The following is a 138962-nucleotide window of genomic DNA, read 5'->3' on the forward strand; positions in this document are numbered from 1 at the left end:
AGAGTCTCACAGATGGTGCTGGGAATGTGGCTTAGTGGTAGAGTGCTTGCCTAGCATGCATGAAGCCCTGGGTTCAATTCCTCAGTACTACATAAACAGAAAAAGCCAGAAGTGTCCAGCACCAGTGGCTCATGCCTGTAATCCTAGCTACTCAGGAAGCAGAGATCTGAGGATCTTGGTTCAAAGCCAGCATTGCAGGAAAGTCTGTGAGTCTCTTATCTCCAATAAACCACCAGAAAACCGGAAGTGGCGCTGTAACTCAAGTGGTAGAGTGCTAGCCTTGAGCTGAAAAGCTCAGGGACAGAGTTTAAGCTCCAAAACTGGCAAAAAGAAAAGGAAAAAGCCAGAAGTGGCCCTGTGGCTCAAGTGATAGAGTGCTAGCCTTGAGCAAAAGAAGCTCAGGGACAGTGCCCAGGATTGGAGAAAAAAAAAGTCTCAGAGACTTTCCTGCCCGGGGAAGCTTTAAATCACCATCTTCAGACCTCAGCCTCCTGAGTAGCTAGGATTATAGGCAGGAGCCATTGGTATCCAGCTGGGGTGGTGGCTTTGCCTTGGTCTGTATGCACTAGAAATACCCCACTGGTCAGTCATGATGAGTGGGGTTTGTTCTGTCCACTGCCTAGCAAGTACTGTCACTCTGCCTCTTGTAGACATGAGGTTGTCCTGTCTGCCTCCTGAAACCAGCATGTCGTCAGCATTCTGTCTGTCTGCAGGAGGAATTCTGTCTGTCTGCAGGAGGAATTCTGTCTGTAAGCCCTCAGTACCCCTTGTGATTCTAAAAGAGCTGCTGTTTTGTGGCCCAAGATGACAGGTGTACTGCTCTGCCAGCCACCATAGCAACCAGATCACCTCGCATCTGACTGTAATACTCATAGTCTTGACTGTAACTACGTAATGGCGGTATTGTCTTTGTCTCTGCCTGAATCATACAATTCTGCCTTTGTGGTCAGACTGAGGCAAAAGGGCCACTCAGCTTTCCCACTGCGTGCCTTCGCTGTGAAGTGACGCTGTGGCTGCTCTACACTGCTCATGAGGGTCAGTGCTGCCTGGAAGCTGTTACTTAGGTATATGATGCAGGGCAAACTCTCCCTTCATCTGTGACCCTCTTAAGTGCCATCCACAGGGTGAGCCTGGAGATGTCTGGGACCTCGAGGGGCTGAAGGATGAGGGGCTAGGACAACAGGAAGCTTGGGGTGCTGGAGGCTTGTGGTTGGGCTGCTGGGGCCTGGTTGGCTGTGGAGCGCTCAGAGGAGGCAGGAAGTCAGGGTGGAACGTGGGCGCGGGGAGACAGGTGGTAGAACTGAGACTGAGTCCCAGCAATCAAACCAGGCCAGGAGCACCATGTGAAAGGGCCAGGGGGTCACAGGCTGGGCAGGTAAGGAGCAATGGGAGCAGGGGTCAGGGCTGTGGTGGGAGCCCTACACAGGGCAGAGGTAGTCAGGGCCAACTTGCTCTGCTGGAGGTTAGCTGGTTCACCCCTTTCCTGCGAAGGTGGTGGTTCTTGCCTCAGCAATACTGTCTGCCATTGCTTACCCGCCTTGCACTGGGATTTTGGAGAATTTAGCAATCCAGCATGTGCATGTGGATGTTTAGGTATTTAAAAGGTCTTCAGGAATCACCATCTAGTACCCTGTCCAAAGGATGAGGCTCTTGAGGCCCACAGAGGGCAATGCACCCACTGCCTGTAGTCCCTCAGCAAGACAGGAGCAGAGCCAAGACCCTCCAACTTGTGCACTGGAATGGGGTCATGTGATGGAGTCTGAGGACCTAGGGACCAGTCCTGGTCCCTAAGGTAGAGCTAAGTGACAATCTCCCAAGCAAGTCACCTAGAACAACCAGATGGATGCGTGACCAGTATTACTTGAGAGAAGGTGGCGGAGAGAGTGGGTGGATGATTATCATTGGAGATGAAGTTCCCAGAGCCAGCAAATCTGACCCAACTTTGGGAAGTTGGAGGTGAAAGGAATGATGAGGGAAGGAAGAGGAAAGGTTATTTTTATCCTGGTCAGGGATGCAACTGTCTCTGGGTTAAGGAACTTCTGAATTTCCATCTGGAGAACTGCCATTCCAGTCCTGGCTCAGGATATCCTCCACGCTGGCCCCATTCCCTCCTCCTCAACTCCAGCTGTGTGTGGTGGCCCAGTTGGTCCTGCAGATTCCTGCTTCAGGCCCTAAGGGATGGAACCCTAGAAAGGCATCAACTACCCACACATACTCACAATCTAACTCTGAGCCCTCAGCTTTTTTTTTGGGGGGGGGGGAGGGTGGACAGTCCCACATGAGCCAGACTTTCCCGGTTTCCTCTGTCTCTCTGGAGCTTTTCATGCTACACACTTTCCGTCGAGTCAGCATTTCCCAGCCTTTCTTCTGTCTTCAGTCCCAAGGCCTGAGGCCTCTTGTGGAGGCTGGGGGGCATGCTGGGTCCTCCTATGGTTCATCTCCTCTTGGACAGGTAAGGGAAGTCCCCTTCCAGCACTCAGCTGTGCTGATTTGGTAGATTGCTTGCCCTCAGGGCTCAGGATAGTGGCTCTTCTCCAAAGGAGAAAGGCCCAAGTCGACCTAGATTATGAGCTGAGGGCCGGGGGCTGATCACTCACTCCTATACTCCTAGCTACTCAGGAGGCTGAATTCTGAAGATCATGGTTCAAAGCCAACCTAGGCAGGAAAAGACTGTGAGACTCTTGTCTCTAATTAACCAGTAAAAAGCTGGAAGTGGAGATGTGGCTCAAGTAGTAGAGGGAGAATCTTGTGAAGAAAAAGCTTACAGACAGCACTCAGGCTCTGAGTTCAAGCCCCTGTATATACACACACACACACACAATGAAGAGGGTTCAGAAGATAAGTCATCCATTATGGGGATCTAGAAAGCTTTCTTTTGTTGGTGATGGTGGTGGTGGTGGTGGGAGCTGAACTCTGGGCCTGGGCGCTGTCCCTCAGCTCTTCAGTTCAAGGCTAGTGCTCTACCACTTGAGCCACAGCACCACATCCGGCTTTTTTCTGCTTATGTGGTACTGAGGAATCGAACCGAGGGCCTCATGCATGTGAGGCAAGCACTCTACCACTGAGCCACCTTTCCAGCCCCATAGAAAGCTTTCTGAAGAAACAAAGCAGTTCTGAGAACAGAGACCAATTTTGAGGAGTGCTTAAGACAGGTCAATATCCCTAGGTCATGTTCCTGGAATGGGAAGGGCAGAGATCTGAAAGTAAAACCAGAGATAAGACAGCCCACAGAGCAAGGTAGTGCTCAGAGCATGCATTTTAAAGTCAGAAGGACTCAGGAACAATTCCAGGTCTACTGATTACTTTTTTTTCTTTTTGGTGCCAATCCTGGGACTTGAACTGAGGGCCTGGTCTCTGTCCCTCTGTGTGTGTATGTGTGTGTGTGTGTGTGTGTGTGTGTGTGTGTGTAGTTTAGTGACTGTGAGAGTCTCATGAGCTTTCCAGCTCCAGCTGGCTTTATTTATTTATTTGCTAGTCCTGTGGCTTGAACTCAGGACCTGGGCACTGTCCCTGAGATTCTTTTTGCTCAAGTCTAACACTCTATCACTTGAACCAAAGTCCCACTTCTAGCTTTTTCTGCTTATGTGGTACTGAGGATGGAACCCAGGGTTTAATGCCTGCTAGGCAAGCCCTCTACCACTAAGCCATGTTCCCAGCCCTGGCTTCAAATCCTGATTCTCATCTCTCAGCCTCCTGGGTAGTGAGGATAACAAGCATGAGCCATCAACGCCAAGCTCTGTTGATTCCTTGAGGGAGTAGCTTTGTCAACAAACTTTAGTATAGATTTTTTCTCTAGCAGAGTGCTTGTGGGAGTCCAAGAAAATAATGACTGTAATGTGTCCTGGGTATCATCTGACACATAGTAGGTATTTAAAGGAAGTTAGGCACTTCCTTCCCCTGCAAAGAAAATAGTAGGCCTACGAGGAAGACTGTCCATACCCAGAATTACCCTTATCAAAGCATCCTTGACCTTGGCAAGGCAGAGAAACACCTATTCCTCCACACTTGTGGTATGGCTTTTTTTTTTTTTTTTTTTTTTTGCAAATGATCTTGTTTTCTGCTCCTAGTGTGAGATCTTAGGCAGGCTAGATTCTAAGCAGGGCTGTGAGGTCTGCCTAGGAAGAGTTCCTCACAAAAACATATTCTCACACCCACACTCTTTTCATAGCCAAAACACCACAAAATGCCACAGACATCATCATAGGAAAGAGTAGGGGAACAGATCTCAGAGGCCAGGAGAGTGGGCCACACATACAACACAGGCTAGTACTCTGGTTTCTCTACAAAGTGTATAAAGCTCACCTTTTACAACACAGGCCAGATTCGACAAATTTATACACTCATAAACTAATGGCTTCAAAGCCAAGATCACTCTGGAAAAAGGAAAGCAATTGTGAAGAGAAAAGGATGGAACCAAGATACCACCTGGAAATGTGGGTATCTTTTTCCTTTTTTTTTTTTTTTTTTGTCAGTCATGGGGCTTGAACTCTGGGTCTGGGCGCTGTCCCTCAGCTTTTCAGCTCAAGGCTAGTGCTCTACCACTTGAGCCACAAAGCCGCTTCTGGTTTTCTGGTGGTTAATTGGAAATGAGTCTCACAGACTTTCCTGCCCAGGTTGGCTTTGAACTGTGATCCTCAGATATCAGCCTCCTGAGATCTAGGATTATAGGTGTGAGCCACCAGCACCCAGCTCTTTTTCCTTCTTTTATTTTTGTTTGTTCTAATACTGGGGATTGCACTCAGTTGCCTGAGTGTTGTCCTTTAGCTTTCTCACTCAAGGCTGGTGCTCTACTAATCAAGCCACAGCTCCACTTCTGGCTCTTTTTTTGGTGGTTAATTGGACATATGAGTTTCATAGACTTTCTTACTCAGGCTAGCTTCAACTGCGTTCCTTAAATCTTCTGAGTAGATAGGACTTGACTCACCAGCGCCAAGCTGTTTATTTGTTCCTGTTGTTTGGTGGTGGTGGTGGTGGCCAGGGATCTAATTCACAGCCCGCTAATTATATTTTCTATCATTAAGCTACACCTCCAGCCAGGAATGAAATCTGAAAAGTCCATCTCTATGGATTTTCAAGTATCTGCAGATGCATTTCCAAGGGCTCAAGTTCCAAGGGGCACCAAGAAAAAAAAGGGGGGGTATCAGGTCTCCACACTATGGATTTAGGTGTAATTAGCCCAGGAATTCATAGTCAATCCTAGCCTGTTAATCTTCCCAGAGAAGAAGTCCAATTCCTTTCATCTAGCCCAGTGTTTCCAGAACTTCCTGACACAGTTTTGTTTTTCCCATAGCGCTGCCTGTTCCAGACCTGCTTTTGAGATAAGGACAGAAGTAGAAAGTCAGGATGAGCTGTGTAGCTGATGCTCCTCAAAAGATTGTGTCTCACAGGACATGCTTGCAACATGCCTGCCTGTAATCCCAGCACATTGTTTTTTCTTTTTTGAGAGGAGGGGATGTGCTGGTACTGGGGGTTGAATGCAGGACCTCACATTTTCCCTTAGCTTTTTTGCTCAAGACTAGCACTCTGCCACTTGAGCCACTTCTCCATTTTTCAGCTTTTTGCTGGTGAATTCGAGTTGAGTTGAGAATTTGTCTACTCCGGCTGACTTCCAACCACAATCCTCAGATCTCAGCCTCCTGGGTAGCTAGGATTACAGGTTCGAACCACCAGTGAGTGCTCAACTGGAAAGACTTGAAAGAATGTGAGTTTAGGTTAGCCCAGGGCTACATAGTGAGACTCTGTTGCAAAAAAAAAAAAAGGAAAAGGGAAAAGAAGAAGATGAAGGAGCCATGGCAGCTCTAGCTGCTGTTTATGTGGAAATCCAGGGAGGAAGAAGGTGACACATTGGGTCACAGCCACTGTCTGCCTCTCAGATGGCAGAAATCACACAGTGCTCTGGGGAAGAGTTGTTTACAGCATAAACAGGTAACCAGCAAGGAGGATCTTCCCATTTCATTGGAAGGGAGACTTTAAGCATGGTATCTTGTGTGAGAGATGATAAGAATGTATGGGTGGGGCGGGGAAGGTGGCTCAGTGCTAGAGCGCTTGCCTTGCATGCATGAGGACCTGGGGTTTGATTCCTCAGCACCACATAAGCAAAAAAAAAAAAAAAGCCGGAAGTGGCGCTGTGGCTCAAGTGGTAGAGTGCTAGCCTTGAGCTGAAGTGCTGAGGGACAGTACTGAGGCCCAGAGTTCAGACCCCATGATGGGACCCCCCCCCCAAAAAAAAAAGAATGTACAGCTGTATGTGCACACGTGTGTGTTTGTGTGTGAGTGTCTGTGTGTCTGTGTGTGTCTGTTTGTGTGTGTGAATACCAGGGCTTGAACTCAGGGCCATGTGTTCTTGCTTAGTTTTTTGCTCAAGGCTAGGGCTCTACCGCTTGAGCCATATCTCTACTTCCATCTTTTTACTGGTTAATTGAAGAGCCTTAGGGACTTTTCACCTGCCTGGCTTTGAACCATGATCCCTAGATCAACCTCTTGAAAAGCTAGGATTATAGGCATGAGCTGCCAATGCCCAGCCAGACTGTATAGTTTTTGTCCAAGTTTATTTTCCCCATGTACAGAGTTTATTTATAGAAGGCAGTTAACAGGTCTTGTGGGAAGAAACAGAAGGAAAGAACAAAAGAAGAGTGAATTTTAAGGGATATGGTCAGTTACACACACAGATCCTGCATATCTTAAGGATACTAAAGTTTGAGCATCATGTATCAGGCATAATGGCTGGGTCTTAGCTCAAGTTGTAGAGTGTTTGGTCCTGAATTCAAACCCAAGTACCAGTTTAAAATAAATAAATAAATTAAAAAAATCAGCCGGGTCCTCTGGTTCACGCCTATAATCCTAGCTACTCAGGAGGCTAAGATCTGAGGACAGCAGTTTGAAGCCAGCCTGGGCTGGAAAGTCAGTAAGATTCTTAACTCCAAGAAAACCTGAAGTTATACTGTGGCTCAAAGTGGTAAAGTGCTAGCCTTGAGTGCTAAAAGCTCAGGGACAGTGCCCAGGCCTTGAGTTGAAGCCTCACAACTTACTAAAAAAATAAATAAATAAAGAATAATTATCTGAGGTTACTGTTAGTAAACCTACTCTGTGTGTGTGTGTGTGTGTGAGAGAGAGAGAGAGAGAGAGAGAGAGAGAGAGAGAAAACAGAAACTCATTTTCTTTTAATTTTACTTCTAGAACAATTTGGTATGCATACTTCAGATTTTCCTGTGTATGTCTGTTGAAAGAAATGGAGGTTGAGAACCTAGTCTTCAGAGAGAGTCAGAGCAGAGTTTAACTCACCGCTCATTTGTTTATTACAAGGCCTAGCCTGCCAAATAACTTCATATAGTTCGTTTCTGTTTTGCATCTGTGAAGTGGGCGCAATAGTAGAACTTACTTCTATAGGAGTATTATCAGAGTTACATTTGACGATTCAAAAAAATGCAAATTACAAGAAATAATTCTTGGCATAGCACCTGGTCCTGCGCATACATGTTTAACCACAAATTGGCTTATACTCTACATTCTGCTCTGTAACTTGCTTGTATCTAGGCGTCTTTCCCTGTCTGTACATGAGCTCTAACATTTATTGGCTCAAGTGAAACGTTAACTTGTTAAATGGGTAAGGATGGCGATTTCAGATGCTACTTCCAGCAAGTATGTAGATGTCAGTAGGGCTACATTGTTGGGAGACCCAGATATTACTGACCAGCCAGTGAGCTGCATGTCTTACAGCTTCCTGTGAAAATGAAGTGACTCACCAAATTAACTGTGACACCCAGGGTAAGTCTGTGATGGTTGCTCACTTCTGAGTCTTCAGCACTAGATTAGAGCCTGGCAAAACTTTTGTCGATCATATGACTAATATAAACTAGGAAAAAAAATTGTTGGGGCTGGGAAGATGGCTCAGTGGTAGAGCACTTGCCTTGCATACCTGAGGCCCTGGGTTCGATTCCTCAGCACCATATAAGCAAAAAGAAAAAAGCCAGAAGTGGCACTGTGGCTCAAGTGGTAGAGCGCTAGCCTTGAGCTGAAGAGCTGAGGGACAGCGCCCAGGCCCAGAGTTCAGGCCCCACAACCGGACCAAGAAAAAGAAAAAAATTGTTAATATCCTGGTCCATTAGGAAGTTGCAGCTGGGGTGGGAGGGTTGTAGCTTAGTGGTAAAGCATTTGCCTAGTATGTAGGATTTCATCCCCAGCGCCTCAAAAACAAATAACTAAAAACAAACAAAAAGGAAAGAGAAAAGAAAATGTGGCCCTTTTTCTGTGCTAATACTGGGGCTTGAACTCAGCAGCTGGGTGTTCTCACTTGGCTTTTTCGCTCAAGGCTGGCACTGGAGCCACAGCTCTACCTCTGTTTTTTTGGCTGCTTAATCAGAAATAAGAGTCTCATGGATTTTCCTGCCTGGGCTGGTTTTGAACCTTGATCTTCAGATCTCAGCCTTCTGATTAGCTAGGACTTACAGGTGTGAGCCACCAGTACTCAGTTTAAAGTGGTAGCCCTTTTAAGTCAAGTGACAGAGACCCAGGCCCAATGTTCTTCCTTAGCAGATGGCATTTTCTATCACATTTATATCACTAATGTGTGCCAATGATTTTAGGGGATGATGGATGAACATTTACCCATGTTAGTTTACTTATTTTAACATGCATCACGAGTATAGCTTCTATTTATGGCTAGTAATTCTGGTTTTCCATTTATGGTAGTGAAGTTCCCATATCAGGTAAATTTTAAACAGGGAACCCTGCTCTCTGGAACTGCCAAAAATCATGAGAAAAAAGAGAGAGAAAAAAAGATCATGAGGAAAAATGAGATCACTTTATTATTATTATTATTATTTTTTGGGTCCAGTCGTGGGGCCTGAACTTGGATTTGGGCGCTGTCCCTCAGCTCTTCAGCTCAAGGCTAGCGCTCTGCCACTTGAGCCACAGCGCCACTTCCGGCTTTTTTCTTTTTTGCTTATGTGGTGCTGAGGAATCGAACTCAGGGCCTCATGCATGCAAGGCAAGCACTCTACCACTGAGCCACCTTCCCAGCCCTTTAGTTTTACTGATGTATACTTTTTTTAAATTTAGTTTATTTATTTTTTATTTTTGTTGGTCGTGGGGCCTGAACTCTGGGCCTAGATAAGAGATAAGAGTCTCAGGGATTTTCTTGCCTGGGCACAATCCTCAGATCTCAGCCTCCTGAGTATCTAGGATTACAGGTGTGAGCCACCGGTGTCCAGTTCCATGAAACTCTTACCTCCAATAAACTACCAGATAATCCGAAGTGGCACTGTGGCTCAAGTGGTAGAGGGCTAGCCTTGAGTCCAAGAGCTGAGGGACAGCGCCCAGGCCCAGAGTTCAAGCCTCATGACCAAAAAAAAAAAAAAAAAGATTTTTAATGACAATTGTTCTTATTTATTTAGTCCTTATTATATAAACAAGCATGTATTACATGAGGTCATATATGTATCATATATAATGTCCATAACCCATCAAAACTCTCCTATTTGGTGTATGTGTGTGTGAGGGTGTAGGTATGTGGGTGCACCAATAGTGGGTTTTGAACCTAGGGCCTAGAGGCTGTCCCTTTACACCTTTAGCTTTCTTGCTCAAGATTGAAGCTCTACTGCTTGAGACACACCTCTACTTCTGGCTTTTTGGTAGTTAAGTGAAAATAAAAGTATCAGAGGCTTTCCTGGTTAGGCTGACTTCAAGGTCTATTTTTTTCCCATTTTGCAGACACAATAACTAACAGAGACTCAGAACAGTGTAGTAATCTGCCCAAAGGCCTTTTGCCAGTGTGTAACAAGAGATCTTGTGACTGACCTAGTCATAGTCTAGTAGCAGGGCTCAAGTACCTTGCCTAGCAAGTTGCAGGCCTGTAGTTCAAACCCTAATACCACCAAAAATCAACAACCACAAACAAAAACAGTGTAGAAGTGGTGCTATGGCTCAAGTGGTAGAGCACTAGCCTTGAGCACAAAGAAGCTTAGGGACAGCGCTGAGGCCCTGAGTTCAAGCCCCACAGCCAGCCAACAGAAAGAAAGAAAGAAAGAAAGAAAGAAAGAAAGAAAGAAAGAAAGAAAGAAAGAAAGAAAGAAAGAAAGAAAGAAAGAAAGAAAGAAAGAAAGAAAGAAAGAAAGAAAAAGAAAGAAAGAAAGAAAGAAAGAAAGAAAGAAAGATGGCTGGGAATGTGGCTCAGTGGTAGATTGCTTACCTAGCATGCATCAAGCCCTGGGTTCAATTCCTCAATACCACATACACAGAAAAAAGCCTGAAGTGGTGCTGTGGCTTAAATGGTAAGGAACTAGCCTTGAACCAAAGAAGCACAGAGACTGTGCCCAGGCCCTGAGTTCAAGCCCCATGACAGGCAAAAAAGAAAGAAAAAAAACAAACAAACAATGCAATAGGGACATAGTGAGTAGAGCCTCTCTGCTGGGAACGATAGACTCCCAGAAACATTCATAGAACCAGGGAATGCCAAGCATCATAAGTAAGGCTCCACCCTAATAAAACTCCATAGAGCAAAGTGCTTATAGAAGTACCAAAGAGAAGCCGGGCGCTGGTGGCTCACGCCTGTAATCCTAGCTACTCAGGAGGCTGAGATCTGAGGATCGCCATTCAAAGCCAGCCCGGGCAGGAGAGACCGTGAGACTCCTATCTCCAATAAACCACCAGAAAACCGGAAGTGGCGCTGTAGCTCAAGTGGTAGAGCGCTCGCCTTGAGCTGAAGAGCTGAGGGACAGTGCCCAGGCCCAGAGTTCAAGCCCCACAACCGACAAAAGAAAAAAAAAAAAAAAAAGAAGTACCAAAGAGCTGAGACTCATTAAATTAAAAAGAATCATTGGGCACATATAAGTTACCTGGTGAGGAACTTCTACTAGAAGTTCAATAGAATAATTGCTCTATAGCTCTTATTGATGACAATAATTAACTAGCAGAATTAATTCTATATCTAAGCCACTTCCAGCTTGTGAAAATAAATCTATCTTGTAGTTGGGGGTATTAGAGCATATACTTAGCATGTATGAGTGTCTGGATTTAATCTCCTGCATTAAACAACAAAACAAAAACATGGTTCTAGGGGTTGGGAATGTGGCTCAGTGGTAGAGTGCTTGCTTAGCGTGTATCAATTCGATTCCTCAGTACCACATAAACAGAAAAAGCCAGAAGTGGTGCTGTAGCTGAAGTGGTTGAGTGCTAACCTTGAGCAAAAGAAGCTCAACAAGGGGCTAGGAAGGTGGCTCAGTGGTAGAGTGCTTGTCTTGCATGCATGAGGCCCTGGGTTCGATTCCTTAGCACCACATAAGCAGAAAAGGCTGGGAGTAGCACTGTGGCTCAAGTGGTAGAGCACCAGCCTTGAGCTGAAGAGCTGAGAGACAGCACCCAGGCCCAGAGTTCAGGTCCCATGACCGACAAAAAAAATTTTTTTAATTAAAAAATAAAAGAAGAAGAAGCTCAAAGACGTGCCCAGGCCCTGAGTTCAAGCCCCAGGACTGGCAAAAACAAAAAAGCAAAATGGTACTAGCTGGGCACAGGTCATACCTATAACCATAGCTAATCAGGAGACTGAGTGATTTCAGGGTCAAAATTTGAGTCCAGCCTGAACAAAAAAGTGTTTGAACCTCATCTCAATAGAAAAAGCTGGGTGCAGCAACATATGCTTGTCATCCAAGCTGCATAGAAGGCATAAATGGAAGGATTGAAGTCCAGCAAAAATCAAGACATTATCTCAAACATTATTTGTGTGGGCACCTATAGTTAAGGCCCTTTATTGAACATATGCAACTTTGCCAATAAGCCAAATCTTGGGCAGGGAAAAAGGCTGGAAGAATGTTTCTAGTGATTCTGACAGATTTTGTGCTCAATGATCTGTAGTAGAACAACCTGGATATTCTTCATGTAGAAACTCAGGTGAGATGCTGGCTTGCAATATAGACAAAAAGTTCAGTGTATCAGTAAGTCTATAGTTGGGGGAAGAAAAGGTTTTTATTTTTGTTTGTTTGCCATTGCTGGGCTTGAATTCAGGGCCTGGGCACTCTCCCTGAGCTTCTTTTGCCCAAGCCTAATACTCTACCACCTGAGCCACAGTGCCACTTGCAGCTTTCTCTGTTTATATGGTATTGAGGAATCGAACCCAGGGCTTGATGTATGATAGGCAAGCACTCTACCACTGAGCCACATCCCCAACCTATCCCTTTCTCTTTTTCTTTTGTGTTTGTAGTGGGGCTTGAACTCAGGATCATGCTCTTGCTCATGACTACACTCTACCACTTGACCCCTGTCTCCAGGCTGGCATTTTTCTTGTTAATTGGAGATAGTGTCTCATTGACTTTTCTACCCAAGCTGGCTTCAAACCATGATCTTCAGATCTCAGCCTCCTGTGTAACTAGGATAACAGTCATGAGCCAGCTGCTGGTGCTCAGACCAAGTGCCCTGTGGACAGTGAGCATCCTTGTTTGTCTTACCGCATTACACACTCTCATCAAAGAGATTCTAGAATCTACAAATTTTTTGCTATTGACCAAGGGTTCTTGAGTTAGGAGAAGAGAATATTTTCCTTCATTCAGTTCAGAATCTGCCCTTCTTGCTGGTTTCCCAGAGAATTCCTTGGATTATTGTTTGCTCTTTCAGAAAATGAGAAATTCATAGTAAGCTTTTTTTTTTTTTTGTCGGTCATGGGGCCTGAACTCTGGGCCTGGGCACTGTCCCTCAGCTCTTCAACTGTAGACTAGCACTCTACCACTTGAGCCTCAGCCCCACTTCCGGCTTGTTCTGCTTATGTGGTGCTGAGGAATCGAACCCAGGGCCTCATGCATGCAAGGGAAGTGCTCTACCACTGAGCCACCTTCCCAGCCCCCATAGTAAGCTTTAATATTGAGTCTTTTGGGCTAGGAACATGGCTTAGTCTGGTGCTCTACCACTTGAGATACAGAAAGGTTCAATGAGAAATTTAACTTTGAGAGTGAATTTAGGGCCTTGAACTTTCTTTTTCTTTCTTTTTTTTTTTTATGGGCTGGTCCTGGGACTTGAACTCAGTGCCTAAGTGGCTATCCCCTTACCTTTTGGGCTCAAGGCCACTTAAGCCAGAGCTCCACTTTTCAGTTTTTTAGTTAATTGGAGTCTCATGAACTTCCCTGCTCTGGCATTTCCAGCTACTTTTTTTTTTTTTTTTTTGGTCAGTCGTGGGGCTTGAACTCTGGCCCTGGGAGCTGTCCCTCAGCTCTTCAGCTCAAGGCTAGGGCTCTACCATTCGAGTCACAGCACCACTTCTGGTTTTCTGGTGGTTAATTGGAGATAAGAGTCTCATGGACTTTCCTGCCCAGACTGGCTTTGACTGCGATCCTCAGATCTCAGCCTCTTGAGTAGCTAGGATTATAGGCGTGAACCACCAATGCCGAGCTACCAGCTACTTTTGGTGCTGGTAATTTTCGAGATGGGGCCTCACTTTATACTAGGGATGGCCTGTGGCCTGTAATGCTCCTACTTGTGCTTCCCATGTCACTGGGGATGGCAGGCATGCCCCCACTGCACCCAGCTAGAGTGCTTCCCCTGTAATTGGAACAAGAACATGAGCTAGTCAGCGGCAAAGCACTTGCTTAGCAAGTACAACGACCTGGGCTTGATCCCTGGTACTGAAAAAGAAAAGACAAAAAAATTACAGTTTTTTAATAAAGCCCAAACAAACAAACAAAAAAAACCCCATAAGCCTTTCTCAGGTACCAATGGCTCATGCCTATAATCTTAGCTACTCAGGAGGCTGAAATCTGAGAATTACAGTTCAAAGCCAGCCTGGGCAGGAAAGTGTAGGACCCTTACCTCCAATTAACCATCAGAAGACCGGAAGTGGTGCTGTGGCTCAAGTTGTAGAGCACTAGCATAGAGCTGAAGAGTTCAGGGACAACGCCCAGGCCAAGTTCAAGCCCTGCGACCGACAAAGAATGTCCAGCCATTTGGTTGAGATGAAGTTTCACAAACAACTTCTTTTTCTCTTCCTCCTCCTCCATCTCCTCCTCCTTCTTTGCTAGGACTAGCCTCAAATCTATCTCCCAGGTATCATGAAATATATAAGGTCAATTAACACTCATATTCTAGGGAGATGCACATAATGAGTTGTGGTACCATAGAAGTTATGACTATCTCACTTGAAGAGATATGAACCTAATAAAATCTCCTTTCCCCACCCTCTCAAGTAAGGGTAGGTAGGGCCAAGTAAGCACTGGTGTCAGTTCTTCCCATGCTGTACCCTAAGCTGACAGTGTATGACAGTATGCAAGGTACTAAAAGGGAGGATGATTCTCCAACTGAAGAGAAAAAGCAAGACAGCATGATTTCTACAGAGTCACCCAGTAAATGTACAACAAGTATTTGAACAGAAGTCTCAGGACTCCAGGGCCTGTTTTAGAAGTTATTGTTTGTTTGTTTGTTTGCTTTGCCAGTTCTGGGGCTTGAACTCTGGGCCTGGGCACTGTCCCTGAGCTTCTTTTGCTCAAGGCTAGTACTCTACCACTTGAGCCATAGTGCCACTTCTGGCTTTTTTTGTGTATGTGGTACTGAGGAATCGAACCCAGGGCTTCATGCATGCTAGGCAAACACTCTACCACTAAGCCACATTCCCAGGCCATGTCTTTGAAGTTTTATCGACCAGAAACCTCCATTGTTCTCACCTCTTCTTAGACTGGTCTTAGATGAACAGCTCTAGTTATATTGTGTCCTAAATAAGTCATGTGGGTTTAGGCAGGCTTCTCCGAGCTCATCTGAAATCAGAGCCAAAATCAGCTGATATTCATCTGTATAGTCCCAGCTACCTGAGAGGCTGAGGCAGCAGGATCTATATCTAGATCAGTAATCATGGCACTCAGTGTATGGCTTGATGAGTGTGTTCTGAGTAAAATGTGGCAGAAGCCTGGGGACTGGAGAGGACAAAACACTGGGAGGGCTTCCCTGAAGAGGTGACATTTGAGCTGAGCTTTGAAGGTAGAGTGAAGAGTTCAGCAAGTGGACTAAAGAGTCCCAAATACAAAGGTGTGAGATAAGCCAATAGTGTGAGGGTGTTTAGGAAAGGCAAAGGACAGGCTGTGTGAACAGGTGCATGTGTGCCTGTGCCTCTGTGTGTGTGTGTGTATGTGTATGTGTGTGTGTCTGTCTGTATGTCTGTCTGTCTGTGTATATGTGTGTACAGCAGGAAGGACTGGAGGTTGATCGAAGATATGGTAAATGTATCACACTAGGACCAATGCTTTCCAAGAAGTTCCAAGGTACTGCAGGGAGGCCTAGGAGCTTCAGAGGGGAGTCCCCACTCTGCCTGTTGCAAAACAGATCCACTCTTATCTGCTGTGTCTATGGATTCTACTTTTCTGATTTTTGTTTTGTTTTGTTTTTTGTCGGTCGTGGGACCTGAACTCTGGGCCTGGGTGCTGTCCCTCAGCTCTTCAGCTCAAGGCTAGAGCTCTACCACTTGTGCCACAGCACCACTTCCAGCTTTTTCTGCTTATGTGGTGCTGAGGAATTGAACACAGGGTCTCATGCATGCAAGGCAAGCACTCTACCACTGAGCCACCTTCCCAGCCCATACTTTCCTGTTTTTGTTTTGTTTATCATTTTGGTGATATTCGGGTTTGCACTCAGGGCTTTATGATTTCACTTAGCTTTATACTCAGGCTGAGTTCTCTACCACTTGAACTATACCTCCACGTTCAACTTGTTGTTGGTTAATTAGAGACAAGAGTCTCCTGGCAATATCTGCTGGTCTGGCAGATCTCAGCTCTCAGCCTGTTTTTTGTTTTTTTTTTAAATTTTTTTATTGTAAAGCTACTATACAGAGGGTTACAGTTACATGAGCAAGGTAATGAGTACGTTTCCTATTGAGCATTGTTACCCCCTCCATTGTTTTCCCCCTACCATCCCTTCCCTCCCTACCTTCCCCGAAGTTTTTTTGTTTTTGTTTTGTTTTGTTTTTTTGTCTGTCATGGGACTTGAACCCTGGGCCTGAGCACTATCCCTCAGCTCTTTAGCCCAAGGCTACCACTTGAGCCACAACACCATTTCTGGTTTTCTATTGGTTTACTGGAGATAAGAGTTTCACAGCGTTTCTTGCCCATGCTGGCTTTGAACTGCGATCATCAGATCTCAGCTGCCTGCATAGCTAGGATTACAGGCGTGAGCCACCAGCTCTAGGCTGGGTTCTGCTTCTTAATTTTGTCTGACAAAAAGTTTCCACTGCTAAAATAGGCACACACACACAAATTACTACCAACAAGACCACTTAAGGTTTTTCTGTTAGTGAGAAGCAAAATCCTGTTAAGAAGGAACCCTCAGCCAGGCGTCAGTGGCTCATGCCTGTAATCCTAGCTACTCAAGAGGCTGAGATCTGAGGATCCCGGTTCAAAGCCAGCCCAGGCAGAAAATTCCCCATGAGACTCTTATCTCCAATTAACCACTCAAAAACTGGAAGTGGCACCATGGCTCAAGTGGTAGAGCACTAGCCTTGAACACAAAGAGGCTCAGGACAGCACCCAGGGCCCTGAGTTCAAGCACCACAACTGGCAAAAAAAAAAAAAAAGCAGGAACCCTCTGAATGTGACTGTGTGAATGCAGATGTGGGTGTGGGTAGAGAACAGAGACCAGAGTCTGACTCAGCTGCTCTGGCTGGACAGAGGCTGGAGAGAGAGTCATGATTAGGAGCAGGAGACAGAATCTTTTCTAGCAGGGGAGAATCCCATCAAAATAGAGCTCTCCCAGGGAACCCCTGGCTCAAGCTGAGATCATAGTTCTGGGGCAAGAAAGTCTGTGAGACTATTATCTCCAATTAACTACTAAAAAAGCTGAAATGCTAGCTTTGAGCACAAAAGCTCAAGGACAGCCAGCCAGGCCCTGGTAGCTTACACATATAATCTTATATAATCTTAGCTACTCTGAGGGCAGAGATCTGAGGATCAAGGTTCCAAGCCAACTTGGGTGGGAAAGTCCGTGGTACTCTAATCTCCAATAAACTGTTCAGAAAAAGCCAGAAGTGGTGCTGTGGTTCAAGTGGTGGAGCACTAGTCTTGAACACAAAAGGCCCAGGCCAAGTCCTAGGACTGGAGAAAAAAAAAGGCTCAGGGACAACTCCCAAGCCTTAAATTCAAGTCCCAGCACTGACACACATACAAACACACACACACACACACACACATACACACGGGTCTCCCTCTAAGAGCTTGTTGAAATGTTTGTGATCTCTATGAGGTGGTTCCCCAATCCGAACCCATAGGGGGTAGGGAGGCAGGAAGTGGGTAACTATACTAACAAAGGTGCCAGTGGCGGTTTGCCCATCCCAGGTGGGAGGGTGGGGCCTAGGGGGTTGGTCTAGGCCTGGTGTGAATTTACATGTGATAGAGGGAACACTAGTCAAGGGCTAGGATTCCCCCATTTCAGCAACTCTGTGGCTGGTGAATGGGGGCCTCTGAGCTGATAGTCTCTAGGAACTTTGGAAAGTCCCAGGGCCAGGCCCTAGGATGTCTTCTGATGTTGGTGAGTCACGGTTCTAGAGGGAGCTTCTTCAGCCCCCTCTCTGTTCCCTCAGGGACCATGGGCTGTAGCTGCAGCTCAAACCCTGAAGATGACTGGATGGAAAACATTGATGTGTGTGAGAACTGCCATTATCCCATAGTGCCACTGGACATCAAGACCACGGTAAGAGGCAAGATTGGCGGGGTGAGAGCCAGGTGGGTGTGCACCCTAGGGAAAGAAATGAGCCACTGCTATAAACCCTTGAATACAGAGCAGCCCCTCTTTCTCTGGAATGTAGTGACAGAGGAAAAGTCACTCTCCTAAGGTCACATAGCAAGTACAAATATAGTTGGCCAATTCAGCCAGATTGGAGAAAAGGAGTGAAGGCAGAAGAGCGGGGAAACAGGGTCTCATCAATCTTCTTTCTTGGACCCCATTTTCATCCCCTACTCCACAGCTGCCCCTCAGGAATGGCTCTGAAGTTCGGGACCCACTGGTCACCTATGAAGGCTCGAATCCACCAGCTTCTCCACTGCAAGGTGACTCCAGACAGCATAAGGGTGTGGATCCCTGGCTGCTGGCCGTGTCTCCCTGTCTCCCTCATCTACTCTCTACCCTGTCCTGCCTTTCTTGATCCCAATCTTGTCTCCGGTCCTGTGATTCCAGAACGTCTCCATCCTCCCTGCCAACCCCAAGCCATTTCTCCTTGACACTCCCTGTCTTTACAGACAACCTGGTCATCGCTCTGCACAGCTATGAGCCCTCCCACGACGGAGACCTGGGCTTCGAGCAGGGCGAACAGCTGCGCATCTTAGAGCAGTGAGTGATCTTTTACCCACTCACCCTGCGAGGGGCCGGGCCCGGCTCTCTCGGCCCTCCTGCAGCCCTTGGCTGATGGCCCTGAGCTTGGGATAAGGGCTTTGGGGTCAGAATGGGAGGCTCCAGAGTGCTGATGGGGGACGGGGTGGGACTGGGGTTCCCTGAGAGACGCCCTGCCGATCGCCTCCATGACTCCACCATCAGGAGCGGCGAATGGTGGAAGGCGCAGTCCCTGACCACCGGCCGGGAAGGTTTCATCCCCTTCAACTTCGTGGCCAAAGCCAACAGCTTGGAGCCTGAGCCGTGAGTGGGGCCCCGTCGTGGGGGTGCGTGGGGAGCCTGTGCAAGGTAGGAGTGGCCCTGTGATTGATTGCCTGAGGGGGATGGAAGAGGGACCGGTCCAAAGCCCATGCATTCCCTTCTGCCCTGCGCAGCTGGTTCTTCAAGAACCTGGGCCGCAAGGACGCAGAGCGGCAGCTTCTGGCGCCTGGGAACACGCACGGCTCCTTCCTGATCCGGGAGAGCGAGAGCACCGCGGGTGAGCGGCTGGGCGGGGCTCTGCGGGGCGGGGCTTCTGGTCTGTGGGCGGGGTCGCAGTGGGCGGGGTCTCGGTGGGGGCGGATACGATCCCAGTCTGACTACTGCACTGGGCGAAGAGATGCTGGAGGGTTGAGCCCCTGTTAAAGGCAGGTGGTGGCAGCTGTGACTCACAGAGACCACCTCTTCCTCTCTTTTGCGTTTGATCGTTCATTCATCCGTCCATCCATTCTCTTGTTCAGGATCCTTTTCACTGTCAGTCCGGGATTTCGACCAGAACCAGGGAGAGGTGGTGAAACATTACAAGATCCGTAACCTGGACAATGGCGGCTTCTACATCTCCCCTCGCATCACTTTTACCGGCCTGCATGAACTGGTCCGCCATTACACCAGTGAGCCCTGGCAGGAACCCCTTAACTCTGTCCTGTCAGCTTGTCACCCATTAGTCATTCTCAGGGGTGCCCTCCCATCATCTTCCAGGGTACGTCTTCATTACCCGCAGGGGGTAAGGTGCAGTACCCGATCCTACAGCCCCAGACGTCAGATGACAGACCCATCAATCTATTTTCACCAGGATGAGATCTTGGAAAGGATCTTGGGGCACGGGGGGAGGGGGCAGCCTCACATATTGACAGCCCTCTCCTCTCCTCGGTCCTCACAGATGCTTCTGACGGGCTGTGCACGCGGTTGAGCCGTCCCTGTCAGACCCAGAAGCCCCAGAAACCATGGTGGGAGGACGAGTGGGAGGTTCCCAGGGAGAGTCTGAAGCTGGTGGAGCGACTGGGGGCTGGCCAGTTCGGGGAGGTGTGGATGGGTGAGTGTGGCCTTCCAGGACGGCTGGGAAAGAGGGGAGGATATGCCCACCAAGATAGTGTCTGACACAGTGCCCAGTGGCCTACCAAGGGCCTGGGCTCTGCAGCTTCTGCAATCCCTCCTGCCCTCACCCAGGGTACTACAATGGGCACACGAAGGTGGCAGTGAAGAGCCTGAAGCAAGGCAGCATGTCACCCGATGCCTTCCTGGCCGAGGCCAACCTCATGAAGCAGCTACAGCACCAGCGCCTGGTCAGGCTGTATGCAGTGGTCACCCAGGAGCCCATCTACATCATCACGGAATACATGGAGAATGGTAGGTGCTACAGCCATTCTTGGCCGCTCGGGGTCGCTGTTGTCTCTTTCCTCTGGACTCTGGGTCTCTAGAGAAGCTTTCCTGGGTTTCTAAGATTCATCTCCAGAGGAGAGAAAATGAAGTGGTATGAGTCTGGTAGAGAACCTCGCCTAAGGTGTCAGGAGAACATTTGCCCTGATTTTCTCTGACCTGCGGTTCCTTTTGCTTTCTTCCAAGACCTATCTGATCTCAGGATGCTTGATCTCAGAAAATGAGGGATTTCTAGCCCCATTTCTCTTCCCTCTGCCTTGAGCATTGGCAGGGAAAATTTGCCCCAAAGACTCTTTTTTAATTCTGGGTGAACCCTCTCCACTTACTTGGACATCTTCTGGGCAGAGTGAGAATCCCAATAATAAGATAGACACATAGGCTATGCACCAGTGCCTCCGGCCTATAATATTAGGTACTCAAGAGGCTGAGATTAGAGGATCATGGTTCAAAGCCAGCCCAGCCAGACAAATCCAAGGGACTCTCCAATTAACCAGCAAAAATTTGAAAGTGGAGGTGTGGCTTAAGTATTAGAGTACTAGCTTTAAAAAAAAATTTTTTTTTTTTTTGGTTAGTTGTAGGGCTTGAACTCAGGGCCTGGGCCACTATCCTTGAGCACTTTTTTTGCTCAAGGCTAGTGCTCTACCACTTTGAGCCACAGCAGTACTTCTGGTTTTCGGGTGGTTAACTGGAGATAAGAGTGTCACAGACTATCTTGCCTAGGCTGGCTTTGAACCATGATACTCTGGTCACAACCTCCTGAGTAGCTAGGAATAAGGTATGAGCCACCAGTGCCCAGCTAGAGCACCAGCTTTGAGTGGAAAAAGAATATAAGCAAGAGTGGGAGGCCCTGAGTTCAAGCTCCAATATTATTACTAAAAAAGCAAAAGAAAAAAAGAGGAGGGGGCTGGGAATGTGGCTTAGTGGTAAAGTGCATAAAGCACTGGGTTCAATTCCTCACATACACAGAAAAAGCCAGAAGAGGCACTGTGGCTCAAGTGGTAGAGTGTTAGCCTTGAGCAAAAGAAGCTCAGGGACAGTGCCTAGCCCTTGAGTTCAAGTCCCAGGACTGGAAAAAATATGTGTGTGTGTGTGTGTGTGTGTGTGTGTGTGTGTGTGTGTGTGTGTGTTTCTAGACTCAGCTTTAATCACACTGATTTGCTGGATACAATATGAACTATATCTAATACTAATTTCCCTAAGAACAACAACAGAAATCTAAAGGGCTCATCCTGAAATAATATAGTATATCCATCTAGAGCCCTAGAGTCTGACTGCTTGGTGAGAGTTATGGATTTGGGTTAATCACATTGCTTCTTCTGCCATGGTTTTCTTACCTGCAAAATGCTGGTGCAAATCGAATAGCAACTTCCTTGATGGGGCTTTGTAAGGATGAATTAGGACAGTACTGACCCTAAATTTGTCCTAATCTGGCTCATTTGATAACAAGCTGTTTAATTGGCTAGTGGGATATGGAAATTTCAAATAGGTTTTATCATGGGTGCCAATTTCTTTTTTGTGTGCTCTACCACTTAAGCTACAGTTCCACTTCTGACTTTTTTTTTGTAATAAATTGGTGATAAGAATCACACAAACTTTCCTGCCCAGGCTGGCTTTGAACTAGCATCCTCAGAGCTGAGCTTCTTGAATAGCTAGGGTTACAGGTGTGAGCCACCAGCCCTCCACTATGGGTACCAATTTCTTTGTAGTGCTAGGTTGGGAAAGATTCTGAGGTTCATTGGAAGTTCATTGGAATTGATAGGGATATCTGCAGTTAATCAAGTGGTAGTATATGGACACAAATTTGATGTGTCTGAATGTGTGTGTGTGTATGCGCGTGCGCGCTAGTGCTTGTGTGCTGGTTCTGAAGCATTTTTGTTGTGGTTGTTGGTCCTGGGCCTTGAAATCGGGGCCTGGTCACTGTCCCTGAGCTCTTTTTTTTTTTTTTTTTTTTTGTTGGTCGTGGGGCTTGAACTCTGGGCCTGGCCGCTGTCCCTCAGCTCTTCAGCTCAAGGCGAGTGCTCTACCACTTGAGCTACAGCGCCACTTCCGGTTTTTCTGATGGTTTATTGGAGATAGGAGTCTCACGGTCTCTCCTGCCCGGGCTGGCTTTGAACCGCGATCCTCAGATCTCAGCCTCCTGAGTAGCTAGGATTACAGGCGTGAGCCACCAGCGCCCGGCTCCCTGAGCTCTTTTTTCTCAAAGCTAGCACTCTGCCACTTTGAGCCACAGTACCACGAACAGTTTTCTGGTGGTTAATTGGAGATAAGAGTCTCACATCACAGGTTTTTCTGCCTGGACTGGCTTTGAATGATGATCCGTAGATCTCAGCCTCCTAAGTAGTTAAGATTATAGGTATTTGGCGCTGGGAAGGTGGCTCAGTGGTAGAGTGCTTGCCATGCATGCATGAGGCTCTGGGTTTGATTCTTCAGCACCACACAAGCAGAAAAAGCCGAAAGTGGGGCTGAGGCTCAAGTGGTAGAGCACTGGTCTACAGCTGAAGAGCTGGGGGACAGCACCCAGGACCAGAGTTCAGGCCTCACAACCAACAACAACAACAAAAAAGATTATAGGTATGAGCCACCAGCACCTGTCTAGTTCTGAAGCTTGAACTCAAGGCCTTACACTCTTGCTTTGTTCATGGCTGGAGCTTTACCTCTCAGGCCAAATCTCTATTTCTGGCTTTTTTTTTTCTGGTTAATTGGAAGTAAGAATCTCATGAACATCCCTGCCTAGGCTGGCCTTTCACTATAATTCTTAGATCATAGCTCCCTGAGTAGCTAGGATTATAGGAATGAGCCACCAGTGCCTAGGCTGAGTCCTTTTGTCTTTGGTGACTAATTTAGCACTTCTGGTAGGGACAGTCAGCCTATGGGGTTTCGTCTCTTAGGAAGGGGTGAGTACCCAGCAGCATCTATCATGGACTTCTTTACAGCTTCCCTCTAGTGCCAGAGAGGTGATCCCTCAGGCCTCTAGATCCACTTTCCATTCAGTTCAGTACTGGGCACTGGAAAATTGGATGGATGAGACAAGATTCATTTTGGGGGGACAGCAGTAGGGTATCAACACACAGCTTCATACTCCTTTCTCATTTAGCTTTCTTGCTAAGGCTGTTTTTCTACTACTTGAGTCATACCTCCACTTCTAGCTTTTTGCTAGTTAGCTGAAGGTAAGAGTCTTTTGGCTTTGTTTGCCCAGCTATTCAAACCCTGATTTTCGTACCTCAGTTTCCTGAATAGCTATGATTATAGGTGTGAGCCACTGGTACCCAGCTGAAACAAGACTTGCTGTCAAGGAAACCTGATTTTAGTTATTATAGATACTGAGAAAACCAGTTTGTGCCAGCATGCCATAGGAATGTAGAAGATGATGCAATGTATTACTCCTGGTAGGAGGCTTCCTAGAAGAGCAGTCTGGCTGAATCATGAAGGTAAAGCAAACATTTTTAGCAGACAAGGATAAAATAGAAATTTATCTAATGGGCTATGAAGAATACTCTATAAAGAATCTGGGGGGGTGGGGGGCATTGGTGGCTCACACCTATAATCTTAGCCATTTACCAAGCTAAGATCTGAAGATCACAGTTTGAAGCCAGCCCAGGCAAGAAAAATTTGTGAGACTCATATCTCTAAATAACCACCAAAATCTGGAAAGAGAGCTGTGATTTAAGATGTGGAGCATACATAGAATTCACAAACCGTATAGACCATGATAATGACAATTTGCCTTTGAAAGTTAAAATGTGTTTGTGACTCTAGGTATCACTATTCCACAATACTATGAAATATGTAAAAAATTACATAATCACCTAATCTCAAAAAAAGTGAGAGAAGCCGGGCGCTGGTGGCTCACGCCTGTAATCCTAGCTACTCAGGAGGCTGAGATCTGAGGATCGAGGTTCAAAGCCAGCCCGGGCAGGAGAGACCGTGAGACTCCTATCTCCAATAAACCACCAGAAAACCGGAAGTGGCGCTGTAGCTCAAGTGGTAGAGCGCTCACCTTGAGCTGAAGAGCTGAGGGACAGCGCCCAGGCCCACAGTTCAAGCCCCACGGCCAACAAAAAAAAAAAAAAAGTGAGAGAAGGGATGGGTTAAGAGAGGTGGGTGACAATGTTGTCAGACACTTTGTACTCATATACTGTTTTGTAGAATGGGAACTTCTTTGTACAACTACATAAAGATTAAAAAAAAAAAAAAAAGAGGCCAAGCACCGGTGGCTCACATCTATAATCCTAGTTACTTAGGAAGCTGAGATCTGAGGATATGGTTTAAAGCCAGCCCCGGCAGGAAAGCTGAGACTCTTATATCCAATAAACCACTAGAAAACTGGAAATGGCACTTTGGCTCAAGTGGTAGAGTGCTAGCCTTGAGCTGAAGAGCTGAGGGATAGTGCCCAAGCCCAGAGTTCAAGTCCCATGACTGACAAAAAAAAAAAAAAAAAAAAGAGGTAGAACATAGCCTTGAGTCAAAAAAAGAAAAAAATGTTCAGGGACAGTGTCCAGGCCCTAAGTTCAAGTTCTAGGACCAGCACACACACACACACACACACACACACACACACACACACACACACACACACACACACACACACACACACACACACACACACACACACAGAATTTGAAAAGTGTCCCTGTTGGGTAGAGTGAGAAAGGCAGGGTAGGGGAAAAGTCTAAGAGTGGACCACATAGGGCTTTGGATGCCCAGTTGAAGAGTTTGGACTCTGCCCTATTACTGACTAGAGGCCAATAGATCCCTTAAGTGGTACCTCATTCCAGCCTGCCAAAAAAGGCCTTCCCACATCCCAAGCATCCTCATCCTGAACAGATATGCTTCACTTTTTTCTTCCTTCCTTCCCTCCTTCCTCCCCTTCCTCCCTCCTTCCTCCCCTCCCTCCCTCCTTCCTCCCCTCCCTCCTTCCTTCCTTCCCTCCCTCCCTCCCTCCCTCCCTCCCTTCCCTTCTTTCTTTCTTTTCTGTCAGTTGTGGGGCTTGAACTCAGGGCCTAGGCACTGTCCTTGAGCATCTTTGTGCTCAAGGCTAATGCTCTACCACTTGAGCCATAGCACCACTTCCATTTTTCTGGTGTTTTATTGGAGATAAGAGGATTCTCACAGGGACTTTCCTGTCTGGGCTGGCTTTGAACCATGATACTCAGAGCTCAGCCTCCTGAGTAGCTAGGATTATAGGCATGAGCACCAGGACCTGGCACACTTCATTTCTTATTCTTCCTTTCTACAAGTCAGGTACCACTTCCAGAATCCACATAGGTTAAGATGGGTCTAAGGACCTCCCCGTGGGCACCATGTGCCAACAAATCTTTGCTTCTGTCCACAGGGAGCCTGGTGGATTTCCTCAAGACCTCCTCAGGCATCAAGTTGACCATCAACAAACTACTGGACATGGCAGCTCAAGTAAGGGGATTGGTGAGGGGCTGGGAATGTGTACAGGCCAGTGGGGTGAGGACTGCTCACCTATATTTGTCCTGTAGATTGCAGAAGGCATGGCATTCATTGAAGAGCAGAACTACATCCATCGTGACCTAAGGGCTGCCAACATCTTGGTGTCTGACACCCTAAGCTGTAAGATCGCAGACTTCGGCCTAGCACGTCTGATTGAAGACAATGAGTATACAGCCAGGGAGGGTAGGTGTGGGCTAGGAAGGAGGGCTGGAGCCTGCAGGGTCTGACCAGGCAGACCCAGGAGACCTTACTCTGTGTCCTTCCAGGGGCCAAATTTCCCATTAAGTGGACAGCACCAGAAGCCATTAACTACGGGACCTTCACCATCAAGTCAGATGTGTGGTCTTTTGGGATCCTGCTGACAGAGATTGTCACCCATGGCCGCATCCCTTACCCAGGTCAGTACCATGGGGAAGAAATTGAAAGGTCCATGAATCTGGAAGGTCAGAGAATCTGTTCTCCCACTCACTGGGTCCCAGGCTCAGAATCTGAAACTTTTAGCTCGCTTCTCCTCTATCCTCTCAGGGAAATGATTTCAACATCAAGACTGGCTTCCTGCTCTGGATCTGTATCTTCTTCTCCCTTCAGTAACCCAGTTCTGGTACTGGCTGCCTAGAATGGTAGAAGTGGATGTAGCCTCTGTGGCCAGAGGCCTGCTCTTGTGTGTGTGTGTGTGTGTGTGTGTGTAGCTGTCTCCAAACTATTTTTGGCTCAAGGCTCTACCACTTGAATCACAGCTCCACTTCTGTTTTTTGTTTGTTTGTTTGTTTTGTTTTGCTCATTAACTGGAGGTTAGAGTCTCATGGACTTTCCTGCCTGGGCTGGCTTCAAATGGTGATCCTCAGATCTCAGCCTGCTGAGTAGCTAGGATTACAGGCATGAACCACTGGAGCTCCTCGCTCTCTCTCCCCCTCTCCCTTTCCTTCTCTCTCTCTCTCTTTTTCTCTCTCGCATTCTCTCTCTCTTCCCTTTCTTCTTTCCTCTCCCTCTCCCTGACTTTTTCTCTCCTCTCTCTCTCCTCTCTTTCTCCTTTCCTTCCCTCCTTCCTTTGGTGGCAGTACTGGGGCTTAACCTTAGGGCCTCATGCTCTTGCTTAGCTTTTTTGCTCAAGACTGGTATACTACCACTTTAACCACACTTCCACTTACAGCCTTTTGCTGGTTAATTAGAGATAGGAGTCTCATGATTTATTTTCCTGGACTGGCTTTGAACTACAATCCTTAGATCTCATTGCTAGGAAGCTCTGGGGAAAGAAGACACCATACTTGGTATGAGAGAGAGAGAGAGTGTGTACTGAGGCTTGAACCCAGGGAGAGAGAGAGAGAGAAAGAGAAAGAGAGAGAGTGTGTACTGGGGCTTGAACTCAGGGCCTGGGTGCCATAATAACAATAAAATTTATAAAACAAAAAGAGGAAAACAGGTAGAAAAAATGTGATAAATGGCAGTTGACATATGACATTGGGGTCAGGGACAAGATGAGGAAAAGCAGAGACAGTGAACTTCATCTGTTCTAGCCGATGATCCCCATTAAGATATGGAAGGGTCCAAAACACAGATCTTTTATTTTTTTTTTCCAAGAGAAGCCAAAAGTTGATGTTTTAGAAAACTCGGCTTACTTCTAAATATATGTGATTCAATTTGTTTTACAATAACAAATGAACCAAACTGAAGTGTGTGGGCTATATATAGGCTGAGTTTAGTCTCTGGCTGAACACTTGACTCTAGCTACAGATGTTTGGTACTCTGGCCTCCATCTTTTGATGACCTAATTTTAAAGTATGGGAGACCCAAAGGTAAATGCCTCACAGAAGCCAGGCCTGGGTAAAAGGGGAGGAGTTGTCTCTTTTGACCAAGGTCTAGTCCCAAGCTTTGCAGAAATAAAACTAGTTTGCCAGGAACAAAGTTGAGTCTTTGGGGACCATTTGCCTTTGTCCTCTCTCAAGAGACTAAAGGAGAAACCAGTGGTTGCATGGGTAATTGAGGAACATCTGTGTTATTGTTATCACCACTCTGTTCCTCAGAGCAGCTCTTCTGAGATCTATAGGACAGAAGCTCGTTCTGCAGTACCTTGAAACAACCAAAACCTATTTTATCTGGGTCATGGTGTACGTGTTGGGGTAGGGAGATGGGTGGACCTTCTCAGCCCAAGGCAGAGTCTACTCTGCTGGAGCCTAGGGTCAATCTGGTGTCTTGATGCACATCTGATGTACCAAGTGTCAAAGCTAGAGGTGTCCTACCATGGGTATACCCTGGCTATGGGCTCCCTGAGTCCTAACCACTCCATCATTCTCTTCACAATAATTACAGATACCTGTTATGAAGGATCTCCTGTCCAGCCACTATACCTAGTACAGGTGTGTGTGTGCATGTCTGTGTCAGGACACTATACTTGGTACTTGAGTGTGTGTGTGTGTGTGTGTGTGTGTGTACTGGGGCTTGAATTCAGGGCCTGGGTGCCCTGTTATCAAGGATAACATTCTACAGCTCTACCGCTTGAGCCACACCTCCACTTCTGTTTTGTTGTTTTTTGCTGGTCAATTGGAGCTAACACGCTCACAAACTTCCCTGCCTGGGCTGCTTAAAACTTCAATCCTTAGATCATAGCCTCCTGAGTAGCTAGGATTACAAGTGTAAGCCACCAGCATCCAGCCATACTTGGTGCTTTATGTCACTATCTCACTTGCATCTTATAACCACTCAGAAAATCTACTTTCCAGACGTGGAAACTGAGGCTTACAGAAATGTCTCAGTTTGGATTCTAGAGCTAAATGTGTTGTTGAAGATATAATGTATGGGGCTGGGAAGGTGGCTCAGTAGTAGAGCGCTTGCCTTGCATGCCTGAGGCCCTGGGTTCGATTCCTCAGCACCACATAAGCAAAAAGAAAAAAGCCGGAAGTGGCACTGTGGCTCAAGTGGTAGAGTGCTAGCCTTGAGTTGAAGAGCTGAGGGACAGCGCCCAGGCCCAGAGTTCAGGCCCCACGATCGGACCCCCCCCCCAAAAAAAAGATATAATGTATATCAAAAAAGATATAATGTATATCAAATGGTAAGGTACTTCAAATGGACTGCCATCCAGGAGGTTCTGCCAGTGTGGGCTATCATGGATGAAGACCAGTGTCTGTGCGGATTAGTCTTCACAACATTTCATTAAATATTCTGCATATCACCTATGTTATTTGGGTTTCTGCTAAAGTCAACTTAAAAAGAGGAAATGGCGGGCTGGGAAGGTGGCTCAGTGGTAGAGCGCTTGCCTTGCATGCATGAGGCCCTGGATTTGATTCCCCAGCACCACATAAGCAAAAAGAAAAAACACCAGAAGTGGCGCTGTGGCTCAAGTGGTAGAGTGCTAGCCTTGAGCTAAAGAGCTGAGGGACAGCGCCCAAGCCCAGAGTTCAGGCCCCACGACCGGACCCCCCCAAAAAAAAAAAAAAAAGAGGAAATGGCTGGGAATGTGGCTTAGTGGTAGAGTACTTGCCTAGCATGCATGAAGGCCTGGGTTTAATTCCTCAGTACCACAAAAACAGAAAAAGCTGGAAGGGGCACTGTGCTAGTGGTAGAGTGCTAGCCTTGAGCAAAAGAACTCAGGCCCTGAGTTCAAGCCCCAAGACTGGCAAAAAAAAAGGAAATGCTTCTTTTGGCTCACAGTTTCAAGGATCTGTTTATTTGGGTCTGTGGTCAGGCAGCATTTCATGTTGAGGAGCAAACTGCTCAACTTATGGCAACCAAGAAATAAAGTGAGGCAGAGAGGGGCTGTGGTCCCAGTATGGCTCTCAAGGGTAGGTCCCAATAATCTAACTTCCTCCCACTAGACTCCACCCACTAAAGGTTCCCTGGCTTCCCACTGGGTTGGGAACCAGACCTTTAACACATAGATCTTTGGAGGACATTCAAGGTACAAACTTTGCCTAGGGATCTCCAAAGCCTGAAGACTTGATGACTTTTCTCCCATCAACCTCCAGGGATGACCAATCCTGAGGTGATTCAGAACCTGGAGCGAGGCTATCGAATGGTGCGTCCTGACAACTGTCCAGAGGAGCTGTACCACCTCATGATGATGTGCTGGAAGGAACGCCCAGAGGAGCGGCCCACCTTTGACTACCTGCGCAGTGTGCTGGAGGACTTCTTCACAGCCACAGAAGGCCAATATCAGCCTCAGCCTTGACAGATCTAGCTGCCTGGGGCCCTTCCCCTGTCTTAACACCCTAGTTTGGAGAGGTGGAGCTTTTGTGCCATACCAGTGGGACCTATGCACATCTGGACTGCACATGACTCTTGCCTATGTGCAACACACACACACACACACACACACACACACACACACACACACACACAATCTTGTGTCTTTTACACATATCCCCTGGTTGTGTGGGCTCTTCACATGCATCTTCTATGTGTGGGACCCACGCATGTATGTCTTAGACATTGTCTAAAATGTCTCTGAATCCTCCTGTTTCCCAAGACAGAGAGAGAGGAGAGGCTACGACTGATTCCTGCTTCTGCCACCAGTGTCTTTCCTCAGGTCATCTAGAAGCTCTTTGTAAGCTGGGATCTTTCCTAATGCCTCTGTGTGCCCTACCTCTGTGCCCGGCACACACACCAGGAGCTCAATAAATGTCTGTTCATAAAGGCTCTGCATCTCTTGGCTGCACTCCACATATTTTTCTTTTGGGGAAAAGTAGGGTTCAGAAGATGGAAATTTGGAAATTCTGACTTGGGATATGAGAAGGGATGAATGGATGCCTAGGTTTTTTTCCAGCCCTGATGCTTCTGAGGCCTAAAAGGCTTACCCTGTAACTCTGCTGTATGAACTCTGTAAACCCCTTCTTATGGAACAGTGCTCTTCTTCCCTCCCCAGAGAATTCAGGGCAACGTTTACTAGGAACCTTCATATATGGGAAATAGTTTCTTTTTTCTTAATTTTTAAAATTTTACTTTTGTGTGTGTGTCCCAGTACTGGGGCTTAAATTTAGGCCCTTACACTTTTTTTTCTTTTTTTCTTCTTTGCTAGTCCTGGGGCTTGTGAACTCAGAGCCTAGGTGCTGTCCCTGAGCTTCTTTTGCTCAAGGCTAGCACTCTACCACTTGAGCCACAGCACCACTTCCATGTTTTTTCTGTGTATGTGGTACTGAGGAATCAGACCCAGGACTTCATGCATGCTAGGCAATAACTGAGCCACATTCCCAGCCCCTAGGGACTTACACTTCCACTTGGATTTTTTTGCTGGTACTATACACTTGAGCCATAGCCCCACTTCTAGCTTTTTGCTAGTTAATTGGGAATAAAAGTCTCATGAACTTTTCTGCCTGGTCTGTGTTTGTATCATGAACCTCAGGTCTCAGCTTCCTGTGTGTTATAGGCATGAGCCACCAATGCCTGGCTATACCAGCTTCCAGCTTGCTTGCTTGCTTCCAGCTTTCTTTCTTTCTTTCTTTCACCTCAGGTCTCAGCTTCCTGTGTACCTAGGATTATAGGCATGAGCCACCAATGCCTGGCTATACCAGCTTCCAGCTTTCTTTCTTTCTTCCTTTCTTTCTTTCTTTCTTTCTTTCTTTCTTTCCTTCTTTCTTTCTTTCTTTCTTTCTTTCTTTCTTTCTTTCTTTCTTTCTTTCTTTCTTTCTTTCTTTCTTTCTTTCTTTCTTTCTTTCTTTCTTTCTTTCTTTCTTGTCAGTTGTGGGGCTTGAACTCAAGGCCTGGGCACTGTCCCTGAACCTCTTTGTGCTCAAGACTAGCACTCTACCACTTGAGCCATGGTGCCCCTTCTGGTTTTTGAGTGATTAATTGGAGATAAGAGTCTAACACACTTTTCTGCTCCAGCTCTCTTTGAACCATGATCCTCAGATCTCAGCTTCCTTGTAGCTAGGATTACAGGCATGAGCCACCAGTGCTTGGCTAATACCAGCTTTTTTAAAGTAGACTAAATTAGCTAATTTACAAAACTGAGGAGAGTTTATATATATCTTCATATTTCTTTCTGCCTTTTCTTGAAAAAAAAAAAAAGCTGGCTACCTGTCTTCTTGGAGTTGAGGAGTGGGCATCTCATTCAGGTGAGCATTAACTCTCCCTCTGTAGGAGTCCCCTCCACTCCCAGACCAGGAAACCAAGTGTTAGTAACTATGTATCATCAATATGTGCTGTTGTTTTTATAATAAAGAGGAAAATTAAAGGTTTTTTGACATCTATAGTTTGATAAAGAGAAAAAAATTAAAGATATCTGAACATGGTAATGTGTTTGACAAAGAAAAGTTTTTTCCTTCTTTCCTCCCCCACATTCTTTCCTTCCTTTCCTCTTTCCCCATTTTTCCTTTTGTTTTGTTGTTGTTGTTGGTCATAGGGCTTGAACTCTGGGCCTGGGTGCTGTCCCTGTACTCTTCAGCTCAAGGTGAGCGCTCTGCCACTTGAGCCACAGCACCACTTCCAGTTTTCTAGGTTTATTGGAGATAAGAGTCTCAGGGACTTTCCTGCCCAGTCTGGCTTTGAACCATGATCCTCAGATCTCAGCCTCCTGAGTAGTTAGGATTACAGGTGTGAGCCACCAGCACCCGGCTTCCTTTCTTTCTTTGTTTTGTTTTGTTTTGTTTTTGATGCTGAGTGCTACCACTGACCCAGGCCTTCAGTTCTTGTTTTGCTTTTGGAGACAAGGCCTTAAACTGGAAATCCTCTTGTCTCAACCTCTTTTTTTTTGGTCAGTCGTGGGGCCTGAACTCTGGGCCTGGGCACTGTCCCTCAGCTCTTCAGCTCAAGGCTAGCACTCTATTACTTGAGCCACAGCACCATTTCCAGCTTTTTCTGTTTATGTGGTGCTGAGGAATCAAACCCAGGACCTCATGCATGTGAGGCAAGCACTCTACCATTAAGCCACCTTCCCAGCCCCTCAACCTCTTGAATGCTGAGATTGCAAGACAATGCCACTATGCCCGGTTCATATTTCTTTTGTGTGTGTGTGGGGGGGGGGTGTTGGTCCTGAGGCTTGAAATAGGACCTGGGCACTGTCCCTGAGCTTTTGCTCAAGGCTAGTGCTCTACCACTTGAGCCACAACCCCACTTCCAGCTTTTTGGTGGTTAATTGGAGATTGAGAGTCTCAGACTTTCCTCCCTGGGCTGGCTTTGAACTGTGGTATTCAGATCTCAGCCTCTTGAGTAACTAGGATTATAGGTATGAGCCACCAGCTCATGGCTTCATATTTCTTTTCTTTTCTTTCTCCTCTCCTCTCCATCCCTCCAGTCCTGGGGCTTGAACTCAGAGTTTGGGCACTGTCCCTGAGCTTCTTTTGCTCAAGGCTAGCACTCTACCACTTAAACCAACATTTTCTGTCTATGTGATACTGAAGAATTGAACCCAGGACTTGATGCACTTTAGGCAAGCACTCATCACTAAACCACATTCCCAGCCCCATGGCTTGACATTTCTTTCTTTCTTTTTTCTTTCTTTCTTTTTTTTTTTTTTTGTTTGTTGTGGGGCTTGAACTCTGGGCCTGGGCGCTGTCCCTGAGCTTCTTTTGCTCAAGGCTAGCACTCCACCTCTTGAGCCACAGCGCCATTTCTGGCTTTTTCTGTTTATGTGGTGCTGAAGAATCAAACCCAGGGCCTCATGCATGCAAGGCAAGCACTATACCACTGAGCCACCTTCCCAGCCCCTGTATTTCTTTATGGAAGCAAAAAGGCCAAGTTTTAAAATATGTGAACAAATTTAGAGCAGCACCTGTTACCAATGAAAAACTGAGAAGTACCTAAAATGCCCAGATGCAGTAAGATAAATGAACAAATTATATTATTATCACACAATGGGCTATAAAAATATGCAAAGAACATCTGAGTCATAATAATATAAACACAGTCACTCACCTACCTGCCTTATGAGCCTTGCTCTGCACTTTTCAAAATGTTACCACACCATGATCTCATTGCTTCCACACCCCTCCCTCTTGTTTTGGACACTGTGTACAGCAGGTAAACTTTGCTCTCTTATCCTCACCCTTTTTCAGAGAGAGAAATGGAGCCCTAGAAAGGTTAAGCAAAAACTGCAGAAGGTCAGTTAAAAAAGCAGCAACACAGAACTGGGAATAGTTTGCTCTTTTTTTTTTTTTTGGATCTGGTCATGGGGCCTGAACTCTGGGTCTGGGCACTGTCCTTCAGCTCTTCAGCTCAAGGCTAGCGCTCTACTACTTGAGCCACAGCACCACTTCCAGCTTTTTTCCTTTTGCTTATGTGGTGCTGAGGAATCGAACCCAGGGCCTCATGCATGCAAGGAATGCACTCTACCACTGAGCCACCTTCCCAGCCCCAAGTTTGCTCTTTTGTATGCTAACACAACCTAACCTTAGATCTTATGTTACCTTATAGCTAAAGGTCCAAATGTAGTCCCAAGTGAGTAACACAATAACATTTAAAGAGAGAAAAGGAATCTGGGTTTGGTGGCTCATGCTATTTAGGAGCCTGAGATTTGAGGATCCTGGTTTGAAGTCAGCCTGGCAGGAAAGTCTGTGAGACTCTTATCTCCAATTAACCACCAGAAAACCAAAAGTGGCACTGTAGCTCAAAGTGGTAGAGAACTAGCCTTGAGCAAAAAGAGCTCAGAGATGGTGCCCAGGCCCCGAGTTCAAGCCCCAGGACTGATTTTAAAAAAAAGTGAGAGATAGAAAAGGGCCAGGTATGGTGGTATACTCCTGTAATCTCAGCACTCAGGAGGCAGTCAGGAGGATCATTTGAGCTCAGGAGTTTAAGATACAACTTAGTGAAACACCTGTCTCAAGAGGGGAAAAAGGCATAAAAATGTATCTTATTGTCTGTAGGACTACAGATAAACAGCTAATTTACCACAACTGTTTGGTACATTGTAAGTGCTCACTAAATATTAAAGTTATTGTAGCTGCTATTTTAAAGCTCACAATTAGGCTTTTTCGTCTTTCAGCTTCTAGGTATGACATGTTTATGACTGATGCATGGTTCTAGGATCAAGGGCAGTGGTTCTCAAAGGGAGAGCTGGTAATCATTTTACATCCCAGCTAGCTCATTCCCTGCAAGGCACTTGGCAAAGTCTAGAGACGATTCTGCTTGTTCCAGAATGAGTGTGTATGTGCTACTGACATCTTAAGGGGAAAGAGGCCAAACTGATAAATGTCTACAATACATAGGGCAGACCATAACAATGAATTATCACAAAATGTCAATGGTGTCAAAGTCGAGAAACCTTCTCTTAGTAACGGGGCAATTCCATTTTTTCTCCACCCTCCAAAGGCTCCTCAGTCGGCTTGGGTTAGGCCTGCTTTGGGATTAGAAAGGCTTTTAGCTAGATGCCTCTGACTCACACTTTTAAATCTAGCTATTCAGACCTGAGGATCAAGGTTCAAAGTCAGCCCAGGCAGACAAATCAAGGGACTCAAATACTAGAGTGCTAACCTGGCACAAAAAAAAAAAAAAAAAGATTAGGGATAGTGAACACTCCCTGAATTCAAGCCTCAGGGCTGGCACACTCACACAAAATACACCCCCCCTCCCCAAACAACAACAACCACACCCACAAACAAAAACCCTCCGCCAGAGCTACTGTCTTATTGTCCGGACTATTGAACTATTATTGGTAAAGCTCATTACTTGGCCCACAGCAGGCTGTGGACAATTTTTTTCCCTTTGTTATTCCATTCCTCCTCCTCGCCACGCCAAAGCAGCTTCAGCCTTTTCCTTGGCTGAGTGACCTTGTGCAAGTCACGTATCCCCCGTAAGCCTGTTTATTCTCTGCAAAATTAAAAAGCTGGCCTCTGCTCTCCAAACCCAGAAAGGAGGATGGCTGAAGTTTTTACAGAGCTGCTTTCCTCCCCCGGGACTGATGGTACGGTCCCCGGGCAGCTCCCCAACCCCTTTGCCGCGGCCCTTGGTACAGGCCCAGGGGGCCCTCGGCCGCCGCTCAGCTCAGCCCTTGCCCCCTGCCGAGTTCCGGGCCCGCCTCCCCACGCGCTGATTGGCTGGAGCGGTGCCCGGGCTGCGCGGCTATAGGTGAGCCGGGAGGGGACAGGCGGGGCGGCAGCAGGACTGCCCCTCCCCTCGGGTCGGACGCAGCGCTGAGCCGCGGGCGGGCGGACGGACCGACCGACTGACTGACGGGAGGGCTGGGAGGCGAGCAAGATGGCGCATACTCAGGGCACCAAAAGGAAAGTCTGTTACTACTACGATGGTGAGCACCAGCCAGGAGGCGGGGGCGGGGCCGGCGGGGTTGGGGAGATTGGAGAAGGGGAGGCTGGGCGTTGGGGAAGAGGCAGAGGGCGGAGGCTGGGAGAAGGAGGTCGAGGTGAGGCGGGGGAGGCTGAGGAAAGGAGGTTGAGGGCGAGAGAGGAGGCTGAGGCCAAGGGGGTCGAGGGTGGGGGGGAAGCCCGAGACCATTTTGGGAAGAAGATTTTTCTGAAGGAGTCGGACGTGGAGTCTTGAGTGGGACCCTTTGGAGGGGAGGCTGAGTGAGCTCTTGGGGGGGGGGGCGCGGGGGGCAGGATCTGATGGAGACGGTTGCAAGACTGTCTTGTCCTGGTGAGAATACAAAGGTCCTTCACGATCCCCTGCCTCCTTCGTCTCTTTTGAGGAGATCCCTGCAGGACTGCCACTCGCCTCCCCTCCCCCAGCCAGGGAGCAGGGCTTGGGAGCGATTGCTGCTGGGAAATGGGGCCTCTGGGGTTGGAAGGAGAAAGTTGTAACTTGTTCAAATGGACTTGTCATGAAAGAAAAATATAAAGGAGCAGCTTACTCTGTTCTAGGTCGTGCAAGGATGCTGGGGGGTCAGGGGGCTTATCAGGTGCCACCTCACAAGCTGGAGGGAGGGGGGCCAGTGTTAGAGGCCCTCTCCAGTATGGTACTGAGATGGGGGAGCTCAGTGGTAGGAGTCTCCTAGCCCAATCCCAGGGGTCAGGAAGGGAGGTGACCTGTCCCTTAGGACCTGAAAAACAGGAGTCTTAGCTAGCCACAAGGAACCATAAGGGGACAAAAAAGAACCTGAGGGAAATTGCAGGTATGTGTACAAGATGGCTGAGGCACGGATTTGGGGCCTAGTGAGAAAGATGGAGAGCAGGAGAGGGGAAGGGTTGCAAGTGATCAGGCTTGAGAAGTCAATGTTGACCAGATCCTGAACGGCTGGCCTGCTATACCCAGGAAGGCAGATGCTATACTGAGGCCACTGTGAATCATTGAAGTTGGATTCAAGTTAATGCCATCATCAGGCTTCTATCTTAGAAATATTCCGGGCTAGAAATTAAATTAATGTAGGGGTAAAGAAGACTTGGATTCCAAGTTTTTGCTATGAGCAAGACCAGTTGATAACTTTGTGTTTTATTATAGATCTATTATTGATTGCAGTGCCACTGGGTTTTGAATTCAGGGCCTCACATTCTTGAGTTTTTCCTGCTCAAAGCTGGCACTCTTTCACTTGAACTACATACACCTCCACTTCTGGCTTTTTTTTTTTCTTGTTGATTGGAGATAAAAATCTCATATTTGCCTGCTTGGGCTGGTTTTGAACCCTGATCCCCATATCTCAGTTTCTAGAATTGCCAGGATAACAGGCGTGAGACATTGGTGCCCAGCTACTTTATTTATTTATTTATTTATTGGCCAGTCATGGGCCTTGAACTCTGGGCCTGGGCACTGTCCCTCAGCTCTTCAGCTCAAGGCTAGCTCTCTACCACTGGAGCCACAGCACCACTTCTGGCTTTTGTCTGCTTATGTGGTGCTGAGGAATCGAATCCAGGGCCTCATGCATGCAAGGCAAGCGCTCTACCACTGAGCCACCTTCCCAGCCCTTTTATTTTTGTTGACATTATTGCTCCACCACTTGAGTCACACTTATGGCTTTTTTTGCTGGCTAATAAGAGTGTCATAGACTTTTCTGTCTGGGTTTCCTTCAAACTGTGATCCTCATATCTCAGCCTCCTGGGTAGCTAGGATTATAGGCATGAGCCACCAGTGCCTAGTTTTGGTCTCATCTTGCAGACAGTAAGCTCATTAAGGAAAAGAAACTATGGACTGTTTATCTCTGTATCCCCACTCCCCTAAACATTTCCTAGCTCTAAGCAGACTCTAAAATACTCCCCCCCCTCCCCCGCCCCCGGCCTGGGAGATGTCCCTTAGCTCTTCAGCTCAAGGTGAACACTCTGCCACTTGAGCCACAATGCCACTTCGGGGGTTTCTGGTGGTTAGATAAAGATAAGAGTGGAGTGGGGAGGGGGGCGGGGGGCTCTGGGAAGTTGGCTGGCTCAGTGGTACAGTGCTTGCCTCGCATACATGAGGCCCTGGGTTCGATTCCTCAGCACCACATAAACAGAAAAAAGCTGCAAGTGGTGCTATGGCTTAAGTGGTAGGACACTAGCCTTGAGTTGAAGAGCTGAAGGACAGCGCCCAGGCCCAGAGTTCAGGCCCCACGACTGGACCCCCCTCCCAAAAAAAAAAAGAGTTCCTTTCTAAGAGACAAGTGGTAAGGTAAAGTTCAAATGTGGCAAATTGAAGGGGAGAAAATGAGCAGGGAGAAAATTCTTAAGGCATTCTCTCTCTCTCTCTCTTTTTTTTTTTTTTTTGCTGGTCATGGGACCTGAACTCAGGGCCTGGGCGCTGTTCCTCAGCTCTTCAGCTCAAGGCTAGCACTCTACCACTTGAGTCATAGCACCACTTCCGGCTTTTTCTACTTATGTGGTGCTGAGGAATCGAACCCAGAGCCTCATGCATGCAAGGCAAGCACTCTACCACTGACCTACCTTCCCAGCCCCTCTTAAGTCATTCTTAAAATAAAGTAAGAATATTCCTTTCCTGGAGTGGGGAGGGCAGCTGGTAGAGTAGGAATCTTGGAGAGAGGAGATTTAATTAGTTGCTGTAAAAGAGGTAGTCAGAGAAGTAAATTTGGAAGGACTGCTGGACAGTGGAGGGCCCATTTGAGATTGGATCCTCTGTGTGTGTGTGTGTGTGTGTGTGTGTGTGTGTGTGTGTGTGTGTGTGTGTGTGTGTGTGTGTGTGTGTGTGTGTGTGTGTGTGTGTGTGTTGGTCCTGGGGCTTGACCTCTGGGCTCATACTCTGGCTTAGTTTTTCTGTGTGTGTGTGTGTGTGTGTGTGTGTGTGTGTGTGTGAGATACTCTGGCTTAGTTTTTCTGTGTGTGTGTGTGTGTGTGAGATACTCTGGCTTAGTTTTTCTCTGTGTATGTGTGTGTGTGTGTGTTAGTTTTTCTGTGTGTGTGTGTGTGTGTGTTGGTCCTGGGGCTTGACCTCTGGGCTCATACTCTGGCTTAGTTTTTCTGTGTGTGTGTGTGTGTGTGTGTGTGTGTGTGTGAGATACTCTGGCTTAGTTTTTCTGTGTGTGTGTGTGTGTGTGAGATACTCTGGCTTAGTTTTTCTGTGTGTGTGTGTGTGTGTGTGTGTGTGTGTGTGTGTGTGTGTGTGTGTGTGTGTGTGTGTGTGTGTGTGTGTCCTGGGGCTTGACCTCTGGGCCTCATACTCTGGCTTAGTTTTTCTGCTCAAGACTAGTGATTGAGACACAGTTCCACTTCTGGCTTTGTGGTGGTAAGTTAGAGTTAAGAGTCTCACAGACTTTGCTGCCCTGCCTAGCTAGGATTACAGGCATGAACTACTGGTGCTCACACTTGTTTTTTTACTAGTTAGTTGGAGAAAAGAGTCTCAGATTTGTCTGCCTGGGCTGGCTGTGAACTTCATTTGTCAGATCTCAGCTTCCAGAGTAGCTAGGATTATAGGCTTGAGCCACTGGAGCCCTGCTCAGAAAGCTCTTTGCCTCTAATCCTAGCCACTTTCAATGCTGAGATCTAAGGAGTGCAGTTTGAAGCCAGCCCTGGGAAGAAAAGTCCATGAGACTCTTATCTTCAGTTAATCACAGAAAAAGCTGGAAGTGGTGCTGAAGCTCAAGTGGTAGAGTGCTAGCCTTGAGCAAAAAGAACTTAAGAACAGCACCCAGAGTTCAAGGCCCAGAACTGGCAAAAAAAAAAAAAAAGTTTAAAATATTAGGCTGAGGGTATAGCAGCTCAATGGCAAAGTGCTTATCTAGCATTGGGGAGGCCCTTGGTTTGATCCTAACAGCACCAACAAACAAACAAACAAACAAAAATAAGCTGGGCAAACTTGGCTCACAATTGTAATACTAGCTACTTAAGTGACTGAGATGAGATCTGAGGATGTGGTTTGAAGCAGAAAAGTCCTTAAGAGTCTTATCTCCAGCTAACCACCAAAGCTCTGAGTTCAAGCCCTGATTCCAGCACAGAGGAGAAAAAACACAAACAAAAAAAAAAACCAATATAAAACAAATAATATAGTTTATAAGGCTGGGAATATGGCTTAGTGGTAGAGTGACTAGCATGCATGAGGCCCTGGGTTTGATTCCTCTACCATATAAACAGAAAAATCCAGAAGTTATGCTGTGGCTCAAGTGGTAGAGTGGCAACTTTGAAAAAAAGAAGCTCAGGGACAGTGCCCAGGCCCTGAGTTCCAAGTCCCAGGACTGGCAAAAATAAGTAAATAAAAATAAATAGTGTATAATTAAAACCACTTAATTTACAAAATGGAATTCTTTCTTTTAAAGTTTCAGGAACTGGGCTGGGAAGGTGGCTCAGTGGTAGAGTGCTTGCCTTGCATGCATGAGGCCCTGGGTTCGATTCCCCAGCACCACATAAGCAAAAAGAAAAAAGCCAGAAGTGGCACTGTGGCTCAAGTGGTAGAGCGCTAGCCTTGAGCTGAAGAGCTGAGGGACAGCACCCAGGCCCAGAGTTCAGGCGCCAACCCCGGACCCCAAAAATAAAATAAAATAAAGTTTCAGGAACTTACTTAAAAATTAAGGAAAGGATGGTGTCTCCAGACCCACCCTTATCCTTCTAGATAGGGTATCTTAATTCTGCAGCTCTGAGCCTTGGCTGCATCCTGGCTTGATAGGCAAAGGAGGTACTAGGCATCTAAGTCCAGGCTTTTTCCCTGCTGGGTCTTGAAAGCTTTGTCTTGTTAGCCCTCTGGAGAGATCTTGAAGTGTGTGATTCACTCAGTTTTAGTCAAGGAACTTTCTTTTTTTTCTTTTTTGTCGGTCGTAGGGCTTGAACTCTGGGCCTGAGCCCTGTCCCTCAGCTCTTCAGCTAAAGGCGAGCGCTCTACACTTGAGCTACAGCACCACTTCCGGTTTTCTGGTGGTTTATTGGAGATAAGAGTTTCACGGACTGGGGCTGGGAAGGTGGCTCAGTGGTAGAGCGCTTGCCTTGCATGCATGAGGCCCTGGGTTCGATTCCTCAGCACCACGTAAGCAAAATGAAAAAAGCCAGATGTGGTGCTGTGGCTCAAGTGGTAGAGTGCTAGCCTTGAGCTGAAGAGACTCAGCTGAGGGACAGTGCCCAGGCCCAGAGTTCAGGCCCCACAACAGGACCCAAAAAAAGTTAAAAAAAAAAAAAAAAAAAAAGAGTTTCACGGACTTTCTTGCTTGGGCTGGCTTTAAACTGTGATCCTCAGATCTCAGCCTCCTGAGTAGCTAGGATTACAGGTATGAGCCACCGGCACCGGGCTTCAAGGAACTTTCTATACTTTAGACTCATAGAGCTCTAAAGATTAAATTCAATTGTTTTTTCTTTCTTGCAATTGTTTCTAACATATTTTTAAGATGATTTCTTTGTTGCTTTGTATGTCCCTCCCCAACAGTATAACCCCTGTTTTCATTGTATTTGATGTTTGTATAATTTGTGGAGGGGAAGGGAAAAAACAAATTGTTTAAATAGAGATACAGGTGGACCCATTGCAACAATGAGATGTACAAGCCGTTATGTCGAAAAACGAACTTTACAACTTTGGCTTGGGGGGGGGGGGGGGCGGATGGGATGGGAAGGGGAAACAAAGGAGGAGGCAACAATGCTTGATAAGAAATGTATTCATTACCTTGCCCATGTAATTGTGACCCCCTCGGTAAGGTATTTTTACAATTTAAAAAAAAGATTAAATTCAAGCTCAAGTAGATACATAGGAAACCCAGTGTAGCTTTTGCATACTAGATTTAGGGTCAGAAGACTTGACTCTGAGATCATTCATTAGCTGTATGATAATTGGGCAGACAATTTCTCTTGAATCACAATTCAGATCATTCATTTTTTTTTAGTGTATTAGTCATTGCTTCCAAGGGGTAACCATTTTTTTGGATATAGATAAGTATGTAATGATACAAAGTGAAATTAATGAAGTACTATACATAAATTTCATATGGAGGAAAAATGTCATTTATTTTGATCAAGAAATGATTTGGAAGCCAGGTGCCAGAGTCTCATGCCCATAGTTGTAGCCACTCAGGAGGCTAAGATCTAAGGATTGAGGTTCAAAGCCAACTCCAGGCAGGAAAGTCCCTGAGATGCTTGTTTTTGTGTTTTTTTTTTGTTTGTTTGTTTCTTTTTTTTGTTTTTTTTGGGGGGAGTCAGTCGTGGGGCTTGAACTCTGGGCCTGGGGGCTGTCCCTCAGCTCTTCAGCTCAAGGCTAGTGTTCTACCACAGCATCACTTCCAGTTTTCTGGTGGTTAATTGGAGATGAGTATCTTGGACTTTCCTGGCCAGACTGGCTTTGAACTGAGATCCTCAAATCTCCTCCTTGAGTAGACAGAATTACAAGTGAGAGCTACCAGTGTCCAGCAGTGTCCAGTTTTCTTATCTATAAAATGAGAATAATCTTCCCAGTCCTGCCCAACTTTACTGTAAAGATGCAGTAAGAAAAGTATGAATGTATGGCCTGGGAAGGTGGCTCAGTGGTAGAGCACTTGCCTTGCATGCCTGAGGCCCTGAGTTCAATTCCTCAGCACCACATAAGAAAAAAGCCGGAAGTGGCGCTGTGGCTCAAGTGGTAGAGTGCTAGCCTTGAGCTGAAGAGCTGAGGGACAGCACCCAGGCCCAGAGTTCAGGCCCACGACCGGACCAAAAAAAAAGTATGAATGTACTTTAGCGCCATAAAGCATCACAATGTCATAAGCAAAATGACTTATAATACTTCTGAATAGTGATAGTTAAATTTGATTTCCTGTTTGGGAAAGAATTGCTGGTATAGGGAGATGAGTCACCTTACTAGTTGCTGTTCTTAAGTGGCTTTGGAAAGATCGCCCTATACTGCCGCGTGTGCCTGTGGGCTCCAGGATAAAGTGAGAGACTAGAGCCATTAATTTGTGCAGATTCAGTTAGGATCACCTATTTTTTTTTTTCCTTTCTTTCTTGTGCCCCTCCTCACCTTGAGATGTGAACTGAGGACCAGGGCACTGTCCCTGGGCTTTTTTTTTTTGGTCAGTCGTGGGGCTTGAACTCTTGGCCTGGGTACTGTCCCTACGCTCTTCAGCTCAAGGCGAGCGCTCTACTGCTTGAGCCACAGCGCCACTTCCAGTTTTCTAGTGGCTTATTGGAGATAAGAGTTTCACGGACTTTTCCTGCCCGGGCTGGCTTTGAACCTCAATCCTTAGATCTCATCCTCCTGAGTAGCTAGGATTACAGGCATGAGCCGCCGGTGCCCAGCTTGGACTTACCCTTCTTCAAGATGAGATAGAATCTTGGAAACTAGAAATAAACCAGAAAGAGTTTCTTTGGGGGTTCATTATAAAAATGTTCCTGGGTTCTCTTGGGTTATATGTTCAACCGTGTTACTGTGTTGCTCTTCAGGGGACGTTGGGAATTACTATTATGGACAAGGCCACCCGATGAAGCCTCACCGAATCCGCATGACTCACAACTTGCTGCTCAACTACGGTCTCTATCGAAAAATGGAAATCTATGTGAGTTACTGGCATCCTTATTCCTATAGGACACCCAACCTTGTGATCCATTTCTAACAATAGTAACTAGAATCTCTAGTAACTAGAGACTTCGCCTCTAGTTCAGCACAGTCTAAATCTTTGTTTTTCTTCTGAAGCCATTGGACTTTTGGCCCTGGACTACCAGAATTGCTTAGTACAGAACATACAACCTTTTCTGATCTCCCTAGCTCTATCTTCTTTCAGTCACATTGTGAAATCACTGTGTACTCCTCACTGAACTGCTTTTATTTTCTCCAGACATCACATCTTTCTTACCTCTGCCTTTTTGTCTATGTTCTTCTTTTAGCTTAGAATGACAGGCCTGTCCTGAACTTCTTGCTAGTTAGCATGATGGACAACTGGGGCTCATATTGTACCCCTAGCTATTGAAGAAATTGAGATCTGAGGATTGAGGTTTGAGGCTAGCCCAGGCAGACAAATTGCCCAAGATTCTTAGCTCTAATTAATCAGCAAAAACCCAGAAATAGAATAACTCAAGAGGCAGAGTACCAGCCAGGAGTGAAAAGGCCAAGTGAGAGCTGGAGGCTGTGAGTTCCAGCTGCAGCACCAGCACACACACACACACAAAACAATTCTTATAATGAAAACATTACACTTTTCCCCTTTTCCTTCACCCCTTATTTCCATTTCTTGTACAGTCTTCATTGCACATTCACACTGTAGTATAATTTATTTGTTTACATGTGGGTCTCACTAGAGTTAATTCAGTCAGGATTCAGGGTCTTGCTGGGCACAGTGGTACTCACCTGTAATTCCAGCTACAGGGGAAGTTAGAGGTAGGAGGACCATGGTATAAGATAGGTCCCAGCATAAACAAGAAACCGTATACAAAAAGTAAGTATAGCAAAGAAGAGCTAGGAGCATTGCAAGTACAAGATACTTAAGTATCTAGTACTGCCAAAAATAAAGCCAGAATCTCTTATCCATATACCTGCCAGGTAACAGCCACGCAATGCATAAGTCAATAAGTAGATAAGAAATGAGAGCTAATGATAGATATGTAGAGAGGCAGAGCTGATGGGATTAGGCAGAGTTGGTCAATAAATAAATAAAAAGCCTTTGAGGTAAGATTAATAGTATAGAAGCAAAACACACATCCTCTGCTGCTTTCTCGAACCATCTGAGGTGCATCTTTTATTGTTGTTGTTGTTGTTGGTCGTGGGGCTTGAGGAACTCTGGGTCCAGGAACTGTCCCTCAGCTCTTTGGTTCAAGGCTAGCCCTCTACCACTTGAATCACAGTGCCACTTCCAGTTTTCTGGTGGTTTATTGGAGATAGGAGTCTCACAAACTTTACTGCCCAGGCTGGCTTTGAACCTCGATCCTCCAATCTCAGCCTCCTGAGTAGCTAGGATTACAGGCGTGAGCCACTGGCATCCAGCAAAACAGGCACTTTTGAGCAACCCACTTTGATAGGAAAGGCGGCTTTTCTTACACTAGAGAGCAAAGACATAGCCAGGCTAGGAACGTCTGACTAATCTCATTAATCCCAGTACCCTGGAAGGTAAAGTACTGTCTGTAGTTAAGGATCTGAAGGTGGAGGACAGCCTGAGCTACTTAGCAAGACTATCCTAGAGAGAAAGAAACAGAGAGGAAACGATACAATGTAACTTATAGACTTAACTCCAAAGGTGATCTTTACCTGGTCCAAAGTTTTTGTCTATTTATTTATTTATTTTTGGGGTCCGGTTGTGGGGCCTGAACTCTGGGCCTGGGCGCTGTCCCTCAGCTCTTCAGCTCAAGGCTAGAGCTCTACCACTTGAGCCACAGTGCCACTTCCAGCTTTTTTCATTTTGCTTATGTGGTGCTGAGGAATCAAACCCAGGGCCTTAGGCATGCAAGGCAAGCGCTCTACCACTGAGCCACCTTCCCAGCCCTTGTCTTTTTTTTTTAAGGTCCTGGGGCTTGAATTCAAGGCCTGGTCACTATCCCTGAGCTTCTTTTGCTCAAGGCTAGCACTGTACCACTTGAGCCACAGTGCCACTTTCAGCTTTTTTCTTCCTCTTTTTTTTTTTTTTTTGTCTGTCAGTCATGGGTCTTGAACTCTGGGCCTGGGCGCTGTCTCTCGGCTCTTCAGCTCAAGGCTAGCTCTTTACCACTTGAGCCACAGCACCACTTCTGGTTTTCTGATGGTTAACTGGAGATCAGAGTCTCATGGACGTTCCTGGGCTGGCTTTGAACAACGATCCTCAGATCTCAGCCTCCTGAGTAGCTAAGATTACAGATATGAGCCACCGGCGCCCAGCAACTTTTTCTGTTAATGTGGTTCCGAGGAATGGAACCCAAGGCTTCATGCATGCTAGGCAAGCTCTCTACCACTAAGCCATATTCCCAGCCCTGTCTTTTTTTTTTTTCTTTTTTAAACAATTCCAGATCCTTGCTCATGTTAGACAAGAGCTCTGCCACTGAACTATCCCCCAGCCTAGTTCTTGTTTTTCTTAGCTGTGTACAAGCAAAATATCAATACATCTGTAGATCAGATGTGGCCCATAGTGTCACCCCTTCTGGAAACAGCAAGGAACAAGTGAAAGGTTTTAAACAAATAAATAAGCGTGCATCTTAGAAATGGCCTGGTCAGTTACTAGGCTGTTGGTAGAGTTCAAGTGAGAAAATGAAGAAGGCCTAGGCGCCTCTGTCACCTATGGCATAAGAGTGTTGGTTAAAGTCTGTGCTGACAGCTTGAGTAACCTAGCAACAGCAGCATCTCTACTATTCCTAAAACTGAAAGATGAGTCTTTTGTCCCAGATGGTTTTGTCATGTCTCTGGAGCCCATGGAGGCACCTGAAGAGCAAAGAGGGAAAGAGAGGAACAGACAGACCTTGGACCAGACCTAAAAAGGCTTTCTAGCCCAGCTTCTTTAGGTGTGAAAGGCATCTGGGAATAAAAAAACCTTGAGGTTTTCAGGGATTTATTTGCCCCTGTTTTAACTAAATAGGAAAACCCTTCCCAGAAGCTTCCTAGCAGATTTCTCCTTAGAGCTCGTGGGTCACTTGCCATCCACAGACTATTCATAACGGTAGTTAGTTGTCTTTCCCAGATCTGGTTTAGACTAATCATGATTTGATCCTTAGGGCTGAATACATAAATATGCCCAACCAGATTGAGATCTATTACTAACTAAAAAGGGAGAGAATAGTTCTTTGGAAAAACTCAGTGATGGCTACCATGGGAGATGACTTCATCTGTATGGTGTTCTTTTTTTTTTTTTTTTTTTTTTCTTTTCTGTTTTTGGTGGTACTGAGGTATGAATTCAGAGCCTTATGCTCATTGGGCAGATGCTTTAACATTTGAGGCACTCGGGCCCTTTAGCCCTCATCATTTTGTGTGTGTCTGTGTTTGTGTGTCTGGGTGTCTGTGTCCATGTCCATGTCCCTGTATGTGCACGTGCATGTGTACAGTCCTAGGGCTTGAACTCAGGGCCATGGCATTGTGTGTTGTCCCTGTGCCTCTGAGTTTTTTTTGATCAAGGTAGTGATCTCTCACTGGAGCTCTACTTCTGGTTTTTTGTTTGTTTGTTTATAGTGTTTAATTGAAGATAAGTCTCACAAACTTTCCTGCCAGGCTGGTTTCTAATAGCAATCCTCAGCCAGGCGCTGGTGGCTCACGCCTATAATCCTACTCAGGAGATCTGGGGATCACCGTTCAAAGCCAGCCAGCCCCGGCAGATCCGTGAGACTCTTATCTCCAATAAACCTCTAGAAAACCAGAAGTGGCACTGTGGCTCAAGTGGTAGAGCACTCGCCTTAAGTTGAAGAGCACAGGGACAGTGCCCAAGCCCAGAGTTTAAGCTCCATGACCACCAAAAAAAAAAAAAGCAATCCTCAGATCACAGCCCCCTGAATATCTAGGAGTACAGACATGATCCATTTGCTTCTGGCAGAATTTTATTTTATTTTATTTTTTTATTTATTTTTATGCTGTTCCTCGGGCTTGAACTCAGGGCCTGGGCACTGTCCCTAGCTTTTTCACTCAAGGCTACTGTTCTACCACTTAGAGCCACAGCACCACTTCTGGTTTTCTGGTAGTTAATTGGAGATAAGCTTTTCACAGACTTTCCAGCCATTTCTCAGATTCCTGAAGACTACTGGTGTGAGTCACCTGTGCCTGGCTCTGCCTTTAGATTTTTGCTTAAGGCTAGTGCTCTACCACTACAACCACAGCTCCACTTCCCACTTTCTGATGATTAAGTGTTTCCTTATCTTTTCTATCTGGGCTGCCTTTGAACTATGATCCTTAGATCTCAGCCTCCTAAGTAGGATTATGGCATGAGCCAGTAGCATTGGTTATTTTGGGTACGGGATTATGATTCTTGCCCTGGTCAGCCTGGACTGTTACCTTCCTCTTTGTGCTTCCCCTGCGGCTGGGATGACAGGTGAGCATCATCTTGCTCAACCATTCATTGAAATAGTTTAAAACTTTTTTGGGGGCTGGGAAGATGGCTCAGTTGGGCTGGGAAGATGGCTCAGTGGTAGAGCGCTTGCCTTGCATGCCTGAGGCCCTGGGTTCGATTCCTCAGCACCACATAAGCAAAATGAAAAAAGCCGGAAGTGGTGCTGTGGATCAAGTGGTAGAGCGCTAGCCTTGAGCTGAAGAGCTGAGGGACAGCGCCCAGGCCTAGAGTTCAGGCCCCACAACTGGACCCAAAAAAAAAAAACAACTTTTTTTGCCCAGGCTAGCCTTGAACAGTCTTCTCTCAATCTGCCTCTCAGGTAGCTAGCATTATAGGCATAAACTACCAGCACCCTGCTGAGAAGGTATTTTCTTCTTTTCTTGGGAAAAGTAAGTTTAGCAAAGCTGTCTAAAAGCTTTTTTGGGGAGGGAGGAGGGGTCAATCATGGGGCTTGAACTCTGGGCCTGGGTACTGTCCCTCAGCTCTTCAGTTCAAGGCTAGCACTTGAGCCACAGCACCACTTCCAGTTTTCTGATGGTAAATTGGAGATAAGAGTCTCACAGACTTTCCTGCCCAAGCTGGCTTTGAACTGTGAGCCTCAGATCTCAGCCTCCTGGTTAGCTAGGATTACAGGCGTGAGCCACTGGCACCAGCTAAAAGCTTTAAAAAAAAAAAAAAAGAGTGGTGCTTTGGGGTTTTTTTTTGGGCCAGTCCTGGGGCTTAAATTCAGGTCCTGGGCTCTGTCCCTGAGCCTCTTTTGCTCAAGACTAGCACTCTACCACTTGAGCCACAGTACCACTTCTGGCTTTTTCTGTTTATGTGGTACTGAGGAATCGAACTCAGGACTTCTTCATGCTAGGTAAGCACTCTACCACTAAGCCACATTCCCAGCCCCCCGAGCTTCTTTTACTCAAGGTTAGCACTATACCGCTTGAGTGACAGTGCCACTTCTTTTTTCTTTTCTTTGTTTTTGTTAGTCACTGGGCTTGAACTCTGGGCCTGGACGCTGTCCCTCAGCTCTTTAGCTCAAGCCTAGTGCTCTATCACTTGAGCCACAGTCACAGTGCCACTTCCAGCGTTTTCTGCTTACGTGGTACTGAGGAATCGAACCCAGGGCCTCATGCATGCAAAGATAAGCACTCTACCACTAAGCCACCACCCCAGCCCCTCCCCTTCTTATATATATATATTTTTTTATTGCATATTTGAAAGAATTGTTTGGCTGTAGTTTTCAGAAGAGAATTGCTGGATTGTAGGTTATGAATACCAAGTTGCTTTTCAATGTGGTTGAATAAATTTATGCTTTCACTGGTATTATATAAGATACTGAGGTCATATTTTCTCTTACTCTTAAAATTAGATGTTTTATTTTTTTAAAAAAAAAAATAGTACTAGGAATTGAACATGGCCTCCTGCTTGTTTGGCAAGTGCTCTACCACTTGAATTATGCCCCTGACCTTTTGCTTATTAGTTTGTTGTTCAGATAGGGTCTCAGGCTAACTTTACCTCAGGTGACCTCAAATCTTTATCTTCCTACTTCATTTACCTCAAAGTATCTGCAATTGTAGACATTTCATCCTTACAATTAGACTTAAAGTTTTTTGTTAACATAAATTACTTAACCAAAAGTATTTCATTGGGGCTGAGAAGATGGCTCAGTGGTAGAGTGCTTGCCTTGCATGCATGAGGCCCTGGGTTCGATTCCTCAGCACCACATAAACAAAAAAAGCCAGAAGTGGCGCTATGGTTCCAGTGGTAGAGTGCTAGCCTTGAGCTGAAGAGCTGAGGGACAGCTCCCAGCCCCAGAGTTCAGGCTCCATGAGACCAACCCAAAAGAAAAAAAGTATTTTATTTCTCTTTTTGGTGATCTTGATTAGCAGGTTGCTGGTGACAAATAAAATTGAACATAGCTTGGTGCTGGTGACTCAGTGCCTTATCATTCTACCTATTTAGGAGGCTGAAACCTGGAGAATGGCAGTTTGAAGCCATATCAGGTAGAAAAGTCTGTAACCCTGCAGTTAACCAGCAAAATGCCTGAAATAGAGGCACAGCTCCTGAGTAGCCACCAGGGCCCAACTGTCTTATGTGTCCTGGTGATTTTTTACTATGGAGTCACCTTTTTTTTTGGACCTGCGGCTTAAACTCTGGGCGTGGGCGCTGCCCTGCACTCTTCAGCTTAAGGTGAGCTCTCTACCACTTGACCCACAGTGCCACTTCCAGTTTTTTAGTGGTTTATTGGAGATAAGAGTCTCACGGATTTTTCTGCCCAGGCTGGCTTTGAACCATGATCCTCGTATCCCGCCTCCTGGGTAGCTAGGATTACAGGCGTGAGCCACTAGCACCTGGCTGGAGTCACCTTTTTTGGAACTTGTATGCCTAAGGTGACTAGGTTCATAGAAGACTTGCTTTTACTACATAAAAGAGATGTATTTGGGCTGTCTTTCACAGATTTAGAATAAATACTAGCATAGACACTGTGGTAGAAAGCTCTAGGGGTCTGTAATCTGAAATCCAAGTTACTCAAGAGGCTTGAGATCTGAGAATGGAGTTTCTAAGCCAGTTGGGGCAAGAAACTCCTTGAGATTTTTTGTTGTTTTTGGTCGTGGGGGCTGGATTTTTTTTTTTTTTTTACACTCAAGGCTGGTGCTCTACCACTTTTAGCCACAATGTCTCTTCTAGTCTTTGGTAGTTAATTGGAGATAAGAGTCTCATGGGGACTGGGAAGGTGGCTCAGTGGTAGAGCGCTTGCCTTGCATGCCTGAGGCCCTGGGTTTGATTCCTCAGCACCACAGAAGCAAAAAGAAAAAAGCCGGAAGTGGTGTTGTGGCTCAAGTGGTAGAGTGCTAGCCTTGAGCTGAAGAGCTGAGGGACAGCACCCAGGCCCAGAGATCAAGCCCCACGACCGGACCCAAAAAAAAAAAAAAAAGAGTCTCATGGACTTTCTTGCCCAGCCTGGCTTCAAACTGTGATCCTAAGATATCAGCCTCCTGAGTAGCTAGGATTACAGATGTGAGTCACCAGTGTCGGACTGAAAATGGGTTTTTTTTTGTCCATTGTGGGACTTGAACTCTGGGTCTGGATGCTGTCCCTCAGCTCTTCAGCTCAAGGTGAACTCTCTGCCACTTGACCCACAGCGCCACTTCCGGTTTTCTAGTGGTTAATTGGAGATAAGGGTCTCATAGACTTTCCTGCCTGGGCTGGCTTTGAACCATGATCCTCAGATCTCAGCCTCCTGAGTAGCTGGGATTACAGGCGTGAGAGCCACCAGCGCCTGGCCTATATTGATTTTTTTATGGCCTACAAATGATGTTATAAATATCCAAGTGGCCTGGTAAACAGGTTCTTGCTTTAAGGAACAGGCTTAGGGATGAGCCTCAAGTTCTCACTTGGCTTTCTTGCTCATGGCTGGTATTCTACCATTTGACCCATACTTTAAGTCTGACATTTTGCTGGTTAATTGGAAATGGAGTCTTAAGGATTTTTTTACCTAAGCTGATTTTAAACCTCCATCTTCTAGGTCTCAACCACCCATCTAGTTAGGATTTCAAGCAAGAGCCACTTGTACCCAATGAGAAGCAATTTCTTTTTTGTCAGTCATAGGGCTTGAACTCAGGGCCTTGGCACTGTCCCTGAAGTTCTTTTGCTCAAGACTAGCACTCTACCACTTAAACCACAGCGCCACTTCCGGCTTTTTCTGTGGATATGGTTCTGAGGAATCAAATCCAGGGCTTCATTCATGTTAGGCAAGCACTCTACACTAAGCCACATTCCCAGCCAAAGAAGCAATTTCTTAAAAAGAGGCAAGTTGAGTTGAATACAGTAGCTAGTAATCCTAATACTCAGGGGGCTGAAGCAGAAGGATCACATGGCTAGGCTACATAGTGAGGCACTCCAAAGAAATAAAGAAGAGGCCGGGCAATCGTGGTTCACTCCAGTAATCCTAGCTACTCAGAAAGCAGAGATCTGAGGGTTGTAGTTCAGATCCAGGCTGGCAAGACAAATCTATGACTTGTATGTTTAGCTAACCAGTAAAAAGCTAGAACTGGAGGTGTGACTCAAGTGGTAGAGCATCAATCAGCCTTGAACAGAAAAAGCTGAGCAAGAGCACAAGGCCCTGAGAACATGAATGAACAAATAAGGGAAAGAATGAGTCAGAATAATGGGATGACCCCAAAATGATTATGTCAAGGAAATTTGTTGTTTTTCCAATCCTGAGGCTTGAACTCAGGGCCTGGGCACTGTTCTGAGATTCTTTTGCTCAAGGCTAGCACTCTACCACTTGAGCCACGGTGCCATTTTTGGCTTTTTCTGCTTATATGGTACTGAGGAATTGAACCTAGGGCTTCATGCACACTATGCAAGCACTCTACCACTAAGCTACCTTTCCAGCCCATCAAGGAAGTTTTAGTAGTTATGATGCCATCCAAATTGTTTCCATAATCATTTGTAAAGGATTTCCTATCTATTTCAATTGTCCTTAGACATCCACTGTTTGTTTTTTAAACTTTGGGAGCCAGCTGGCATTGGTGGCTCATGCCTGTAATCATAGCTACTCAGGAGGCTGATATCTGAGGATTGTAGTTCAAAGACAGCCCAGGCAGAAAAGTCCTTGGGACTCTTATCTCCAATTAAACACCAGAGAACTGGAAGTGGAGCTGTAGCTCAAAGTGGTAGAGGTCTAGCCTTGATTGAAAAAATCTCATCACCTTCTTGTTTCTATGTAGTAAGTGAGGAAATTTGGCTCAAGAGGTAATGGTAAGCTTAAACAGTAGAGCTCAAGCAGCTAGTCTTGTTTCTTTAATAATAAAGTCTGCCTGCCTGCCTGCCTGCCTGCCTACCTGCCTGCCTGCCTACCTGTCTGCCTTCCTTCCTTCCTTCCTTCCTTCCTTCCTTCCTTCCTTCCTTCCTTCCTTCCTTCCTTCCTTCCTTCCTTCCTTCCTTCTTGTCTGTCTGTCTGTCTGTCTTTTTGTGCTGGTTCTGGGGCTTGAATTCAGGGCAGTATCCCTAAGTTCTTACTTTTGCTCAAAGCTAGCACTCTACAGCTCCACTTACAGCTTTTTTGCTAGTTAATTGAAAATAGGAATCTCGGAAGTGGCACTGTGGCTCAAGCGGTAGAGTGCTCGCCTTGAGCTGAAGAGCATGCAGGGACAGCGCCCAAGCCCAGAGTTCAAGCCCCATGACAGACCAAAAAAAAAAAAACTTTGAAAATAAGAATCTCACAGATTCTTATGGTAGGGCTGGCTTTAAACCCCGATCTTCAGATCTCAGCTGTCTAAGTAGCTAGGATTGCAGGCATGAGTTACCAATGCTTGTCTCAAGTGTACATTTTTCCTCCTCCTCCCCTCCTCCTTCTCCTCCCCCTCCCCCTCCCTCTCTGCCTCCTCTCCCTCCTCCCCCACCCCTCATTCCCCACCCTCCCCCCTCTTCCCCTTCCTCCTCCTTCTGCCTGTCTTAGAGCTTGAAATCAGGGTTTGAGTGCTGTCCCTGAACCCCTTTGTGCTCAAGGCTAGTACACTTGAGGCACAGTGCCACTTTGGCTTGTTCTGAATAGTATAACTGGGAGTCTCAGGGACTTTCCTGCCCAGGCTGGCTTCAAACTGCTATCCTCAAATCTCAGCCTCCTGAGTAGCTTGGATTGTAGGTATGAGCCACCAGCAACTGGCACGTGTACATATCTTTCTTTTTTTTTTTTTTTTTTTGTCAGTCATGGGGATTGAACTCTAGGCCTGGGTGCTGTCCCTCAGCTCTTCAGCTCAATGCTAGGGCTTTACTACTTGAGCCTAAGCGCCACTTCCAATTTTCTGAGTGGTTTATTGGAGATAAGAATGTCACGGACTTTCCTGTCAAGGCTGGCTTTGAACTAGGATCCTCAGATCTCAGCTTCCTGAGTAGCTAGGATTACAGGCATGGGCCACCGGCACCCATGAGGCTTGAAACTAATCAGTTATTTATTCTGCCTAGTAATAACTGGGCAGTAAGTGTTCAAAGTAGTCTGGGTAAAGACTGACAGAAGAGAAAATAACTTGACTTTCTCCCTTCTGCCCTCTAGCGCCCTCACAAAGCTAATGCTGAGGAGATGACCAAGTACCACAGTGATGACTACATTAAATTCTTGCGCTCCATTCGTCCAGACAACATGTCTGAGTACAGCAAACAGATGCAAAGATGTAAGTCTCTTCTGTTCCCTCACTACTCTTAGTCCCCAGCTGGACTTCCCTTCTATTAGAAACGCTGTTTCTGTCTTCCTTGGGCCTCCTTTTGACTAGCATCTGTTTTTTCCTAGCTTCCAAGGGTGCCTTTTTCCCCCCCTCAAGTCTGGTTTTCTTTTGTTTCCTGATTGTAAATAATAGAGGTTAGACATTCTCCAATTAGGTTTATAACTATCTTGAATATACAGTCATTGTAATGGGAAAAGCACTGAGCTGGGAAGTGGACAATGGGTACAGGGCCATCTTTTAACTCTTCACTGACTGGCAGGTCACTTCCCCTCAGATTTGTGTTTTGTAAGATGGGTTGGGCCGTGTGATCTGACTCCTGTCCAACTGCAACTGGTCTGACTTTGTGAGAATTGAGAGTTTAGACGCTACTTGATAGACTCTAGATGATCTCATCTTTGAGATGAGGTGATTTTTATGCCTTGCCCCCTGGGACCTGAAATCCTAGAACCCGTCCTCTCTCAGAAGCCACACATTGGGTGAGGATTACTTTCGCTCTGGGAAAAATCTCTTCAAATTTATGATAGGCTGGGAATGTGGCTTAGTGGTATAGTGCTTGCCTAGCTTGTGTGAAGCCCTGGGTTCGATTCCTCAGTACCACATAAACAGAAAAGGCCAGAAGTAGTGCTGTGGTTTGAGTGGTAGAGTGCTAGCCTTGAGCAAAAGAAGTTTATGAGTTCAAACCCCGGGACTGCCCCCCCCCCCCCAAAAATCAAATTTATGATAGCCAAATATGGTATATGTACCTGTAATCCCAGAACTCAGGAAGCCGAAGCAAGAGGCCCTCAAGTTTAAGGCTAGCCTGTTCTATACAATGAGACCATGCCTTTTAGAAAGTGGGAGGAGGGAACTAAATTGTCACATCTGACATTCCTTTATGGTTATCTTATATCACTTAGGGTCTCATAAAATACAACAGTATTTAAGTATGTTCTTAAGTTATACTTTAAAATGGCTCTGGGGTTTTAACTCAGTCTCATACTTGTTAACAATGTGGTCTACCATACCCCAGCATTTTTTGCATTAATATTTTTGTGTGTTTGTTTGTTTGTTGCGGGGCAAATTCAGGGCCTTGTGCTTACTTGGATTGGCTTGGTCACAGCTGGTATTCTATCTTATGAGACATGCCTTCGACCCAGTTTTTTGCTGGTTAATTAGAAATGGTGTCTCATTTGGTCATGGGGCTTGACTCAGGGCTCTGGCACTGTCCCTGAACTATTTTGCTCAAGGCTAGCACTCTACCACTTTGTACTACAGTGCCACTTCTGGTTTTCTGGTGATAAATTGAAGATAAATGACACTTTCCTTCCTGGGCTAGCTTTGAACTGTAATCCTCAGATCTCAGCCTTCTGAGTAGCTATGATTACAGGAGTAAGCCACCAGCACCAAGCTTTTTAAATTTATTTATTTTTATTTTTAGGGTTTTTTTTTTTGCGTGAACTCAGGGCCTCAGCACTGCCCCTGAGCTTCTTTTGCTCAAGGCTAGCAGCCACTTGAGCCACAGCACCACTTCCAGCTTTTTCTGTTTATGTGGTACTGAGGAATCAAACCCACAAAGCACATTCCCAGCCTTTAATATTTGTTTGTTTGTTTACCAGTCCTGGGGCTTGAACTCAGGGCCCAGGCACTGTCCTTGACTTCTTTTGCTCAAGGCTAGCATTCTACCACTTGAGCCACAATGCCACTTCCAGCTTTTTCTGCTTATGTGGTGCTGAGGAATCGAACCCAGGCTTCATGCCTGCTAGGCAAGCACTCTACCACTAAACCACCTTCCCAGCCCTTAAAAATTTTTTTAAACGGGGCTGGGAAGGTGGCTCAGTGGTAGAGCACTTGCCTTGCATGCATGAGGCCCTGGGTTCGATTCCTCAGCACCACATAAGCAAAAAGAAAAAAGCCAGAAGTGGCACTGTGGCTCAAGTGGTAGAGCGCTAGCCTTGAGCTGAAGAGCTGAGAGACAGCGCCCAGGCCCAGAGTTCAGGCCCCACAACTGGACCCCCCCCAAAAAATTTTTCTTTTATTTTAAACGAGCTTTAGTACTAAGGATTTGAGCTCAGGGTTGTGTGTACTCTGCCTCTTGAGCCATGCCCAATTCTTTTCCTTTAGTTTGTTTCACAGATAGATTAAATAGCTGGCCTGGAACCGTAATCCTCCTCTCTCCACCTCTCAAGTAGCTGGGATTGCAGGCATAAGCGACCTGACCTGGTTTATGAAGCTTTCTTTTTTTTTTTTTTTTGTTGGTCGTGGGGCTTGAACTGTGGGCCTGAGCGCTGTCCCTCAACTCTTCAGCTCAAGGCTAGTGCTCTACCACTTGAGCCACAGTGCCACTTCCGGCTTTTTTCTTATGTGGTGCTGAGGAATCAAACCCAGGGCCTCAGGCATGCAAGGCAAGCCCTCTACCACTGAGCCACCTTCCCAACCCTGAAGTCTACTTCTTGATCATATCCACTTTCTTATGGTCATTACAGTATAAGCTGTGCTCTAAAGTTCATGTTCAATCCTGTATATCTCTGTATAGGATAGGATTCCTTTGCTGTGTTTTTGGAGTTTTTACTTTGTTTTCTAGTACTGGAGTTTGAACTCAGGACCTTGCATTCCCACTTGGCTTTCTACTTCAACCACCTCCACTTTCGAATTTTTACAGTCTATCTACCTGAGCTTAGTCTGAACTGTGATTCTAAGATCTCAGCCTCCTGAGTAGCTTGGGTTATAGATATGAACCACAGTGCCCGGCTTAATTTGCTTATTTGTTTTCTGAGTTTCAGAAGGTTGTACAAGGGTATATACAATCTAACATGTCCATTTAAGTGTCCAGGCTAGGTGCCAGTGGCTCATGCCAGTTTTTCTAGGTACTCAGAAGGCTGAGACCTGAGGATCATAGTTCCCAGGCAGTTCTCCAACTAACCACCAAAAAAACTGAAAGTGGAGTTGAAGTGTCCGTTGCTGCACACTGGTTACTTTCCGTTTTGAGACTGGGTTCTTAGATGTGTTGCCAGGTTGGTCTCAAAGCTGCAATCCTCTCGCCTCAGCGTTCTTGGTGAGTGCCACTGCTCTGAGAAGGTGATTATCTGTTTATTCATTTTCCCTTTTCCCACATCTAATCCCATAGGTCCTTGAACCCGAGGAAAACAGATTGGCTGCTGGATTAGTGCCCAAAGGAAAATATTTTTTTCTTCATATCTAAAATTTTTACTCCCATGATGACTTCGAATTCCATATGGGAATATAAACAAAACTTTATTTATTTACTTATTTATTTTGGGGTGGGGGGGTCCGGTCGTTGCGCCTGCACTCTGGGCCTGGGCGCTGTCCCTCAGCTCTTCAGCTCAAGCTAATGCTCTACCATGTGAGCCACAGTGCCACTTCTGGCTTTTTTCTTTTTGCTTATCTGGTGCTGAGGAATCGAACCCAAGGCCTCATGCATGCAAGGCAAGCGCTCTACCACTGAGCCACCTTCCCAGCCCTATTTATAATTCTATAGTAGAGAGCTAAAGTTCTTATTGACATAGCCTCCTGGTGTTTACCCAGGAAAGGGTAAGGAAGAGCTGCCTATTGCTCACTTCCTGTGCGGCTACAATGTCAGAGCACCAGATCTTTGGCACCCTCCAAGTTAGAGTGCCAGTGTTGGTCAGTCTTGAGGTCATTACAGATTCTGAGCTTCAGCTGTGTCTTGATGTTAACCACAATCAGGCTGGCTTCTACCCACTCTCTTCATCTCAAGGCTTTTTCTCCTTGCTGCACTTTGGGAACCCATGATTAACCATGGGAAAAACCCAGGGGTGAGGGATGGGATCTAGCACAACTCCTGTCTCTGACTTCTACATCATTGAAGCCCCAGTAGTGTCATTTCCTGTGAGAGGAGACAGCGCACTGGGCTTCCTCTCTAGCTCTGTGAGACTACGCTGTCCAGGTGTGCTTTCCTTCCTGTCTGTTTTGTTTCATTTGCATTACTGTTTGCATGTGTTTCCACATTATGCACTAATGTGTACTTTTACCCCTAGAGGCCTGAAATAACTTTGGTGTAGCTCTTGTGGGTGTGGTAGAAAGCACACAGAGCGTGGGAGTTCAGACACCTGGGCTCTTGATTCTGGCTCCATGGTTCTGTTGTCTTGGACAGGTCACTCAGCTTCTCCCTGTTCTTTTCCCTCTGTATAGTCGGCTTGATATCTGTCTGGCCGGATTCATGGAGTTGTTGTGATCATCAAACAAGATTGTATACATGAAAGCCCCTCTGAAAAGGACAAGGACACATTTCCCTCAGGGTATATTCTTTTAGGCTTTTAGGACAAGCTTGAAGCTGGAATACTGATTTCTCCACTTATAATATTTGACCAAATCCTACCTGAGATTTTGTGAGGATAAATGCACCAGGTAACAAAAGCAATTAGCATTGTGGTGTGTTGTGAGCACTTGATGAAGGGTAGTTATGTAGGCCTCTGTTCTTCGTGTCCTTCTTGATCATCTGGAATCAACTCAGGGATAAACTCAGGTTGGAAAAAGAAGAAAAGCTTTCTCAAAACCTCAAAGAGGTAGCTCAGTGATAGAGTGCTTGCCTTGCATGCATGAGGCCCTGGGTTCAATTCCTCAGCACCACATAAGCAGAAAAAGCTGGAAGTGGTGCTGTAGCTGAAGTGCTGAGGGACAGCGCCCAGGCCCAGAGTTCAGGCCCCATGACCGACAAAACAACAACAAGAACAAGAAAGACCCTAAAGAACTAACTACCTGGGGCTGGCTCAGTGGTAGAGCGCTTGCCTTGCATGCCTGAGGCTCTGGGTTCAATTCCTCAGCACCACATAAGCAAAAAGAAAAAAGCCGGAAGTGGCGCTGTGGCTCAAGTGGTAGAGTGGTAGTCTTGAGCTGAAGAGCTGAGGGACAGTGCCTAGGCCCAGAGTTCAGGCCCCACGACCGGACCCAAAAAAAAAAAAAAGGTAGTTATTTTTTTTTACCTTTTTTTTTTTTTAAGTTGCTAAAGACCTCTCCATGTAAGATTTCTGATTCTGGATGCAGTGTTTGCCTATAGTCCTGGATTGCTTGACCCTAGGAGTTTGAGACCAGTATGGGCAGCATAGCAAGATCATGTTTTTGTAGTGCTGGTGGTGGTAGTATTTGTTTTTATTTATTGGAGGGAGGGTTGTCTTTTTAGGGAAGGTAAAGGGAAGTACAGAAAGGTAGGTATTTAGTATATATATTGGGTGGAAAATGAACTATGTAACTTGTGGGCAGCAGGATGCGAGGAGGGTAAGTGGGGAAAAGTGAAAGAAGGGGTGACATTGCCCAAAAAGGAAATGTGCTCGTTACTTGGCTTATGGCATGTAACCCCCTGCACATTTTAATAGTAACAGTAAAATTATAAAAAAAGAAAAAAAGAGCCGGGCGTTGGTGGCTCACGCCTGTAATCCTAGCTACTGAGGAGGCTGAGATCTGAGGATCACGTTCAAAGCCAGCCTGGGCAGGAAAGTCCGTGAGACTCTTTTTTTTTTTTTTTTTGGGTCCGATCGTGGGGCCTGAACTCTGGGCCTGGGCACTGTCCCTCAGCTCTTCAGCTCAAGGCTAGCATTCTACCACTTGAGCCACAGCGCCACTTCCGGCTTTTTTCTTTTTGCTTATGTGGTGCTGAGGAATCGAACCCAGGGCCTCTAGCATGCAAGGCAAGCGCTCTACCACTGAGCCAACTTCCCAGCCCGTCCGTGAGACTCTTATCTCCAATAAACCACTAGAAAACCGGAAGTGGCACTGTGGCTCAAGCCGTAGAGCCCTCGCCTTGACCTGAAGAGCTGAGGGACAGCGCCCAAACCCAGCGTTCAAGCCCCACTACTGACCAAAAAAAAAAAAAAAAAAGAGGTCTTAACCCCCATTTCCTGCTTGGGGAGCAGGAAATGTTTCTCTTCTTTATTTCACCCTATCTTAACTTTCTATACTATAATGTAGGTCTTGTGAATATATATTCTTTGTGGCTTTTTGTTTTGTTTTTGTTTTTTGTTGTCCCCCTCATCCCCCGTCAGCTTATTAAGTACCTAAACAAAAACAGAAGAAAATTGTGGAAACTGACGTTTGGTTTCTCTCTTTCAAGTCAATGTAGGTGAGGACTGTCCAGTATTTGATGGCCTGTTCGAGTTCTGTCAGTTATCTACTGGTGGCTCTGTGGGTAAGGAATATAAATCCCCTGCCCCAGGGCTGTGCTGCGCTCTTCTAGATCAAGATTTTTAAGGGTGTGATGTTATCATAAGGAATACTCCTGTGGCTTTTTCCTTTGGGTCTCAAAAGTGTCCTTCTAGATCAGTCCCAACCTAAGTTCACTCTCTGGTATGGTACTGATAGGTGTCCTTAGCTGTCCTCTCCTTGCAAGAGATTTTACATGTGGGAGTTTCTTGCAGGCCTCATGGTGTTGTTGAGACACTATGCAAAAGCAATTTGTAAACTGCAAAGTGCTATAAAACAGAAGTGTCATCATCTGTGTCTAACGAAACAGTATGGTAATTAACTTCAGAGGTCAAAAATATTCCCTTCATGTCTGCTACTTCCATTTGTAACTTCTGGGTTGCCTCTAGGATTACTCCAAGACACTTATTTTTTTCTTTTCTTTTTTTTTGGGGGGGTGGGTAGAGGGACAGTTTTGGGCCTTGCTCCTTCTAGGCCTAGTACTGTAGGCCATGCTTGCAGCCCTTCTTTGCCCTGATTATTTCTTTTTTTGGGGGGGTCCGGTTGTGGGGCCTGAACTCTGGGCCTGGGCACTGTCCCTCAGCTCTTCAGCTCAAGGCTAGCGCTCTACCACTTGAGCCACAGCCACTTTTGGCTTTTTGCTTTTTGCTTATGTGGTGCTGAGGAATCGAACCCAGGGCCTCATGCATGCAAGGCAAGTGCTCTACCACTGAGCCACCTTCCCAGCCCTGCCCTGATTATTTCTGACCTGTTAAATGTCTGGACCATGATCCCCCCCATTTATGCTTTTCAGGATGCTAAAATGACAGGCTAAGCTACTGACTACAGTTCTTGTTTGAGAAGGAATCTTGAGAACTTTTTTTTTTTTGGTCTGGGCTGCCCTTGAACTACAGTCCTCCTTATCTCAGCTTCCATTTATCTAGAATTGTAGGCATGAGCCACTGATACATGGCTTAATATTGTTACTGTTGTTATTTGCCCTACTGGGTATTAAACCTAGGATTTTATGTGTGCTAGACAAGCATGCTACTACTTTACCCATATTCCCACCCCTTAGCCTGATTTCTAGTGGCTATGTGATTTTCCCATGTTGTGGACTTACTTTAATTGATTTGAATAATTCCATGCTCTTACTGCTATTAAAGTCAATACTGCCACAAATACACTTAGGTGTATATTTCTCTCACTTCTTCTTAGACCTGTTACTTTGAGCCAACATTATCTGGTAGTTTTTCTGTTTTTTGACTATGAACCATAGTAAGAAATACTTTAACACATGCAACCTGTGGTGCATTTGTGAATGTGTGTACTTTCATTCCTCTCATTCATTGATGTCCAGGTTTTCACAAAAGACTATTTTCTCGCCGGGCGCCGGTGGCTCACGCCTGTAATCCTAGCTACTCAGGAGGCTGAGATATGAGAATCGCAGTTCAAAGCCAGCCCGGGCAGGAAAGACCGTGAGACTCCTATCTCCAATAAATCACTAGAAAACCGGAAGTGGCGCTGTAGCTCAAGTGGTAGAGCGCTCGCCTTGAACTGAAGAGCTGAGGGACAGCGCCCAGGCCTAGAGTTCAAGCCCCATGACCGACAAAAAAAAAAAAAAAAGACTATTTTCTCTTGCTATAATTGATACTTAATCATGAGCCATTAAATTAATATGAAGGCTTACTAATAGGTTACTGTCCTTAGTTTGGAAAATAGTTTTTTAAGGGTAGGGAGACAGAAAAAGAAAATTGAAGGATAAATAATTTTGGAATACATTGCAACTATGAAAGTGACATGAAGAATTTCAACGAAAATTGATGGTCAATAGAGGGTTGGGGGCAGGGAAAGGAAAGTAATAAACAGGATTATTCTGATTAAAATATACAAAAAAAAAGTAGCCATGTTTATTTTCCGTTGGACTAGGGTAGCAAGAGGGAGCTTACTTATGAGTTGCAAAGTGCAGTGTCGAATAGGCAAGTTCTAACCTCTCACTGTGTTCTCTGGGCTTCTTGGAAGAAGGTGAGAGTAGTTTAGTAACTTATATTCTTTCTTTCCTTGCCCCAGCAAGTGCCGTGAAACTTAATAAGCAACAGACGGACATCGCTGTGAATTGGGCTGGGGGCCTGCACCATGCAAAGAAGTCTGAGGCATCTGGCTTCTGTTATGTCAACGATATCGTCTTGGCCATCCTGGAATTGCTAAAGTATGCCTGCCTGGCCTTGTCTCTTGGAGGAGCATGTTAGGCCAGGTTCCCACTTCCCTCTCCCTCTGGGCTTGCCTCCCTAGTTTGCTTTTCCTACGGTGTGCTGGCTAGGATGTGTTTGGTGAGTGTCTCTGGCCATCCTCTCCTTGGCGAGGGTCTTGGTTTGATCTGAGCCCACGGCAAGATCAGGGGCAGGTGCTGCTCAGATCCTGCCTCCAGAGGTCCCTGTGTGGCCGGAGTTGACCCTGGCTGTAGAGTAGGAAGATCGGACTTGGTCGGCTTGGTCAGGCCTCTGGAGACACCCGGCCGCTCTTCCACCTTCCTTCAGCCAGTTTCTACGTCTCTGGTGCTTAGAGATACCTGAGGGAGGCAGCTAGCCTGGTAAGCTGGGACCTGGCGCCCTTGGCGCGTCCCATCCCCAAGAGCCCCCGGACCCCTGACCCCTTTCTGATCCTAGGTATCACCAGAGGGTGCTGTATATTGACATTGATATTCACCATGGTGATGGCGTGGAAGAGGCCTTCTACACCACAGACCGCGTCATGACTGTGTCCTTTCATAAATATGGAGAGTACTTCCCAGGAACTGGTGACTTACGGGTGAGAACTCCCTTTAGGGGCCAACCAGATCACAGTTAGCTACTAGCTCTAAGTATCTTATCATATACCACTAACACCTACTTTCTGACTCTTCTGCCATTCAGAACACTGCAGGCTGAAACGCCTACTGTGGTGTGTGTCTGTGTCTGTGTCTTTCTCTCTTTCTCTCTCTCTCTGTCTTATTCTGTAGGAAGGGAATGATAGGACATACAGAATCAGAGAAAGAACATGGTCTCTAGATTCATAGTAATTCCTGGCCACAATTGGGTTGCATCATACTGCTTCTTGTGACCCATAAGGCCTTAGGTTGTGGATAGGAATTAGAACTTATATGTCTCATTTTTTGGTCATCTTTCCCATTTGGTCATCTGACTCAAAGCAAAGGACATACCACAGAAAAGTACATGGAGTTTTACATGTAGAACAGTAATATGTAAGCCTCCTTACTGAAACTGTTACTGTTAGATTGATTGAATACAGTGAAATCAACCACTTTGCCATCCCAGTAACCCTTGTGTGGAAAAGTGGCATTAATTCAAATGCTTGCTATGGCTAGCATTACAATAACTGAGAGTGGACTGTTTGGAAATTAGTTGGAAGAACTTGTCTTCCTCCTTCAGACCTCTCTAGAGAGAACAAAGGATAGAGTTACACAATAAAACTCTCTGGAAAGGAAAGGGTTGTTGGGGGTGGATATCATTTCTGTGATCCAGCTGCCTGCCAGCTCTAACTCAGTCTAAGGCAGAAATATGCTTTGGGGTAGGTTAGGCAGCTCTCAGCTTCAGTGTCTCCAGAAATGTGAACTGGACTTGCCAGTTAAGGAAATGGTACTAACCAAGGTTACCCTGGTTCTCTCTTGGCTCCCCTTCCTGAGCCTACTTGACTCTTTCCTTAGTCTTGTAGCCCCATCCTTGTGCTCCTTCCTGGCTTCATTTAGCAGTTTTACTTTTTATTGTTCCTCTTGATTAGGATATTGGGGCTGGCAAAGGCAAGTATTATGCTGTTAACTACCCACTCCGAGATGGCATCGATGATGAGTCCTATGAGGCCATCTTCAAGCCGGTAAGTGGCTTTATCCCCCCCCCTTGGGTTACAAATAGGATTAGTCTAGGGGATGGGTAGCAAAGTACTATACCCTGCCCCAGGGTTCTCTCCCATTACAGCTTTTGGGAAAGGAGAGGTATTTCAGTACTGGATTGTGTGGTTAAGGGAAGAAAATTTGTTGATGTCTTCTGTGGGTCTTGCTCACTGCTAGATGTAAGAAATTTTTTTTTGGTCAGTTGTGGGACTTGAACTCTGGGCCTAGGCACTGTCCCTCAACTCTTCAGCTCAAGGTGAGCACTCTACCACTTGAGCCACAGCACCACTTCCAATGTTCTGGTAATTTATTGGAGAGAAGAGTCTCACAGACTTTACTGCCTGGACTGGCTTTGAACTACAATCCTCAGATCTCAGTCTTCTGCGTAGCTAAGCCACCAATGCCTGGCTAAATGCAAGAATGTTTAAAGCAGTGGAACGCTGTGGTTCATGCCTCTAATCCTAGCTACTTGAGAGGCAGAGAGGAGCTAGAAAGGTGGTTTAATGGTAGAGTGCTTGCCAAGCATTCATGAAGCCCTGGGTTCAATTCTTCAGAACCACATAAATAGGAAAAGCAGGAAGTGATGCTGTGGCTCAAGTGGTAGAGTGCTAGCCTTGAGTAAAAGAAGTTCAGGGACAGTGCCCAGGCCCTGAGTTCAATCCCCAGAACTAGCAAAAACAACAAAAATCAAGAGGAAGAGATCTGAGCATTGAGGTTCAAAGCCATCCCAGGCAGACAAATCTGTAACTCTTACATCCAATTTAACTACCAAAAAGCCAGAAGTAGAGGTATGGCTCAAGTGGTAGAGTAACAGTCTTGATTGAAAAAGGGATAGTCCTAGTCCTGAGTTCAAGCCCCAGTATCAGCACAAAAATAAATAAGAATGTTTAAGGCATGATCTTTGCCCTCATAGTCTGGAATGTTTGGTGGGAAGTGTAGAATGTGGTCAATACATTTTATATCACCATTTCTTGGGGTCTGTTTTGTTTTTTTCTGGTCCTGGGGTTTGGACTCTGGGCCTGGACGTTGTCCTTGAGCTTCTTTTGCTCAAGGCCAGTGCTCTACCTCTTGAGCTACAGCACCACTTCCAGCTTTTTTGAAGTTTATTAGAGACAAGAATCTCATGGACTTTCTTGTTTAGGCTGGCTTCAAACTTCGATCCTCAGATCTCAGCCTCCTGAGTAGCTAGGATTATAGACTTGAGCCACCAGCACCTGGCTCCTGGACTTTTTTTTTTTTTTTTTCATATTTCTTTTTTCCCTGACATTTGCACATTTGAAGAAGTAGAATTTATTCTAATTTTTGCCCTGTGACTCTACCTAGGAAAGCCCTTTACTATCAGCTTATTCAGATATTCTGGGAAGGTCTTCAGGTGGCATGTTCTATAGGCAGGCTTCTTACCAGAGTCCTTGTGCAGATTGGCTTGGGGCCTGTTTTGAACAAAAGTGAGAGACAAGGGGCTGGAAATGTGGCTTAGTGGTAGAGTGCTTGCCTAGCATGCATGAAGCCCTGGTTTTGATTCCACAGTACTGCATAAACAGAAAAAGCCAGAAGTGGTGCTGTGGCTCACGTGTAAACTGCTAGCTTTGAGCAAAAGAAGTTCAGGGACAGCGTCCAGGCTGGCAGAGGATAGTCAAGGATGAGTTCACAAAGATAGAGACATTGGACCTGGAATAGTGAGGGGCGTGTTCATGTGAAGGAGGTGGGGAAGAAGAATGGCATTCAGCAGAGGCAACAGCAGAAGGGCAGAGGTGCCAATGTATGGAGTGGCATGTAGACAGGTATGTGTGGGAGGAGTGAACTAGTAATAGGAGATAGATGTTGGAGTCCATGTTTCTTTTTTCTTATTTTTGCCAGTCCTAAGGCTTAAACTCTGAGGGCCTGGGTGCTGTCGCTGAGCTTCTTTTGCTCAAGGCTAGCTAGTGCTCTACCTCTTGAGCCACAGCATCACTTTTGGCTCTTTCTGTGATTTAATTGGAGATAAGAGTCTCACAGATTTTTCCTATCTGGACTGGCTTTGGACATGCTTTGAACTGTGATCCTCAGATCTTGGCCTCTTGAGTAGGTAGGATTACAGGCGTGAGTCCCTGGGGCCCGGCTTTTTATTTTTTATAATTAACTTGTGTTGTATTCTGTGTATTTCAAAGGGAATCTTGAATGCCACACTCAGGTGTTAGATCTGCACTAATGTGCTGTTAAGAAGCTTAAGCCAGGGCTGGGAAGGTGGCTCGGTGGTAGAGCGCTTGCCTTGCATGCATGAGGCCCTGGGTTCGATTCCTCAGCACCACATAAGCAAAAAGAAAAAAGCCGGAAGTGGCGCTGTGGCTCAAGTGGTAGAACACTAGCCTTGAGCTGAAGAGCTGAGGGACAGCACCCAGGCCCAGAGTTCAGGCCCCACGACCGGACCAAAAAAAAAAAAAGAAGAAGCTTAAGCCAAGGCTGGGAAGGTGGCTCAGTGGTAGAGCGCTTGCCTTGCATGCATGAGACCCTGGGTTCGATTCCTCAGTACCACATAAACAGAAAAAAAAGCCAGAAATGGCGCTATGACTCGAGTGCTAGAGCCCTAGCCTTGAGCTAAAGAGCTGAGGGACAGTGCCCAGGCCCAGAGTTCAGGACCCATGACCGGCCAAAAAAACAAACAGAAAAAGAAGCTTAAGCCAATTCAGGTAGACCCTCTGCAACAAATATTAGACTCCAATTGTGAGAATAAGCTGCAAAAATAAAGCCTATAATCCTACTCAGGATGCCCAGATTTGATGATTGTGTTGGTTCAAAGACAACCTTAGCAGGAAAGTCCATGAGATTCTATCTCTGATTAACCAGCAAAAAGTCATAAGTAGAGCTCTAGTTCAAGTGGTAAAGCACCAGCCTTGAACAAAAAAGCAAAGGGACAGAACACACAGACCCTGAATTCAAGTCCTAGTACCAGTGTTAAAAATAAGGGCTGGGAAGGTGACTCAATGGTAGGGCACTTGCCTTTGCCTTGCATGCCTGAGGCCCTGGGTTCGATTCCTCAGCACCACATAAGCAGAAGGGAAAAAAAAAGCTGGAAGTGGCGCTGTGGCTCAAGTGGTAGAGTGCTAGCCTTGAGCTGAAGAGCTGAGGGGCAGCGCCCAGGCCCAGAGTTCAGGCCCACGACTGGACTCAAAAAAAAAAAAAAAGTAAGTAAATAAATACAGCATCTTTGTAATATAAAGCTAGAGCCAAATGAGTATAGCATAAGCAGTTTGGAGTTGGGGAGCTTCCCAAAGGAAGTGGCATGGCAGGGGAAGTTTAGGGAATTAACAGGGAGACTATTCAAGATTCAGAATTAGGAACTCTCAGAGATCCTTTCACATTGTGTCCGTAACCCAAATGAGGAAGAATGATAAGAAACAGAAGAAAATGTTGTGCCCACCTTCTCTACGTGGTTTTTCTTGAGGTTAGTGACCAATATGTGTACTTTTAGGTCATGTCCAAAGTAATGGAGATGTTCCAGCCTAGTGCAGTGGTGTTACAGTGTGGCTCAGACTCCCTGTCTGGGGATCGATTAGGTTGCTTCAATCTGACCATCAAAGGTGAGAGCAGGTAGCACAAGTGGAGGTGGGTAGGGTCCTTGCTGGGTGCTCCTGTAACACGGCTCTGTTTCTCCACAGGGCATGCCAAGTGTGTGGAGTTTGTCAAGAGCTTCAACCTGCCCATGCTGATGCTAGGAGGAGGTGGTTACACCATTCGAAATGTTGCCCGGTGCTGGACATATGAAACAGCAGTGGCCCTGGACACAGAGATCCCAAATGGTATTAGCTCCAGAGCCAGGGTGGGTGGGGTGGGAGCTCGTGCTCTTATGCCATTGAGGATACACCCCCCCTCCCCATTTGATTGTACGATTCCTCATTTTCTGACACCAGTCATTGAGTCTTCTGCCTAGCCTCCTAGGTTGCAGACCAGAGCCATCAGCTTTTCCCTAGTCCCTTTGTATTCAGTCCCCTCCCTCCTGCTTTTGGAGTGAACATTACCAGTGCTTGTTGACAGCTTTGGAATTTCTGCTTTAGGGTAACTGCATGAGTGAAAGGAATGCTCACAGTGAGCCAGGCTTAGTGTCCTACACCAGGAGCTCACTCCTTCCCCTTCTAATTACACATGTACAAGTGGACACTAGAGAATGGTGTTGGAAAGGTTAAAATTCAGTGGTAGAGAGCCTGCCTGGCAGGCAAAAGGCCCTGAGTTCAAACCCCAGTACTGGAAAAAAAAAAAAAACCCAAGAGATTAAAATTCTGTCGGTACTCTGTCCTCACACCATCTTGGGGGATTCTTGCTCTTTTGTAGATGGGTAAAACCTATAGAATCTTTTCTCAGAGTTCCATGGTATCAGGTCTCTTGACTCTTCTTTCCCCTGCCCCAATCAGAGCTGCCATACAATGACTATTTCGAATACTTTGGACCAGACTTCAAGCTTCACATCAGTCCTTCTAATATGACTAACCAGAACACTAATGAGTACCTGGAAAAGATCAAGTGAGTGAATTCCCCAGCCATCCTTTGGCTGAACGTTCCATGCTCTGGTGTTCCTAACTAGAACCTAGCCACCTTTTCTCCCTTGGCCATAGACAGCGGCTCTTTGAGAACCTGAGAATGCTACCCCATGCACCTGGGGTCCAAATGCAAGCAATTCCTGAGGACGCCATCCCAGAGGAGAGTGGTGATGAGGATGAAGAAGACCCGGACAAGCGCATCTCAAGTAAGCAAGAGCCTCTATCTCCCCACTCAGTGGGCAGCTTGGACTACCCTCCACCTTTTCTGGGGCCCATCTGTTGAAAACTTAAGTTTCAAGTTCCAGCGCCTCTAGGAACAGGTTACAGAGCCCAAGACCCCTCTCTTTTCCCTGGTGCTAGGTACTGAACCCATGTCCTATGCTAGGCAAGTACCCTCTCTATTACGAGTATGTCTAGCGTGCCCCCTCCCCCATCACATGGATGCACTAGGCACAGGTCCTGAGATTAAAAAGCCCCTTGCTTTCTCACCCATGTTTTCCATCCACTGCCTCAGTCTGCTCCTCTGACAAACGAATTGCCTGTGAGGAAGAATTCTCCGACTCAGATGAGGAGGGAGAGGGTGGCCGCAAGAACTCTTCCAATTTCAAAAAAGCCAAAAGAGTCAAAACAGAGGATGAAAAAGAGAAAGACCCAGAAGAGAAGAAAGGTGGGTTTGTGTTGGCCAGCACTTGGGTCTAGCGTCCTGGGCCCTGGAGGATGAATCTATGTAGGGCACCAGGGGGAGGGAATTGACCCAGGCCCTGCCAGCTCCTGTGGGGCTCTAACTCAGCTCCTTAGGCCTTTCAGTGGCTCTCAGAAGTGGCAGGGCCAAAGAAACAATGACACTCTGGCTCTCACATACCACCCAAGCCCTTTTCCCAGCACTTCACCCCAGTTTCCCAGGGGGCTGCCTCCGCCCACCGGGTTCTGGCTCCAGCAGGCTGTGAAACCGGTCCAACCTGTTTGTTTTTAACCGGGCTCACTGGGAGGACCTGGGATGAGCTTTTCTTGCTTTTCTATGTCCATTGAGCTGTCGTGTAGGGAAGGGGTTTCAGAGGAAGTGAGGATCCCACGTTCCCACCACCCCCACCCCCCTTCCCAGCTCTTTCCAGAGCGGCTTCCCTTAGCCATCCCTGCACTTTTTATGTTCTAGAAGTTACAGAAGAGGAGAAAACCAAGGAGGAGAAGCCAGAAGCCAAAGGGTGAGGAAGGAGCTGTCGGCCATCCCCTGGCATTGGAGCATCACCCCTTTTGTCCCCCCACTCTGAGAGGAAAGGCACAGGGACAGCTGGTCCCGCTTACAAAGGCCCCTTTCAGGGACCAGTCTGTCTGTCTCTGCAGTTCTAGGCAGAGCTAGGAAGCCCCAGCTCCCAGCAGTCACCTGGGCAGCCAGGGTCCTGTGGAAGTCATTGTATTCATACTTGCCTCAAGGCCTCTGGAGTGGGTTTATCTCATGCCAGTCTCTGTTTTCTCCACAGGGTCAAAGAAGAGGTCAAGTTGGCCTGAGCAGACCTCTCCAGCTCTGGTTTCTTAACAAGTTCCCTACCTTTCTCCCTAACCCCTCAGATTTTATATTTTCTATTTCTCTGCATATTTATATAAAAATATATTAAAATATAAATATCCCCAGGGACTAGATAGGAACCAGGGCCCTAAGCCCAGGGCAGCAGTGCTGGGGGAACTTCCAGTAGCTGCCTTGCCCCCATCCCTCCCCAAGTCCTAGTTCTGAAGCATAAAAGGTGCAGGTCTGGGTGAAGGATGCAGCCATGACAAAAATCCTGCAATACCAAGTGCCTGCTTAGTAGTCCTGGAACAATGCCCTTATTAAGAAATAGTGGCTGGGTCTTCAGCCACCTCCTGTTCTAAATGCTATCAGCCATTTTTAGACTGGTTCTGTTTTCATACCTTGCCATTGGCCTCAGGTGAGTCAAGAAACTCCTACTACCCTGTCCTCCCCAATTCTGTAGGTGGTTGGTAGTCTAGCTTCCTTTTTGAGATACTATTTTCATTTTTGTGACTCTTTGTAATAAAATGGTACATTTCTATACCCTTCTGAGCTTGTTTGCCATCAGTATCCCCAGCTCTACTTTCCTGTTTCTTTGTCCCTTCTAGGTAACCCCATACCCAGGAACCTACCTATCCTAATCCCCCCCCACCCAGGGTCCCCCAATCTTCTCACCCTACCCCCAACACCACCCATTAAAGCACTACTAAAGGGACAACATTTATTCCTTTTCCAAATGTTACAGTAAAACCAGGTGAAAGAGGATGGTTTTAGCAATTAGAAAAAAAAAAAGTACAAATCTGGGATTTGGCCATTAAAAGTTATTTACAACAATGGGAGAAAAAAAAGACAACAAGAAGTTGTTTCACATTACAGACCTCCCTCCCGCCCCAAAGCCTAATACTTGCTTACCAAGTCAAAAAAGAGACACAGTTGATTCACAAGCTGGAGGTTTGAACTTGAGTAAGACATTTATAAAAACCTAGACAGGGGCAGTGTCCTCCCCAGCCCAGGTGCCACTAGGCACAGCACAGAGACTAAAAAACAACAGGGGAAGGCTGGACACTAGGGTTTGGGAGTATAAGCACCCCACTTCTGGCTCAGGGATTCGAGGAGTAGGATAAACAAAACCTACTTGGAAAAGAACTGGGGGAGAAAACCAGCAACTGCCTTCTGCAGGGGTGGGATAAGGAGGAAGGTAGGGCCAGGAAACAGGAGCATTTCACATCACTAACCTAACTTGGGAAACTGTAAGGGACCATCTCCAACTGGCAGTAAGAGAAAGCCCAGATGGATGATGGGAGAATCCACAAGAGGGAGAGGAGAGGGAACGTGGCTAGGAGGGGGGCAGTAAGCCCGCCCTTTCTGGGCACAGGAAGGCAGCCAGGGCACCAGATCCAGGCAGTGACCTCTTAAGGGCAGCACAGTTTTTGCAGCTTCGAGAGATCACCCACCTGCCCCCACCCAGCTACTCATTCTGCTCAGCGCTGGCCGATGCAGGGCCACTCTCAGGCCCCGAGGGAGTAGACGGCTCTGCAGCCTGGGGCCCTGCCTCCTCTTCTGCGTCTCCTCCCTTGGAGGCAGCACTAGCCTCTGCCCCTTTGGCCTGGGGTTCCTGGCTCTCAGGGGTGGCAACAGCCTTCCCTTCCTGGGCAGTGCCCTCGTCGCTGCAGGCGCCGATCTCTCCCTGCTCCTGCTCTTCCTCTGTGGGTGAGGAGGCAGAAGAATCACCCCCGCCCTCCTTCCGATTTCTCTTGAAGGACAGGCCGCTCAATTTGAAAGGCTTCTTGAAAGAGAATTTCTTCTTCTTCTTGGGGGTCTCCTTGGGGGGAGCCTCCCCCTTGGCCTCGGCGCCCTGGCTAGGGGGTGCTGGCTCAATGGCATCGCCAGTCGCCCCAGCTGCCTCTTCTGTTCCGTTCACGGGGGGCGACTCCCCTTCACCCTTGGGGGATAAGTCTCCATTGCTTTTCACGTGGCCATTCTCCTGCAGGGCAGAGGAGACAGCAGCAGTGAGGCCCAGACTCTGCTCCCCGTCCCCAGACCGGTGCTAGCCCCTCCCAAGCAACCGAGGACACTACTAAGGTCTACGGCACCCCAAAAGCTGGGCTCTGCCTTCCACCCACACCCGGGATTCCGTCAAACATCGTCCTCGCCCCTCATGGGGCGCGCCGGGACAGCCATGGCGGCCACGGCCGGCAGGAGGCGCTGGGGTCCCGGGGCCCCCCCACCCGCCTCCCGGGGGGGGCGCGCTCTCCCCTCGAGGCGGAACCGATCCCAGCCTCCGATCCCGGGCGGGCCAGCGAGCCCCCCACCCCCACCCCCGGGCGGCATTGGGCGGGAAGCCGCCTCGGGGCGCAGCCCCACCACACCTGGACGGCCTATTCCCCCGCCTCCCGCTTTGTGTAAACGGCCCCCACCCACCCCGGCCGCTGCCCACATCTGGCTCCCCCCAAGGAGAAAGACCGCGGACCACCGAGGTCGGGCCTGCCCACGGGAGGGGTGCCCTCCCCGCCGAGCACCCGCCCCACGGCCCCTGGGCGCCCCCTTGGCGCGGCCCGGCAGCGCCTTTGTTCCCCCGCGCGGCAGTCGGGGCGGCCGGGGGGCAGCGCCCGGGCCGGGACCGCGAACAAAGAAGGCGGCGGGGCCCGGCCGGCGCCCCCTCCCCGCCCCTCCCCTCGCTTCGCCCGCGGGGGCTGCGGCTCCGAGAACAAAGGGACCGAGCGGGGGAGGGGGCGCCGCGTGTCCCGGGCCGGACAAAGCGCGCGGCCCCGGCCCCAGGCTCGAGAAGGGGCGAGGCGCGAGTAGAGGGGCCCGGGACCGGAGGAGCCGAGCGCACCCACCTGTCCGTTGGCCTTCGCGGGGGAAGCGCCTGCAGCCTCGTCGGTGGTCACGTCGCCCCGGGGAGCCTTGGAGCTCTGGCTGCCCATGATGGGGGGGGTCTGCTGGGGGGAGCGCCCGGAGCCTCCCCGGGCCCGCGCCGCAGGGGGTAGTTCGGTGGGGTCGGCCCGGCGGGCGGAGGGGTGGAGCTGGCGCCTGAGGGGGAGGGGTGTGGGAGAAAAAGAGGGGGGGGAAACAGCTGCACCCCGGCACCGCGGCCGACCCGCTAGCTGCGCCCGCCGCCGCCGCACTCCGCGCCAGAATGCCGCCCGCCGCCCGCCGAGCCGCCTTTATATATGCGCCCAGGGCTCGGGGCGGGGCCGGGCATTTAAATAAGCGCCCAATCGAGGGGCGGAGGCGGGGTCGAGTCGCGAGCCCCACTTGCGCAGTGGGCGACGCTGAAGGTCTGATGCCCCATCCCACCCCACTGCCAAGGGCAGGTACGGTCCGGCGCGGAAAGGAGAAGTGTGGTTTTCCAGAGAGCTGGTCGGGGAAGGGCGGAGCGGGGTGGGGCGGGGGGCGGGGGGCGGGGGGGGGAGTCCTCGAGGAAAGGGGGCGAGCATTCTCCGCCCTCCCCGCCTCCTCTCACGGTGGGCGGCCCTGCACGGCGGAGTGGCTCCCGAGGTTTGGTCCTGCACTGGCAGCCCCTGGCAGCCTCTCCTTGAACTCGGGAGGGCTCACTTGCCCAGACTCGTCAGACGGCTGGTCTCGAGTTGTGCTCCAAAATACAGTATGTGGTCATCGCAGCTGCAGGGCCTCGCACAGAGTTCGGCACCACCTTAGGCCAGAGATTCCACCCACGTCCCTGCCTGCCTGCTGCAGCCAGCCTGGGGGGTCGAACGCGACTCCGTGTCACTCTGGTCAGACTGTGAAGGACGCCCATGATCTCTCTCCTCTCTGCTGATTGGTGGCCTGGCATCCTGATCCAGAACGAAGAAATCAACCCTCCTGCCTTCAGCCTGGACCCATTACGAAGTTCAGCCAGGGGACAGGAGTGGGGGTGCCCTTGACAGATATCTCCACGGTCCCTTTGAAAATCGAGGGGTGTGAAGCTCAGATATGCTAGTATAATTTGTCTGACTTGCGGTAGAGCACTTGCCTTGAGCTGAAGAGTGCAGGGACAGCGCCCAGGTCCAGAGTTCAAGCCCCACAACCGACCAAAAAAAAAAAATATTTTTGTCTGACTTGATTTTTATGTCCTCTCCCCCTAAGTCTGCTTCCTTACATCAGAATTCCCCTCAGAACCCCAGTGTGGAAACTCAAAACACTCCAGCTTTGAAGGATAGGGGCACACTCCCTTAGGGACAACTCCTAAGGCTGCCCATCCTTCAACCCTGCCTAAGAACTTGGGAGCTGGAAGCAGAGCAGGGTAGAAGGTGGCTGAAGACCTTTTCCCTCTTCTACTTCTTCCAGCGAGAACCCCAGACTACTGGATAGCCACAGATGTATGTCCATAGCTGTCTGCCCTCAAATCCCAGGAGTACAGCGGTGATAGCTGGAGAAGGCAAAGTTTTGCAAAAGTAAGGCTGTGTCCTAAATGGTTCAGCATGTCCCCCCCTCCTACAGGCAAGGCTTCCTGGGAGGCCCAAAGCTGTGCAGTGTGTTGACACCCCCGGGCCTGAGAAATTGGAAACTCCCCACAGATCTAGCCACAGAGCATTGGGGAGAGCCGAGGTGGCTTCTGTATTGGTTACTTCTGCATCCTTCATCCCTTGCCCCCACTCTGAAACCATAGAATACTTTATTAGCCTCACCCTCAAATTTTAGAGACCTGGATATCAGGTTCAGAATGGGAAAACCCAAATGCACACAGCAGTTCCCTGTAGCTGAGGGTGAGAGAGCTGGGAGAGATCTGGGCTGAGGATAATAAGGATACCCCTGGAAGAATTTCTTGTTGAGATTTAGTGAAAGCTAGAAGCAAGAGCTAGTTTGGGGATGGGGAGAGGCACCATGCTCCTACAGCTCACTAATAGTACAGTGACTTCACCTGCTACTACTAAGGGACGGCCATCATGACCTGATCTGTCTCAGCCACAATAGGAACTTGCAGTGATGCTAAGAACTGGCTAGTAGGATTCAAATGGACACCCTGTGAGTCCTGGGAGGGCTGAAGTCAAAGGTTCTAAGCAGAACTCAAGGCATTGCCTGGCAGGAGTAAGAGGCAAATCTAGAGAGAGAGGAGCCATCGAGGCTGAGAGCCTGAAAGGGAGTCTGGTTCACTCCAACAGGCATCCCAGGAGTCTGGGGAAGGAGCACCTGGGAGCCCAATCACTGAACACATCCAGGCCCCAGAAGAATCTGACTTCTGGAAGAGGGAAAAGGAGGGTTAGGATGCTTAGAATGAAAGTACAGCACCCCCACAGCCTCCTCTGTCTACACTGTGGCTCCTTTCTCCCCAGCTGCTGCCAAGCCAGACAATGTATCCATTGTTCTGTGTCTCCCAGGGCCAGTGTACAACTGTGTGTGTCTGTTTTTCTCTGTTTGTGACTGTGTGTACTGCTCTGTGTCTGTGTGTAAGACTTTGGGATGGTTGTGTGTGTGTGTGTGTGTGTGTGTGTGTGTGAGGGGGGGAGGGGAAAGAGAGAGACCAGGTGTGTACATTTGTGGCTGTATATGCCTGAACCTATGGATTCAAGAGTGAGAGAGAGCCTTGATATGATAATGCCCAGAGACTTTCTGGGTGTGTGTCTGTCCTTCCTGAAGGCTGTTAGTGACTTTGTCTGACTGTGATTGGGTGTGTCAGTGAGTGGCGGGGGAAGGAGGCCTGGGTGAGAGAATTCTGCAGGTGTGGGCATGGCCCCATTGCTACTTTCTGGTATGAGTATTCCCATGGGGGTCTGTGCAGCACAGTGACTCACTGAGACTGTGGTAGTCAGACATGTGAGGTGTCGCCAGAATGGAAGGACAGGATGATGAGAATGGACAGGGGAAGAGAAGCTGCAGAGACCCGATGCCCATGTTCACACATCCCCTATCTGTCCCAATTCTTTTTTTTTTTGGTTGGTTGTGGGTCTTGAACTCTGGGCCTGAGCGCTGTCCCTCAGCTCTTCAGCTCAAGGCGAGCACTCTACCACTTGAGCTACAGCGCCACTTCCGGTTTTCTGGTGGTTTATTGGAGATAGGAGTCTCACGGTCTCTCCTGCACGGGCTGGCTTTGAACCGCGATCCTCAGATCTCAGCCTCCTGAGTAGCTAGGATTACAGGCGTGAGCCACCAGCGCCCGGCTTGTTCCAATTCTCTGTAAGGGAGGGCTCAGACCCAGAACCTAGGGAATAGAGTTTCTAGAAGAAACCTGGAGCCTCTGCAGAGATACAGTGTAAGATGGACAATGGAAGGACAACAGAGAACATTGCCCCCTGAAGAAGAGGGCACTGTGTGGCCGCTGAGGCCCTGGGGAACCTGAGGCTAGATTAGATGCCTGGTAAGGGATGGGTGGGAGTATCTAATCAGAGGAGGAATGGGCTTTCTGGTGAAGGAACTTGCCTGTGTAAAGGCCTCAAAACGAAAAGCATCTGCTTCACCTGGAGTCCTCAGGTCTTGCTGAGCTTGGCCTCTTCCTGCTCTCACCTGCTCTGTGCACCAGTGCCCTCTCAGCCATCAGTGTGCTTATCTGTACAGTAAGAAGATAGGCACCTGATTCATAGTCTCAGAGACTCCAGTCCCTCCTGCTCACGCTTGAGTGGCTAAGTAGCGAATCATCCAAGATCCCTGCTTTCAGGGGTTTTCCAGGCAGCTAGGAGGTAAGCCATTGCCTATCTCTCTCCATAAGGGGGAGAGAGGACAGGTATGTGCAGTTGGGGTGGAGGGAAAGACCTAGTCTAGAGCAAGGTTTGAGACAGAGGATTCCAGGATTCAGACTAACTAGGTACTGTGATCATGGGGACAGAAGAGGGGTGTTAGCAATGCCACCACTGCATTTCTTTGAGTGAAGCAGATCCATTGACTGAGGCAGAAGAACTTGGAAAGTTGCTGAAACTCACTGAGTTTGCGGGGCCCTGGGAACATTCCATCCGGCGGATATCAGCAGGCAGACTGAGGTCAACACTGCTTTAGCCCACACATACACACATTTCCTGAGCCAAAGGCCAGGGCCCAAAGTCTGGCTAGTGACCTTATGGGGACAATAGCTGTAGAGGTTTTAAGGCAGGACCAGCCCCAGGAAATCTGGGCCTCTGGTGGCTGCCAATAAGAGGGTAACTGCAGCCCAGGAGTGCAGGCAGCAGCACCAGGAAGTACCTGGACAAGCAGGAACTGCATGGGTGGAGCAGGCAGCAGGGCCAGGAAGAGGCCAGCAGACTAGAGACAGGAAGGACCTCAGAGTGCCCAGCCGTGCATGGGGAAGACATAGGAAGGTGGGAAGGAGGTGGGAGCTTGCTAGTGACTCACACCTGTAATCCTAGCAACTCAGGAGTCTGGGATCTGAGGATCATTATTTAAAGCCAACTCAGGGAAGAAAGTTCATGTGACACTTATCTCCAATTAACCACTAAAAATCTGTAAATGAAGGTATGACTCAAGAGGTAGAGTGCCAGACATGCAAAAAAAAAAAGCTCAATGAGATTGGGTAGGCCCTGAGTTCAAGGACCAGTACCTTAAAAAAAAAAAAAAAAAAAAAGGAACAGCAAAGTAGGAAGGAGCAATGTATACTAATACTCATGTCTGTGAACATTGACTAAGAGCTTACTGTATGCCCTGCCCTTCTGACTGTTCTCTATACCTTATTACGTCAGGACCTGGTGAGCTGTGCACCATCTGATGGTCCCATTGGAGAAGAGGAAGCTGAGGCCAGGGAGTGGAGAGTGCTGATAGGAACAGAGCAAGAGGGGGGACTGGTAGAAATTTCCAGAACTCTTGATAGTTTGGTAGTGCTTGGCTGAAGCCCAGCCATCCTGAAAGGCACTTCAGGCTGAGAGGGCAGTCAGGGGCTTGGCAAGGAGAAGCAAGGCAGCTGCAGGGACTCCCACGGCTTCACTCCCAGAACCAGGGCTCCTCATGGGCGTGGATTTGCTGAGTTCTGGCTTAGCCACCAGCAGTACCTGGTCTGTAGCTTCCCTGCCATTGATAAGGCCTTGAACTCAGAGATAGACTTTGGGCCACTTCAGGGATTCCCTCCTTGGGACCCAGCATCCAGTGATCAAATCACAAGGACAGGAATTCTGAAAATTCAGAACTTTAAGCCTGCCAGATCTTCTGTTTCCTCCTTCCCTTTCCCTTCCCCTGGAGTGTAGGAAGGGGTTGGAGTGGGAGGCAGAATAGGTGGTGAGGAAGAGAGGGGGGAGTAGGACATGGGTTGATGCATAAAGTACATGGGGTCCAATCAGTCTCCTGCAGTAGAGCTGTCTCTGGGGGTCCAATCAGTCTCCTGCAGTAGAGCTGTCTCTGGTGCTTGGTTCCCCCACAGCCATGAGGCCCGTGTTCCTAGCTTACCTGCTTACCTTCGCTGAGTTGATGAGGTCATCAGAAATCCAATCCATTCATCTTGGGCTTCTGCTCTCCCCACCCCTTCTTTTCAACTCCCTGTGTCTATGAGAAAGGAGTGGCCTAGCAGTAGAATGTGGATTGCTTATAACTTTCCAGCCAAGGGGAAGTCCCTTCAAAAGGGAAACCGAAGCTCTCTCCCTGTCCTGTCCCTAATCACTCCTACCCACTCCTCCATCTACAGGATGTAGCTTCACTCCTCAGCTCTCCTGTTTCAGCCTCTTCCCCCCAGATGATCTGGGCTATTCCTATTGCTATCTTCCTGCTTTGCTTTGTCACTCTGGACAAGTCCCTACATTGGGGGGGGGGGGGTGGTATTCTGGGGATTTAACTCAGGACCTGGACAGTGTGCCTTAGCTTTTTTGTTCAAGGCTAGTGCTCTACCACTTTGAGCCACAGTTCTACTTCTGGCTTTTGGGGTGGTTAATTGGAGATGAGAGTCTCAAACTGATCCTCAGTCTCAGCTCCCTGAGTAGCTGGGATTAGAGGTATGAGTCACTGCACTATTCTTTTCCCATGGCTGAGCCTTGAGTCTTGGCCTCTCTGGCCTTAGTTGTGCCCCTAAGTGTTCCCTACTATTTCAGTGTCAATTTCCAGTAGAAAAAGACATCTGAGCATCCGGGTGCTAGATCGAACCCAGGGTCTCATGAATTTAGGCAAGTACTCTATCACTGAGTTATACCTATCTGACTGAGTTGTGCCCCAGCCAATATTTGTTGACAAGACAAATGGAACAAATGAATGAATGAGTGAATAAAATGTGAAATTACACATTCTCCCCTTTGGATTTAAGCCTTCCAGTGGTTCCCTAGGGCTCTTAGAAGCAAGTCTGCACCTTGCATCTAAGTTCTTCCCAATATAATCCCTACCAAATGGCCTGGTTTCCAGCCTAGCCGTGCCTCCTTCTCCTTCCTGCCTCTTCCCAGGCAGTCTTCTCTGCTGAATTGTCCTCTTTCTCTGCCCCACAGGAGCTTGGCGCTCTGCAGTAATCCAGGCCAGAGATGATGAGGCCCAAAGGAAAATGGCAGGGAGAGGCAGCCAACCCCAATCCTCTCCGAGGCATGTGTTCTTCACTGCTCTTAGTGCTGGGCTAAGAGTGTGGCCTGGAGCCCAAGTTGGAGATGTTTAGATAGGCCCCTGGGGACAGCAGGCTGGCAGCTAGTGGATAATGGAGGCTGAACTTCAGAGATGTCTCCTGTTAATGTAACAGCTGGAGGTGACCGCAAACTTGAAGCCCTTGGACTGATGAGATCTACTAGAGGCCAAGTGTGGCTCAACAAGACAGAAGACTCCATGGAGCTGTGGGGTTGGGGAAGGGGAGCCCCCTGGGTGATTCAATGGTGGCCAGTGAGGAGGAAGTGAGCCTGGGGAAGGGGTGTCCTCAAGGATGAAGGAAGAAATGGTTTCCAGAGGGACCAGATCCACGGTCAGATGCTGCTAGAAGGCAGAGGAAAATAAGAAGTGAAGGAGAGGGGGAGGGGTTCAGGGCAGCAGACAGGATGTGAGTGAGGAAGAAAGGCAGTGGATGCTGCTGAGGATCTGGCTGGGGCCAGTGTGGAGGAGTAACCACCCCACACTGCAAGGCTTAAGGAAAAGTATTGGGTGTGTGTGGAAATAGAGGTTGGCTGGGGCAGGCTGACTTGAGGAGGCTTTGGGATATCATTAGCTCTATAGGTCTGGGATGGGGAGAAATCTTCATTGTAGAGTAAGAAAAACATAGATCTGGGGCTGGGAAGGTGGCTCAGTGGTAGAGCGCTTGCCTTGCACGCCTGAGGCCCTGGGTTCGATTCCTCAGCACCATATAAGCAAAAAGAAAAAGGCTGGAAGTGGTACTGTGGCTCAAGTCGTAGAGTGCTAGCCTTGAGCTGAAGAGCTGAGGGACAGCGCCCAGGCCCAGAGTTCAGGCCCCAGGACTGGACCCAAAAAAAGGCGATAGTAGCCCTAACTTGAGAGATGTCCAGGGAACAAAGAGCCCAGGGATGGAGCTGGGCTGTTTGTGGAGGAAGGGAGCTGGGAGTGGCAATCTGTTCTCATGGGCCACCTCTGTGGTTAGAGGTTTATGTGATTGAGAGTCCCACAAAGGGCCAAGGATGGGTGAGAAGTGGGTCTATGGACTGGGGAGGATGGGCCACTGAACAGAGGCATCGGAGTGGCAGCCTGAAGACTCATTCCTTTGTCAGTCACCCCTTTGTGCCACACCTTGGGTAGGACTGCTGCCAGCTTCAGTCCCACATTTGACCTGGAACAGTGGGTAAGAGAAAGCACAGGGGGCTAGGAAGGTGGCTCAGTGGTAGAGCGCTTGCCTTGCATGCTCGAGGCCCTGGGTTCGATTCCTCAGTACCATATAAACAGAAAAAGTGGCACTTTGGCTCAAGTGGTAGGGTGCTAGTCTTGGGCAAAAGAAGCTTAGGGGCCAGGTGCTGGTGGCTCATGCCTGTAATCTTAGCTACTCAGGAGGCTGCAATCTGAGGATCACAGTTCAAAGCCAGCTTAGGCAGGAAAGTCTGTGAGACTCTTATCTCCAACAAACCACTCAGCAAACCAGAAACAGCATTGTGGCTCAAGTGGTAGAGTGCTAGCTTTGAGCTGAAGAGCTGAGGGACAGTGCTCAGGCCCAGAGTTCAAGCCCCACGACCGACAAAAGAAGGAGGAGGAGGAGGAGGAGAAGAAGAAGGAAGAGGAGGGGAGGAAGAAGAGGAAGAAGGAGAAGAAGAAAAAGAAGAAGAAGATGATGATGATGATGATGAAGCAGTAGCAGAAGCACCAGCAGCAGGAGCAGCAGCAGCTCAGGAACAGTGCCCAGGCCCACAGTTCAAGCCCTGGCACTGGCAAAAAAAAAAAAAAAAAAGAACCAGCTCAAAGCACCCTCTGGAAATCTTTCCTGACCAATCAGAGGATTCACTGTGCCCAAAACTGTCACCCTCTTGAGACTCTATTCAGCTGTCTCTCCTTTCTGTGGTGAGGAAAGTAGGAGAGCTAGAACTGGTCTGGCTGAACTGACTTACCCTTCTGGGGGTTCATAAGTGGGACAGTGGGATAGGTGGTGTGGGCCAAGAGAGCGGGGGACAGCAGCCCCTACCTCTGTAGGTTCAGTCAGCTTAGAGTATGTCAATGGAAACAAAACAGATTATATTCCCAAGAAAGTGGAGTCAGCCTAAGAGAGGCAGGAGCTCTTTTACTGGGAGCATGAAGGGCAGAAATTCAGAAGGTCCAGGAGGGAAACGTTGATCTTCATCCAGAGAGAAGGAGAGAGGACCTTGGATGGTGCCATCTTCCTGCTCATCCCTGGCTTGACACAAATCTACTTTGGGATCATCCTGCAAAGAGCCTGAATGAAGCCTGTGTCCCCAAATCCCTGGAAAATAGGGGCATGTGACACTCCTGTGGAGCCCCAGGCTATTAGGAGTACAGCTAAGCACAATGGAGGCCTGGATTCCAATCCAGTTCTGACATGAACTCGATGGTGTCTTCGGAGGAGTCATGCAATGGCTGTGAGCCTCAGACTCCTCTGAAGACAATGCAGATATTGATGGCACCTACCTCACAGGGCAGAGATGAGGCTCAAAGAGGACATAGTCCTTGGCAGAGTAAGTATGGAATAAATACTAGTTGTTGTTATTGCTTTATGTGTGTGTGCTGATCCTTGAACTTAGGGCCCAGGTACTGCCCTGAGCTTTTGTGCTCAAGGCTAGTACACTACCACCTAAGCCACAACTCCACTTATGACTTTTTTCTGTTGGTTACTTGGAGATAAGAATGTCATGGACTTGCCGGGCACTGGTTGCTCATGCCTGTAATCCTAGCTACTCAGGAGGCTGAGATCTGAGGATCGCGGTTCAAAGCCAGCCCGGGCAGGAGAGACCGTGAAACTCCTATCTCCAATAAACCACCAGAAAACCGGAAGTGGCGTTGTAGCTCAAGTGGTAGAGCACTCTCCTTGAGCTGAAGAGCTGAAGGACAGCGCCCAGGCCCAGAGTTCAAGCCCCATGACCTACCAAAAAAAAAAAAAAGAATGTCATGGACTTTCCTTCCCAGGCTGGCTTCGAAGTATGATCCTCAGATGTCAGCCTCCTAAGTAGTTAGCCACCTGCACCTGGCTTGTTATTGCTATTTTATCAAGACACCTGTCTTCTGTTCCCCAGTTCTGCCACTGTTTCCCTCTCTGCACCTCCCTGAGTTTCCATCTTTAAAGTGGTTTAATAAGGATTTAATAAGACAATACATATGAGAGGAGCTACTAATACAAGTGATTATCCTTGACTTTTGAGGTTTATCAACTTGGGACACACACACACACACACACACACAGAGCCATGTCTTTACTTAGATCCTTGTCCAAGCCAGCCATCTCCTCCCCTCTTCCCACAAGAATGAAAGGAAAGGGCTTGGGTTGCCTCAGCAGGGGCTGTGGTTAGACAGGACTAAAGACTTCCTTCCCAGCTGCAGGATGCTGCCCTACGTCAAAGGCCTAGGTCATGGGACCAATGTTGCTGGGGGAGGAGTTGCTTCCAGGGGAATGGCTAGGTCCTGCTGGTCAGTCCGGAGTTGGCCAGTGGAGTGAATTAGCTTGGCAAATACCTTGGGGACCCAAGAGGGGCCCTGTTTAAATCCAAGCTAGGTCTCCTTAGATCACAGACACAATAGATAGGAATAAAGAGAACAATAAGATTCTCCATCACAGAGCCAGAAGCAAGGGATTACCAACCATACATACTCTGCTCTTCCCAGCCCCCAAACTTCTCAGGGACTGGAAATAATAGACCTGCATCCTTCAAGACTAGTTTAAGACAGCTCTTCAGACAGACCCTCTTGACCAACCCAGTAACTCATTCAACATTATGGAGCTCCACCATGTATCTGGCACTGTCTAGACCTGTCAGCAAAACAAAATCTCTGCCCATCCCAGGTAAAGAGCACTTGGCCCACCTCTGATCTTCTCACACACCATGCAGTTTGTCTCCGACCTGTTTTGATGGCTCCCCAGAGTTCAAGCTCCAGGAGTACTTCAACTACTCTATGAATGTGTACCAGTGATTAAGTTGATGTATAAACCTGGGACAGGGCTGGGAATGTGGCTTAGTGGTAGAGTGCTTGCCTAACATGCATGAAGTTCTGGGTTCCATTCCTCAGTACCACATACACAGAAAAAGCCGGAAGTGGCACTGTGGCTCAAGTGTAGAGTGCTAGCCTTGAGCAAAGAAGCTCAGGGACAGTGCCCAGGCCTAGAATTCAAGTCTCAGGAGTTAAATGCCTGGTCTGACTCTAAACCTAGATTCTCAGATCCCAGCCTCCTGATTATGGGTGTGAGCCCCCGGCATCTGGCCCAAATCCTTTACTAACCCCTTTAGGTTTACAGGCAGGGTGCCTCCCACTAGGATTCAACTGCTTTGCGTCCCCTGACCTCTGACCAAATCTGCAGGTGACAACTTTAGCTCCACCTGGCCCTTCTCCATACCCCCAGCTAGCTCTGCCCGCTCTCAGACCACTCCCTCTGTATCCCCGCCCCTCACTAGTTCTCAAGGGCCTTAGGCGTCTCTTCCTTTTGCCCAGGTACCGGTAGTTAACGTTCTGCCACCGGTACTTCCACCTGCAGCAGGGAGCCACGGGTAGACAAGGTAGAGACTAGGATTCCAAACCTTCTGGGTCTTCACCCCCTCCATCCCGCCCCGCCTCGCCCCTTCGCTCCCACGCCTGTTGGTATCCACCCCCTCATCAGACCACGCCCACATCGGACCACGCCCTCAACGGACCACGCCCTCAACGGACCACGCCCACCAGGGCTCCGCCCTCCGCTCGCGCTCCCAAGAAGCACGGCGGCGGCGCGCCATAGCCGCTGGGCCAGTGTGTGGGCCGCACGCCAGCCCGGCTGGTGGTCCCCGGCTGCAGCAGCAGTTTGCGCGCCGGTCGGCGCCGGGCAGCGCCCGGCTGGCTGTGCCATTGCGGGCTCAATCAGTAGTCACCCATGCTGCGGGAGACCGCTGGGCTCCAGCAAGCTTCCTCCCCGCCCCTGCACACCGCCCTCCATCCCCCTGCCCTAGAAACAGCTCCTGGTCCAGGTGGTGTGGGGGCGTGGCCTGGGGCCTTCTCTGGGGGGGTCAGGCAACGGTCACCCCAGAAGGCCTGAAGGTCACCTGGGGTTGACGAAGCCGGGCATGGATCAGGGTGGATCTGGTCAGTTTAGAAGGATGGAGATTGGGAAGGAGATTGAGGGACCCCCACCGCCACCTTCCCGAGGACCTAGGCCATGGGGGCTTTATCTCACCCCTGCCCTCCTGTGGGCCCCTCAGCCAGACAGAAGAAAATCCACCATGAAGTGGGCAGCCTCGGTGAAGAGCATGGTGTCCAGCCCTCTTGTCCCAGTTTTGGCCTCTTTAATATCTGGGCATGGAGGGGCAGGTCTGAAAGCCCTGTGTGTCCCCCACCCCAGGTGCACTGTTTTTAGCAGGCGGCATCAGCCGGCAGAGGGGGCCAGGAGCTGAGAGGGTTGGGACAGAGCTGGTGTGGGGTTGGGCCTAGTCTGAAGTTTATCTCTACCAGCCACATCAGCCCCACTGATCACCAGATCTTCAAGTTCCCCAGAGATACATCCCACCTGCCAGGCGCTGGTGGCTCATGCCTGTAATCCTAGCTACTCAGGAGGCTGAGATCTGAGGATCATGGTTCAAAGCCAGCCTGGCAGGAAAATCTGTGAGATTTATCTCCAATTAACCACCAGAAAACCAGAAGTGGTGCTCCGGCTCAGGAGGTAGAGCACTCAGCAGAGGCAGTGAAAGCAAAAAGATCTCCACTGAGAGAATTCCACTTCCCCCTCTTATCCAGGGGCCTCCAGCCTCTACTTTCCCACCCTGGACAGAATCCTCAGAGGAAACTACTCTTTTTTTCCCCCTGGATTGTAGGGCTTGAACTCTGGGCCTGGGCACTGTCCCTGAGCTCTTCAGCTCAAGGTGAGAGCTCTACCACCAGAGCCACAGTGCCACTTCGGTTTTCTGTTAGTTTATTGGAGATAAAAGTCTCACAGATTTTCCTGCCTGGGCTGGCTTTGAACCATGATCCTCGTATCTCAGCCTCCTGAGAAGCTAGGATTACAGGCGTGAGCCTCGGTGCTCAGCTAGGAAACCCACTCTTCATAGTCCCCTCCTTAGCAGTCTGTAAACTTCCAAGCACACATATGTTTGGAAAGAATAGAAAATGCTTCCTCTCAAAAAAAGTTAAAAATCCTTGGTCTGATTTGACTCACTCTTGACTAAAGCAGAAACTGAGGTTCGAAGAGAAGTAGAGAGAAACAAAAGTAAAACCCAAGCTTCTGACAAACCTACCTAAACCTGTAAGTAGTGTGCGCCCCCCACCCCACCCCGCCCCACCCCGCCCATGTATGGCCCTGTGCTACTCAGAGAATGGGGTTCAGGGCTCCCAGCCCAGGCTGGGCTCTACTCCTTGACCCCCTGGGGATCCTGAGGAATTTGCTGGCCCAGCTCCTTTTCCCACACTGCCAGTTTGGGCTATTTCCCCCCCAGTGACTCACCCTGGCTGCCAGGGATAGTGGGCAGCTGTTTTGAGCCCCCAGAGCCCAGCACAGGCCCTGGCTTGTCCCCACCCCCACCAATTGTGCAGCCATATTTAGGAATCTAATCTCTTTTCCTTCCTTGGGGGAATCTCCCTCCTCCAATCCCCTTTTCCCATTTTCAACCTATCCCTCCCTGATGGCTCTTTACCAACAGCAAACAAGCAAGCTCCAGTTTGCCTATCTTTGAAAGAACAGAAAACCCTCCTTGACCTCACACCCTGCTCCAACTACTTTTACAGCCAGAATTCTTGACAGAGTTTGTTTCTCCTTCTTTGTCTGACCCCTTGCAATCTGACTTCCTCCCCCACCATTCCACCGAACAGTTCCTCAAGGTCACCCCTGACCTCCTAGCTGCTAAAGCTAAGGGATGCTTGTGATTCTTTATCTGACTTGATCCTTCAGCAGAGGCAGACTTGGACCCAGTCAAAAACTCCCTCCTGTTTGAAATACTTTGGGGCCCTTGTTTTCGGGACACTGTGCCCTCTTAATTTTCTTGCTATCTTACCAGCTGTTGCAATGTTGCAAGATGCTCACTCTCTGCTCACTGGGCAATCGTGGCTGTTTTGGGGCTCTGGACAAGTCTGTGCCTGGGAGACTCATGGTTCCCATGCCTTCAGCCTCTGTCAGAAACATTTCTGTGCTTCAGCCCAGCCCCCTCTCTTCCACTCCATACCTATCTCCTGAAGGTCTCCGCTGGAGGGCCCACCTCACAGGAATCATACCCCACACCTGCTCTTCCCCATGTTCCCCCGTTTGGTTATTTTCTAGGTGCCTGAACCAGAAATCTGGGTTTGTTCTAGACTTGGCCCATCTCCTTCTATCCATATTCAAGAAACCCTGCCCTCTCAGGGACATATCTAACATTACTTCCTTTTTTTTGTTTTTTTTTTGCTGGTCATGGGGCCTGAACTCTGGGCCTGGGTGCTGTCCCTCAGCTCTTCAGTTCAAGGCTAGCGCTCTACCACTTGAGCCACAGCACCACTTCTGGCTTTTTCTGCTTATGTGGTGCTGAGGAATCAAACCCAGGGCCTCATGCATGCAAGGCAAGCACTCTACCACTGAGCCACCTTCCCAGCTGACTTCTCTCTATTTAGATCTCCTATTGGCTGTCTCAACAGGGCAGCTAGGTTTGTCCTTCCAAAACATGGGTATATTCTATATCCCCTTGCAGTTTCCTCAGTTCCAGATCACACACAATCCCAGTGCAAGAACACTTTCTGCTCTTAAGTTTTCCTCATCTGAGTGTCAGTTTCTTAATCAGAGCCATACCCACTCCCTAGCCAGGCCAGGTAGTCCTGCTAGTTCTTTCCACAGCACCATGGCTGCACTGTGAAGTCTATGGGCTTATCAAGTAGCCATTCACTAGCTAGTCTAATTTGAAGGTTCCTGATGCAAGGAGGAATATGACATAGCCCTGCTCTCAGTGAGTCCAGACAGCATTAAACAGGGATCAGCAACATGTGAGACAGCCAATGCTCCAGGAGAGGATGGGAGGAGAGTGGAATGGGAGGCAGGTACTCTGGAAGGAGTCCACTCTGACAAGTGACAGCTGGTGGCAACCTGAGAGGTAATTGGAGTTCCCAGGGAAACTGTTCCAGGCAGAAGGCACAGGTGCTTAAAGGTGGAAAGGATGGGCTGGAAATGGGGCTTGGTAGAGTGCTTGTCCAGCATGTACGAAGCCTTGGGTTCAATTCCTCAGTTACCACATAAACAGAAAAGGCCGGAAGTAGCACTGTGGCTCAAGTGGTAGTGTTAGCCTTGAGCAAAAGAAGCTCAGGGACCGTGCCCAGGCCCTGAGTTCAAGCTCTAGGATTGGCAAAAAAATAAAAAAAAGGTAGGAAGGATACTTTGTGAGGCACTGAGTGTTGTTCCAATGTGGTTGGACAAGGTATTGATGAGATTTCAACAAAGGAGTGGCATGGCTGGGGTTATGGTCTTTATGAATTATGTAATTCAGGATCAGAGGAATCAATTGAGGAAGGACAAGGAGAGATTGGTTATGGAATTCCCAGAGGCATCTGATGGGTAGTAACCGGGGCCTCGCTCAGGTGGTGGCAGTGGACTTGGGGCAAAATGAATTGTGGTTGCCTGGACTGGGGGTTGGGGAAGAGGGAGGGAATGAGAGTGACTCCATTCTTACACTTCAAGGGTGGTGGGGCCTGGTCACCAGTTTCCTGTGATGCTCAGCCCCTATTCTACCTGGTATGGGGCTGATGTCCACTGCTTTCACTGTCCATCCTTCTTCTAATGCTTAAGAGGCCAGAGACTGCTGAGAAGGCCTGTACTAGGCAGCAGGGAGAAGAAAGTCAGGTTTGAACCCCAATATGGTGGGGCTTCAGCCTTGAATTCCCACTCTGGCCTCAATGAAGACCCCAGCCCTGGGATGTTCAAACCCTGAGGCCCAGTCCTTGGAAGTCTTGGGGCCCTCACTAGGGACTGAAAGGCCACAACCCTTCAAACAGGTCAGAAAGATTGTCAGCTAATGTCAATGTGTCTGTCCTGTGAGTGGAGCCTCAGCAGTGCTCACCCTACCCTCAGAGGCTGGCTCATCCCCATCCAACCCAGGAGCCAAGGGGTTAAAGAACTTGCTGAAATTCACACAGCTCAAATGAGGCAGAGTGAAGATTTGAACCAAGGTTTGACTGACATCAGAGTCTGTGCTTTTACCTCTTGTGCTATATTAAGCTTGTCCACCCCTTGGCTGATTGGCTCAGCAAGGGGAGGAGGCTTTGTGGGGGATTTGCTGATGGTTGGGGTGGCTGCCCCCCTCTCATATCAAGCAATGGGAAAGGGTAGTGCTGACGTCAATTGTTGCCATGGTGATACAGCAACCCTTTCCCTGCCATCTCCATGGAAACGTGGGGGGTCCATCTGTACTTCGCCCCCTTCTTCTAAAAGGGGGTCTCTTAGGGAGGGGCTGTCTAATGAAATGTCTGAGAGAGAAGTCAGGGAAGGCAGTGATTCAAAAATCCTCTGTTGCTGGTCCCTCCTCATTGCTCAGGCCCGGAAAATAAGGCTGAGGCCTGGAGGTCCTGCACCGGAGTCAGCGGATAGTTTTACCCTTCAGATGACAGAGGTAGTTCTGTCTTCTCAAAATGCCCCTCCTTTTAGAAACATCCTTAGGCTCCTGAGCAGAACTGTTAGGAAGTTGACAGATCAAGGCAAGAGGGTTTCCCCTGTCTCCTGCAGAGCTGGCCTTCACCCAGCCCTGGGGGGGGGGGGGGGGGGGGGGGAGGGAGGGAGATATCGGTGTCCTAGGCTGGCTGGCTCTTTACTGCCCCCTGTAGCTACAAATTGGCATAACAGCAGTCTCCACCTCTTTCTTCAAGGGGCTGTCCCAGGGATTGCCTCATTGTTGCAGAAGGTAACTTTAGCTCCATTTTCCAGATCTAAAAATGGAGGCTTAAGAGAGACTTAATGGAGGCTTAAGAGAGACTTAGAAAATCAGTATGATGTTGTACAGTTAGAAAATGGGAGAGGCACGACTTGAACTTGCGCTTTTGCAGAAGGAAAGAAGACAAAGGAACAGAAGAGAAATAGGAGAATGAAATGACACAGATTGGAGCCTGATACTTTGTCACCTACAAAGTTCGAATTCCTCAGCCTGTTTCTTTAAGTGTTCCTAATCTAGCTTCTTTTCTATTAAGCCATTCCTGATCCTTCGCATTAGATGGGTCTCTCAGCACTGGGGATGGGCCTGGAGTGTTTTAGTAAAAACTGAATTCCTTGAACTTGTCCTTCTGCTTCTGGATTGTACCCACAATGCTCACTCTACCTGGGGCCCCAGGGTCTGGCCCCCACTGGCAAGATCAGTTTCCTTTAAAAAAACAAACCAAAAACAAACCAAGGACCAAGAACAGTAGCGAAGGGAAAGGAGAGAGATTAAAAGAGAAAAAGCCTGGCACCAGTGGCTCACGCCTATAAACCTAGCTACTCGGGAGGCTGAGAGCTGAGGATTGCGGTTCAAAGCCAGCCCGGGCAGAAAAGTCTGTGAAACTCTTATCTCCAATAAACCACCAGAAACTGGAAGTGGCACTGTGGTTCAAGCGGTAGAGCGCTCACCTTGAGCTGAAGAGCACAGGAACAGCACCCAAGCCCAGAGTTCAAGCCCCACGACCAACAACAACAACAACAACAACAAAGTCTACGAGACTCATCTCCAACTAACCATAAAAATCTGGAGATGGAGCTGTGACTCAAGTAGTAGAGCACTAGCCTTGAGCAAATAAAGCCTGGGTTAGCACCCAGGTTCATAAAGACTCTGGCTAAAGGCCTGGTAGTACATATCTAAATCCCAGCACTTGAGAGGCAGAGGCAAGAAGACCACAAGTTAGAGGACAGCCTGAGGTACATAGTGGCACACTATCAAAAAGGAGAAAGGGGCTGGAAATGTGGCTTAGTGGTAGAGTGCTTGCCTAGCATGCATGAAGCCCTGGGTTCAATTCCTCAGTACCACATAAACAGAAAAGGCCAAAAGTGGTACTGTGGCTCAAAGTGGTAGAGTACTAGCCTTGAGTAGAAAAGCTCAGGGACAGCACCCAAACCCTAAGTTTAAGCCCCATGGACAAGAAAAAAAAAAAGTGTTTTAGTGACCACAGGATCTGAAGTGCACTAATGGAGAGCTTGGATTTCTACCCTGTGTGGGTTAGGGAAGAGATGATGAGTGAATTGTACTTGGATCTCAGCGGGCAAATGACTTGATCTGTGGGTCCATTTTTTTTTTCCAATACTAAAAAACATATACAAGCTCCTGGTAGCAAAACTGGAAATTGCTCAGCTTAAACACTACCACACCTGGGCAGCCTTGGTGTCAACAGGCTTGCCTGTGGATCTTAAGGCATTAATATGAGGAGTATACCAGCATTGCCCATCATCTGGGGGTTTTAGAGCAAGACCTTCCCCTGAAAACCAAGAAATGAAGCCAAGGTTTTCCCAATGACCTCTTTACCCAACCTGGGAAACCAAAAGTCAAAACACTTTTGTGCAATCTCGAACCTCAACACCAAAGTCATGGATGCTAGCAGGCGCTAGTAGCTCATGCCTGTAATCCTAGCTACTCAGGAGGCTGAGATCTGAGGATTGCTATTCGAAGCCAGCCAGGGGAAGAAAAATTTGTGAGATGCATCTCCAACTAACCACCAAAAAAGCAAGAAACGGAGATATGGCTCAAGTATTAGAGCATTAGCCTTGAGCAAAAAAGCTCAGGAGCAGCACCCAGGTCCTGAGTTCAAGCCTCAGGACTAGCACACAAAGCTACAAGTACTGCAAAACAGAAGGTTGCAAAACCTAATTCTAGAAGGCTAGGGTGTAGTTCATGTGATAAGAGAATTGGTCTGGCAAGCTGGAGGGCCAAAAACAAAAACACGAAATACAATTCCATCATGGGAGAATGACATGGGCATTGTATGGTAGTCTCTTTGTTTTTGTTTTTGCCAGTCCTGGGGCTTGAACTCAGGGCCTGAGCACTGTCCTTGAGATTCTTTTTTTTTTTTTGGGTCGGGTCATGGGGCCTGAACTCTGGGCCTGGGCGCTGTCCCTCAGCTCTTCAGCTCAAGGCTAGCGCTCTACCACTTGAGCCACAGCGCCACTTCCGGCTTTTGTTTTTTCTGCTTATATGGTGCTGAGGAATCGAACCCAGGGCCTCATGCATGCAAGGCAAGCGCTCTACCACTGAGCCACCTTCCCAGCCCCTGTCCTTGAGATTCTTTTTGCTCAAGGCTAGTACTCTATCACTTGAGCCACAGCGCACTTCCAGCTTTTCCTGTTGATGCGGTGCTGAGGAATGGAACCCACCGCTTCATGCATGCAAGGCAAGCACTGTACCACTAAGCCACATTCCTAGCCTGAAGTCTCTTTCTGTTCTAAGCTGACATCTGCCCAGCAATTACTTGGGGACGGAGGGTAGCACAGGCTGGTGCAGAAGGGCGGGGTCGCAAGGGCAGGGGCCAAGGCAGGAGGCGGTCAGAGCTAAAGGAAGGTGCTACTGCACTCTGCCGGAACCGACGGACAGACACACACGGCCAGCCCGGAGTGGAAAGAACAGTTTATGCTGTGCTTTATTAAAATGTGCATCATTCTTTTATTTTAAAATGTGCATCATTGTCTCGTGCTCGGCGCGTGCGACCTCGGCGTGGTGGCCCGCAGCGGGCCTCGTCGGGCCTCTTCCAGCCCGGCTCCCGCGGAGCCGCCGTGCGCAGGCGCGCTCAGGTGGCGCGGGCCCGCGGGCTCCCGCCCATGGCCAGGTAGACGTCGATGGGCACGTGCAGCAGCGTCAGGCAGTGGCAGCCAGGGCAGCGACGCAGCGGCCTGAGGAAAGCGGCGCGGACAGGGCCGCTGAGGCCGGCAGGCCGGGCCCCCGAGCTGTGGGGGCGCCCCGGGGATCATCCGAGGCCCGAGTTGGGGGCGGGGTGGGAGCTGGGGTGCGGGGCGGGGCCCGCCGGGCGCCGGCCTCACCTGACAGGGTTGTGCTCGGTAGTGACCGGCTCCGGGCTGTCCTGGGCCTCGGGGGCGGCGGCAAGGCCAGGGGAGTCTCCGGCCTCAATGGGGAATCGTCGACCCTGCGGGGGCTCCTGGGCACTCATGTCCAGGCCCCAGGCGCTCTGCGCGGGCCGCCGGGCGCCCCCTGGGCGGTGGCTCACCTGCCGGAGGCCGAGGCCGAGGCCGAGGCCGGTCCCAGGCTGGAAGCAGCTGCCTGAGCCCAGGCCGCGGGAGGACGCTCCGGTCCAGGCGGAGCCGGGCAGGTGTCTGCGGCGCTCCCCGGCCGTGGCCTCCAGTGGAAGGGCGGCATTGTGACCTCACAGAGCCCGTTCCTCTGCCCGGGAACCCGGGGCCGCCTCAGCACTTGGTGCATACCCGATCCGGGGTCCCAGGACTTGGCCATTGCGTCTGGACATCCGGGCCCCCCACGATGGAGGCACTGGGGTCAAGGGCGGCCTGCCGAGAGGCAGCATCCACACCGGGGAGCGTGGCACTCCCGAACCCCAATACACACCCCCCGCGCTCTCGGGGGCAGGGCTGCATCTCACCGCCGGGCCCGGCGGCGGGGACCTAGCCCAGGCTGTTTTGCAGGTGTGGTGCGGGAAGGTAGGGCTACTGCCCATTTTGGCCAAGGGTCACACAGCATTTACATCACAATTGGGCTAGAGTTTTAAAATGTCTGACCCTCTCCCTCCCCACCACCCGTGGCTGTGTCCGGACGGAGAATGTTCTAGCGCTGGAGGCGGCTGTGGATGAAGTCCTTGGGAGGAAAAGGAGCAGGCCGAGGGCGATGGTGGAGTAGCGCTGCCTCTGCGAGGCAGCATGAGCTGAGAGGGTGATAGAAGGCGCTAGACAGCATGGAGGAATTTCTGCTCTCCAATGGGTACCAGCTGGGCAAGACCATTGGGGAAGGGACCTACTCAAAAGTCAAAGAAGCATTTTCCAAAAAACACCAAAGAAAAGTGGCAATTAAAATTATAGACAAGATGGGAGGGCCAGAAGGTGAGCTTGGACCTCTCTGAAGGGGGGAGGAAGGAAACATTCCTTCTCCTTTAGTTGGGAATGTTCCTTTAGAACATTCCTTCTCCTTTAGTTGGGAGCCCAGGAAAGGGAGCCAGACTATGGTCTGGGGGTGAGAAATAGCGGGATGTGGGAGTCCAACAGCACCCAAGACTAAGATTCAAGGTGAAGAATCCTGGGACATCTATTCTAGGAGGGGTCAGACTGGCAGAGGCCATTGCTAGGGCTAGTGGAGGGCAGGACCTGGTGCTAAGACAGGTAGAGATGGGAAAGGGGAAGCTCCGGCTCCAGGAAAGAACTAGTCAGTAGGCACTGGTGGGAGGAACTGGCTCTCCACTCTGGCTATTGGGCCTGAGATTCCATCCCTCTACCCCAACACTTTGATATCTGAAGTTTCAAGGACTGCTTATGCTAATCCTTTTAAGTTGGCAGGGAAGAGTTCTTATGACAATGTATTAACTACCAAAATAAATGTAAATTCTTTGCAATGTTCTGGCTGCTAGGCACTTTTGAGACTACTAAGGAAGTAAAGGAACCACCAGCCATAGTGGGTGGTAGACCGAAGGCTGGAAGACAAAGTCAGGACTCTCTCCTTCCCATGTTTCCTCAGAGTTTATCCAGAGATTCCTGCCCCGGGAGCTCCAGATCGTCCGTACCCTGGACCACAAGAACATCATCCGGGTGTATGAGATGCTGGAGTCTGCCGATGGGAAGATCTACCTGGTGATGGAGCTGGCTGAGGGCGGGGATGTCTTTGACTGTGTGCTGAATGGGGGGCCACTGCCTGAGAGCCGGGCCAAGGCCCTCTTCCGCCAGATGGTCGAGGCCATCCGCTACTGCCATGGCTGTGGCGTGGCCCACCGAGACCTCAAATGTGAGAACGCCTTGTTGCAGGGCTTCAACCTGAAGTTGACTGACTTTGGCTTTGCCAAGGTGGTGCCCAAGTCACGCCGGGAGCTGAGTCAAACCTTCTGTGGCAGCACAGCCTATGCCGCCCCTGAGGTGCTGCAGGGTATTCCCCATGACAGCAAGAAGGGTGATATCTGGAGCATGGGCGTGGTCTTGTATGTCATGCTCTGCGCCAGCCTACCTTTTGACGACACAGACATCCCCAAGATGCTGTGGCAGCAGCAGAAGGGAGTGTCCTTCCCCACTCATCTGGGAATCTCGACCGAATGCCAGGACCTGCTCAAGCGGCTCCTGGAACCAGACATGATCCTCCGGCCTTCAATTGAAGAAGTTAGTTGGCACCCATGGCTAGCAAGCAATTGATAAAAGCAATGGCAAGTCCTCCCCAATAAAGTAGGGGGAGAAAGCAAACCTAAAAACCCGCTTCTAAAATGGTGATATATATTTTACATTTTAAGTTTACTTATCCTGAAACTAACATATACCCTTCCCTAGACTTACACTACTCTTCCCCTCTAAAGATCTTTATGAACCAAGGATCTCATTCACAATTCCCTTTTATTATTAACAGCTGGAAAGTACTTTTCATACAGGTGTTTAAAGCTAATTAAATTAGACCCCAGAGCTGGGAGGAGCGGAGACAAATGACTGGAGCAGTTGGAACCACTATTGCTACAGCTTCTTTTCCAAATAAAAGCAGAAGTGATGGGAATGCAGAAACCACCTCCCGACTCCTTGTTTTGCTGAGAGGCCTACTGAGGCCCCGTCCCTTTCTCATCCCAGAGGACAAGCTAAGTCTGAGGTAAGGATAAGGTTAGGACCCTGGCTATGCCCCAACTTATACCCCCAGTTCCAAGTGGGAAGCTACCCTGCAGTGTGAGTCCTGCCCAGGCTCCAGTGTGGCTGCCATGGGGGACAGAAACAGATCCCTGGACACTTCCGACTTCTGTTGAATTTCTTTAATGCTGTTATGGCAAATCTGTAAAAGGTTCAAGACAAAGTTTTTTTTTTGTTGTTGTTGTTCCTTTTAATTACAAAACTAACAGCTGTTAGAATCTTTTTTCTTTTTCTTTTTTTTTTTTTAAACCTTTTCCTGTTTTCTTTTCTTGGCTACAAAATACTCTGGGGAGATGCATTATAATTTAAAATATATAATATTGCACAACAACCAAAAGGTTAATTAAACTAAAGAAGTAATTACAAAGAGAAAAACCCCATCCCGTCAAAATAAGATTGAGCATTCTCTCTACCCCACCCCTTATTGAAGGTTTGCAGTGAAGTGCCTACTACTCTTGGTGCCCCCACCATGATCCCTTTAAATCACTGGTGGACACACCAGCTTACAAACAGCAATCATCAGGCAACACCTGTGAAGCACCAGAGGTCTCCAGGAATCCCTGCAGTCCTCATTGCCCCAACAAAGGTTCAACTTCACCAGAGTAGAGGGTAAGAGCCATAGGCTAGCTTTGTCTTCTGAAGGATTGCCTCTGCAGAGTCTGCTAAGTCTCAGAACTTTCACCCAGCCCTGTTCCTTTGGAAGCAGAGGGCCGAGGCAGAGAAGCCTTACCAGGGCTCTTAAGTCCTCACTTTTTGCTCATCAATTCGTACCGCTGGTAGCTACAGGGAGTCAAGGTAGGTAGCTGCTTGGATTAGGTATTTTGTCAGGCAGCGCACAGAAAAGGGCCTGAAGTGGTCCCCTCCCTTGGGGAAAGGGAGAGAATGCAAGAGCAGACTCTTGCAGTGGCACAGCTGGGCTAAGGACTTGGGTGCATCTGATGTAAAGAAGCCCTAGGAAGTGAGGGGACATCCCAGTGTGGGCTGGAGGAAAAGGAGAGGGTTAAGATTTGGTCTTAAGATTCTGAACCCCAGTGAACTTTTCTAGGAGTAGAAAATGCCTTGGAGGGGGGAGACTCCTGAGAGAGGCACATTTCCCAGGGATAAATGCCTCTTATCCACTGAGACAGGAGCAGTTTGGCCGTGGGCAGGTGGCTCGGCCCTCCTCCTGTGCTTATGGAAGCCAGCGTTGTCTCGGCTTCCCTCAGGAGACTGGTGGCTCAACTGTCTCCACACAGAAGGGCTAGCGTTCTCCCCTGGGGCTTCCCAACAGAAGATCATGGGATCAGTGGACATTCAGCAAGAAATGTAGGCTCTCCAGTGACAGGGTAGTGTCCTTCCCCTTAGGTGATCCTAAGGTTGGCACAAGTCAGATTTCTGGGTTTTGGATTTAAGAAAGCCCCTTCCCAGGTGTGATCAGAGGCCCAAAGAGCAGCAGGGAGCCACCAGTATCTGGATGGTAGAGACCTCTGGAGGGACATTCTCAGTCAGTGTCTTCCAGGGCTTGGCTGAGATGAGCGAGGGAGGTGAGAGGTGTCGCAGAGGTTGGGGAGCAGCTTGCGTGGCTCCCCTCATTCCCAGTCCTCCCACTCTACATCTTCCAGCTGCAAATGTAAGAGGATAATGGAGAACACAAACACACTTACTCCTCTGAGTCAAGCCTGGACCCAACCTTCCCTTTGCTAAGCAAAGCCACCTCCATTCTGGATAGCTGACCCCAGCCCCAACTCTGAGCCATACCCTGGCCCTGCTGTGAAAGAGAACTCATGATCTTCCAGACAATGTAGGACCATATCTGGGCAAGAATGAGGGAAGGGCTTGTTGTTGCTTTGACTCTTTCATACCCAAAGGAAGTACTGCCACCAACCAACTCTGGACACTACAAGGGACACCTAAAGAACCAAAGCCTTAAGTCATTTCCTTAAGAGAACCTGGCTCAGCTTGATGCTGGTGGCTCATACCTGAATTCTAGCTACTTAGGAGGCTGCGATCTGAGGATTGCAGTTCAAAGCCAGCTCAAGCAGGAAATCCATGAGACTCTTATCTCCAATTAACTACTAGAAAACCATAAGTGGCACTGTGGCTCAGGTAGAGTGCTCACAACCAACCAACAACAACAACAACAACAAAAGAGAACCTGGCTCCTGTTGAACACACTTGAGGGTGGCACTCTAACTAAAAGCAGGGTATAGTACATGTACATGTTCACAAGGTCTATATCAGTGGCCAGCACCTTAGCTCTTGGCTTAAGTCTCTTTTCTCTTGCCTTGTTACTCCTGGTCTACTATCAGCTTATCCCTGATATGATGGGCTGCAGAATGACTAATCAGGTATACTGCATGGCAGGTTGGGGTTTTTATTACATTGCTAAGGATCAAACCCAGGGCCTCAGCAAATGCTAGGCAAATGCTTTACTACTGAGCTGCATCCCTAACTCTACTCATTAAGGTTTTTTTTTTTTGTTTTTTTGTTTTGCCAGTCCTGGGGGTTTGAACTCAGGGTCTGGGCACTGTCCTTGAGCTAGCACTCTGCCACTGGAGCCACATGCCACTTCTGAGTTTCTCTGTTTATGTGGTATGGAGGAACTGAACCCAGGGCTTCATGCATGCTAGGCAAGCACTCTACCACTAAGCCATATTCCCAGCCCTACTCATCAAGTTTTAAAGAGAGTTGCCAAAGGCACAGAAACTAGCAACTGCTTATATATCATGAAAGGACACTATGGGCCTTCTCTGCTGGGTACAGTGAAGTTCTAGGTCCAAAATAGTCTTGAATACAGGTCACTATGTCCTTTGAGGCTTTAGCTTCCCAACTGGAAAGACTAGACCTTCAAAGGTCTTTCTAATCTGCCCATATGACAGAGGAATTACATGATTTTTTTTCTTTTTGTTGGTTGTGGTGCTCAAACTTAGGGCTTGGGTGCTGTCCCTGAGCTCTTCTGCACAAGATTAGCAATCTACCACTTTGAGCTACAGCACTATTTCTGGTGGTTAATTGGATTAAAAAATCTCATGACTTCCTGCCCAGGCTAGACTTGAACCATGATCCTCAGAGTTCAGCTTTTTTTTTTTTTTTGGGGGGGGGAGAGGGGGTCTGGTCGTGGGGCCTGAACTCTGGGCCTGGGCACTGTCCCTCAACTCTTCAGCTCAAAGCTAGTGCTCTACCACTTGAGCCACAGCGCCACTTCCGGCTTTTTTCCTTCTGCTTCTGTGGTGCTGAGGAATTGAACCCAGGGCCTCATGCATGCAAGGCAAGTGCTCTACCACTGAGCCACCTTCCCAGCCCTAGAGCTCAGCTTTCTGAGTAGATAGGATTACCAGCATGAGCCACCAGCGCCTGGCCATATGATTCTTATGTAATAATGGAAGTAACACATCCATCTTTTCTAGACTGAACGTTTGGTCTTGTCAAAAATTAGCTGTGAGAACCTTTAGCTGTTTTAGACTCTCATTCTAAATAATCTCTCAATTGTAGGCAGTTGCCTAGTATGCATGAGGCTCTGGGTTCCTCCATTCCTAGCACCATAATAACCAAATAACCAAAGCCTCATTCTGGGAAGAAGCAAAGAGTAAAAGCAATTAATGGCTTATTTAAGGTCAGTAACTGGAACGGGTTTTTTGGTGTGCATCACTAATGTTTACTGAAGGCTACTATATAACCCAGTCACCATGCTTGACCTGTTTACATGCATACCTCATTGTAACTTATAAGTCAAGTAGTATCATCAATTCCATGTATTAGATCAAGAAAGGTCAAGTGAGTGACTTGCTGTCTATCACATTGGTCTTTTGTCTTTAAGGACAGGAACTTGCTGAGGCCACACATTTGGGAACCATAAGTCATAAGGTCTGGGCAGGGCTCATTATCTGTAGCTATATATGTATCTATATTGAGACAGGGTCTTGTTATATAGTCCAAGTTGGCCCTTGAGCTTATGCTTATGAGTGCTGGGATTACAGATTGACCCTGATGTATGTTTTTTTTTTCTTTTGCTGGTACTGGGGCTTAAACTCAGGGCCTAGGAGTTGTCCCCTGAGCTTTTGTGCTCAAGACTAGCACTCTTACCACTTGAGCCACAGCTCCAATTCTGGCTTTTTGTGGTTAATTGAAGAAAAGAGTCTCATGGACATTCCTGCCTGGGCTAGCTTCAAATCACCATCTTCAGATCTCAGCCTCCTGAGTAGATAGGATTACAGATGTGAGCCACTGGCACCTGGCTAGTATCTGTTAAGTAGTTCCTTGGGTAATTATGATACAAAGCTAAGGCCAAGGATTTTTTCATTCATCCACTCTTGAATTGAAAAAAAGCAGAGCTGCTACTGACAATTGTCAGGGGGTAGAGAGCTAGGCCTCACCTCACTTCCTGTACAGCCTGCTAGCTCATCCAAATGCAGGGATACTCTCTGAGTGGACAGCACAGTTTTATGGGAAGTGTCTTGGAGCCTGGCACCACTGACCTGGCTTGCCTGTGGCTGACTGGGTTCACTCACCTCACCAGAGGCATCCACTTTGGAAAGTGCCATCTGTACTTCTTCTTCGGTCATGTCCAAGTCAAAGTCTTTCTCCCAGTCCTCACTGATGTCTGTGCTTGAGCCTGAAACCACAAACCACAGTGTAAAAGGCAACACAGGACAGGAAGGGGGTATCTAAAGGGTTTTACTAGATGTAATAACAATCTTTAAAACAGCTGGAAATATACAACACAGCTTCTTGCTGTTCCTTTAGGGGCACTCATGAGGCTTTATTGCTCACAGCTGGTACTTACCATTTAAGCCATGCCTCTAGCCTGACAAGAATGGGCTTTTTTTTCCCCCAGTCGTGGGACTTGAACTCTGGGCCTGGACACTGTCCCTGCACTCTTCAGCTCAAGGATAGTGCTCTACCACTTGAGCCACAGTACCACTTCCAATTTTCTGGTGGTAATTAGAGATAAGAGTCTCAGGGATTTTCCTGCTCGGGCTAGCTTTGAACCACGATCCTCAGGTCTCAGCCCCTTGAGTAGCTAGGATTACAGGGGTAAGCCTGGCTAAAAAGTAGTCTTTATAGACTACTTTACTCTTGGCTTAGTGATTTCACTTCTAGGAGTCTAAGGAAAAGTATTAATTCAGTAAAAAAAAAAAAAAAAAAAAAAAAGTGGTCAAACGATTTTCACTATAGTGATACACTATAGTGAAGAAAACTCAGAATAGGGAATAACACAAATGGATGATAATAGTTACCTGACAGAAAATAATATGACTTTTTAAAGGGAGGCTGGAGAACTTTATATTATGGCAAACTAGTCTGAAACCATTAAGTTAGAAAAGGCAAGTGAAGAATGGAGAGGTGGACTGGAGATGTGGCTCAAGTAGCAGAGTATAAAGCAAGCACAAAGCTAAATTCCAACCCCAATACTGAAAAAAACAGTGGAGATGCACACTGGCCCAGAGGCCTTCAAGGAGCCACATGAATCTACCAGGAGAAACATGAGCCTCTTTCTCCTTACCATTCTACCTGTACTGACCTGGTTCCTATTGGCAGATATCAGGCAATGCCTTTTAGTGGTTGTTTCTATACCAGAATCATCCTTGGTTATCTGTAAGGCCAACTTCCCAACCCTTTATGCTTTCCTCAACCTTTTCCAGCATATTTATCACTTTCTAATATATTACATAGTCACATTTACCATACTTAGTAATAACACAGAGGCTACAATGGGAGAACCAGGAGCTTTGTTTTTCTTATGTATTCCTGGTACCCAGAACATGCAGGTGAATAATGAATTTTCCAAGACACTTTCTCTAAACCAATAGGTGAAATCATGGCCCAGGGATCAAATCCAGCCTACCACCTTTTTCTGGAAGTAAAATTCCAGAATAAGCCATCCATTTGTTTACCTGTCTGGCCAGTCTCACATGTTCACAGCAGACTGTCCCAGGCAATGTTTACCATCTCCTTATCTACATGAATCTACACACACCACTAAAGTATGGTGTCTAGACTACTGTCATAAACATTGCTACTTGGGAATGGTCTAATAGGCAAACTAAAAGCCTGCATGTGAAAGTTATCAGTAAGAAGTGAACTACATAAAATGGCTTGCTCTGCATTCTGTACAAGCGGCTAGCACTGCACCTTCTTCCTCATCATGAGTGTTGTGGTCTCTGGAGCCAGCAGACCTGGTTGAGTATCACTCACTCCTAGACCTACTGTACAGTCATGGACAAATTATTCTGGGTTTCAGTCTATTTATAAAATTAGGATAAAATCACTGTCTTTGCAAAGAACTTTGGAAAAACTTATCAGAATGCAATTCCTAACTTCCCTATCTCCAGCCCCCTATGGGATTCAGCAACCAGGTGGTCGCCCAGGATTCTGCTTTACAAATTGGGTGATTCTTTGGAGACTTGGGCCTGCAGTTTGAGAAAAAGTGGTGTTAGAATTAAAATATGAACGTAAAGCTGGGCCTTGGTGGCTCACGCCTGTAATCCTAGCTACTCAGAAGGCTGAGATCTGAGGATCGCGGTTCAAAGCCAGCCAGGCAGGAGAGACTGTGAGACTCCTATCTCCAATAAACCACCAGAAAACCAGAAGTGGTGCTGTAGCTCAAGTGGTAGAGTGCTCGCCTTGAGCTGAAGAGCTGAGGGACAGCACCCAGGCCCAGAGTTCAAGCCCCACGACTGACCAAAAAAAAAAAAAAAAAATGAACGTAAAGTAACAATTACATATATACACAGTAGATATGTACCCTCTAGTGTAGCTTGTTGTAGCTCAGTAGCTTGACTTGGGAGTTGACTCTTCACCTAAGAGGTGTGGATGTGGCATGACATTTCCTTCAGTCTTCAGGACCTGAAATCCCCTCATTAGGTTTAAATGCTAGGGCAAATCCTTCCAGCTCTTTTTGTTGTTGTTGTTGGTCGTGGGGCTTGAACTCTGGGTCTAGGCACTGTCGCTGAGCTCTGTCAGCTCAAGGCTAGCACTCTACCACTTAAGCCACAGTGCCACTTCTGGTTTTCTGGTGCTAATTGGAGATGAGAATCTCATGATATGGGAATATGGCTCAGTGGTAGAGTGCTTGCCTTGCATGCATGAAGCCCTGGGTTCAATTCCTCAGCATCACATAAGCAGAAAAAGTCAGAAGTGGTGCTGTGGTTCAAGTGGTAGAGTGCTAGCCTTGAGCTGAAGAGCTGAGGGACAGTGCCCAGGCCCAGAGTTCAGGCTCCACAACTGACCAAAAAAAAAAAGAAAGAAAGAAAGAAAAATCTCACAAACTTTCCTGCCTGAGCTGGCTTTGAACTGCGATCCTCAGTTCTCAGCCTCTCTTTTTTTTTTGTTGTTGTTGTTGGTCATGGGGCTTGAACTCTGGGCCTGGGCACTGTCCCCTCAGCTCTTCAGCTCAAGGTGAGTGCTCTACCACTTGAGCCACAGCACCACTTCCGGCTTTTTCTGCTTATGTGGTGTTGAGGAATCCAATTCAGGGCCTCATGCATGCTAAGCAAGCACTCTACCACTGAGCCACCTTCCCAGCTCACAGATGTCAGCCTTCTGAGTAGCTAAAATTTATAGGAATGAGCCACCAGCTCCAGGCTCTACCAGCTCAATTTTGAAGCATGTCACATCCATCCTCTGGGTAAATATACCAGTTCCAGTTTATACACTGAATGAAGGCTTCACCAGCAGGGCTGGAGGTGAATCTGGCCACCAATGGCCTCTTCTTGCCACCCTGTCCTGTCACATCATGAGTGTGCTAAGCTCTCTATTGCGCTGTGCATATGCCACCTGATCTATACAACGCAGGACTTCAAGACAGAGTCTGACTCCTGGTTTTTGTTCTCAGTTGACTACCTCAGAGCGAGTTTACAATTAATCTTATTCTGCATAAGTGGTTCTGCTTCCTCAGATAGACAAAAACAGCTTCTATGTCCTATAGTTGATGGTGAAGGCCTTCAAACCAGGGCCTTGGGCTTTAGACCTGCCCTAAGTTTCTCTCCCCTGACTGAGCAGCTGAGCAGATAAACCCTTGGCCATAATGCAGGTGGAAACAACTCTGCAATGACACAGGGTCTTGCTGTACCCAAAGGCCATGCTTTGTGTCATCTGAGGATATGGGTGTGTAAGGGAAAAGAGTCACAGTTCCCAAACCTCCATCTTTTTTTTTTTTCTTTCATGCTGGGGACTAAACCCAGGGCCTTGCATATGCTAGAGCTAGGCAAGTGGTCTACCACTGAGCTACAACCCAGCCTTCTTTTTTGGAAAGTCTCACTATATAACTCAGGTTAGCCTGGGATTCTCTAGATAGCTCAGGCTGGTCTTAAACTCCTGATCCTCCTGCCTGTCTTTTGAGTGCTAGGAATGTATTACCAAGACCAACATCATTCTTTTAAGATTTCCTCCTGGGTTGGGGTGTGGCTCAGTGATAGGAATGCCTGCCTAGCATTCATGAATACCTGGGTTGGATCTCCAGTACCTCAAAAAACAACTCAAAATCACGAATTTTTTTGCTAAAGGGGAAATTTTTTCTTCTACTACATTCCCACTGTTGTAACCTGTTCTAAGTCACTGGCTTTTCCCACCAACACCAAACTGACTAGTAGAGTGGCTGTGCATCATATCCACAGCTCCTCCATTCACATGCCCTCAAATGTACTCAAGGCAACACAGAGTAGTTGATTGCCTTTTCTGCAACTCCCCCATCTCAATTTCACCTTTCCAACCAGTACATTTTCTCTTTGCAGCCCAATTCCAAATGGAACCTATAATTCTTTAGCTCTAATTGTTTCACTACCCTCTCATTTCCTTCCTTACCCAGCTAAGAATACAAGACCACATTCTGATCATTTCTTTTTTTTTTTTTTTTTTGGGTCCGGTCATGGGGCCTGAACTCTGGGCCTGAGCACTGTCCTTCAGCTCTTCAGCTCAAGGCTAGCACTCTACCACTTGAGCCACAGCACCACTTCCAGCTTTTTTTTCCTGCTTATGTGGTGCTGAGGAATCGAACCCAGGGCCTCGGGCATGCAAGGCAAGCGCTCTACCACTGAGCCACCTTCCCAGCCCCTCTGATCGTTTCTTGCATATACTTTCCTTTTCTTACATTAATTTTACCTTATTAAACGTGGACCCTAGTTAAATCCAACTTCCCATCTGCTCTGTGCCTGCACCTTTGCAACTGAATGTAGCTGGGAAAAAGTACAAAAGAAATGCTGGGTGTAGTGGTACATGCATATAATCTCAGCTCTCAGGCAACAAAGGCAAGAAGTTTGTGAGTTATAGGCTAGCCAGGTTACAGTGAGATACTGCCTCAAAAAAACAAAAGACAAGGTGCCAGGCACTGCTAGCTGACACCTGCAATCCTAGCTATTCAGGAAGCTGAGATCTGTGGATTGAGGTTCAAAGCCAGCCTGGCAGGAAAGTCTGCGAGGCTCATCTTCAAAAACCAGGAGGTAGGGGCTAGGAAGGTGGCTCAGGGGTAGAGCACTTGCCTTGCATGCATGAGGCCCTGGGTTCGATTCCTCAGCACCACATAAGCAAAAAGAAAAAAGCCGGAAGTGGCGCTGTGGCTCAAGTGGTAGAGCGCCAGCCTTGAGCTGAAGAGCTGAGGGACAGTGCCCAGGCCCAGAGTTCAGGCCCCACAACCGGACCCAAAAACAAAAACAAAAACAAAAAAAACAGGAGGTATAGCTGTGGCTCAAGTGGTAGAATGTCAGCCTTGACTAGGAAAAGCTCAGGAACAGTGCCCAGGCCTGAGTTCAAGCCTCAGGTAACTTCAAGATCAGGTGTAGTATACCTCTCTAATTATTTAATTGGGAAATGGAGATAAGAGATACAAAGTTTGAGGCTAGCCTAGGCAAGTTAGCTAGACTTCTATCTCAACAAAACAAGCTGGGTACAGTGGTTCCAGACTGTCAACCCAGTCACAGATAGGATTATGGTCTGAGGCTATCTGGGGCAAAAAGTATAAGACCTTATGTGAAAAATAACCCAAAAAGATAAGGGGCATGACCCAAGGGGTGAGTGCCTGCCTACCAAGCACCCAGGGTATGAACTTAAATCTCCATACTTTCAAAGGGCCCTGATGCTACCCATCCAGCCAAGTTACTATACCTGTCAGGCCCATCACCTTCTTTTACCCTCCTACATGGTTATTTTAAATGCTGCTCAAACATTGGTGATCTCGGGGAAGTGATCTTAGATTTCTACCAAACAAAAGATGAGAAACTGCACAGTTCTTAGAAGGCTTTGGGGAGGATTGAATGATAGGCACATTCAGTGCTTTGCATAGGTGTAGACACATAGAAAATGCTCAACAAATGTTACCTCTTGCTATTATCTTCACTTCCCAGGTCAGAGCTCTCCCAAGTTTCCTGAGAAAGTCTATCCCCAAACAATTACCTTCAATATATTAAAGGAGTAAATAGAGGCTTACAGAAAATCAGAAATTTCTGAAGTCATGTGGCTTAGGAGCAAAGTTGAGACTTGAACCAAGAGCCTTAGATACAGAGAGCCTTAGCCTCTCTATCTGCTGCTTTATGGCACGAGGTCCAAACTTCTGATTCCAGCTTAAGATATTAAGCTCTTAAATTCTGTTCAAGAACCAATCCATCTGCCCTTCTTGTACCTCCCTCTCCAGGGAGACAACCGGAGTTGTCAAGGGAGTTTTGTCATCACCTATTAAACATGCCCTCAGCCTAGACTACCACCAGCACCTGCCCCACCTCTCCAAAACAGTCTCCTCGGTGAGACAGCGCTGATGCTCAGATTCCTTCTTTCTCTCAACACCTCCAGTATCTAGCCTGTCTCATACTGCTTCATGCTTCATCACAAAGATCTCCACGTCTGCCCCTCCCCCCTCATGTCTCATAAAGAGCAAGCAGGAGCTGAATGGATGACCTCACTGAACCAGGCAAAAAGAAAGCACTGTGTTAAGACACTGGAAACCCTGAAGTTTCCATCAGCAAGAAGAGAAGGCCAGGATGGGTCCATTGTCCATCCACTGCATCAAACCAGTCCCTCATTGTGCAGTAGGCCAGGCCTCACCTAATAGACAAGCTTTAGGCTGTGACAGGTACTAAGTGTTAGTGCCAAGAGCAGCATGTGTGTCAAGTGGGGTGGGGCAGTCTTGCTTAACAACTGGTAATCTCCAGAGAGGGGATTCTGTAGGTGACAAGCTAACATTACGTCTATCCTTGTCCTTTAATTCCTGGAGCTAAAGAGGTTGCTCTTTGACATAAATTGTAGTGTCTAGTCGAAATCTCCCTGATACAGATAAGAAACTAAAGCTCTATAATGGAAGCTGGATCACCCCAAATTCATTCTCATTAAATAGTATGTGTAGCTTTTACTTATTTCCTAATAATAATGAACGTTTAGGGAAGCTGATATTTTCCCAAAGTTCCAAAGGGGAGAAGACCCTGCTGGTATGAACATCATAGAACTCCCAACCTAGGCAAGGTTGAACTGTCCAAAAGGACAGATATTGGCAGAGTGTACCAGTTCTGAGCATGGCTATAAAATCAGGGAGGCTATGCAATGAGGAACCAAGTCACCTAACATTTCTGGGCCTCATTTTCTTCCCTGTAAAATGAAGATAACAGTGCTGACCTCATAGGTTGTTGAGGGGCAGATGAAACTGAAATGCCATGTGACATTTAGTACAAGGCTTAGCATACACCCTACTTCATTGACACTAATTCCAAATGTATGGCACTGCCTTCTTTCAGAGACCATGTGCATGACAGACTTAATTAAATACAGTAACAATAAATAGCAGCTGTCCTCATCAGTACCTCAAAGAAAATCTGCTCTTAGAACTGTGAAAAAAACAAAGAGGCACATCTACCTTTTAAGGTGGCAACTCTTTCTTGGCCTGCCCACCCCAAGTTTGGGCTGCCAGACCTACCTTTCTTGCCATTGTTAGAAGGGGTAGACTTCCCACTATCTGAATTCAGTTCGAACACTCGTAAGTCTGTAGGTGCCTCCTCCCTCAGAGTCTCTACTCTGGCTGGAGGCCTAGGCTCTGGGCCACTGGGGCGACCAGCTGGGGTTAGAGGCTTGGAGGGAACTGGGGGTGGTGGTCCAGTCTCTCCCTCATCCACAGTCAGGCTCTGTTCCTCCAAAGATGCTTCAAACAGCTTTTGGGACAGGTCTTTGGGTAGCACTTGTGCCTCAAGTGCAGTGGCAGGGTTGGCAATCTGTGTTACGAGTGAGATGCTCTCGCTGCTCTCTGATGGAGTCACCTCTGCTGGGGGCTCCACTGAGGTCCCGAGGGTCTCTTCACAGGAACCCTGGGGGACAGGCCTTCCTTCAGGGGATATAGAAGTTTTGGTCACAGGAACATTTGCCTCTTTTGGAGATGGTGAAATGCCCACAAGATCCTCTGTAGAGAAAGAAAGGTAGAAAACAGAGGGCAGTGACCCCAGCCAACTCCAAGACAACCAAATTTTTTACTCCAATGAAGACTAGCACCATTTCCTTCACCCCTGCCCCATCATGGTTCTTCTGCAGACACTCCCTGTAGTCAAAGTCCTGCTTGCTTCCAGGGCTCTGCTGGGCTGCTTGAAAGTGGGTTAGCTGGGGTTCAGACTGGGCTGTGCTACATCTTAAGTTCATAATTTGGCAAGCCCATTTCTCTTTTAACTTCTGGCCTCAATGGTGAAAGTGACAATGGAGTCCTTACTACACAGTAAGGACTATACATATAATGCTCTTAGCACAGGCTGGGAAGAGTATAGTATAAGTACTTAATAAATAAAAGTATCCTTTCTCCCCCCGTCCCATTCCTGGGGCTTGAACTCAGGGCCTGACCATTGTCCCTAAAATTCTTTTGCTCAAGGCTTAAGCTCTACCACTTGAGCCACAGCACCACTTCCAGATTGTTTCTGAGTAGTTTATTGGAGATAAAGAGTCTCAGGAACTTTCCTGCCCAGGCTGGCTTTGGGACAGGATCCTATAGTCTTATTTTTAGGTGAGGGGGGCTGGGAAGGTGGCTCAGTGGTAGAGCGCTTGCTTTGCATGCATGAGGCCCTGGGTTCCATTCCTCAGCACCACATAAGCAAAAAAGAAAAAAGCTGGAAGTGGCACTGTGGCTCAAGTGGTAGAGCACTAGCCTTGAGCTGAAGAGCTAAGGGACAGCACCCAGGCTGAGTTCAGGCCCCAAAACTGACAGAAAAAAATAAATAAAAAAGTGAGGCAGGGAAAATCTGGATTTTTCATTCTGTTCCCAGGGACAATGAAGTAATTGGTCCAGGGCAGTATTCCAAATGACAGTAGTGATTTCTCTAAGCATAGGTTTCCACCAACCTTGTTTGACATTCTGTTATCCACCTATGCTCACTGGCTAGAGCCTCACAAACAGACTTGTCATTTCCCTACCACACCTCGACACCACTTACCTTCTTCCTCTTCCCAGCCAGGCTCTTCAGTGACACTCTGCTCTGCCCGCTGCTTCAGGGCATCCCTTCGGGCCTCCTCCTGCAGAAAGGGGAGGAATGTCTAAGAACAGTCAAGGTACCCTCTTCCTAGGCCCTGCTACTGACTCCACGACTCTTGGTATCTTTTTTTTTTTCTTTCTTTTTTTCCAGGGCTGAGGACCGAACCCAGGGCCTTGCGCATGCCGGGCGGGCACCCTTCCGCTGGGCTAAACCCCCAGCCCCCAGGCTCTTGGTATCTTATCTTTCTCGTCTCAGCCTGCTTTTTTTCTGTACCCCAGGCTGAACGGGTACCTCCCAAGTTAGACCAGCATACCTGCTCTAGTTGATGGACTTTATAGAAATACCGATGCCAGAATTCTGAATGGGAAACCGCTGCTGGAACCTAGATAGAGGGCAAAGTAGAGGTGAGAATTTGTAAATATTGTGCCCGGTTTTGGGTCCCCAGCCTTATCAGTCTGCCCCCAGGCTCTGAATTGCAGACTGAGAAAGTGGCTTTGCAGTTAACTGTACAAGTTCTTCTATCTCACCTTGTTTGAGCCACACCCACCTTCCCTTTGAGCTTGGCCAAGAAAGGACAAAGTAATTCCCATCTGGCTTTGCTGGCCCTTCCCTTTCTTACCATTTTCTGAAAGCCAGAGCCTTGGCCAACCTGCCTCTTTTATGCAGATTCTTGGCTCAGGACAGTCTGGCATGTTTTCCCATTGCATATGTCCCTCCCACTTCCCAACACCTCAAGCCTGGAGCCAGCAGAGGTCTTGCTGACTGAGCCCTCACCATCTTGGTGTAGAGGGCCCGGATGGAGGGGCTGCCTACAAGGAGTTCTGAGATCTCCCCCTTCTTCTCCTCCAAGCAGAACTGGGAAAGCCAGGCGTCAAACAATTCCAGGGGCCCTGCAGGGGGACAGACGCTGATGGTCAGATCCCTGGGTCTGGGGAAAGAACATGGGGCCTACAGAATATACTTAAGACTGGAAAAGGGCAATAAAGAAAACTTAAGGTTTTTATTCTTTTTTTTTTTTTTTTTTTTGGGGGGGGGGGTCCAGTCGTGGGGCCTGAACTCTGGGCCTGGGCGCTGTCCCTCAGCTCTTCAGCTCAAGGCTAGCGCTCTACGACTTGAGCCCCAGCGCCACTTCCGGCTTTTTTCTTTCTGCTTATGTGGTGCTGAGGAATCGAACCCAGGGCCTCATGCATGCAAGGCAAACGCTCTACCACTGAGCCACCTTCCCAGCCCAAGGTTTTTATTCTTTTGGCCCAAGGTTGGGGATAGGTCAAAGTGAGAAAGTGGTTGGGTCCTACTAGGATGAGGGTGTAGCACCTCAGTGATCTGTAGAAAATGTGCTCTCCATTTTCTCATGCCCCAGCTAGCATTTAATCCATTGCACCTGGCTATTGAGTCCCCAGCTCTGAAATAGCTGTCCTCAGGTCACCAGTGGATCCAAGGATCCAGTCATTGGCTGCTTTCCTGTCTTCTCTCATGTAGCTGCACAAATCAATTCTGACCAGGAGCTCCTGGTTTCTGTGAGTCTTCATGGGCTGCTTATTTTTCTTTCCTTTCCTTACCTCTTCTCACTTTTTTTTTTTTAATTTAATTTTATTTGTGAACATACTGTACAGAGGGGTTACAATTACATGGGCAGGATAATGCGTACATTTCTTACCAAGCATTGCAGCCTCCTCCTTTGTTTACCCTTCACATCCCTTCCCAGCCTCCCCCTTCCCCCGTCTCTTCTCACTTTCTATTTTACTCATAAGATGATCTTCACTAAACCATGGATTTTAACCTTCTCTCTCTTTTTAAATTTATTCAAAAATCTTTTGGTACTGGTACTGGGACTTGAACTCAGGGACTTGTGCTCTTGTTTGGCTTTTTTGCTTAAGACTGGTGCTCTACTACTTGGGCCATGCCTCTACTTCTGACATTTTGCTGAATATTAGAGATGAGTCTCTTGGATTTATCTTCCTGGGGCTGGCTCTGAACCTTAATCTCCAGATCTCTCCCTCCAAAGCAGCTAGGATTATAGATGTGACCCACTAGTGACCAACTCTTTTTTTTTTTTTTGCCAGTCCTGGGCTTGGACTCAGGGCCTTGGTGCTATCCCTGAGCTCTTTTTGCTTAAGGCTCTAAAACTTGGGCAATACCACCACTTCTGGCTTTTTCTATGTATGTGGTACTGAGAAATTGAACCCAGGGCTTCATGCATGCTAGGTAATCACTCTACCACTAAGCCACATCCCCAGCCCCTCTGACTATTTTTGCAACCCAGACTACTCTGCTGAGCTTCAGATTCAGTTGCAAATCTGTGTGCTCATTTTTCTTCTGAGTTGCCCATCAGAAACCTGGGGGCTATTTGAGACTCCTCCTTTGTCTACTCACTCTTACTGCACTTTCCCAGTGTCTCCTACATGCACTCCATTCCATACCACCTCTGGTCTTACCTCTGACATAGGGATTCCTATCATGCCTCCTACCTCATCTCTGTCTGTCTATTTCATCCTTTACAACATGGCCTCAAAGGTTACTTCATGATTCAATAAGTGATTACTCCAAGCCTCAAAACCCTCCAACAATTCTCTACAGGAGGGCTTTTTGTAGGGTCCTCAGATGCTTTTCAAAGGGTCAAAGAATTCCCACACTGCACAAAAAAAGTTGTCATTTTCAATAGGTTTTTAAAAGGCCTCTGGGACTAAAACAGGACCAGAACTACTACTACGAACCTTTCAGAGCCAAATTAAAGCTGCTTGGCCTGGCACAAACAGCTCTCTGTACCTGGCTTTCTCAGCACTCAGCCTGCCTTCACTGTCCCATGTACTCTCTTTAATCCAGTCTCACCGAAATGTGACGAGCTCTCTGCTCAGATCTACCATTGCCTTGCCTGAATGCCCTTCCCTGCTTCTAAAAATAAAACATTTAATTTACTACTAATTCATCCTCTCCCTCACCCTCCCCACCTCTCTTTTTCTTTCTTGTTGGTCCTGGGTCTTGAACTCAGATCCTGGGTGCTATCCCTAAGCTTTTTTTTTTCACTCAAGGCTAGTGCTCTACCACTTGAGCTACTACCACTTGAAATACTTCTGGCTTTTTAGTGGTTAAATGGAGTTAAAAGTCTCATGGACTTTCCTGCCCAGGCTGGCTTTGAACTGTGATCCTCAGAGCTCAGACTCCTAAGCAGCTAGGATTACAGGCTTGAGCCATGGGCACCCACTCTAATTCATTATTAAGTCCTCGATTCAAGTTCACTTCCTAGGCTCATTCAGTTGGTTTAGTGCTCTCTATCTTCCTGCAGAAGCAGGCACTCTACTCCTTACCATCTCTGCTTGATTCTCCTTTCCCTTTGTCTCCCTCTTAACAGCCTGCTCCTGGAAGAATGGGCCAGTCTGAGGGTTTGACTCTTCCTGGTCTCTAGTTCCCAGCATAGGGCTCACTGAGTGACAGGGTCTTAGCCAACAGGAACTAAACGAATGCAGGTAGGGAAGGGCTGGGAGGAGGCTGGGCAAAGAGGGTAAAGAGCAAGGTTTTTAAGCAAAGTCTCTGTAGAGGACAGAGCTGGAGTAAAGGCAGTGAGGAAGAAGGACCACCAAACCATCCCAGGATGAAAGGTATGTAAAAGTCCTATTGTAAATCCTCAACTTAGGAGGAATTTGGCCCTGAGACAAACTGAGCCCACCATGCATCCCTTCTTGGGCTGCCTGCCCCACAAGTCCCTCACTGCTACCCCCTCACCATCGGGTTCATTGCAGTAGGTTGCTGGGTCTGACTGCAGACTGTAGAGACGAGCCTGTGAAGCAGAAAAGGGAAAAAGAAATTCTGGAAGCTGGACATAGAATGTATCCTTCTATATAGGATATCAACCACAACCCAATTCCACAAACCCACAGGGCCCATGGCACTGGACTAAAACCTAGAACTGGGGCTCCTAAAAAAGTGCTCTTTAACTCAATATTCTACACCAGGAAACTATACAAATAAAGGAAGTAGGCTATAAAATTGTTTAAAATGCTAAAATAGGTGAAATTTGAAAGACAGAAAATGCAATTATATTGATAGGGTCCAAATTTAGTAGCAAGTCATGAAATAATCCTACTATCCCTAAATTGAAACCATTCCCCGATCATTTCTAGGGCTAGGAGTAAAGTGGCAGGTAGCTTACTCAGCATTTATTAAGCAAAAGTCTCAATACTCTAGCAATGAAAAATTTAAAAATTCAAATTCTGGCACTGGTCAGCCAAGTGTCATATATGCTGTGTTCCCACTAGGGCCACAGGGGGGCAGAGCTCAGTTGATAAACAGAAATGTTTATCTTCCTCAGCATTACATGAAGCACAGGCTATCTACAACAGAACTTCAGCAAATGGTTTTGGTGATGAGTCATTGTTGTCACAACTTAAAATCTTATACTTAATAACTTTCAAGCTGGGGGCCAGTGGCTCACGCCTGTAATCCTAGTTACTCAGGAGGCTGAGATCATGGTTCAAAGCCAGCTCGGGCAAGAAAATCTGTGAGACTCTTTTTTTTTTGGGTCCGGTCATGGGGCCTGAACTCTGGGCCTGGGCGCTGTCCTTCAGCTCTTCAGCTCAAGGCTAGCACTCTACCACTTGAGCCACAGCGCCACTTCCGGCTTTTTTCTTTTTGCTTATGTGGTGCTGAGGAATCGAACCCAGGGCCTCAGGCATGCAAGGCAAGCGCTCTACCACTGAGCCACCTTCCCAGCCCTATGAAACTCTTATCTCCAATAAACCACCAGAAAACCAGAAGTGGCGCTGTGGCTCAAGTGGTAGAGTGCTAGCCTTAAACAAAACACGCTCAGGGACAGTGCCTAGGCCCTGAGTTCAAGCCCAAGGACCAGCAGAAAAACAAAAACAAAACATAAAGTGTCTATTTGTTAAAAAATAAAAACTCCAACCTATTTTTACCTGTGTTTGAACAAAAAGAAATGGAGGGTTATAGACCAACAAGAAGTCAGATTATCATTAGGTGATTCAATTAGGGGTTTAATGATACAGTAATTATCTTCTCCTTATTGGTGTTCTCTATATTTACTTATTTTTTGCCAGTCCTGGAGCTTGAACTCAGGGCCTAGACACAGTCCCTGAGCTGCTTTTCTTTTAGTCAAGGCTAATGCTCTACCACTTGAGCCACCGTACCACTACTGGCTGTTTATGTTTTCTGTTTATGAGGTACTGAGGAATCAAACCCAGGGTTTCATGCATGCTAGGAAAGCACTCTACCAATAAGCCACATTCTCAACCCTTTTTTGTTGTTCTTATGAGTGGACCAGAGTTGGAAGCTAAGACCTAACATATACTCAGAACACTGTCAATGAATACCTTGGTGCCATCATAAGGCTCAGCTGTGCCAGAGGGAGTGCCCATCAGGGTGATGACATCGCAGTCAATGGTTTTGTCCGGTGAGGGGGCAAAGGTGTCTGAGATCACCCCTAAGAAGTCAGACAACCCCTTCTTCACTTTTTCTGTTGCCCCTGAGGAGCCTTCAGTCTATAGAAAGAAGCAATAGAACAAATGTTCCAGAGGCAAGCTGCAATCTGGGATCTGGAGCACAAAGCATCAGAGCAAAGGTTTACCAACTGTGGGGACAGAAGAGTGCTCACAACTTTGTACCCTATCTCTGGGGCTGAAGGAGAGGGAAGGAAACACAGCCCTCTATTCATAATGATACAGAAAGGGTCAAAGTAGTCCTGAGTAGATCAGAGCAGAAATCTGAGTGGCTATTTCATCAAAATATCAGAGCCAATTAGGCTAATCAAAAATTGTCAAGAGCTGGGCGTGGTGCACACCTGTAATCCTAGCTACTCAGAAGGCTGAGATCTGAGAATCATGGTTCAAAGCCAACTTGGATAAGAAAGTCCATGAGACTCTTATCTCCAATTAACTACCAGAAAACTGGAAGTGGCACTGGGGCTCAAAGCAGTAGAGTGCTAGCCTTAGGAAAAGAACTCAAGGACAGTGCCCAGGCCCGGAGCTCAAGCCCTATGGCCAACAACAACAAAAAAAAGGACAAAAGTCACATGCTCTTGGATTACAGGCATGCTGAAACCAGCCAGAGCAGACAAAACTGACACACTTATCTCCAATCAACCACCAAAGCGGGAAAGAGTTGGGGCTCTAGTGGTAGAGTGTTAGATTTGGGGGGAGGGGGGAGAGGCAGGGTTGGTTGGTGACAATGTTCAGGCCCTGAGTTCAAGCCCAAGCCTTGAACCAAAAAAAAAAGACCACAAAACAACAATTTCAAATGATCCTTGTTTTGGGGCTGGAAGGTAGCTCAGTGGTAGAGCGTTTGCCTTGCATGCCTGAGGCCCTAGGTTCAATTCCTCAGCACCACATAAGCAAAAAGAAAAAAGCTGGGAAGTGGCACTGTGGCTCAAGTGGTAGAACACTAGCCTTGAGCTGAAGAGCTGAGGGATAGCGCCCAGGCCCAGAGTTCAGGCCCCACGACTGGACCCCCTCCCCCCCCCCCCAAAAAAAAATCAAATGATCCTTGTTTTGAAAAAGAAATGTACAGTTATATCTGGGAAATGTTTTTTTTTTTTTTTACAACTCTTTTTTTTTTTTTTGTCAGTCGTGGGGCTTGAACTCTGGGCCTGGGCGCTGTCCCTCAGCTCTTCAGCTCAAGGCGAGCGCTCTACCACTTGAGTTACAGCGCCACTTCCAGTTTTCTGGTGGTTTATTGGAGATAGGAGTCTCACGGTCTTTCTTGCCCGGGCTGGCTTTGAACCGCGATCCTCAAATCTCAGCCTCCTGAGTAGCTAGGATTACAGGCGTGAGCCACCAGCGCCCGGCTATTTTACAACTCTTTTATTTGTATTTGGGGGGGGGGGGGTTGGTTGTGGGGCTTGAACTCTGGGCATGGGTGCTGTCCCTGAGCTCTTCGGCTCAAGGCGAGCGCTCTACCACTTGAGCCACAGAACCACTTCTAGTTTTCTGGTGGTTTATTGGAGATGAGTCTCATGGACTTTCCTGCCCAGGCTGGCTTTGAACCTCAATCCTCAGATCTCAGCCTTCTTAGTAGCTAGGATTACAGGCGTGAGCTACCAGCACCCGGCTCTTATTTGCAATGACTTTGCTAAAATAGTAGGTATATGCACATATGTGTGCAATATATGCACGCATATGTATGTACATGCACATATAGAGTATGTTTGCACATATGTAAACATATATACTATATACATATGCGTGCATATGTATACATACACATATATACAGTGCGTGTGACAAGCAAAATTCTTTCAAAATGAGGGAGTATTTCTATAGTTTCCCCACATAGAGGAAAAGTCACCTAAGGACAAAAAGTTGGGGGTCCCCACCAGGATCCAGGGCAGGGCAGGATGTGAGGGGCAGTCACTCAAGGTGTGGACAGTACTTACAGCCAGCTTCTCCTTGACCACGCTGGCTGTGGCTGCGATGGTGCAGGCCGTGTCATGCTGTACCACCTGAGTAAACTCCGTCAGGTCCCGCTTCATGAACTCCAAAGCTTCAGAGGACTATGGGAAGACAGAGAAGGATGACAGAGCTGTCTGAGCACCATCACTCCTATTTTTTTTTTTTTTGGTTGGTTGTAGGGCTTGAACTCTGGGCCTGTCCCTCAGCTCTTCAGCTCAAGGCAAATACTCTACCACTTGAGCCACAGCTCCACTTCTGATTTCTGGTGGTTAATTGGAAGTAAGAGTCTCACAGACTTTCCTGCTCTTTCCTGGCTTTGAACCATGATCCTCAGATCTCAGCCTTCTGAGTAGCTAGGATTACAAGCATGAGCCACCAGTGCCTGGCCTATCACCTCATTCTTATTTGCTGTGCTCCTTCAGAACCAGACAGCTAAAAGGAAATGGCAAGTGACATGGGGGCCTGAGCTCAGAAACAATGCTAACTTGCCCAATTCCACAACCTGGAATTACTGCTAGCAGAGAGAGAAAAGACCCCTACTCCTTGGCACAGGAACTGTGTCTCAGCCTAGGAGTTCACAAGTAAGTCTCATCTGGTCCTCGTTTTTTTCCTCATAAATGTGGAAGGCAGCCCAGGTCAGTGATTGGGAAAGAGGGACACATTCTGTAAACAAAACAGACTTTGAGAAGCTGGGCACTGGTGGCTCACAGCCCAGGTAGTAAATTCTTAGGATTCTTTTTGATATATATTTTTTTTTTTTTTTGTCGGTCGTGGAGCTTGAACTCTGGGCCTGGGCGCTGTCCCTCAGCTCTTCAGCTCAAGGCGAGCGCTCTACCACTTGAGCTACAGCGCCACTTCCATGGATTCTTATCTCTAATCAAAAAAAAAAACCCTGGGAGCATGGCTCAAGTGGTAGGGCACCAGCCAGGAGTAGAAAAAAACTGAAAAAGTGAGTTCTGTGCAGCTACTAGGGCTTGAATTCAGGGCCTCTCATTCTTGATAAGCTTTCTTTGCTCAAGGCTGGTATTCTACCACCTGAACCATGCTTGCAGTTCCAGCTTTTTGCTGGCTAATTAGTGATAAGAGTCTCTCAAATTTGTCTACCCAGACTGGCTTTGAACCTCAATTCTCAGATCTCAGACTCCTCAGTAACTGGAATAATAGGTGTGAGCCAGTGGTACCTAAATGAGAATAAGGTCTTTACCAAAACATAGTATTCCCTCTCCCTGAAGCTAACTCTTCAGAACAAACAAGCAAGAAAACACATGACTGAACCCTCTCACCAGGTTAACTCATGTTAATCATTCTGGTCTAAGCTTCAATGTCACTTCCCTAGGGAAATTTCCTCCATCCCTCCTCATGCTTGGTTTCTCCTACTCAAATTCACCCCTCTGGTCCTAGGGTTTGAACTAAGGGCTTTGTGTTTGCTAAGCAGGTGCTCTCTATTTCTTTGGCTACTCTGTCAAATGGCTCATTTCTTCTTAAACATCTACTATACTGTAAATTCTCCATTACTTGTTAACTGTCCTTGTCCCTAGATAAAGCATGAATGCAGAAACTGTATGTTTTACTCACTGATGCTCACCTGGTATATATACTCAAACACTGTTGCTTGGTGAACACCTAGCTCGCAAGCTCAAGGCCCTGATTTCAAACCCCAGTGCTGTCCCCTGCCCTCTAAAAAAAAACAATCAGCAGTTTTAATTATGCAACCATTATTCCATGAATGGTTGTCTCCTCCACTAAATGTGAACTCTGAGGACAAACAAATACACATGGTGCTGGCCTGTAAGAAGGCTGCAGTATGTTGGGGAAGTGCTCACATAACAGAAGAATGGGCAGGGACACAGCAGAGATGGACACTTTATGGGGAGGTAAGGTGACGGGTGAAGGTTGAGGTGAAGGGAAGCCTGGAATAAACTCTTTAAAAATGAAACAGGAGGGGCTGGGAAGGTGGCTCAGTGGTAGAGTTCTTGCCTTGCATACATGAGGCCTTGGGTTCAATTCCTCAGCACCACATAAGCAGAAAAAGCCAAAAGTGGCTCTGTGGCTTAAGTGGTAGAGCACTAGCCTTGAGCTGAAGAGCTGAGAGACAGCATCCAGGCCCAGAGTTCAAGACTCATGATCGACCTACCCTCCTACCCTCACACCCTTCCGCCCCCACCACCTCTACCCCCCCTCCCCCGCAGGCAAAAAAAAAAACAAAAACGCTAGAGAGGTTGCCTTTCTCTGGTAGAGGAGCCACCAAAGGTGAAGCAGGTGGGACATGTGAGATTCCCTTTCACTCTAGGTTACTCCAGTAATGCTTAGAGGATTGGTCCAAGGGTGACAAAATTAGGAGAGTAAGGGAAAACAGGAAGCTATTATAGTAACCTACGAGGGGGGCAAGATGGGGTGTAAAACATGAACCTGGTGATTAAACAGGTAAGTTGACTGAAGGCAGTAAAACAATCAAGGAAGGAGAACTGGCTATAAAACAGGTGACTGACTAAATCAAGTACTGCCAGCAAGGTGAAAAAGTACTAATGAAGAGAAGGTTTAGCGCAGAGGTGGGAAACCTTTTTTCTGCTAAGGGCCATCTGGATACTTATAACATCTGCAGGCCATATAAAATTACCAACACGGGAAAATGGCCAAAAGCAGTGCACAAGCCACCTACAAGCATATTTGTCTGTCTGTCTTATCATGTACCAAATAATTTCAAAGGACTTATACTGCTGGATGCTGTCCATCCCTGATTTCCAGTAATGACTTTGGACATATAGAATCTGAGGTGATAGTTGGATATCTAAGAGAGTCATCCAACAGAAGCGATCCTCAAACACTGAAGCACAGGGGAAAAAAAACAGAAATCACCTTAACATGAAGGGAGGAGCTTACCCACAGAAGAGTCTGACAAGTGAATAGAGAAGTATGCCGAAGGGCTGGGAAGTTGGCTCAGTGGTAGAGCGCTTGCCTTGCATGCCTGAGGCCCTGGGTTCGATTCCCCAGCATCACATAAGCAAAAAGTAAAAAGCTGGAAGTGGCACTGTGGCTCAAGTGGTAGAGTGCTAGCCTTGAGCTGAAGAGCTGAGGGACAGCGCCCAGGCCCAGAGTTCAGGCTCCACGACTGGACCCTTCCCCCCCCCCCCCCAAAAAAGAGAGAAGTATGCTGAAGACAATCATCCTCAGAACCCACCTTTATGGGGCAGGCAGAGGAGCAGGAGCTCACAATCACAAGTTAAACTAGAGATATATATGGTAATTGGGTGAAAACCATGTCAAGAGTTTCAAGGAAAAGAAGTAATCACTAGTTTTGAATACAGCAGGTCCAGGAAGATAAGAGTTGAAAAACACCCATTAGATTTGGCAAGCAGTAGGTGAAGCAGAGTATGACTACAGATAAGTTTATAGGCAGTGGCTTCAGTAAATTCAGATCATGTGTTGACCTCAAATTTCAAAAAGTATGGGAGGTTGTCTTGTGGGAATGAAAGGGACAGAGCTGTGGAACAGGACCATGAGGGAAGACTTTCTGAAGCAAATTCAAAGCTGAAGGGCTTGCTGAGGAGCGCTCTGGCTCAGATAAGGTCAGGTCTTTGGTGAGCCAAAGATCAATGTGCCCTTCTCTATTAGTGTGTATGTGCTAGCATTCATGAGCATACACAGGACACAACAGGAGGAGGTGAGGAGCAGAGGAAGGAAATGACAGCCCTCTCAGACCTATAAGGACCAGGTATGTTAATGGGAGTGGCCCTAATGGAATCAGGACAGGAAGTAAGACCAGGAAAGGAACCAAAGACCAAGAAAAGAAATGGTTGGAGCTGGGTGCTGGTGGCCTATAATCCTAGCATATTCAGGAGGCTGAGATCTGGTTCAAAGCCAGACTGGGCAAGAAAGTCATAAGACTTAGCTCCAAAGAGCTGGAAGTAGAGCTCAAGTCTTGAGCACTAGTCTTGAGCAAAAGAAGCTCAAGGGTATGCACAGGTCCTGAGTTCAAGCCCCACATAAAAACAAAAAAGGGCCAGGCACTAGTGGCTCACGCCTGTAACCCTAGCTACTCAGGAGTCTGAGATCTGAGGATCCAGGTTCAAAGCCAGCCCTGGCAGGAAAGTCTGAGACCCTTATCTCTAATTAACCACCAAAAAAGGAAGTAGCGCTGTGGCTCAAGTGGCAGAGCAATTGCCTTGAGCTAAAGAGCTCAAGGGATAGCACATAGGCCCAGCCTTCAAGCCCCACAACTGACCAAAACAAACAAACAAACGAAAAGGGTAGAAAATAGACTGATAATGCTGCCCAAGAGTTTTCCTATCACTTTCAGCATCAACATATGCTTGTAAGTATTTAATGTTCTAAGAATTATTTTTTGTGTATTATATTCATGTAATTCTCATTTAACTCTCATGACAATCACTTAGGTAGGAATTATTTTCATTTTACACTTGAGCTAAGGCCTCAAGAGGTTAAATAATGTGTTGAAGTTCATATAAAAGTAGTATATAAGAAAGGAAAATTAAGTCTTTACATTCCAAAAAAGCAGAAACAACATCCATCATCTCCTGCTTTAAACTGGGAATTCCAAGTTTAGGCTGACCAACTACCTTCCTGGTTTAGGCAAGACCATCCCTCAGAGAAATACACAGGAGGCCCTCCTGCAAAACATTTTTTTTTTCCCTGCAAAACTTCTGAATGTTACTTTCCTTCCATGATTACTGATCAAAAGTAAGCATGCTACTCTGGGTCTCTCATCATTAACATAAACAGCTCTGGGTATTTTCCAATTTGCTGAGCTGTAGCTCAGAGAAGTAAAGGGATAACCTTGAGCAAAAATATCTCAGGGACAGTGCCCAGGCCCTGAGTTCAAGCCCCAGGACTGGCACAAAAAAAAAAAAAAAAAAATGCTGCCAGAGAGTGGATGGCTGAGTCTTCCTAAAGCAAGACTCACTCTGCTTGCTTGCAGTAGATAATAATTTTTTCCACAACTCAATTGGCTGTTTGTTTTTTTTTTTGTCTGTCCTGGGGCCTGAATTCTGGGCCTGGGCACTGTACCTCAGCTCTTCAGCTATAGACCAGTGCTCTGCCACTTGGGCCTCAGCCCCACTTCCAGCTTTTTCTGCTTATGTGGTGCTGAGGAATCGAACCAAGGGCCTCATGCATGCAAGGCAAGCACTCTACCACTGAGCCACCTTCCCAGCCCCAAATGGGCTGTTTTAAACAAATTACTGAATATCCACTAGCATTACCCACTGGAAGGACAAGAGCTGTTTATCTTACAGGGATTGCTTAGCTAGCCTGCAAAGATTTCCACTCTATGAGTATGGAGCTCTCCAGCCCTCTTTGCAAATCATTACTCAATGAGAACTCATCAGGCACCAATGTGTATGCCTGAAGCTCTTCACTGGCCTGGGTTCTTGCTCCTCACCCTGTCTGGGGCAGGTTGGCTTGGATAGCCTTTCCTCATCCCTTTCCTGTCACATCCTTGATTACCTAGACTGGACAAACATTTTGGTACTTTCCTTTCACAGCACTTACTATATAACAGTAAGTAAACAGCCTTTTGGGGGGGGGGGGGGGGAGGACACTGGGGCTGGAACTCAGAGCCTAGATACTGTTCTTTAGCTTTTGTGCTCAAGGCTGGTGCTCTGTCACACCTCCACTATTGACTTTTCTGCCTGCTCTGGCTTAGAACCGTGATCCTCAGATCTCTGCCTCCTGAGTAGTTAGGTGACTGGCTTAAACAGCTATTTTTGACTATTTGGTTACTGACTGTCTCCCCACCAGACTCTGAGCTTTGTAAGGCCTGCAGCTGCTTTTTCATCAGGACGTGTCAGAGTGTGCTGGTTGGCACATACTTTAATAATTCAAATGACTATAGGAATAAGTTTCTTCAGTGTTAGAATCCTTCAAGGCTTGCAGCCAATGTCCTCGGTCCCACCGGGAAGTTGTCAATTTCCTGAGCTCGAATAAATAGTTCTTTTCTATGGATTCTTTGGAAAGGGTTGCTTCAGTTTGTTTTTTTTTAAACAATCTGTAGCTGGTATTACACTGGTCTGCGTTGGGACCCACCTTCTCATAGTTAGGGGTCAGGGGACGTGGGGCTCAAGTAAACCTCAGGGAGGCCAGGGGCCCGCAAAAGTCGGGCAGGACAGGTTGGACCAGGTCGCAATACGGCGGCGCTGAGCCCGACCGGGCAAAGCAAGGCGCTGGTCCAACTTACCTTCTCTTTGACGGCCTGGTAGCTCTGCTGCAGCCAGCTTCGCCACCACCCCACGTCCTCCCTGCGGAAGACAGACACATCTGGCGGCCCCGCCGTGCCAACACGACCCTCCATTTCCCCCTCCGAGGTGTCCCTCGGCCGTGGCTGCGCAGGCCGCTTCCCCACCCGCCCGGACTGTCGCCCCACTCTGTCCTCTCGGCTCCGTCCGAGCTCACGCTGATCTCCCGTTCCCCACAGGCACGCTGGCCAGGTAATCCAAACCCCAGGAGGACTCAGGCCCCAACGCCTGGGAGCCGAACGACAAGCTCACCCTTCCGCCATCTTGCCTGCATGACATCACCACTATTTACCGACCTTTGACTTCCGACACGGCACCGCCCCCTTAAGCACCGCCCCGGAGCACACCGCCCAATCCGTGCACCGGCCCCGCCCTCCACCCAATCCCTCCTTCCGCTCCATCATTAGGCTCCGCCTCTCTAAGCTCGGCCCAATCTCAGCTCGAAGTTAGCCTTTAAACTCCGCCTCTAAGCTCTCAACCCAATCTCGATTTAGTTCTGTCCTCAGGTCCCACCCCCCACCAACCTTGGTTCTTTCTGGGTAGCGGCGGACATGAGTTACGGTGGCCCAGTGGGCTAACTTCGGGGTTGTCGGGGGCCGAGGGAGGAGGGAGGAGGGAGGGAAGAGGGGGCGGGCTCGAACGTCTGGATCCCGGAGCGCAAGGCGAGGACCGCCCCCCTTTGTGAAACCAACTGCGTAGTCGCAGCTCGGTGTCTCTTCAGGGTGATTCAACGTACGCAGACTGCGGGGCTCCGGGGCCGAGTTTGAAGGGGTTGCAGAAAAATCAAGAGGCGACTGCGAGGCTGCCTTTGGGGGATCCCTGGGGGATGCTAGAGAAGCGGACACACCTTCAGTTATCGTAGCTCAGAATACACAGGCTAACCGTCCAGAATAATCTGGAGGCCACCAGGAAGAGGGAGATTGCGTTTCTATGAGTTTGGCGAGGGGGAGTGTCCGCAGATCTCACCGCCCCATCGGCCACCTCCACCTAAGCCTCCGCCTCCATTCTTTTCCTTCCCTCCTGCAAGGGTGCTTCTTACCTGAGGTCAGCCGACCAACTTGATCCCATAGCTTTTTGTCTGCCTAAAGACCATCTCTGGTGGTCCACCACTCCAAACCACATGTTTTCCCCTCTTCAACGAGATCATTCCTGCTGTTACACATGTTTTATCTCTTGTCCTAAAAGCAAGCAAATAATCCCCGCAAGCCATGCTCTCAGGTCTTTTGCTTTTTGTGGTGTTTTTTGATATTTTCTTTTACTGAGCAGCCTCTGTGATCTTTATATTTTTGTCTACCGAGTAGATGGCTGGGGGGCTTGAAATCATAGCCTAGGCGTTGTAGCTGACCTTTTTGCTCAAGGCAAGCACAACTTCCTGCCTTTTTTTTTCTTTTCTTTTCTGGTTTAATGGAGATAAGAGACTCTTAGACTTTCCTGCCTGGGCTGGCATCAAACCTCCAACCTCCGATCTCAGCCTCTTGAGAAGTTTAAATTACCTATGTGAGCCACCAGCATCCAATGATGGCTTGTTTTAGAGACTGGGTCTTGTTGACTTTTTTTGTTGTTGTTGGTCATGGGGCCTGAACTCTGGGTCTGAGTGCTGTCCCTCAGCTCTTCAGCTAAAGGCTAACTCTACCACTTGAGCCACAGCGCCACTTCTGGCTTTTTCTGCTTGTGTGGTGCTGAGGAATGGAACCCAGGGCCTCATGCATGCAAAGCAAGCATTCTACCACTGAGCCACTTCCCCAGCCCTCTTGTTGACTTTTTGATCAAGCTGGCTAGGAACTGCAGTCCTGTTTAGTGTTTTTTTTTTTTCTTTCTTTCTTTTTTTTTTCCAGGGCTGAGGACCGAACCCAGGGCCTTGTGCGTGCTGGGCGGGCGCCCTACTGCTGGGCTAAACCCCCAGCCCCAGTCCTGTTTAGTTTTAAATTGCTGAAATTATAGTTTTGCACCACCACACCTAACTTCTACTCTTCCCCCCCCCCCCCCCTATTTTTTTGTTTTTGAGACCAAGTCTTGTGGTATAGTCCAGACTGGTCAGGCATCTGCTATATAGTCTAGCTAGCCTAGAACTCAAAACTTCTGCCTTAAGCTTCTCGATGTTTGGAGTACAGACTTGTGCCTCCACATCGTGTGTGTGTGTGTGTGTGTGTGTACAGACTTGTGCCTCCACATTGTGTGTGTGTGTGTGTGTGTGTGTGTGTGTGTGTGTGTGTGTGTGTGTGTGTGCGCTGATCCAGGGGCTTGAAAGGCCTAGGTGCTGTCCCTGAGCTTTATCTTCTCAGGTGCTCTACCACTAGAGCTACAGCTCCACTTCTGTTTTTTGTTTGTTTGTTTTTGGTGGTTAGTTGGAGATAAGAGTCTCACAGACTTTCCTGCCTGGGCTGGTTTTGAACCACGATCCTCAGATCTCAGCTCCTGAGTAGCTAGGATTACAGGTGTGAGCCACCAGCACCCAGCTAAATTTTTTTATTATTATAAAAGTGATGTGCAGAGGAGTTACAATTAAATGAGTCAGATAAAGAGTACATTTCCTTTTGGACAGTGTCACCCCTTCCCTTGCTTTCTCCCAGTGTAAATTTTTTTTTTTTTGGGTCCGGTTGTGGGGCCTGAACTCTGGGCCTGGGCACTGTCCCTCAGCTCTTCAGCTCAAGGCTAGCACTCTACACTTGAGCCACAGCGCCACTTCCGGCTTTTTTCTTTTTGCTTATGTGGTACTGAGGAATCGAACCCAGGGCCTCATGCATGCAAGGCAAGCGCTCTACCACTGAGCCAACTTCCCAGCCCTTTTTTTTTTTTTTTTGGTTGGTTATGGGACTTGAATTCTGGGCCTGGGCAAAGTCCCTCAGCTCTTCATCTCAAGGCTACTGCTCTACCACTTGAGCCACAGTGCTACTTCTGGTTTTCTGGTGGTTTATTGGACTTGCCCTGGCTGCCTTTGACTGGTGATCCTCAGATCTCAGTCTCCTGAGTAGCTAGGATTATAGGCATGAGCCACCAGTGCCTGGCCTTTTTTTTTTTTTTTTCTAAGACAGGTTTCAGTATGTAGCTGGCTTAAGCTCTCTGACCTCTTGCCTCAGCTTCCTGAGTGCTGGGATTATAGGTGTGAACTACCATGCCCAGCCTCACTAAAGTTTTCAAATAAGAATGTAACTTGGGCTTTGAAGATGATATGATCAAATGATCATGTGTTACTGAAGATCTAACAGATGGATTGGGATGTAGCTCAGTGGCAAAGCACTTGTCTAGCAAGTGTAACTTCCTGTGTTTGATCCCCAGTATCAAAAAAGAAGAGACAAAAAAAAAATACAGCTAAACAAACAAAAGGAGGCTGGGAAGGTGGCTCAGTGGTAGAGTGCTTGCCTTGCATGCATGAGGCCCTGGGTTCAATTCCTCAGTACCACATAAGCAGAAAAAGTTAGAAGTGGCACTGTGGCTCAAGTGGTAGAGCACTAGCCTTGAGCTGAAGAGCTAAGGGACAGTGCCCAGGCTCAGAGTTCAAGTCCACTACTGACAAAAAATAAATAAAACAAACAGAGCCACCAGTCAAACAGGTGAACATTTTGTAAAGAAATTAAAATTCAGGGGCTGGGAAGGTGGCTCAGTGGTAGAGCGCTTGCCTTGCATGCCTAAGGACCTGGGTTCAATTCCTCAGCACCACATAAGCAAGAAGAAAAAAGCCGGAAGTGGTGCTATGGCTCAAGTGGTAGAGCGCTAGCCTTGAGCTGAAGAGCTGAGGGATAGCACCCAGGCCCAGAGTTCAGGCCCCACGACCGGACCCAAAAAAAGAAATTAAAATTCAGGGCTGAGAAGGTGGCTCAATGGTAGAGTACTTTGCTTTGCATGCATGAGGCCCTGGGTTTGATTCCTCAACACTACGTAAGCAGAAAAAGCTGCAAGTAACGCTATGGCTCAAGTGGCAGAGTGCTATCCTTGAGCTGAAGAGCTCAGGGACAGTGCCCAGGCCCAGAGTTCAAGCCCCATGACCGACAAAAAAAATAATAATAATAAATAAAATTCAGAGAAATGGAACTTCTTTCCAAGGTCACAGAACTAGAAAATGACAGAAATCTGATTTGAATCCAAGGTTGTCTGCCCTTGTACCTCTCATAAGTTATGACTTACCCGCCAACCTTGCATTCCACCAAGCTAATAAGCTTCGGACAAGCAGGGACTCTTTCCTGTTCTTTGATCTATACAGCATAGCTCACCTTTCCACCCCAGGCCTAGCAGAGTGCTTGCCCATGTGATTCTCAGTGTTCATGTACCACATGGAACTCTTCACTTAGAATTCCAGTCTTCCTCATTTGTTCATTCTCATGCCTGGACTCCTTTTCCTTTCCCTGGTATAACCTTCCCTTCTCTGGTATCAAGAGGATATGGGAGGGGCTGGGAAGGTGGCTCAGTGGTAGAGTGCTTGCCTTGCATGCCTGGGGCTCTAGGTTCGATTCCCCAGCATCACATAGGCAGAAAAATCCGGAAGTGGGGCTGAGGCTCGAGTGGTGGAGCACTAGTCTACAGCTAAAGAGCTGAGGGACAGCACCCAGGCCGAGTTCAGGCCCCATGACCGACAAAAAAAAAAAAAAGGATATGGGTTCAAACCCCACCTCAGCCACTTCCCAGTAATGTGACCTGAGGAAAGATAGCTTTCCCAAGCTACATGGGAAACACAAGTAGGAGGATCATGACAGAAGCTGGCCTGGGTATAGAGTAAGTCCCTACCTTCTAAATAACCAATGAAAAAAGGGTCTGAAAGCTGGGCACCAGTGACTCACTCCTGTAATCCTAGCTACTCAAAAGGCTGAGATCTGAGGATCATACTTCAAAGCCATCCCGGGAGACTAGGAACGTGGCTCCGTAGTAGAATGCTTACCATGATTGAAATCCTGGGTTCAATTCCTCAGTACTACATAAACAGAAAAAGCTGGAAGTGGTACTGTGGCTCAAGTAGTAGAGTGCTAGCCTTGAGCAAAAGTAGCTCAGGAACAGTGCCCAGGCTCCAAATTCAAGCCCAAGGAAAGAAAGAAAGAAAGCAAGAGAGAGAAAGAGAGAGAGAGAGAGAAAGAAAGAAAGAAAGAAAGAAAAGAAGGAAGGAAGAAAAGAAGGAAGAAAGAAAGAAAAACAGATGATGGGCTGGGAAGGTGGCTCAGTGGTACAGTGCTTGCCTTGCATGGATGAGGCCCTAGGTTTGATTCCTCAACACCACATAAGCAGAAAAAAGCCAGAAGTGGCGCTGTGGCTCAAGTGTAGAGCGCTAGCCTTGAGCTGAAGAGCTGAGGGACAGCGCCCAGGCCCAGAGTTCAGGCCCTACAACCGACCAAGAAAGAGAAAGAAAGAGGAGAGGGGGGCTGGGAAGATGGCTCAGTGGTAGAGTGCTTGCCTTGCATGCATGAGGCCCTGGGTTCGATTTCTCAGCACCACATAAGCAAAAAGAAAAAAGCCAGAAGTGGCGCTGTGGCTCAAGTGGTAGAGTACTAGCCTTGAGCTGAAGAGCTGAGGGATAGTGTCCAGGCCCTGAGTTCAAGCCCCACAACCAACAAAAAGGAAAAAGAAAGGAAAGAAGGAAGGAAGGAAGAAAAAGTAGCTAAAATCAGTCACCAGCACCTCACACCTTTTTTTTTTTTGTCAGTCATGGGGCTTGAACTCTGGGTCTGGTTGTCCCTCAGCTCTTCAGCTCAAGGCTAGCATTACAGTTGTGAACCACTAGCGCCCAGCTGCACCTTTAATCCTAGCTACTCAGGAGGCTGAGATCTGAGTATCAGTTTAAAGCCAGGCTGGACTGAGAAGTCCATGAGACTCTTATCTCCAGTTAACCATCAACAAGCTGGAAGTGGAGCTGTAGTTCAAGTAGTGTAGTTCAAGCCTTTAGCAGAAAAACCTAAGTGAGAGTGTGAGGCCCTGAGTTCAAGCCTCAATAGTGGCATACACAAAAGAACATTGAACCAGGCACTGGTGGTTCATGCCTGTAAGCTTAGCTACTCAGGAGGCTGAGATGTGAAGATTCTGGTTCAAAGCCAGCACTAGGAGGGAAGTCTATGAAACTTTTATCTACAATTAATCACAGAAAAAGCTGGAAGTGGCACTGTCCTGGGTTTTTCTGTTTATGTGATACTAGCATGCGCTCTACCACTAAGCCACATTCCCATCACTCAGGGAGACTTTTCTACTGGGGCTGGCTCCAAACCACAATCCTCAGTGTGAGCCACCAGCATCTGGCAGGTGTAACATTTTTGCTTGCAAGATCTTAGCTCTGTTTCCCAAAAATGCCCTGATACCCAATGGCCACTAGATGATGCTGTATATCCATGTGTTGAAGCCTGTTCCTAGTCCTCAGCCAGGGTTGATGGGAGTGGCTCTGGAAGGCTCTCTGGCTCTCTACTTGGAAGGCAGCCAGGCCTGGGAGGATCCTGAGAGGTGACTCAGTCTTTAGACTTCCCAGTAACTTCAAATGCCCAAGTCCACCCTAGTTCTGCTGTGGATATTCTAGTATAGGGTTGGCAAGCAAGAAAGGTACACTGGGATCCAGTGCAAAATTAAAATGCCTAAGTTGCTGACAGAGGCACATGGAATGACTAAAAGCCACCTGGGTGGTTCTAGTTCAACCTTCTAGGTTCTAGTTCTAGCCTTCTTTTAACTAGTTGTTGAAGTCATTATAAAGTATTAAATTAAATAAGCTTTTTTTTTTTTTTTTTAATTGGTCCTGGGGCTTGAACTCTGGGCCTGGGCACTAACCCTCAGCTCTTCAGCTCAAGGCAAGAACTCTACCACTTGAGCCACAGCACCACTTCCATTTTCTGGTTTATTGGAGATAAGAGTCTCACGGATTTTCCTGTCTGGGCTGGCTTTGAACTGAGATCCTCAGATCTCAGCCTCCTGAGTAGCTAGGACTGCAGGCGTGAGACACTGGCGACTGGCTAAATAAGCTTATAATTAAATAAACTGTATATATATATATATTTTTTTTTTGGGTCCGGTCGTGGGGCCTGAACTCTGGGCCTGGGCACTGTCCCTCAGCTCTTCAGCTCAAAGCTAGAGCTCTACCACTTGAGCCACAGCGCCACTTCCGGCTTTTTTGTTTTTGCTTATGTGGTGCTGAGGAATCGAACCCAGGGCCTCATGCATGCAAGGCAAGCACTCTACCACTGAGCCACCTTCCCAGCCCAAATAAACTATATTAAAATGAACATACTAAATATCTGCAACTCATCACTATGTAATCATTATTTTGATTTTTTTTTTTTTTTGCCAGTCCTGGGGCTTGAACTCAGGGCTTCAGCAACATCCCTGAGCTTCTTTTGCTCAAGGTTAATATTCTACCACTTGAACCAGAGCACCACTTCCTATGATGAATTTTTTTTTTTTACTGTGAAAATACCGTATAGAGGGGTTACAATTACATGGGCAAGATAAGATGAATTTTTTTGTGTGTGACAAGGTATCACTCAATTGCTCAGCCTGGATGGAACCTGTGATCCTTCTGCCCCAGTCTCCCAAGTAGCTAGAATCACAGACTGCAATTGTTTTTATATAGTTCACTATCATTTATGTGTGTGTGCATGCATGTGTGAACACATGTACATGTGCGCACACACACACATAGCTTTAGACTCAGGGCTTCAAGCTCTTGCTCAGCTTCTTGCTCAAGACTGGCACTCCACCACTTGAGCCAAGCCTCCACTTTGATATTTTGTTGGTTAATTAGAGCCTCTTGGATTTGTCTGTCCAGGCTGCCTTTAAACTGAGATTTTCAGATTTTAGCTTCCAGAGTAACTAGGATTACATGCTTGATCCCCTAGTGCTTATGGGCCTAGAAACTAAGGGCCAGACTATTTGGGGCCTGATTCCATCTAGGAAACAGGGTCCTTTATTTGTGATAAACAGGAATCAGAGAGTCAAAGAGAGTATTGTTTGCCAGAAAAGCGAATCCATCATGTTTGCACAAAATGCTACCTTGGGTACACACCCCAGTGGCATCTGGGTATCAGATGTACTTTATGTAAAAATCTGTTTCAAAAGCTGGCTGGCACAAGTCTTGAACAAAACAACAACAAAACAAACAGCAACAACAAAAACCCAGAACAATTCTGACTGGCAAATTAACTTCCCTGTGGTTGGGGGTATAAAAGACCAAGTCAGAGTTACCCACAGTGGCTTGAGATGTCCTCAGCCCCTGCAACAGTTGTGGAATCCAGTCTTGTCATTTTTTTGTGGGCACCAGACAACAATTCCAGCTCAATCACTACTTAACAAAGACAGGTTGCAGGTGTGCAAAGAAAACATGTTGGTGCAGGTACTAGGGTTTGAACTTAAGGCCTGGGCGCTGTTCCTTAGCTTATTCCTCTCCAAGGGGGCACTGTGTCACTTGAGCCACACCTCCACTTCCGCCTTTGTGTAGTTAATTGGAGATAATAGCCTCACGGATTTGTCCAACCAGTCTGTCTTCAAATCTCGATCATCAGGTCTCAGCCTCCTGAAGTAGCTGGGATCACAGGCGTGAACCACCAGCACCCGCTAAGGAAAACCTGTGGAGCCGATGAAACCTTTTCGCTCATTTCAATTTCTGCGGGGAGCTCGGTAGGAAAAAGTGTGCGGACTGCTAAGTCATAGCTTTTCTTCTCCAGGCTGCATTACTGTCCACGGCCTGATCGTTCAACTCTCGGGACAAAGAGTCTCATTCTTGGCGAGTCTCTTCGAGTGAAACTCAAAAGACCAAACCGAAATACAGTTTTTGCCAGCACTGGTCCTTGCCCCTTTCGGCATCTTGGTACTTGTAGTTTGGTCCAAAAGCGGGCGCCGAGACCACAACTCCCATCGCCCTGAAAAACGCTAGAGCCCTCAGAGCGCATCCTCCGGCGGGGTGCCAGGGCCATTGGCCAACCTGGCTGAAGGTCCCGCCTCCCTGAGGCCACAAGCCTCGCCGATTGGCCAGCTGCCCTGCTTGTCAGCGAAGCGGGCTCCAGATGAATGAAAGGGGGGGGGAGGCGTGTCGCTGCGTGTAGCTGGGTGGCCGCGCCGCTGGGAACCGGTGGAAGGTGAGAACCGAGAAGCGGGTTCGCGATGCCGCTTTCATAGGGTTTGGGGGAGATTCTTTCTCCCCGCCGGAGGCCGACGGGGAACGAGGACAGGCAGGGCTGCCTCTGACAATCAGCCTCCTTTGGACCTCCTGGCCCTGGCAACTCCTAGGACCTCCAGGGCGCGAACCCGCGTTCAGGAGCGGACTCTTTCCCCCCTCCCTCCTGGGGAGGCGCGGGCGAGGTGGCGCGCTTCCCACCCCTCGCAGGCTTTGGGATGTCTCTCTTGCAGTGCAGCCCGGGGCTGGTTGGCCAGGCTGGGGCACTGTCCTCTGCGTGATTCCGATGGTCACTTTGTCCATCGGAGGCCTGGGAAGGGCCTCAGTGGAGGGAGGCAGCTGCCTGGTTTCTGGTGAAATCAGGACGAGTGGTTAAAGAGTTGTCAGCAGTAGCTGGCAGCTCCAAGTCGGCCTTGGGTCATTCCTGTAGAGGGAGATGGTTTCGGTTGGGGATTGCTTGCCAGTCCTGATTGCTCACACCTCTTCTATAAAATGGCATAGCAGGGGCTGGTAGAGTGCTTAGTGGTAGAGTGCGTGCCTAGCATGCATGAAGCCCTGGGTTCGATTCCTTAGTACCATATACACAGAAAAAGCCGGAAGTGGTGCTGTGGCTCAAGTGGTAGAGTGCTAGCCTTGAGCAAAAGAAGCTCAAGGACAGTGCTCAGGCCCTGAGTTCAAGCCCCAGGACTGGGAAAAAAAATGGCATAGTAGGCTGGGAAGGTGGCTCAGTGGTAGAGCGTTTGCCTTGCATGCCTGAGACCCTGGGTTCGATTCCTCAGCACCACATAAGCAAAAAGAAAAAAGCCAGAAGTGGCGCTGTGGCTCAAGTGGTAGAGCGCTAGCCTTGAGCTGAAGAGCTGAGGGACAGTGTCCAGGCCCAGAGTTCAGGCCCCACAACCGGACCAAAAAAAAAAAAAAGGCATAGTATTTACATATGTATCATAAATATACCCTCTCAGGCCTTTAGCAACATCTGTAGATTTTTTTGCAATACCTAATATAATGGAAATACTATTTAAATGGTTGTTAGACTGCTATGAGGTTTTTTTCTTTTCTTTCAAGTCATGGGGCTTGAATTTAGGGCTTGGGTGCTGTCCTTGAGCTTTTTTGCTCAAGGCTAGCCAGTCTATCACTTTGAGCCAGAGCTCTACTTCCTGTTTTTGAGTGGCTAATTGGAAATAAGAGTCTCCCCAGGACTTTTCTGCCCTGGCTGGCTTTGAACATGATCCTCAGATCTCAGCCTCTTGAGTAACTAGAGTTATAGGCATGAGTCACGGGTGCCCAGCTTTTTTTTTTTTTTTTTAAACTGTAACTGGATTTGAACTGAGGGCCTCAAGTTTGCTGGGCTTGCTTACAACTTGAACCATTCTTCCAGACTTTTTGAGCCGGTAGTGAAGCTTGAACTCAGGGTCTGGGCACTGTCTCATAGCTTTTTGCTCAAAGTCGGCTCTCTACTACTTCACTTCCGTCTTCTTTTTTTTTCCTCTGGTTAATTGGAGATAAGAATCTTATCTGGGTGCTTGTAACCCATGCCTGTAATTCTAGCTACTCAGGAGGCTGAGATCTGAGGATTGCAGTTCAAAGCCAGCTTGGGCAGGAAAGTCTGTGAGACCCTTATCTCCAGAAAACCAGAAGTGGCACTGTGGCTCAAAGTGGTAGAGACAGCCTTGAGCAAAAGAGCTCAGGGACAGCACTCAGGTCCTGATTCCAAGTCCCATGACAAAACAACAATAACAACAAACAAAAAACAAGAATGTCAGATTTTCTTTTTTGGGGGGGGTCCAGTCGTGGGGCCTGAACTCTGGGCCTGGGTGCTGTCCCTCAGCTCTTTAGCTCAAGGCTAGCACTCTACCACTTGAGCCACAGTGCCACTTGCGGCTTTTTTCTTTTTGCTGATGTGGTGCTGAAGAATCAAACCCAGGGCCTCAGGCATGTAAGGCAAGCGCTCTACCACTGAGCCACCTTCCCAAATGTTAGACAAACGTCAGATTTGTCTGCCAAGGCTGGCATTGAATGCTTTGAAGTGTGATCCTAGTCTCTTGAGGAGACTCACTAGTGTGAGACACCCAGCCATCCTTGTTTTTTTTTCTCTTAAACCTGGTGTTCTACCATTTTGAGTCACACCTTCACTTGAGATCCTCAGATCTCAACCTCCTGAGTAGCTAGGATTATAGGTATGAACCACCAGCTCAACGATACTACTGTATACTTTAGGGAATAATTATAAGAATAAGGTCTGCACATGTTCAGTACAGACACAATTTTGTCTCTCAAATATTTTCAGTATACAAGTAATTAAATATGTAGATGAGCCGGGCACCAGTGACTCACGCTTGTAATTCTAGCTGCTCAGGAGGCTGAGATCTGAGGATTGCGGTTCAAAGTCAGCCTGGGCAGGAAAGTCCGTGAGACTCTTATCTCCAATAAACCACTAGAAAACCAGAAGTGGCGCTGTGGCTCAAGTGGTAGAGCACTCGCCTTGAGCTGAAGAGCACAGGGACAGCACCCAAGCCCAGAGTTCAAGCCTCACAACCGACCAAAAAAAAAAATGTAGATGAATGAATAGATGCAAATGTGAAGGGTTTATTGTACTTGATTAGAGGAACTTCTCTATGTTCAACGGATCAGTTGGTAAAGGAGTAAGTGATGAATTCTTGTGATTTGTATGGTGGGTTATGGAAGAAGGGAATGCTTGAAAAAGAAGGTAAGGATGTCTGTCTTTATTCTTCACCAGACAGATTTTCAACTTGATTTATACTGTCCTACTTAGCAGTTTAAAAAGAAGTATGTGCTGGGCTCTGGTGGCTCACCCCTACAATCCTAGCTACTCAGGAGGCTGAGATCTGAGGATCTTGGTTCAGAGCCAGCCTTGGCAGAAAAATCTATGAGACTCTTATTTCCAAATAACCACCAGAAAACTGGAAGTGGCACTGTGGCTCAAATGGAAGAGTGATCGCCTTAAGCTGAAGAGCTGAGGGACAGCGCCCAGGCCCAGAGTTCAAGCCCCATGACAGACAAAAAAAAAAAAGAAAAAGAGTATGTATGCCTTTTAACTTGAAAACATATTATATCCAGAGCTCTCTGCCAGGTGCTGTGAAGGATATCAAACTGGATAAGACAAGACTCGTCCCTTCAAAGGATTTGTGATTCACTGACAGAGTTGCCAGGAAAAAAATAATAGGAAGGAGCTAACCAACAAGATTTCAGTCAGGAGTCTGTCCATTGTAATAGAAAATCAAACTCAGACAAGCTAAAACCAAAAAAAAGCATATTTGGCTTCTGAGGGTGTCCTCAGATCCCATCAGTTGAACTGGGCTAGAAACTTTCTCAGGCTGGTTTTCCTGGTCTGTGGTGGCAGCAGCCTTCACTTCCTGCATGCCCACACATGCATAGTACTCTCAGAAAGCTCAATAAGGGTTTTGCTGCTTTTCATTGGCTATGACCATCACTGAACCAATCATAGACCAATCATAGACTATGTCGATCATAATACATCCTAACATACTTGGAACCTGGGGATGGATGACACTAGCTTTAAGCAAAGCACTTTGGCCAAGAACAGGGAGAAGATACTTAAGTGAAAACCGGAGGGGGGGGGTTTAGCCCAGCGGAAGGGTGCCCGCCTGGCGCGCGCAAGGCCTGGGTTCGGTTCTCAGCCCTGGAGAAAGAAAAAAAAAAAAAAGAAAACCTGAAAGGAACTGGATGATTATAATGGGGGAATTTGTGCTGATTAGTCCAGGAGTTCACCAAATGTCTCCATAAAATGATGATAAAAGGTGTGAGACTAGATTTACTGGTCTCAAAGACTAGATTTACTGGAACTCTGGAGATTATGACTATATCCTTTTTGTTGTTGTTGGTTGTGGGTCTTGAGCCCTGGGCCTGGGTGCCGTCCCTCAGCTCTTCAGCTAAAGGGTAGTCCTCTACCACTTGAGCCACAGTGCCACTTCCAGTTTTCTGGTGGTTTATTGGAGGATTACAGGCATGAGCTGCTGCCTGGCTGAGTATATCCTTTTTAGATTTGGGTCCTTCCTTCCTTCCTTTTTTTTCTTTCTTTTTAGTAGGTCTTGACTCAAGACTGCTTGCTCTCTCACATGGCATTCTACTACTTGAGTCATGCCTCTAGTCCTGCTTTTTGCTGGTTATTTTGGAGATGGAGTCTCTTGGACAATTTTGCTTGGGCTGGCTTTGAGCTTCTATTTTCCATATCTCAGCCTTCTGAATAACTAGGATTATAGGTGCAAGCCACCAGATTGGGTATTTTTTAAAATAATTTGAGTCTTGAAGATGGTAGTACACAGTGCCTAAAAGCATTGACCATGGAGGCCAGCACATCCAGTTCTGAGTCCTAGCTCTGTTAAGGCCAAATCATGTCCTGTTCTCCATTTCCTTATTGAAAACATCCGGGACAAAATCAATATTTTTGGGGTTGTTTTTTGTTTTTAGTGTTTTCTTTTTTTCAGCCAAGGTGACTTCGAACTCAGGGTACTATTGCTTCAGCTTCCTGAACCCTGGGATTACAGGCATGTTTCACCTTATCCCTGGCCCTTTTATGGTTTTTATAAAAATTCATAGAAATACCAAGTGCTGGTGGCTCACACCTATAATCCCAGCTACTCAAGAGGCTGAGCTCTCAGCATCATGATTCAAAGCCAGCCCCAGCATGAAAATCTCTGAGACTCTTTATTTCCAAGTAACCACCAGAAAAGCAGAAGTGGAGGTGTAGCTCAAAGTAGAAGAGCTCTAGCCTTGAGCATAAAAAGGTCAAAGATAGCATCCAAGTTCTGAGTTCAAGCCCCGGTACCAGCGGGAAAAAAATCTTTGTGAAACATATTATGCTCACAATGCAGTTAGCTATAGCTTTCCAAAAAAAAAAAAAAAAAGTTTTGTTTTTTTTGGTCGGTCATGGGGTTTGAACTCTGGGCCTGGGTGCTGTCCTTGCGCTCTTCAGCTCAAGGCGAGCACTCTACCTCTTGAGCCACAGCACCATTTCTGGTTTTCTAGTGGTTTATTGGAGATCAGAGTCTCACAGACTTTTCTGCCTGAGCCGGCTTTGAACCACGATCTTCAGATCTCAGCCTCCTGAGTAGCTAGGATTACAGGTGTGAGCCACTGGTGCTGGCTTTACAAAAAAAAAAAAAAAATCTTTTGCAGCTGAGTGCCGGTGGCTCACACCTGTAATCCTAGCTACTCAGGAGGCTGAAATCTCAGGATTCCGGTTCACAGCCTGCCTGGGCAGGAAAGTCTGTGAGACTCTTATCTCCAATAAACCACCAGAAAACTGGAAGTGGCTCTGTGGCTCAAGTGGTAGAGCGCTAGCCTTGAGCTGAAGAGCTGAGGGACAGCACCCCAGGCCCAGAGTTCAAGATCCACCACCAAAAAAAAAAAATTTTTTGTTGTTCTTTCTCATTGAGGTGGATAAACTCTTGTTGGATCTACACCAGCTATAACATAATGGCACAGTTGGTTTTAGAGGAATTTTTACAGCACATTCTAAGAACATTAGTATGGGGTTCAGTGGCCCATCTAGTGGGACACCAGCCTCTAGTTGCTTGCACAACCTGGACATCGCTGTTTCCCCTTTGTGCAGCCAGAACCAGATAACAGTCAGTTGTCTTCTTCACAAATGCAGCCCCCTATCCTCTTATTGCTGATGGATGGAACTAAATTAGGGTCTTCCTTGGTGCCTGCAGCTGCTTTGGGGGCCAATATATTGTAAGAGTCCAGTCCCTTTTGTGTGGCCATTATGACCTCCCTTTCCAGTCAAGTAGCCTGCTCCTCATCAGTAGGAACACCACTTCTTGATGCTATGGAGTGCACCTCTGGCCGTCTGTTGGGACCACGAGCCAGTGCTCTGGCTCTACAAAGTAACCTTGAAGCCATAGCGCCTGCCACTAACAGCTGCATTTTATTTATTTATATTTAATGATGCTAGTACTGGGGCTAGAACTCAGAGCCGGGGCACTATTCCTTAGCGTTTTTGCCCAAAGCTAACTCTCTATCACTTAAACCACAGCTTTACTTCTGGATTTTTTGGTGGTAATTGGAGATAAGAGTCTCTGGGACTTTCCTTCCAGGGCTGGCTTTGAACTGTGATCCTCAGATCTCAGCCTCCTGAGTTGCAAAGATTATAGTCGTGAGCTATTGGGGCTGGGCTAGAAATGACCTCGTAATTTTAAGGCTGGGATTTGTGAATTCGCTCAAATAAAAAATCTTGGCAGGGATACAAGCCCCTGGAGAGCAGAGCAGAGGTTGGAGAGATGGAGGTGCAGTCGTACTGTGCCAAGCTCCTGGGGGAGCTGAATGAACAGCGGAAGAGGGACTTTTTTTGCGACTGCAGCATCATCGTGGAAGGGCGCATCTTCAAGGCGCACAGGAACATCTTGTTTGCAAACAGCGGCTACTTCCGCGCCCTGCTCATTCACTACATCCAGGACAGCGGACAGCACAGCACGGCCTCTTTGGACATCGTCACCTCGGATGCCTTCGCTGTCATTTTAGATTTCCTCTATTCTGGGAAGTTGGATTTGTGTGGGGAGAACGTGATTGAAGTTATGTCGGCTGCCAGCTACCTGCAGATGAACGATGTGGTGAACTTCTGCAAGTCCTACATCAGGTCGTCGCTGGACATTTGCAAGAAGATGGAGAAGGAGGCTGCGGTGGCTGCAGCCATGGCAGCCGTGGCTGCAGCCGCTGCAGCTCATCAGGACAGCAATGGGAGCCCCAGTTCGGGAAGGGAGGGGACCTTCTGTAATACTAAGAGCTGCCCCCCAGCCTTGGAAGAAGGGCTTATGGACCACTCGAGATCGCCCCCTAGCGACGGCTGCGGGGATTGTCACTCCTCGGAGCTGGTGGTGAAAGACAGCAAGGGTGGTGGCTTGGCTGACAGTGACCACCTGTCTTCTCTGCCCCGAAGAGTAAAGCCCAAAGGGGAACTTGATGGGGCCAGAGCGGAGGTGGAGATGGGTGAACAGCAGCTGCAGTTCATGGCCCCGCCGAGCCTGGCCCACGTGGAGGAGGGCCTGCCCAGCAGCCCGGCGATGGGCTTGGCATACACCAACTACCACATGAAGCAACTCCTGGAAGCTCTCCTGCACAGTGGGGCTGCCCAGAGCAAAGAACTCGCGGAACATCACTTGTCTCGGGGCTTGGAGGGAAGGCCAGTGGGTGCAAGACTAGCCATGAGTTCTGTGATCGACGTTCAGAATGACTGGTATGGAGAGGAGGACGCAGGTGAGCTCCCTTCACGTTCATCACCACTGAAGGCATGTAGAGCGCACCTGGTATGCCTTCTGCTCCCGCATCATTGGGATTGTCATGGTCATCATCACCACCATCATCATCACCACCACCACCTCCAGTAGGTATTAACTGAGCCTCTCATGTATACAAGGCATTGTTTCTACACGGGTCTTTTGTGTTTTACCTCTACAACCTCATTCCACAGCTGCTGCTTGAGGAGCTGGTTTCAGGACTGCCCTCTCATAATAAAGTCTGCAGATACTCAAGTCTCCTGCATCTTAAAGTGATATACTTATATACATTATTTTTATTTTATTATATTTGAAATTTATTTTTGTATGTGTCAGTACTAGGGCTTGAACATGGCCTTGCTCTCTCCTTGGCTTTTAAAAAACTAAAAACTCAAGGGGCTAGGAAGGTGTAAAGTGCTTGCCTAGCATGCATGAAGCCCTGGGTTTGATTTCTCAGTATCACATACACAAAAAAAATCCAGAAGTGACGCTGTGGCTGAAGTGACAGAGTGCTAGCTAGCCTTGAGCAAAAGCAGCTCAGGGACAGTGCTCAGGCCCTGAGTTCAAGACCCAGGACTGGCA

At 47.8% G+C, this 138962-nt stretch overlaps 7 protein-coding genes and 1 pseudogene across 8 annotated transcripts in view; 4 read left to right on the forward strand and 4 right to left on the reverse strand.

Annotated features, from left to right (window-relative positions):
* The first annotated feature begins 1284 nt into the window (after positions 1–1284).
* On the forward strand, positions 1285–30071 carry Lck (LCK proto-oncogene, Src family tyrosine kinase). 2 transcript variants are annotated; one of them, XM_042683672.1, is made up of 13 exons: positions 1285–1375; positions 17534–17643; positions 17918–17999; positions 18189–18279; positions 18484–18582; positions 18714–18817; positions 19059–19208; positions 19478–19630; positions 19765–19944; positions 25307–25383; positions 25461–25614; positions 25698–25829; positions 29391–30071. In XM_042683672.1, the coding sequence occupies exons 2-13, from the start codon at positions 17539–17541 to the stop codon at positions 29591–29593; spliced, it is 1530 nt and encodes a 509-aa protein (XP_042539606.1). In that variant the 5' UTR covers positions 1285–1375; positions 17534–17538; the 3' UTR covers positions 29594–30071. The 2 variants fall into 2 exon arrangements, with proteins under 2 accessions (XP_042539606.1, XP_042539616.1); XM_042683682.1 differs by lacking the exon at positions 1285–1375 and having other exon boundaries at positions 17529–17643.
* Positions 30072–35480: 5409 nt separating this feature from the next.
* Hdac1 (histone deacetylase 1) lies at positions 35481–70390 on the forward strand. Its single transcript, XM_042682030.1, has 14 exons — positions 35481–35599; positions 43053–43165; positions 53646–53763; positions 59879–59953; positions 62017–62155; positions 62613–62754; positions 63724–63816; positions 67281–67389; positions 67468–67608; positions 68218–68326; positions 68419–68549; positions 68858–69010; positions 69497–69545; positions 69822–70390. The coding sequence occupies exons 1-14, from the start codon at positions 35551–35553 to the stop codon at positions 69847–69849; spliced, it is 1449 nt and encodes a 482-aa protein (XP_042537964.1). The 5' UTR covers positions 35481–35550; the 3' UTR covers positions 69850–70390.
* A 164-nt stretch (positions 70391–70554) lies between these two features.
* Positions 70555–73041, reverse strand: Marcksl1 (MARCKS like 1). Its single transcript, XM_042677528.1, has 2 exons — positions 72688–73041; positions 70555–71831 (listed from the first exon to the last, which is right to left on the reverse strand). The coding sequence occupies exons 1-2, from the start codon at positions 72772–72774 to the stop codon at positions 71316–71318; spliced, it is 603 nt and encodes a 200-aa protein (XP_042533462.1). The 5' UTR covers positions 72775–73041; the 3' UTR covers positions 70555–71315.
* Positions 73042–91969: 18928 nt separating this feature from the next.
* On the reverse strand, positions 91970–92646 carry Fam229a (family with sequence similarity 229 member A). Its single transcript, XM_042676752.1, has 3 exons — positions 92416–92646; positions 92220–92365; positions 91970–92072 (listed from the first exon to the last, which is right to left on the reverse strand). Exons 1-3 carry the CDS (start codon positions 92644–92646, stop codon positions 91970–91972), a joined length of 480 nt encoding a protein of 159 aa, XP_042532686.1.
* Tssk3 (testis specific serine kinase 3) lies at positions 92343–94585 on the forward strand. Its single transcript, XM_042676743.1, has 2 exons — positions 92343–93245; positions 93874–94585. Exons 1-2 carry the CDS (start codon positions 93101–93103, stop codon positions 94533–94535), a joined length of 807 nt encoding a protein of 268 aa, XP_042532677.1. The 5' UTR covers positions 92343–93100; the 3' UTR covers positions 94536–94585.
* Positions 94586–95115: 530 nt separating this feature from the next.
* On the reverse strand, positions 95116–122361 carry Bsdc1 (BSD domain containing 1). The gene is made up of 11 exons (XM_042676739.1): positions 122313–122361; positions 122003–122063; positions 115794–115910; positions 113737–113904; positions 112133–112187; positions 109187–109302; positions 108726–108794; positions 108374–108452; positions 106882–107358; positions 99497–99600; positions 95116–96610 (listed from the first exon to the last, which is right to left on the reverse strand). The coding sequence occupies exons 1-11, from the start codon at positions 122321–122323 to the stop codon at positions 96578–96580; spliced, it is 1290 nt and encodes a 429-aa protein (XP_042532673.1). The 5' UTR covers positions 122324–122361; the 3' UTR covers positions 95116–96577.
* A 14292-nt stretch (positions 122362–136653) lies between these two features.
* LOC122103779 lies at positions 136654–137010 on the reverse strand (annotated as a pseudogene).
* A 377-nt stretch (positions 137011–137387) lies between these two features.
* The window catches only part of Zbtb8b (zinc finger and BTB domain containing 8B), a 7053-nt gene continuing 5478 nt past the window's right edge, over positions 137388–138962 (forward strand). Inside the window, exon 1 of the mRNA XM_042684909.1 lies at positions 137388–138360. Coding sequence (XP_042540843.1) covers positions 137388–138360 — 973 coding nt within the window. The remainder of the gene's footprint in view (positions 138361–138962) is intronic.

The sequence above is a fragment of the Dipodomys spectabilis genome, unplaced genomic scaffold, assembly GCF_019054845.1.
Source record: "Dipodomys spectabilis isolate Male_0828 unplaced genomic scaffold, ASM1905484v1 ptg000002l, whole genome shotgun sequence".
NCBI classification, from domain to species: Eukaryota; Metazoa; Chordata; class Mammalia; order Rodentia; family Heteromyidae; genus Dipodomys; species Dipodomys spectabilis.

Excerpts from the sequence above, each read along its gene's own strand:
- Lck (XM_042683672.1), top strand. The coding sequence starts at position 17,539 with ATGGGCTGTAGCTGCAGCTCAAACCCTGAAGATGACTGGATGGAAAAC. Across the intron at positions 18,583-18,713 it reads AACAGCTTGGAGCCTGAGCC|CTGGTTCTTCAAGAACCTGG; the intron begins GTGAGTGGGGCC and ends TGCCCTGCGCAG. Across the intron at positions 25,615-25,697 it reads TGAGTATACAGCCAGGGAGG|GGGCCAAATTTCCCATTAAG; the intron begins GTAGGTGTGGGC and ends GTGTCCTTCCAG.
- Hdac1 (XM_042682030.1), top strand. The coding sequence starts at position 35,551 with ATGGCGCATACTCAGGGCACCAAAAGGAAAGTCTGTTACTACTACGAT. Across the intron at positions 35,600-43,052 it reads AGTCTGTTACTACTACGATG|GGGACGTTGGGAATTACTAT; the intron begins GTGAGCACCAGC and ends GTTGCTCTTCAG. Across the intron at positions 69,011-69,496 it reads AGACCCAGAAGAGAAGAAAG|AAGTTACAGAAGAGGAGAAA; the intron begins GTGGGTTTGTGT and ends TTTATGTTCTAG.
- Marcksl1 (XM_042677528.1), bottom strand. The coding sequence starts at position 72,774 with ATGGGCAGCCAGAGCTCCAAGGCTCCCCGGGGCGACGTGACCACCGAC. Across the intron at positions 71,832-72,687 it reads CCGCGAAGGCCAACGGACAG|GAGAATGGCCACGTGAAAAG; the intron begins GTGGGTGCGCTC and ends TCTGCCCTGCAG.
- Fam229a (XM_042676752.1), bottom strand. The coding sequence starts at position 92,646 with ATGGCCAAGTCCTGGGACCCCGGATCGGGTATGCACCAAGTGCTGAGG. Across the intron at positions 92,366-92,415 it reads CGGCCTCGGCCTCGGCCTCG|AGCGCCTGGGGCCTGGACAT; the intron begins GCCTCCGGCAGG and ends CGGCCCGCGCAG. Across the intron at positions 92,073-92,219 it reads ACCGAGCACAACCCTGTCAG|GCCGCTGCGTCGCTGCCCTG; the intron begins GTGAGGCCGGCG and ends CGCTTTCCTCAG.
- Tssk3 (XM_042676743.1), top strand. The coding sequence starts at position 93,101 with ATGGAGGAATTTCTGCTCTCCAATGGGTACCAGCTGGGCAAGACCATT. Across the intron at positions 93,246-93,873 it reads CAAGATGGGAGGGCCAGAAG|AGTTTATCCAGAGATTCCTG; the intron begins GTGAGCTTGGAC and ends ATGTTTCCTCAG.
- Bsdc1 (XM_042676739.1), bottom strand. Across the intron at positions 109,303-112,132 it reads CTACTGCAATGAACCCGATG|GGCCCCTGGAATTGTTTGAC; the intron begins GTGAGGGGGTAG and ends GTCCCCCTGCAG. Across the intron at positions 99,601-106,881 it reads TTCTAACAATGGCAAGAAAG|GCTCAAGCACAGACATCAGT; the intron begins GTAGGTCTGGCA and ends TTGTGGTTTCAG.